This window comes from Eptesicus fuscus, chromosome 1 (assembly GCF_027574615.1).
Source record: "Eptesicus fuscus isolate TK198812 chromosome 1, DD_ASM_mEF_20220401, whole genome shotgun sequence".
NCBI classification, from domain to species: Eukaryota; Metazoa; Chordata; class Mammalia; order Chiroptera; family Vespertilionidae; genus Eptesicus; species Eptesicus fuscus.
In genome coordinates, this window is record NC_072473.1 from 120,283,464 (window position 1) to 120,427,642 (window position 144,179).

Sequence of the window (144,179 nt, forward strand, 5' to 3'; positions counted from 1 at the left end):
TGTCATTTGTTGATTTGTTTATGATAGTCATTCTGACAGGTGTGAGATGGTACCTCATTGTCGTTTTGATTTGCATCTCTCAGATGATTAGTGACTTTGAGCATGTTTTCATATGTCTCTTGGCCTTCTTTATGTCCTCTTTTGAAAAGTGTCTATTTAGGTCTTTTGCTCATTTTTTGATTGGATTGTTTATCTTCCTTTTGTTAATTTGTATGAGTTCCCTGTAAATTTTGGAGATTAAACCCTTATCGGATATAACATTGGCAAATATGTTCTCCAATGCAGTGGGCTTTCTTGTTGTGCGTTTTTTAAAATATATTTTTATTGATTCATAGTGGAAGGGAGAGGGAGAGAGAAATAGAAACTTTAATGATAAGAGAGAATCATTGATAGGCTGCTAGATTCACCATGGTAACCAACCACCTCCACGGACCAGACAGGGGAAGAGTGGAAGCTAGAGGCATTGGGGCCTGTGACCATGGTGGGAATTTATAGATGGTCCCCGACTCTCTGGGCTGCACAGGGAGGAGCGGCTACCAGAGCTAGGGTTGGGGTGCGGGAGCATGGGAGCTCCAGATGGGACCAACTCAAGGCCTCAGTAGGCCACCTGGAAGGTACCAGCCAGGTGGCATGGCTCCCATTTCCAGCGCCAGATGGGGATCATCAGGAAGAGAGACCCTGCAACCCTGGGGAGCCCTAAGCACCACTCTGGATGCGCTCAAGTTGAATAGTTTTTGATGGAGTCTTTAGGGTTTTCTATGTACAATATTATGCCATCTGCCAATAATGACAATTTTACTTCTTCTTTTCCAATTTGGATGCCTTTTATTTCTTTTTCTTGTCTAATCCCTAAGGCTAGCATGATCTTTCTAATGCAATACTGGATCTGATTTTCTAGAATTTTGTTGAGAATTTTATCATATATGTTCATGAGGGATATTGGTCTGTAATTCTCTTTCTTTGTAGTGTCTTTATCTGGTTTTGGGATTAGGGTAATGCTGGCTTCATAGAAAGAACTTATAAGTGTGCCTTCCTCTTGAATTTTTTGGAATAGTCTAAGGAGGGTAGGTTTTAGTTATTTGAATGTTTGGTAAAACTCCCCTGTGCAGCTGTCCAGCCCATGGCTTTTGTGTGCTGGAATTTTTTTTTTATTATTATTACTGCTTCAAATTCCTCCATACTTATCAGCCTATTCAGATTTTTTTCTTCTTCCTGATTGAGTTTTGGAAGGTCGTATTTGTCTAGGTATATGTCGATCTCATCTTGGTTGTCCAGTTTGTTGGAATAGAGTGGTTCATAGTATTTTTTTTTCCAATCATTTGTATTAGTGTGGGGTCTGTTGTTAATTTGCCTCTTTCGTTTCTGATTTTGTTTATTTGGGTCCTCTCACTTTGTTTCTTGGTGAGCCTGGCTAGAGGTTCAACAATCTTGTTTATCCTTTCAAGAACCAGCTCTTGATGGTTTTATTGATCTTTTTATTGTGTGTGTGTTTTTGTTTGTTTGTGTGCTTTTTGTGTGTGTGTATGACTCTATGTCATTTATTTCCACTGTTATCTTTATTATCTCCCTCCTTCTGCTGTCTCTGGGCTATTCTTGTTTCTCTCTTTCTAATTCTTGACATTATAGAGTTAGATAATGTATTACCAGTTTTTCTTGTTTTTTTTTTAGGTGGGCCTGTAATGCTATGAACTTCCCTCTCAGGAATGCTTTCACTGTGTCCTATAGATTTTGGATTGCTGTGTTTTCATTGTCTTTTCTTTCCAGGATATTTTTAATTTCTTCTTTGATCTCTTTGGTAACCCAATCATTGTTTAATAGCATGATATTTAGCCTCCAAGTGTTTGATTTTTTTCATTATTTTCATTGTAGTTGATTTCTAGTATTATGCCATTGTGATCTGAGAAGATGCTAGATATGATTTCAATATTCTTGAATTTGGCGAGACTTTGCCTGTGACCCAGTATGTGGTCTATCTTTGTAAATGTCCTGTGTGCATTTGAGAAGAATGTATATTCCATAGCTTTGGGCTGAAATGTTCTGAAGATGTCAATTCAGTCCTTCTCATCTAGTGAGTCATTTAGGATTGCTGTTACTTTGTTGATTTTTTTGTCTAGAGGATTTATCCAGTGATGTTAATGGGGTATCAAAGTCCCCTACTATGATTTTATTGCTGTCAAGCTCTCCCTTGACATCTTCCAGAAGTTTTTTTTTTTTTTTAATGTATTTGGTTGCTCCTGCTTGGGTGCATATACATTTACCAGAGTTATATCCTCTTGTTGTATCAATCTTTTTGATATTATGAAGTGGCCTTCCTTATCTCTTGTTATAGCCTTCACTTTGAGGTCTATTTTGTCAGATATAAGTATTGCTACTCCAGCTTTTTTCTCATTTTCATTTGCCTGAAAGATTTTTTTCCATCCCTTCACTTTCAGTCAGTGTGAGTCCCTTGTTCTGAAGTGGGTCTCTTGTAGACAGCATATATATTCATCATGTTTTCATATCCATTCAGCCACTCAATGTCTTTTGATTGAAGTACTTAATCCATTTACATTTAAGGTTATTATTGATAGGTACTTGTTTGTAGCCATATTTATTTTTTGTACCTGTGTTTTTTCTTCCCTTTCTATTTCTTCTTTTTACAACAGTCCCTTTAGCATTTCTTGCATTGTTGGCTTGGTAGTAATAAACTCCCTTAGCCTTTTCTTTTGTCTGTGAAGTTCCTGATTTCCCCTTCAATTTTGAATGATAGCCTTGCTGGATAGAATATTCTTGTATTCCATCCCTTGCTTTGCATCATTTTGTATACTTCATTCCATTCCCTTCTGGTCTGATGTGTTTCTGTTGAGAAATAATTCGATAATCTAATGGGAGATACCTTGTAGGTAGCTTTCTGTCTCTCTCTTGCAACCTTTAAGATTCTCTCTTTGTTGTTAATGTTTACCATTATAATTACGATCTGTCTTGGTGTCTATCTTTTTGGGTTCATCTTGTTTGGGACTTTTGGTGCTTGTGTGACTTTTCTTTTGTGCAAATCAGGGGAGATTTCTGTCATTATTTCTTCTTATTATTATTATTATTATTGTCTAAAGTTTTACATATATCTTCTTTTCTCCAATTGACCGCCCCTGTCATTATTTCTTCAAATAAATTTTCTAATCCTTGCTCCTCTTCTAGTCCTTCTGGCACCCATATTATACGTATGTTACTTCGTTTCATTTTGTCCCAAAGCTCCCTTAGGCTCTCCTTCTGATTTATAATTTTTTCTCCAATTGCTGTTCAGATATATATATATTTTTTTGCCCTGTCTTCTAATTCACTAATTTGGTCTACTTCTTCTAGTCTACAGTTGAAACCTTCTATTGTGTTTTTTGTTATAGCTACATCACTCTTTACTTACTATTTATTTTTACATAAGTGATTGATTTTCTCATCCAGCTGGTTTAGAAACTCTATGACCCTTACTCTGAATTTTTTTCTGTCATATTGAATGCCTCAATTTCATTTAGTACCTTTTCTGGTGACGCCTCCTTTTCTTTCCTTTGGAATTTTTCCTTGTCTCTCCATTTTTGCTTTCATCAAAGATCTAGGCACCAAGTCACACAGGGCCTGTGGCTGCAGCAGTGGGCTTGGCAGGAGGGTTGGACTCTCTGAGATTCCCTGGATGGCCCTGGCACCTGGTCGCACAGGGACTGCATCTGAAGCAGCGGGCTTGGTGGGAGTGAAACCTAGTCCCATACTCATTGGTGGGCCCATTTAAAAGGATGTGTAGGGCCTGGGGTTGAAGTGGCAGGCTTGGCAGGCCGGTTATGCAGTCACAGAGCCCAGGGTTGAAGCACTACTAACTCTTTTTATGTTTCTCATTCTCTCCATCTCTCTGTCTCTCTCTCTCTCTCTCTCTCTCTCTCTCTCTCTCTCTCTCTCTCTGTCACACACACACACACACACACACACACACACGTATAACAATTTTATTCCTGATGTTTTTATTTGTTTTTCTCTATTGATTATCACCTACCCTTCATATAAAGTATTGTGGAATTTGGTCATCCTTTTTCCTCCCTGTACATGGGTGGAGAGGCAAAATATTTAATTTTCCCATACACAACTTTCAAAGGTTATCATTTTCATGACCAGATGATGAATTATTAGACTCCTAATAGAATCTCGAGAGTGGTTCCCAGTTTTCAGGATGGCGTTTCACGTGCTGCCTTGGAGGATGGTGAGTTAGTACCTCTGTGACATGATCAATTTATATGGGGCCAGGGTTAGGATTACATAACAAGCCTGCCTGCGGGAAAAACCTTATAAAACAAAGGGGTGGACAAGTGTGCAATTGCATAATAATCTTGTAAAAAAATGCCTTACTCATTTTAATAAAAACACTGGGCAAAAATGATGAGTCTTCACTCTGTCTAATCAATTGCAGAGCTTTATAATAAAAGCAAAGTTATTTTCCCCATTAATAAGCATAAAATCAATCTTCAAAAGCAACATATTTTATCGTACCTATTCTTGGCTCTTCAACTCCCCAATTTATAAATGGTTAGTTTTTTTTCCTTAGTTGGGAAGAGCAGAGGATGACTCAGAGGTGTCTCTAGTTTTCTGAGCTTTGTGTCATGGGACTGCTTTCAAAGTCCTTCTCAGTTCAGTTCATTTGAGGGTTAATTTGGGAGTTGAGTCATATAAGGTACTAAAAATTTGTGTAAAAGAAGAGCCTTGATTCAACTCTGTTCTAGATAAACTCTGACACTTGACAAAATGGCTAGATCTGTGCTTGTTTCTAGACCCAACCAGGCCCATTATTCTATAATCGTCTTCTGGGATATTTAATACCAGCCAGTACATAAAATCTGGTTTTAAACTTCCTTTCCCATCTCCATCCAAACATTCAAATGTTGCCTTGTTTCTTTTGATTCCTTTATGCTGAAATGAGCTATTGCCTTTCACCTGGTTCCTGATTCTAAAGATCTTAAAAGGTGATTTCTCCCAGCAAGCATTTCTTAACCCTCCCCATACTCCTTTCCTTCCTATAAAGATTTAGATACTTCTATTCAGTGTTACTTTAATACATCATGCTTTATATATCATTATATACTTATGTGGCTTTCTTACCCCATTCATAGAATGCTCAAGGACAGGGATCGGGTATGTTTTAGGTCTGTACCTGTATCAGGCAGCACTGTGCTTGACACAGACAAAAGGCTCAGTCAGTATTTCTGGCATCTAACTAAATGCTTTGGTTTATCTGATATTATGAGATGAGGAGGCAGTGATTAGTTAATTAGAAAAACATCCCTATTAGAGTGAATTTCAAGAACTATAAGTATTTAAAAAACCTAAAAGCAAAATATATATGAAGGCTTGGAGTTGCAGCACACTGAAAATAGGGACAAAGAGCTTGAATCTGTGGTCTGGACATGTTCACCTTTAATTTGTGTCCTTGGAGCTAACCACCACCTTGATTATTTCCTCAGAAAGGTGTCTTCATTGAGCAATATTTATAGTCTATTTCCCTAATTTGAATTGGATTTCATGGGTGGTTTATCTAGTCCAGGGACTTTCAGTAACATTCAGGGAACACTCTGTGCCCATGGTGAGCACCAACGTGCACCTGTCTCTATTGATATAGCTGCTCATTTGCTGAGCAGGAAGGCAGGTGGTTCCAGGCCAGGGCCTTCTGGCATTATTATGGAGAAATAAATAGTTTTGTTTCTGAAGAAACTCCACTAGTCAAGGTGATGTAAAAGAATGAGGACTTTTCTAAGATGAAGAATTTTGGTACAAATACAGAAGAGGGACAGGAGCGTGTTTGTGTGTGTCTGCACGTGTGCATGGTAAGTGGGGGGGGGGGGGAGGAGAAAGAAATGTTAACTACTAAATCAAAACTTTAAATATAAACTAAATCCCTTTAATTTAGACACACGTTTAAAAATAAGCAAATATTTATCGTGTTTATTTTGTGCCAAGCATTGTGCTCAGCACCTTACAAGAATCTCTTATTGAGTTCTCACAATAACCTTTTGAGGCAGTACTATTATGAACCCTATTATATATATACTAGAGGCCCAGTGCACACAATTCGTGCACAGGGGGGGTCCCCTCAGCCCAGCCTGCACCCTCTCCAATCCAGGACCCCCTCGGGGGATGTCCAACTGCCAGTTTAGGCTCATCCTGGGGATCGAGCCTAAACTGGCAGTCGGGCATCCCTCTCACAATCCTGGAACGCTGGCTCCTAATCGCTCACCTGCCTGCCTGCCTGGTCACCCCTAACTGTCCCCCCCTGCCAGCCTGATCGCCCCTCACTGCCTCTGCATGCTGGCCTGGTTGTCCCCAACTGCCCCCCCCTCTGCTGGCCTGGTTGCCCCTAATTGTCCCCCCTGCCAGCCTGGTCACCTCTTACTGCCCCCCCTGCCGACCTGGTGGTCCGCAACTGCCCCCCCCCCCGCCAGCCTGTTGCCCCACGCAGCCTGCTTGTTCAGTCATTTGGTCGTCCCTCAATAATCCCCCTGCTGGCCTAGTCATAGGCAGCCATCTTGTGAGGGTGTGAGGGTTAATTTGGATATTACCTCTTTATTATATAGGATAGTAAGGCTTGGGTGTATAACTTGCCAATGTCACAGGAGTAGTAAGTGGCAGAGCCGGGAATTTAAATTTATCTTGTTTGATTCCAAAGCTCACATTCTTTCATCTAATTAAAGGTACATTTTACATGCAGTAAAAGACACAAATCTGGATAGTATTTTACTTATGTATATACCTACATGACCACCACCCAGTTCAAGATATAGAACATTTCTATCACCCCAGAAAGTTCTTTTGTGCTCATTTCCAGTCAACACCAACTCTCCTGCCCCCACCCAAGGTACCCATTATTCTGACTTCTAGCACCATATATTAGTGCTTCTCAAAATGTGGACCCAGAACCAACAGCATCAGCATCACCTGAGAACTTATTAGAAATGCAAATTATGAGGTCACACCCCAGATCAACTGAATTGGAAACCCTTGGAATGGGTCCCAGAACTCTATATTTTAACAAGCTTTTGATGATTGTTTCACAATCAAGTTTGAGAACTTCTGTATAGAGCAATCTATTCATATTTTTTGCTTGTACCAGTAACTCTTTCATTTTAAATTGTTGGTTAGTATTCCACTGCATATATATATATATACAATGTTATCTCTTTAATGAGTTGTTAGTGGAGCTTTTATTAAGGGAAGTTTATTAAAGGAAATTTTAATATATTTTTATTGATTTCAGAGTAGAAAGGAGAGGGGGAAAGAGATAGAAACATCAGTGATTAGAGAGAATCATTGATTGGCTGCCTCCTGCATGTTCCATATGGGGGATTGAGCCCACAACCCAGGCATGTGCCGTGACCAGCAATCGAACCATGACCTCCTGGTTCATAGGTCAATGCTCAACTACTGAGCAACACCAGCCAGACTATTAAAGGAAATTTTATATTTGTCTAAAGCAAATAGATTTGTAGAATCACAAATATTAAGGAGAAACTTAAGCAAAAGTAAAGCCAGTAATTGTATTATATGATACAAAGTTAGAAAGGCAATGCTGTCCTCCCAACAAATCTCTCTCTTACTTGCTTCCTAATGCTGGAAAATTTATTTAATAAGAAGCTAAGACTTTTATTCCACTATAAAAACTAAAACTTAAAAGACATGTGGTGCTCCAAAAATAAAAGAATAAAGACAGGCTGAATGTCATACTGAAGTGTTAAATGGTCTATATCCTTTCTTGCCAGTAGAGTTAAGGGCCCACATGCCAAATATATACTATGTATGCTACCACTTTACCACTTCCATATCTAATTCTTGATAGGAATTACCAATCTATCATGCTACTTTTAAATATTGATTCCCATTGCAATCTCAGGATCCTTCTCAACAAATTATCCCAGGCAGCAACTATTAATCCTTTATAGCTGGCATTCCATCTTGGGCCTAATTCAAGTGTGTGTGTGTGTGTGTGTGTGTGTGTGTGTGTGTGTGTGTTCAAGTTTAGAACTATGGAGGGAAAAAGACACCATAGAGAGGATGTATGGCTCAAGCAGATTAACCAAAGGAATATTTTCTTTTCTATCACATGTCTTCTCTTGTGTTTACATTGGAAAGCCCATTAGGTATGGGTGGCCAGGATATAGCAAATTATTAGTTAACTGAATTTATGAAAAATCAGCCCAACAGCGCCAAAAACAATAACAACAAAAACTACTACTCCTTTGTGTAGTGTTTGAGACCTATGTGTTGGGCCTTTATAGTAAGTACTTTCTGTGCATTGTCTCATTTAATTTGTAGAACCCTTCTAGGCCAGTATTATTATCTCCATTTTAAACCAGAAATTGAGGCTTAAGGAAGTATCCAAATCCATATAACAGAGCTAAAATAGAAATCCAGGTTATCTGACTCCATAGCTCCTGTTCTTTTGAACCCACTATTTCATACTTACTCTGAAGTAGATTTATTTAGGGCTATTTAGAACCCCTTTACTTCACAACTCCTGTTAAAAGTATCTGAGTCCACTTTCCCACCTTAATATAGTGATCATCATTGAAGATCTCAGAGTTATCATTCTTAGTGTAAATAGTTACATTCATAACTAGAGCTGTCATAGCACAGGTGTAGGAGATTAAAAGATTAGATGTATGAACCATACACAAAAATAAACTCAAAATGGATACAGGACTTAAACATAAGATGGGAAACCATAAAAATACTAGAGGAATCCACAGGCAGCAAAATCTCAGACATATGCCAAAAGAACTTCTTCACTGATACTGCTCCTAGGGCAATGGAAGCTAAAGAGAAAATAAACAAATGGAACTACATCAAAATAAAAAGCTTTTTCACAGCAAAAGAAACCATCAACAAAACAACAAGAAACCCACTGTATGGGAGAACATATTTGCAAATGTTATCACTGATAAAGGTTTAATCTCCAACATCTACAGGCAACTTATACAACTTAATAAAAGGAAGATAAATGATCCAATAAAAAAAAAATGGGCAACGGACCTAAATAGAATCTTTTCGAAAGAAGACAGAAGGAAGGCCAAGAGACACATGAAAACATGCTCAAAGTAACTAATTATCCGAGAGATGCAAATCAAAATGACAATGCGGTACCATCTCACACCTGTCAGAATGGCTATCATCAACAAATCAACAAACGACAAGTGTTGGCGAGGATGCGGAGAAAAAGTACCCTCGTGCACTGCTGGTGGGAATGCAGACTGGTGCAGCCACTGTGGAGAACAGTATGGAGTTTCCTCAAAAAACTGAAAATGGAACTCCCATTTGACCCAGTAATCCCACTCCTAGGAATGTATCCTAAGAAACTAGAAACACCAATCAGAAAGGATATATGCACCCCTATGTTCATAGTAGCACAATTTACAATAGCTAAGATTTGGAAACAGCCTAGGTGCCCATCAGCAGATTACTGGATCAGAAAACTATGGTACACCTACACAATGGAATACTATGCTGCCATGAAAAAGAAGGAACTCTTACCATTTGCAACAACCTGGATGGAACTGGAGAACATTATGCTTAGTGAAATAAGCCAGTCAATGAAAGAAAAATACCACACGATCTCACTCATTTGTGGATAATAAAGAACATTATAAACTGATGAACAAAAAGATAGATACAGAGGCATTAAAGCATAGAACAGACTGTCAAATTACAGTGGGAAGTTTAGGGAGAGGTGGGGGAGATAAAAGATCAACTGAGGGACTTGTATGCATGCATATAAGCATAACCAATGGACGCAAAACACTGGGGGGTGAAGGCATGTATGGGAGTGAGGTGGGGAGGCAATGGTAAGGTATGTACACATATAATACCTTAATAAAAAATATATATACAAAAAAAAGATTAGGTGTATGAGATGCATCCCTCATGATGTCTACTACCTCTCTTTAGTTATAAGCAGCATTATGATTACAAAACCACACACACACACACATGTATACACAGAGTGAAATTAGGGCATTCCTTAGAAATTGACTTTTGAACTACAGGTTAACAAATAAATTTATCACACATGCAATACATTCTACTATGTACCATCCACTACCTTAAGTTCCATGAAGGCAAGGACCCGTCTTGTTCACTGCTATATTCTCATTATTATGCACTTGATAAAAGGTAGGTACTCAATAAATATGTGTTTAATGAATGGAGGGATGAATGAATAAATGCATGTATGAATGCCTGGCATTGTACTGAGCTCTGGGATATGAGCTTGACTTCTAATTTTGGTCTTTTGCCTCAAAGGGAGGAGATCCTATTAGTTGGATAAAAGTTATATGTGTCTATTAGAGTGGAATATCCTGATTATTAAATTGGGAATTTCCATATATTGCACAATATGTGAGGAAAATATAAATTTGTTCTTCTCATAGTGTATCTGTTATTTTTCCCCAATAACTTCATGGTTAAGATTTTATTTCCAACAGACAGAAGCTTGCTTCTTTAAAAAGTAAAGCTGACAGCCTGAAGGGGGAGACATCCAGCTTCAGGGCAACTGCAATAATCTTGGCAAAATTAAAATCAACACACAACTCTGAACTAGCCAACATGGGCCACAGCAGATGGAGGTGAAACATCTGCCCACAGTATGAGGAACTGAAGGAAATAGCCTACTTCCCCAAACAGAAACATCGTTGGAATGTGATGACAACTCAAGAAGAGGGGCTCCTCTTTTAGCTCGTTTTATTTTATTTTGTGTTTTTGTGGTTTTTTTTTTTTTTTTTTTTTTTTTTTTTTTTTTTTTTTGCAGATTTATAACTTTATTTGACAATTAGCAGTCAGTTCTTATCCCCATTAACTGTTTGTAGATTTTTGAAAGTGGTGACAGGTACATAGGTGACCAACATATAGAGTTTGTTTGGTGAATCTTCATCCTCACTATGTTTTTCTGGACAACCACACCAGGATATGAAATGGGACATTCCTTATCCTTTTGCCCAGGCAGCTTTGTTGAGTCTGGTGTCAATGTGCACATCTGGAGTTCCCATCTCCTTCATGGAAAATTTCTGGATCTCTTTGAGTGGCTGAAGGGCACGCTTCTTGAAACCCACTCCATGAATGTTCTTGTGCATGTTGATGGTGTATTCTTAGGTCACTACCTTCTTGATGGCAGAATAGCCCTTCTTCTTCTTGCCACCCTTCTCTGTGGGAGCCATTATTCTGGGCACATGTTGGAAAGAAAGACTGTGAGGTATTGTCCTGTTTTAGTTTTTAAATTACTGTTTGAAAATCAAGCAGATGTATTTTGAAAATAATATACCCACTCTGGGTCAGTTTTTTTAATGGAAATAATGGTCATCAGGATTCAAAAGACATTTTTTTTTCTGAAGAGGACATATGGAGGGCAAACAGGCAAATGAAAAGGTATACTCAACATCAATAATCATCAGGGAAATGCAAACTGAAGCCACATGAGATATCACCTTACACCTGTTAGGATGGCTACTGTGGCTACTCTCAAAACAAAATAAAACAAAACAAAACAGAAAACAAATGATGCTGAGTATGTGGAGAAATTAGAACCTTCGTGTACTGCTGGTGGGAATGCACATTGGTGCAGCCACTGTGGAAAACAGTATGGAGGTTCCTCAAAAGATTAAAAGTGGAACTACCATATGACCCAGGGATTCCACTTCTGGGCATATCGACAAAAGAACTGAAATCAGGGTCTCAGACAGATATTTATACACCACTATTAACAGAAGCATTTTTCACAATAGCAAAAATGTGGAAGCAACCCAAGTGTCCATGCAGAGATGAATGAGAACAAAATGTGGTTTATCTACACAATGGAATATTATTTACCTTAAAAAATAAGAAAATTCTGACACCTGCTACAACATGGTTGAACCTTGAGGACGCTATTCTCAGTGAAATAAGCCAGTCACAGAGTATGAACACTATATAATTCCACTTATATGAGGCACATAAAGTTGTCAAATCATAGAGACAGAAATTAGCATGATGGGTGCTGGGGGAGGGGTAAGTGAGCTAGTGTTTAATGGGGACAGAATATCAGTTTTGGAAGATGAGAAAGTCCTGGAGATGATGGTGGTGGTGCTACTGAACTGTACACACACAAAAAAGAATGGTTAGGATGGTAAATTTTGTTATGTGCATTTAATCACAGGAAAAGATTTGGCTTTGTGTGGTGGATACATGGTGCAATATATGGATCTTGTAACATAAAAAGCCACACCTGAAACTTATATGTTTAGGTTGACCAATGTCACCCAAATTAATTTAATAAACAAATAAAAATAAAAATAAAAAATAAAAAAGTAAAGCTGATTATATTGATACTGGTAGGAGATGTAAACATTGTGTCCATAGTGATTTTTACATTGGATGCTACATTTTAAAAAATGCAAAATAATGAAAGAAGGAACAGAATTCTTCACCATCCTCTACACAGTTAAAATGCATTACCTGGTAAGGTGGCTATTTTAAAAAGTAAGTCAATGTTGGTTCAGTATTGAGCAAAACGCTTCAGTGGTTTTTGTAAAATTGAAAGTAACACATTCCTAATCTAGTAAAAGTGAACATTCAAAAATGTCTCATTTTTTTTTCTGAAATTATGTACATAACCTGGGACAATGGCAAGCAACTTACCCAAGCATATTTTTATGGAAGTTCAGATATCCTGTCTCTCTGTTTTATACTAAAGCAGTACAAATGGCACACTTGCAGAGTTGGAATAGTGCCCATATCATCTCAGCATCAAATGCAATTGGATTCTGTTGAGCAGGAACCAGAAGGCTTGCATTATCCATAGAACAGTGCCAGCCAGTCACTCAGTTGAAACCACCTCTTAGCCAGTGATGGCGAATCTATGACACGCGTGTCAGCACTGACACGTGTAGCCATTTCTGATGACACGTGGCCGCTGAGGCGGCCGCATGCTGCTCCTGAGGATGAAACATTTGCGAAATAATGTTTTTTCCTCAAAGTGACACACTACCCGAGTTATGCTCAGTTTTTTGGCGAAGTTTGACACACCAAGCTCGAAAGGTTGCCCATCACTGTCTTAGGCACAGTAGGTGAAGCAGGCCATTTTTCCTTAAAGGGTAAAAGGAATGATGATTAGCCTTCTTTCTACCACTTGAGGCTTCAGAGTAAGCATCATCCACAGGAAGGTAAAAATTAATACAAACTTCTAATTTTGGCCCATATAGCTATTCTAAGACCATGTCCTAAGAAAAGTTACCAGTGGCAATAATTAAGGGCTTGTATTCCAGAGATACACTGTGTGATTTGGAAGAAATTCAGGTTTTTTTTGTTGTTGTTGTTTGTTTGTTTGTTTGTTTGTTTGTTTTTTATTTTGCAGTTTTATGGACAATGGCTGCCATGGTGCCAGGCTATGGAGGTACTTGGTGATACCAGCCCTAAAGCTGTTTATTTTTAGGATGCTGAGAGTGTACTTAATTTTTTTCACCAAATCCAAATTTACTTATTTCTAATTAAAGGGAATGTAGAAAGGGACATTTTGAATATAGTCATGCTACTTCTGGATTAACTAGCCTTCTATGGTCCACAATGGTCCTTCTACCTCTATAGGCCCAGGGACACTGCTTATCTCAGGGACTATCTTTTGAACAGTTAAAAAATGCACAAAACTATCTCTTATATCCAGGATGTGGATGGATTTTTGAGTTAAAGTAGCTTAGGGACCTTGGTAATTTCCCAGTGGCAAGGCATGACCTTTCCACTGAACTGCTTAAGAGGTATCTGCTTCCTTCTTCCCTTAGAGATAACCATGAAATGATATGGCTAAAGTTTAATTCTCTGACAATATCAATATGGCCCAAATAACTCATCACTGTCAGAGAGGCATGGACTTTGCACAGGGTGCAGGCATACACTAATACTTAATAAATATTTCTGGGGTTAAACTGAATTATATTTGTGGTAGTGGTGATAAATTTGCTCTGATCTAGCTACTTGTGGCCAAAGGCACTCAGCTGTGATATTTCTGGTCAAGGTTTAGGTATATACAGTAGCCAGGAAATGAAGCAAGTAAACTTAGCAAAACTAATGAGGCAGAGTGGGTAACTAAAAATTTCATGGGCTTTAGAGTAAGATATACCTGGATTTGAATCCTGGCTTTACTTCCTAGTTATGTAAACTTGAGCAAGTTTATTAACTTCCATAAGCTCCACTACTGCTTCTTCAAAGTGAGATTGTAATGATTACCTTATATAGTTGCTATTAGGATTATATTACATAATCCATAGTCATAAGTATTGTATTTGAGTATCAAACAAGCAATATTTGCCTCATGAGCTTAGTTACCCTAACCAAGTGAGTGAGGCATTGTTATCATCTTTTCAAGGACAGTGGAATGTCAAATCCAAAGCTGATAGTCACTGTGACATTAATCTGTTTAATCGGCCAATGAATGCTTTACTCTTTCAGAAGCCCCTGTTCTTTAAGTATTGAATCTCAGGTTATCTGATAGCCTCTGCCATTTCATACCCCAGATACTTGATCTATATCCATACTTTAAGCTCCAACTGATTACTCCTGTGTCCCATTCTTAAATGGGGCTCTTTTCCTTATAGTTTTATAATTTTATACCAAATTAAAATTATACCCTTATTATCCACCTCAAATAATAAGTTTTTTTAGAGAAGGGGGGCAGAGAGAGAGAGAGTAAGGGAGAGGTAAAGAGAGAGCTGAAGCATGGGGAGAGGAGGAGGGGGAGGAGAGGAGAAAAGAGAGATGTATTTAGAGAAAGAGAGAGAGTAGGATAGAAAGCCAAAGGGGGGAGAGAGAGAGAGAGAGAGAGAGAGAGAGAGAGAGAGAGAGAAAGAGAGAGAGAGAATTTTCAAAGCTCTGATAGTTGAAAAGTTTTCCCCTCGATTCATCATCTTTCAACAATAAATATAAATTTAAAAAATTCTGAGCTGATAGAAGTCTGAATTTACATTTAGAGGCACTATAAAAGTGGGTGTCATATTGTCAGAATGCAAAATGCAAAAGTTAGAAGCTGATAGAGACTTGCTGTTACATTTTAAATCAACACACATTAAAATTTTTAGAAGGTGTTAAAATCTGTAAATCAGTGCCTGGAGATGAAGAAAGAGAGAAAGAGAGAGAAAGAATCATTTGCATGAAGAATAAGTAGAAACTTCTTTATTTTATATAGGAGAAAGAATGACATTTCATAAACAACTTGGTAAACATAAAAACAAAGTGCTGTGGGATCAAGTGCAGGGGAGCCATTAGTTCCTTTGAGAGGTTCATAAATTTGTTGCAAGTTGAATCTGCAAACCCAAACATAAAGTGATGGCACTGAACACTATTTTTTTGTGTGTGTGCCAAATCCCCATAAAAGGCTTGTGAGCTGATGTCACGGTAAAGAGGACCTAATCAGGGATGCTTCTTGATTTCCTGGAATAAATGTGATGTTATGAAGAATAAACTTTTTTCTGTATTTGTTGGACTCAATCTAGGAGATGCAATCTTTTAGCACTCTGACTAACCTGGCCCACTGGCCCATGGGCATGATTATTGTGATTCACAATTTTCTTTAAAATAAAGGAGGAAGAAAAGTAAAGAAAATTTGAAAAGGAAAATAGAGGAGAAAGCAGATAGACCTAAAATAAGAAAAGGGGAAAAAGATGAGAAAGCAGGAGAAAAAGAAAAGAGAAAAATAATTGAATAGTGAAAAAAAGAAAAAAAATGAAAAGGAAAATAGAAAAGGAAAATTAGATATATGAATAAACCAACAGAGACTAGAATAATAAATCAATAAAGGAGATAAAGAAGATAAATTTAAAAAGGGAAAACAGAAAGAAAAGAGAAAAATTAACAAAGAAAAGAAGAAAAGGGAAGAAAAATATAAAAGAAAAGAAAATGAAGTGGCTTTTGTTTCAGCAGAGTTTAATGCCCCATGGGAGCTCCCTTTGGATCCTTCTCTTCTGTTCTATCTCCCAATATTGGGCTTCTTGTGAGGTACTTATGTTAGAAATAAGGCGAGCCCCCCAAGTCAGGGGTTCTGATAAAATACAAAACACTCGGGAGCCAGGCAGCAAGGCAAACATATTTACTTCTACATAGAAGGGTGCACACACATGATCTGGAAGCGCGTGCACCCAAGCAAGTGGGCTGCTTGTGTTTATAATCCCTGATACATGTGACCTGTCCTTTGCTCTTGATTGGAGCTCAGGTGCACAGTCTTTCACGATTGGCTAATTCAAAGGGAGGAGTTGGCCTTTGCTTTTTCAAGATGGCAGCCTCCAGGGGAGCTACAAGCCATGTGGCCAACATGGTGGCTGTCTAAACTGTTCTCTGACAGAAAAGATGACTTGTTTATTCTCATACTTAGATGCTAATCCTGTCAGTAACTCTCTTCCTTTGGCTTTCATCAACCTGCTTGAAGCTCCAAGCAATCCACCAATCCACCATTTTTGTCTGTCTTCACAGGACTTAGATGCAAGCAGGAGGGGCCAATCTGCCCTCTAAATTAGGATTGTTAGCAGCATGGGGCTGTGGATGAAAGGGGCCACATGCTAACCTGACAAGCTCAGGGAAGGCCTGCATGGTGGTCTTGTAAACTCAGAGACCTAAAGTAACCACAAAGGATGGTCTGAAATTAAACTTGAGCTAAAAGCAGTTATGGTGGGAAGTTATGCCCTAGGCCAGTATCTTCACTGACAAGGTCAACCTTTACTTTAATTGAGCCTATCTGTCTTTTTGCATCTATGATAACATACCCTTGAAATGTTTGAGTAACTTGTAACTTCCCTTTTTCCAGACCTCTTGGGACACAACCTAATGTGCTGGGCTCCAGAACTGATACCACAAATTTCTTCATTGTTATCATGTTAATTGTTGACTGTTGGCTATCCTACACCCATCTAAGTATGTGTCTATCATTTTACTTTTTATCCAATCCCAGAGGCACCCCTCTCCCCTGCCGGCTTTGCTTTCTCCTGCCTCTCTAATCCATTACCAATGGATTTTATGTAACCCACTTAAGTCTCCTCCTTTGATTGCAATGTATAAAAATAGATGAAAACCCTCCCTTCTTTGGAGCACTATCCCAAACTGTTGAGCTACTGCTTCCTGGCAATTGATAGTTCATCTCAAATAAACTTACAAAAATTCTTTACAGGTTTCAATTATTTTATGTTAACAGGGCCCAGGGCTGGGTCAGCAAACTTCCCCTGGTTCCCTGGGCTCTGCCACTGCCTGCCTTTGGCTGCTAGCCAGCTGTCAATCTTAATCACTCAAAAGTATGTTTCCGAAAGGGCTTTACGTGGGGTGGGTACTGTTTAGCTTTCAGGGAATGTGGTGGGTGTGTTTCCCTGTCCCAGAACTACTCCTTCACAAGTGGCCCAAAATATTACTCTGCCCTTGGCTGGACAGAGATCCTTGTATGGGGATTGCTGGGGTCTGCTGGAAACCTGGAGTTTTATTAGCTCTCCGGTGTGGGGAAAGTACCAGTCTGGTTCCCAGGATAGTGGAGTGGACAGCCCTTCCCCAGTCGTCACAGACACTCCTAAGACAGTTCAAACCAGTAGGCTTGGCCTTTGCTTTTGTTTCCTCTGAAAATATTTAAATACAGGGTGTGTCATGCAGGGCTACTGAGGGTGGGACAGGCTGCATCACCTGGGGCAGGGTTTTTTTCTTTTCCTACCCTGTGGCTACTGGGAGCAGCTAGTTCCTCTCAGGAAAAATGCCCCTTTTGGTTTGGGGAACTATGACCAAATACTTCTGGCTTCTGTTTTTCCACATCTCCCTGCAATGCTTCCCACCACAGCCTCTCCTGGAGTCCGTGTCTCCCTCCCTGCACCAAAGCCTTGGGTGAGTAGCTGCAAATGTAAACTCCTGTGCACTGGGTTGAAACACACACACACATACATACACACACACACACACACACACACCAAAAAAAAATGAAATTGTGGTTTTCTCTCTGACCGGTTTTGGTCTACCAGCTCCAGACTCCGCAATGGCCAGCAGCCTTGCCGCCTTTCACCACTGGATATTTTATTTTATTTTATTAAATTTCTTTATTGATTAAGGTGTCACATATTTGTCCTCATCCCCCCATTCCCATCCCACACCCCTCCCCACGGATGCCCCCACCCCCCTGTTGTCCTTAACCATTGCTTAGGCTCGTATGCATGCACACAAGTCCTTTGGTTGATCTCTCCCCCCTACCCCCACCATCCCTCTGAGGCCTGACAGTCCGATCGATGCCTCCTTGTTTCTGGGGCTGTTCTTGTTCATCAGTCTATGTTGTTCATCATTTCCCCTAGATGAGTGAGATCATGTGTTACTAGAAATATACTTATAAGAACCGAATGTGAGACGAGCAATAATAATTATGCTGACAGGCAAGTGAATCAGTCTGTAGTGAGTTTCTTTCTGGACGAACAGATCTTTTGAGACCCAATTTCAATGTCCACCAGTTCCTTATGTGTACATGTCAGCACTGACTTTTTAGTTCTGGATGGTGGACAAATGGTGACAATGCAGGTCCGACTCCCTCTGGTTTGGTCTCGCCTGGACCCAGGTTCATGGCCTCTCCCAGACTCAGGGGCGCACGGCCTCACCCGGACCCGGGATCCAGCCTCACCCGGACCCAGGGGCGCGTGGCCTCACCCGAACCCAGGGGCGCGTGGCCTCACCCGGACCCAGGGGCACACAGCCTCACCCGGTCCCAGGGGCGTGCGGCCTCACCCGAATCCAGGGGTGCCTGGCCTCCCCCAGACCCAGGGGCGCATGGCCTCACCCGGGCCCAGGACCCAGCCTCACCCAGACCCAGGGGCGCGTGGCCTCTCCCGAACCCAGGGTGCACGGCCTCACCTGGGCCTGGGACCCAGCGTCACCCGGACCCAGGGGCGCGGCCTCACCCAGACCCGGGATCCAGCTTCACCCAGGCCCAGGGGCGCGTGGCCTCACACGGATCCAGGGGCACGCGGCCTCACCAGATCCCAGGGGCGCATGGCCTCGCCCGGACCCGGGGGCGCACGGCCTCACCCAGACCCCGGGGTGTGAGGCCTCACCCGGGCCCAGGACCCAGCCTCACCCGGACCCAGGGGCACGTGGCCTCTCCTGGATCCAGGGGTGCACTGCCTCACCCGGACCCGGGACTCAGCCTCACCCTGACCCGGGTCCCAGCCTCGCCCGGACCCAGGGGCGCGCGGCCTCACCCGGACCCGGGACCCAGCGGGGCTTCGTCTTCTTGATCCCAATTCCTGTCGGTCAATTCCCTCTCAGCAATTCCTTCTGCCATTTTCTCAAAGCTCCGGGGCGTCTGCTGCGGAATTCGTTGGGCGGCTAGCTCGGCGAAGCTCTGGTGCGCCCGGTGCGCGGCGGCGGGCTGGTCCTAGGTCGCTGCGACGGCGCTCAGGTCTGCAGCGGTGGCTGCTCGCCGGGCGTGCACACCTGGCCGCTTCCAGGGCACTGAGATTATCGAAGGACTTGGAGGTCAGCAAGCGCAGAGTCTCCCACCCCATGTCTCCCATGGGCTCGTCTGTCCATGCTCGGCAGCGAGTGGAGCCGTCCCCTCAGCCAGAGAGCGTCGGGGAAAATGCGCTGAGCACATTCCAGGCCGCCATTGTGTCACCAGAGCTGTAGTTCTTAAAGTGTGATCTTTGGCTCACCGGCATCAGCATCATCCCGCGTACCCCTCTCTTTTATTCTAGTTGTAGAGCATCTGCTCAGCCAGCCCTCTGGTGGTTCTGGATGGTGTCTGCTCTGTTTTCCAGTTGTAGTTTCAAAATTGTTGTGGTAGGCAACAATCAGGCATCCACCCTATGCCTCCATCTTGGTCCTCCTTTGTGTAGTTAAGTCTTGATTGGTGTTGGTGTCACTGGGAGGAATTGTCCTCCAGGTCAATTGGCTGTGAGGAGCCGCTGTATCCATAAAGGAAGAATTGCTGTGCAAGAGAAGCGTTTATGGGCTGGGACTTGTTCCAGTAGGTCTTTGGCGCTCACTGAGTCTGCCTCTTGAATGTGTCCCTTATGTGAGTGGTTGAAATCTGGTATCGTCTCACACCAACCACTAGATGCCCTCGTTTCTGGGTCTCCAATGGGGTGCAGGTCAGCTACTGTCTGAGGCCACTCAGCAGGAGTTACAGCAAAAACTGCAGATTTCTCCTCTTTGTTTGAGTGGTTTTGGAGCAGTCTGACTGGAACTGCAGTTTATTTGGTTAAGCTGCCACAGGGCAGGCCATTTATATGCAAAAGCTGCTGTTTGGAGCCTGGGCAGGTTTGTAGAATGTGCGGGGTGGGTCCCAGGGCAGGGCGGGTCTCAGGGCGGGGCGGGGGTCTCAGGGCGTCACTAGGCTAGGGCGTGGCAAACAGCAATAGCTGCAAGTCTGCCTTTTCTGCCTTTCCACGTTTCCAAGTCCCAGTGTCCCGTGCTCCAGCGCAGTGAACACTGATTGCTGGGCGCACCTCTGCAAGAAAGTCACTTTCACTTTCCGATACGATGGCCAAGAGTCCAGCTTCTCCCCGTAGGTGTCTGGGTCTCCCGCGCGTCCCCAGAAACTGGATTTCAGAGTGATCCGGAGTTTATCTCCCTTCGGGTTGGAAAAAAAGCCGTACGTCCCGTCACCCGTCACCTGTCACCAGCCCGATTCACACGCCTCTGTAACTCAGCCCTTCCGCGTTTGTTCTTTCTTTTTCCTTCTTAGTTGTAAATCTACCATTCAGCCAGCTTTCCCGTGGTTCTGGGTGGTAGACGCTTTGTCTTTTAGTTGTATTTTTGAAATTGTTGTGCGCGGTGCAGATTATTTGTTTACCTTTGCCACCATCTTGGTTCTCCTCACCACTGGATATTTTGTGGTCAGCTGGTCTCGGCTCTGGTGCTCCTGGCTGTGGAGCCCAGCCTGGGTTCCAGGCCTCTATCTTCTGAGGGAACAAACCCTCCCATAGCCGGGAGCTCCCTCCTCGCTCTCAGCTTGCAGCCCCTGGAAGCTGGCTCAGCTCCTTTTGTGACCTTGCCATTCCTACTGGTCTCCAGGTGTTTTCTGTTCTTCCCTGATACATAAGTCTCCTCCTCAGCTGGACCTCTGTTGGTAATTCCAGGTGAATGTTCTCCAATTTAGTTGTATTTCCAGTCTGGCCCTGGGAGGAGGTGCACGACAGGTCTGCCTATTTGGATGCCTTTTTTTTCTCTCTTTCTTACCTATTTTTAATTACCTATTATGTTACAGCATTGTACTAGATGCTGTATATACAGTGATGAATAAAAAAAGTGTCCCCTGCCCTTATGCTGTAAAGTCTCATAGTGATATAGATGTTAAATAAGCAATTATGCAAATACATTTATAGTAACAAATTCTGAGGTGATCTAATTTAAATTAAATGTTATGAAAATCTCTGAATAAGAAATATTTAAGCTGAGTCTTAAAGAATAAGTAGAAGTTAGTTAGAAATAATTTTGTTTTAGGTGGTAGTTAATAAAGCATCTTTGAGGACTAATTATAATGGTAGTAGAGAGGTGGGAAGAGATGGAAAACAGAGCACTTGGCCAGGATCTGGTCTTTGTTCGAATGAGGGCTACTTTCCATTACAATTAATGGGAAGCGAAGAAGTTGAACAGAGGTGCAAGATGGGGTAATGCCTATTTGAGTGCTATTTCTATATGAGGTCTGAGGCAAGATCATTTTCCAGAGACATTAGTAGTGGGGCAGGTGAGTTTTGTAAGTTAAATGGAAGAAAAAATATAAAAAACTAGTCCTTGTAAAAAAAAAAAAGAAAGAGCAAACTTGTTAGTTGCAGTCAGAGATCACTAGAGTGTTAGGCTTTATACAATGTTGTCTTTTACGGGTGGTGTAAAAGAGGAAAGAAAAGAGCAATGATAGCATTTTAAAAAGTCTGATAGTAATGCTGAAGCATCAGATATATTATGAATAGGGAGAATGTGAAGTAGGAGGCAAGTGAGAAATAAAAAATGAAGAGGTCAATGGAGACCTTAATGAAAAAAAGACCTGTTTCAGCAAAGCTACATGAGCAAGCGAATTGGAAAAACAAGATGTGCTGGATAGTGGGATGTCTAAATTAGTGATTTCAAGGATACAGATTCTTTTTTTTAAAATATATTTTATTGATTTTTTACAGAGAAAGGGAGAGGGATAGAGAGCTAGAAACATCGATGAGAGAGGAACATCGATCAGCTGCCTCCTGCACACCCCTCACAGGGGATGTGCCCGCAACCAAGGTACATGCCCTTGACCGGAATCGAACCCGGGACCTTTCAGTCTGCAGGCCGACGCTCTATCCACTGAGCCAAACCAGTTTCGGCAAGGATACAGATTCTTATGACATGGAGGTAGATCTAAAATGTGACTGGGAATGGATGGCTGAGATAGAGGAGAGTATGTTTCTGTTCTCTAGCAAAGGAAAAGTAGGAGTCCCAAAATTGCCCCTTTATGAGTGGTGAAAAATCCCCTTGGTAATTTTCATTTTCCTTACCAGTGATTTTTAATTTTTTTTTTTTTTATTGAGAGAAGAGAGCAGAGGAGAGGAGAGATAGATTTGTTGTTCCACTTATTTATGTATTCATTGGTTGATTCTTGTAAGTACCCTGACCAGGGATTGAACCTGCAACCTTGGTGTACTGGGACAACACTCTAACCATCCAAACTACCTGTATGGCCAGGGCCTTTGCCAGTGTGATTTTACATTTGCTTTAAGGAAGTGACAACAAGTACTTTTGCACCGAGGTGCCTGGAATAGGTGCTTTCTGAAGGAAACTTCAGATTATGCAGAAGATTCCCCAATTTATAATTTTCTATGAGAACCTGAACATGATTTCCTACTTTGAGTCCTTTGAAACCTGTGTTCCAAATCTTTCTGTCCCTTCATGACTTCTTGCGTTTTTAAAAAGAAAAGTTTTTCTTGAGAAGGAGAGGAAGAGAAAGAGAGAGAGAAACACATTGATGTGAGAGAGAAACATAGATCGGTTGCCTCCTGTATACAACCTGACTAAGACTGAACCCACACCCTGGGCATATGACCTGACCATGAATTGAACCTGTGATCCTTCGATGCATGGGATGATGCTAAACCAATTCAGCCACACTGACCAGGGCTCTTCTTGCTCTTTTGTTCCAAAAATTGGCCCATTTTAAAACTCTTGAAAATGAAAGCAAAAATCCCTGTTATTTAAAAAAATCTATCACAGCATGTAAAATTTCAGTATGAAAATAATCCTGTAGAATTTCCAGGTATTCATTTTTTATACATTTTATTTTATTTTTTAAGTTTTTATTGAATTTATTGGGGTATCATTGGTTAATAAAATAGTGTAGGCATTCATTTTCTTCCTTTGCTTAGCATAAACCAAACCCACTGCAGAATGGTTGGTGGCGTTCTGGCAACAAAGTATGGGATTAGGTATTCAGAGACATTTTTCTGAGCTAGCAAAGCAAGATAGGGAACTTGAACTCTTCCTGAAATCTTGTTTCTCAAGTCCACAAATGCCAATGCCCTGAACTACCATTTCCTTATTTTAGTAATTTTCCCTTGAGGCTGAAACTTGTTTCCCCAGCTGAGGCTACTAGTATAATAAATCTCTTCTCCACTTCTTGCTGATAATAGCCTTAAAAGAAGATGGCTGCAGGGTTCTGAGTGGATAATGCCGCATGCCTTAACTTCAGTACACTCCAACTCATGTCTCTAGCCCAATCTACTTTCTTCCCTCATGAGTCTGCCCACATACACAATTTTCCTCTAGTCTTACAGAGCCTAAGAAATGCCTTCATTATTTTTCTACTAGTCCAGGTAATTACCTTTAATAATAACATCTCTGATCTTACTGATGTTGAATGTTCCCCTACTACATTTATGTACACAGTTGACACTTTAAACCATTTGTTCCTTCAATACCCAGTTTGTTTTTATGTCAAACCAATTTCTCTATCTCAGCTGGAATCTTCTCAAGTGCAAGATCTATGTTGTCTACATTTTGAATCCCTTATGCAATACAAACTGCAGGCAAACTGAATAGGAACTTTGTTATCTCACTTTCCTATAAATATGCCCTCTGCTTTAAGGAGATAGAATCAAGTAATTAGAAAACTAGTTCACATTAGGGATTTAGGCAACTTTACAAATATGAAACTCTCCATAGTCTGTTTTAAGCTCCATTCACAATTAGCCCAATTTGATACCATGTTACTTTCCCTTTGTATGCTGATCAATAGTAGTTAATAGAGAATGTAGTGAAGTTCCACCTTGGGAACCTAACTCTTAACTTTGGTTTTGTTACTGACCCTTCATTATACTAATTTGTGCTATCCAGTTATACTAGTTTGGGGCTTAAAAATATAAAGGAAGCTCTGGACTTCATGAAGCAGAAGTTAGAAAATTCTATGGCTACACACAACAGCCCTATTTTGCTCTCTTGCAACTCTTTGAAGACTATTATAATGCATACTAGTGGCCTGGTGCACGGATTCATGCACATTGAACGGAAAATAATATATATTATTTTAATATTGCTACTTGCCCTTTCTATGTAATGAGGACTGGTTGCCGTCTGCACGGTGATCAGCAGGGAAATCAGACCTGCTCACACCTGCCTTGGCCTGGCTCCACCTGCTCACCTGCTCCACCATCCTGCCATGGTCCCACTCTCATTGGGGCCCATTGGGGCCAGTAGCGCCTCCACTGCTGCCCGCTGCCAGCACTGCGTCACCAATGCTGGCCATGTTCTGCATCACCCCTGTTGGTCAATGCACATCATAGTGAGTGGTCGAACTCCTGATCGAGGGACAATTTGCATATTAGGCTTTTATTATATAGGATAGTAAGTAATGCCATCAGTTTTATGCTTGTCTAGAGGACAGAGACTGTTGTCCTCACCTATATGTTCCCTACAGATCACCTAGAATCCTATCTAATAAAAGAGTAATATGCAAATTGACCATCACTCCAACACAAGATGGCCAGCAGGGGAGAGCAGTTGGGAGGGACCAGGCCTGCAGGGGAGGGCAGTTAGGGGGGACCAGGCCTGCAGGGGAGGGCAGTTAGGGGTGACCAGGCCTTCAGGGGAGGGCAGTTAGTGGCAAACAGGCTGGCAGGGGAGCAGTTAGACATCAATAAGGCTGGCAGGGGAGTGCTTAGGGGGTGATCAGGCTGGCAGACAGAAGCTGTTAGGGGCAATCAGGAAGGCAGGCAGGCGAGCAGTTGGGAGCCAGCAGTCCTGGATTGTGAGAGGGATGTCCAACTGCCCGTTTAGGCCCGATCCTACCAGGACATCCCTTGAGGGGTCCCAGATTGGAGAGGGTGCAGGCTGGGCTGAGGGACACCTCCCTCCCCCCACCCCCCCGTGCACAAATTTTGTGCACCGGGCCTCTATTGGGTTAATAAACTCAACTCACATAAACAAATATTTATTGAGTACCTACTAGAAGCAAGGTATAGTTTTAAGGCTTTGGATACAAGAGAAGCAAGATGGTTGCCCTTACGAAGCTCACAGTCTCATAAGGGAAATAGGTAAGCAATCACAATGCACTATGGTAAGTACTTTGATAAGGAAAAGCATAGAAGACAGCCACTTGATCTAGATAAGGAGAGGCAGTGGGTCACAGAAATCTTTCAGGAATAAATTTTATAAAGTCAACGAATCTATACCAACCTAATTCAGGCTCCACCAGTAAAATTGTGTGACCTTAGGAAGTTATGTAACCTCTCTATGCGTCAGTTTTCTTATTTGTAAAACTAGGCCAATGCCATCGATAGATAAATCAAGTGAAAGAAGGAATATAAAAGTGCTTTGAAAAGTAAATGCTAATTTATTTGCTGTTATTATTAAAGGTAATTTCCTGGACTTGTAGAAAAATAATGAAGGCATTTCTTAGGCTCTGTCATCCAATATTTATGGATTCAAGGCCTGATTCTGACATATGTGACTTTGGGCAAGTTACTTAATCTCTCTAAGCCTCATTTTCATCTATATTATAAAAGGTCCATGGCCCTAACGCCATAATGACTGGTCACCAGGAGGTGCATGGAGCACCTCTCAGGCCCTCCACCTCCCCCACCGCTGGGGCACCAGCAGTGTCAGCAGGGCATCGTGGGGTGCTGGCACAGTCAGCGGAGCATCGTGGGGCACTGGCAGCATCGGTGGAGTGTCACGGGGTGCTGGCAGTGTTTGTAGAGTGTCACAGGGTGCTGGCAGCATCCGTGGAGCATGCAAGGCATTGCTGGGTGGCGGACATGGCCCTAATGGCAGGCTAGGCCTAGGGGACCCTACATGCACACAATTTAATCATGCACTGGGCCTCTAGTTATTTATATAATAGGGACCTTGTAGGATTGTTGTGAAGATTAAGAGAGAAAAATGAGCATAAGTTACCACATATTAATTATTCAATGACTGTTGGATAATATTTATGATGATGATGCTTATGATGATGATATTGATAATGACATAAAGTGATAACTATAGTGTTTGGCACACAGAAGGTATTATAATTATTAATATTAGTGAGAAGGGCTCCTGGACATTAGTTTGGAAGTTTTATTCTGTCTGTGGCCAGAGGCTGCATCCATAACGCAATCTGTCCATCATTTATTACTTTCTTGTAGCAAACAAGAAGACAGGGATCCTCTAAAGCTCTGCCCTCTATTATTCTCTTACTAGAAGCCTGGTGCATGAATTTGTGCACAGGTGGGGTCCCTCTGGGTGGCCTGCAGGGATTGGGCTGAAACCCGCAGTCCAACGTCATCTGCAGCTCCTACCTGCCTCTCCCACTCATCTCGGCCCCACTGTGCCTGCCGCGGGCTCATGCCCAATCAATCCCGTTCGGGAGAGTCTCGCACTGCCGCAGCAGTCACAAGCCATGAGCCCTGCATCTGGTGCCCTCCAAGGGGAGTGGTCTGGGGGACCAGGCTGAAACTGGCTCTCTGACATCCCCTGAGGGGTCCCTGATTATGAGAGGGCACAGGCCAGGCTGAGGGACCCCAGTGGTGCACTGGGCCAGGGAGGGACCACAGGAGGGCTCCAAGGGATGTCCATCTCTCTCAGTCCTGACTGGCCGGACCCCAGCAGCAAGCTAACCTACTGGTTGGAGCATGTGTCCCCTGGTGGTCAATGCACATCATAGCGACTGGTCGACCAGTTGACTGTCTGCCCCCTGGTGGTCAGTGCACGTCATAGTGAGCAGTTGAGCAGCTTTAGCATATCATTAACATATTACGCTTTTATTGTTTGTTCGGTTGTTCTGCCATTTGGTCTATTTGCATATTACCCATTTATTATATAGGATTATACCTGCTAAGCAATTACCAATGCTCTCCTATCTTCCATCATCATTTTTATGTGTATTAGTCATACATTTTCATCTTTAACGCCTACAACAGTTCTCACTTTTCCATGATTTTGCTTTTCAGGGTTTCAGTTACTCATGATCAATCATGATCTAAAAATATTAAATAGAAAATTCCAGAAATAAATAATTAAGTTTTAAGTTGCACACCATTCTCTGTAGCATGATGAAATCTTGTGTTGTCCCAATCTGTCCTGACTGAGATATAAGTCATTCCTCTGTCCAACATATCTATGTTCTATATGCTACCTGCATGTTAGTCATTTAGTAGCCATCTTGGTTACCAGAGAGCGAGAGAGAGTACATTCACATAAGTTGTATTTTAGTATATTTCTATGATTCTTCTATTTTATTATTTACTAGGGAACCGTTGCAAGAATATTCCTGTAAGACTTCTGGCGGGCTTCCCACCCACCACGGCCACCTCTCCTGCCCCCCCCACCTCTCCCGCTGTGGTGGGCGGGGCAGGGTGGGATGGGCGGAACGGGCTGGGCGCCCCCCCACTTGTCCCACCCACCTAACCCAGCCCGAGGCCACCTCCACGGCCGCACGGGGGATACAGCCGCTACCGCTGTATGCCTCGCCCTGCACTCCCGACCCTCCGTGCCCACTGACGCATCTGCCTCTGTGACCGCGTGCTGCCACCACCTCTGAGCACCCCAACCCGCTGTGTATGCTGCCACCGCCTCCTCGGCCTTGCACGCTTCTGCTGCACTCCCCACCCCGCCCTGCCCGCCCCGCCCTGCCCGCAGCCAACACTGCCTCCAAGGCTGTCTCGGCCTCGCACACCGCCTGCCACTCCCCACCCGCCACCTCCCCTGCATGCCCCACCCACCACCACTGCCACCACCGCTGCCACCGCCGCCACCGCTGCAGTTGCACGCAGTCGCCGCCACGCACACTGTCCGCTACCACCTCCGAGGCCACCGCGGCCTCGCACACCACCCGCCACACCCCACCCACTGCCACCATGGCCACGTGCTCCACAGCCATGCTGGTGCCTGCCCGCACAGCCACCTTGCTTTCTGCTTTCTTCACTCCTCCCTCCCTCAGCATATGCAAATTAACCACCATCTTGTTCGCTCTGATTGGCTGTGGGCGTAGCGAAGGTACGGTCAATTTGCATATAACTCTTTTATTAGTGTAGATTGTTGTTAGTCTCTTATTATGACTAATTGATAAATTAAACTTTATCATAGGTATGTAAGTATAGGAAAAAGAAACATAGGATATATAGGGTTTTGTACTGTGTGCAGTCAGACATCCACTGAGGGTCTTGGAATGTATCCCCCACTAATAAGGGGGGCTGCTGTATTTCTCTGCCTGTGTCAGTGGTTCCCAAAAGTTGGTGTTCATTAGAGATCTTATAAAACTCTCAGTGTCAAGGTTGAATACAATACTAATCCTATCTAATAAAAGAGTAATATGTAAATTGACCATACCTCTGCTACACCCACAAGCCACTCCCACCATCCAATCAGGAGTGAGTATGCAAATTAACCCAACCAAGATGGCTGTGGCCACGGACAAGCAGGAGGCTTGGGTTTCCCTGGCAATGGAGGAAGCCAAGCTTCCTGGCTGGCCTAGACCTCCGCTCAAGGCTACAAAGTTTCAGTTATAGAAGATAAATAAATCCCAACAAAAATGGCTGTGGCCACAGAGCGAGCAGGAGGTTTGGGTTTCCCCAGTGATGGAGGAAGCCAAGTTCCTGGCCTGCCCTGGCCTCCGCTGAAGGCTACAAAGTTTCAATTATAGAAGATAAATATATCCCAGATACCAGGGCCTCCACTTGGGTTGTCGGGGGGGCGTGGCTGGTCTGCAAACCACCACAGACCCCTCACCCAGGCCACCCCACACTCCAAAGGAACCCCCACCCTGATCCAGGACACCCTTCAGGGCAAAACAGCTGGCCCCCACCCATGCACCAGGCCTCTATCCTATTTAATTAAAGAGTAATATGCAAAATGACCATCACTCCAACACACAAGATCGCTGCCCCCATGTGGTCAAAGATGGCTGCCCCCATGTGTACACAAGATGGCCACCACAAGATGGCCAGCAGGGGAGGGCAGTTGGGAGGGAACGGGCCAGCAGGGAAGGGCAGTTTGGAGGGACAAGGCCTGAAGGGGAGGGCAGTTAGGGGTGACCAGGCCGGCAGAGGAGGGAAGTTGGGGGTGACTGGGCCTGCAGGGAAGGGCAGTTGGGGGGACCCAGACCTTCAGGGGAGAGCAGTTGAGGGGGGACCATACCTGTAGGGGGGGAAGTTAGGTGTGATCAGGCCTGCAGGGGAGGGCAGTTAGGGGTAATCAGACTGGCAGGGGAGCAGTTAGGAATCAATCAGGCTGGCAGGGTAGTGGTTAGGGGGTGATCAGGCTGGCAGGCAGAAGCTGTTAGGGGCAATCAGGAAGGCAGGCAGGCGAGCAGTTGGGAGCCAGCAGTCCTGGATTGTGAGAGGGATGTCTGACTGCCCGTTTAGGCCCAATCCTACCAGGATCTGGCCTAAATGGGCAGTTGGACATCCCTTGAGGGGTCCCAGATTGGAGAGGGTGCAGGCTGGGCTGAGGGACACCCCCCACCCCCCATGCATGAATTTCGTGCACCGGCCCTTTAGTTAAATAACAATATCCAAATACCATTATTTTAAAAGATCCCTCAAGTGACTCCAATGTGCAGCAAAGTTTGGGAACCACTGACCTATGTCCAGGTCCATACTTAAAATAATCTGTTGGAATACAAACTCTTGTAGTCACTATGGAAAACAGTATGGAGGTTCCTCAAAAAATTAAAAATAGAACTACCATATGCCCCAACAATTCCACTTTTGGGTATTTACCTGAAGAAATTGAAACACTACTTTGAAAGGATACATGCACCCTTATGTTCACTGCAACATTATTTACAACAACCAAGATATGGAAGCAATCTAGATATGCATCAATAGACAAATGGATAAAGATGATGTGGTATGTGTATACAATAGAATTACTCAGCAATAAAAAAGAAATAAATCCAAAAAATATTCTGGTAGAAATCCGAATGATTCATTAGCTCTTCAAACTCAATTTGTTTAAGACTCACCCCATTATCTCCCCACCATCTGTTGTTTCTCTCAAATTCTATATTTCTATATGTTATCCAGGTCTCAAATTTGGGAGTTATCAATCAGCTGAACAGCTATTATAGATTATATTTCTGATATAGAACTTTTTCTTCTCCCACTTACTACTAGACTCAATCAGGATCCCATTACATAGCATATAAGTAATCACATGATACTAGAATCACAAATTATAGAGTTTAGGTTATAAAAGTCAATGCATAATACAAGCACTTAAAACCCTCTTAGGAGTGTATCACTTGGGAAACTGACATGTTGCAAATGATCAGGGCAGCCAATAGCTGCCCTAAGATGGGATCTCTCTTCTTTTGAGCACTAGATAAAATTTAGGATGAGTTTAGGAGCAATGTTATACCAAAACAAAATGCATATATTTTAAGTATAGAATGGCACTCAGTGTGGTGAGATGCTCACATTATGAGAGTCCCACAAGAACTCAGAGACCTGCTGAGGAAAGACTTACTCATGCTTTCATCTCAAACTCATACCAGGGTCCAAGTTTCTTGAGTGAAATAGCAGACAAAAACACCACAATATTTTAAATATATTATTTCCTTTTTCTATTGAGTGCATATAATTAAATATGTATTGGTTTAATGTTGAGTTGAGTGTGTGTGCCCATCTCTGTGTGTGATGTGCCTCCACTTTAGTTTACAGTGATTTCCACAGCCTCCCATATTCTTTCTCACCTCTAATCTATCATGCACACTGCTGCCAAGTTAACCTTCCTACAACACAGCCTCATCATATAACTTTCCAGTTCAAAAATCATCAATAGCACCTCATAACTTACTAAATTAAGTCAGAATTTGTCAGTCTATCATTCAGGGCCTCTGTGTCTGCCTTTCAGTCTGACTTTATAGTCTTACTTACTACTCCCTTTCATGGATCATATTCTCCAGGGAACCTGAAGTATTATTTACTTTGATTTTGCCACCTTTATATTTTGCTCATGCTATTTATTCCCTTTGCCTGAAATATTTCCCCACTGACCTGTCTATATCTGATGAAATACTAATTTTCTTTAAAGACCTAGTTTGAATGGAAATTTGCTAATTTTTTCTAGTTCTTTCTTATTGCATTTTTTTTCCTGGAAAACTATGAGTATATCTTCTTCATATAACTCTGTATCACTGACTATGCCTAAAGTTGTCACACATCATAAATACCCAATGAATAAGAAATTAAATAACTTCATGATTCCTTTTCTTCTTGTCTCTTTGTGATCCCTACCACTTATTCATTATATGGTGTCTTTCAGTGTTATTTTAACAATCATGTTAGTAGTTTCTTTATTAAATGACTCATATTTTTAGAATAAATGGAAACTCAAAGCACAGCAATTATATAAAACACTGGGGATAGGTGGGTGGGAAAGAAACTATTAACATTAATTTAATTACAGCATATGAAAGAACATGACTTAAATGCCATTATTGGGCACAATTGTGCTGAATAATTTTGAAGGAAATCTGAGAACTGAACACTCTTCCTTCATCTTGCTCAGTGCGAATGGTCATGCTCATGTAGGTAAAGGACTATAATAAATGGGACAATTTATCCCCAAGAGTAATGGGGGAAAACAAAAAATGCATTTCGGCAACTCATCTTGTATTTTGGGACTCTGGGATGCTTTTGCATGACATTCACAAATGTACATTGGAGATATTTCACCAAAATGCCTCAAGCACCAAATCTTCTTGAACAGGGTGTAATATCCTGCTACTTGGAAAGCCTCCAGATGCCTTAATGGAAGTAAAATTCTCAGTGAGTTTTCTATTTCTGTGTCTGTAGATTTGCTGCATTGGTGTCAGTGCTGAGTAGAAATAAAAAAGTAAAAAGCAGGCCTGAGAGGGACAGGTAAACAAAACCTGACCTATGATTAAAAACTAAATTTAGTGGTTTGGTCAGAATCATATACCTCAGCAGGAACAGAAACCATCATGATTGAGTTGGCAACCATGGGAAAATACACAGGTGTTATAAAGAGATGAATCCCAGATGAGGAATTTGAAAAAAAGCAAAAATTTTTTGATGGATATACACATGCACAAGTATTGGAAGTTTTCTATTTTTTATTTAGTTTATTGGAGTGACATTGATTTGCAAAACCATACAGATTTCAAGTGTACAACTCAACAGAACGTCATCTGCACACTGCATCATGCACCCACTACCACAAGCGAATTTTTTTCCATCCCCATTTCCCTACCTCCACCTAGCCCCCAACTTCTTTCCCTCTGGCTATCACCACACTGTTGTCTGGACCTATGTGTTATAAATATATAACTAGATCCAGCAATACACTAACAAGATCATACACCACAATCAAGTGGGATTTATTCTGGAATACAACATTGGTACAATATTTACAAATCAATAAACATGCTACATCATATAAACAAAATTAAGGATAAAAATTACATGATCATATAAATAAATGCAGAAAGCATTTGATAAAATCCAACACCCATTTATGATAGAAACTCTCAGCAAAATGGGAATAGATGGATGGTTTTCTTTATTGCTATATCGAAGTATTGGCATCAGGGGCAAATGTTTCAACCACAGCTGAGAAGTTTTTATCAATCTATAGTTTGAATGAGGCTAATTTTTTTAATGATTAGAGTATGATGATGTCCAGAATATATATCCAGTCTTCACATAAGCTTTACTTTTTACTCTGCTCACAGATTTCAGCCCCAACAGTAACCAAATTCATGAAAAAAATATATTGCTGTTCATACCGGAGACTAGTTTAGGCTATGTTGCTGTAACAAGCAAGATTCCAAATGTCTGTGGCTTAAAACAACAGAAGTTATTTCTTATTTACAGAATTTACTATGGGTCCTAGATGATTCCAAAAGACAGTTGCTTCCCTATATGATAATTCTGTAGTTCAGGGTGCTTTGGTCTTTCCATCTGGAATCTTCCTAAATTGATCCTATGGCCGGGAAAGAGAGGTCCTGGAGAATTCCACATGAGCTTTTAATAGCCTCAGAATGGACTTTATAGGGTTATTACTGCTCATATTTTATTTTCACACGGCTCCCCTGTTGCATAAAAGCTGAGAAATGCACCCTTTCTATTCTCTGTTCAGAAATGGAGGATAACTAGATATTGGTGAACAGTAGTATAGCGGACACTTGCAATGTCCCATCTGACATCCCTTGATTTCAGCACGCCTATGGTGGACAACTCATCTCATCGCATGTTCTCTGCAGAGCCTTTCTGCTTTTGCACCTTAGTACTGTCTCTGAAAGTTTGGAAGGCTGCTCAAGATACACAAAGGTGCAGCCTGGGAAGGTGATGGAGTTAAAAATCTTGAGGCTAACTTTCAACAAATGGGGAATAAGAAGTCAATGGATAAATGTTTCAATCATGTAATCCTTCATAGGGAATATTCTGAGGTGCTTTCTAAATGATTTCTCACAGGTCTCCAGGGGGTTTGAGCCCCATTGTTCACAGATAACAAACTCAATAGTATACACATTATTGTGTTTTTTTTCCCTTCTCTGTCTCCCCACTTAATTGTGCTCCTTAGGATAAGTTGCCATATAAACTATCTGTACCCATGTTGTTATCTTAGGGTCCCTTATCAGGACAACCCAAACTAAGATGACTAGTAATATCTACCACAGAGCCAACATTTCACAGAATAGATTGGGAGCCAGGAAACTTGTATTCCAGGCTGAGTCCACCATTCACTAACTTCATGACCTTGGGCATATCAATTCTCATGACAGCTTCAGTTTGTTTTCCCATCCTATCTAATAATCTAATAAAAGAGTAATATGCAAATTGACCATCACACCAAGACACAAGATGGCCGCCCCCATGTGGTCAAAGATGGCTGCCCTCATGTGAACACAAGATGGCTGCCACAAGATGGCCACCACAAGATGGCCTGAAGGGGAGGGCAGTTGTGGGAAGTTAGGGGTGACAAGGCCAGCAGAGGAGGGCAGTTGGGGGAGACCAGGCCAGCAAGGGAGGGCAGTTGGGGGGGACCCAGGCCTTCAGGGGAGGGCAGTTGGGGGGGGGACCCAGGCCTGCAGGGGAGGGCAGTTGTGGGCGATCAGGCCAGTAGGGAGGGCAGCTGGGAGGGATCAGGCCCTTGGGGAGGGCACATGGGGGGGAAGGCCTGCAGAGGAGAGCAGTTGGGGGGGGACAAGGCCTGCAGGGGAGGACAGTTGGGGGGATACAGGCCTGCAGGGGAGGGCAGTCGGGGGGGCCAGGCCTGCAGGGGAGGGCAGTTGGGAGCCAGCAGTCCTGGATTGTGAGAGGCCTAAATGGGCGGTCGGACATTCCTCAAGGGGTCCCAGATTGGAGAGGGTGCAGGCTGGGCTGAGGGACACCTTGCCCCCCCTCCCCAGTGTTCAAATTTTGTATACTTGTCCTCTAGTCTTTAAAATAAATTCTTCAGACTAGCAAATCTCTAACACCATTTCTAAATGTGATGCCCATAATTCTGTGATTAAATTCTGGCTCTGTTAAGGTTATTAAAATAATCAAGAAGATCAGTGTTTCTTCATCATCAAAGAAGAAGAGGAAATTATTTTAAATATTGACCATAAGGTTTCCAATTAGATCTAAGAAAGAGCTGATTGAATATAAAACTCTTTATTGGTGGTTACTGCATAAATCTGAAATAGTTTTAAACTAGGTGACTCTTAAGTGCTTTCCTACTTTTGATTCCATGAAGATGTTGTTTGTGATGAAAATGATTAGAGAGTAGATTTGATGACTTGGTTACCATATAATGGCTTCTCAATTCCCCACTCTTTTAGGGAATCAAAAAGCCAAATATCAACAAGTAAGCTCATATCAAGGTCTTGATTGAAATAGCAATTTTCCAGGGAATAGCTATACTTAGCTCCTGCTCTTATATTGATAAAATTAGCTAACAGTCAATAAATACTTACCATATGTCATATATTATGATAAACCCTTAGCATGAATTATATTAATGTCCACAAGGATAAATGAAATTAACACTGATATAAGATATATTTTATTGGTAGGGAAACTAAAACCCAGAGAAGTTAAGTTTATCTTTCCATAATCACATAGTAGTGGGTGGCATAGTAAGAACTAAAGCAGGAATGTGTGGATATGAACTTAGAAAAGGATTTACCACAATTAGGAGAAAAGAGGTCAATTTCTGTTCCCTACACACAGCGTTATGACTATTCATAGGATCACTTAATGATATGAAAGTACTTCAAAATTCGAATGGCTTGGAGTTGGGGTCCACCTTGGGAAATTTTTTTCAAAGCTTTCAATAAAATATTAAGGTTATATAATTATTTAGTAAATATACATTTATGTTCACATCAAATTATCACACCTAACCATTAGATTCCAAACATACTGAAAAGTAAAAGAATTATTCTTTGTTCATTTAAAAAATATAAATGAACAAAGAAAGAGGAATTTCACTGAATCGTTGCTTTCATGTTTGCACACCATACAACTATAGAATGGATTGATGCTCTTATCTTCTTTGGATCCTACATTCTGGAAAGAGGAAAGCATGTGCTGAACAGGTTATCTTAGGAAAGAGTGGTTGGATAAGGTTAATAGAAATCCTACTTTTTTGGTTTCATAGAGATCTATCTGCATAGAAAACCACCTTTTAATGAATTTGTCCTGAAGGAAGTGAGAGTGTCATTTCTTTTTTTTTTTTTTAATATATTTTTATTGATTTTTTTACAGAGAGGAAGGGAGAGGGATAGAGAGCCAGAAACATCGCTGAGAGAGAAACATCGACCAGCTGCCTCCTGCACACCCCCCACCGGGGATGCGCCCACAACCAATGTACATGCCCCTGACCGGAATCGAACCTGGGACCCTTGAGTCCGCAGACCGACGCTCTATCCACTGAGCCAAACCGGTCTCGGCGAGAGTGTCATTTCTAAACTGGAAACACGCTGGTTGTATGTGCCTTTGTTTTGAAGATTGTTGAGAAGGCAACACATTTTGATCTTGTCTAGAGCCCACAAGAGACATCTGGTTGAGATGTTTGTGCAAATACTTTGAAAAGTGTAAATTTGTGTGTAAATGTTAGTCAGGGTTATTCTTTCTGTTGGTAAGAACAATTTTTCCTCACTTTTGGCATAACATGTGCACAAAAAGGTCCCCGATTATGGTGGAATGGCAAATATCCCTTCAACTTTTAAAGACTATCTCCATATGGAACTATTGAATCAGAATCACAGAAGAAAGAAAAAAAGCAAAAAAAAAAAAAAACGATGCAAAGACAAACACCTTTCTTGGCCAGTAAAACTGAAGCCTTTTATCTTTTTATGGTAAATTTGCATTTAAATGGGAGACTCTTTAGTGCTGAAGGTGATGGGGGAATGTTGTCAGCATCACGAATAATAAACATCAGGAGAAAATGTCAGTTTTTCAGCCTACTAGCACATCTTGTTGCTATGACAACAGAATACAAAATATTCTCTTAAAGGAAAACATGCAATTTGTTGGGGATTAAAGTAAAATTCAACCAACAAGGTATCTATATATATAAAAGGCTAAGTGACCATCTGACCATCCAACAGTCCGACTGGCTGGTACATATGGCACACACTGATGACCAGGGGGCAGACGCTCAACACAGGAGCTGCCTGAGCTGCGGTGGCAGTGGAGGTTCTCGGGTGACACACCCCAGAACCAGAGAGGAGGGAACCTGACTCCTCATGGGGCTGCACAATTCTACCTTCGGCTGTGGGTTACATTGTTGCTGGGGCACTGTCAGCCCTGAACTTGTTTACTGCCAAGCTGAGGTGATTTGGCAGCAGCGGTTCTCAGATGACACACCCCAGAACCAGAGAGGAGGGAGCTCAGTCCCACTCCCTTTCAATGTGCACGAATCTGTGCACCAGGCCACTAGTATTTAAATATAATCTTAGATTCATACATACCAAGGATATACTGAAACTGACTTAAAGAGTTCTTTGATTTTTGAGGAGATGTCATTATAAGAAGAGCCATGCTGAAAGTAGTGAGGAGAAGCATTAAGAGGAAACTTTTTCTTCTTTCCGATTCCTCTTAGAACCCACTGCAGCCATTAGTAGGCCCATCTGGTGTGGAGCCAGAAATTGGCACCAAATAGAGGTAGATCCTTTTAATTCTCATACATTTAAGCAGGCTGTGGTTTAACATTCTCACTGCATACCTAATTTTCTATCTGAGCCCGTGTTAATTATTTTTTAAATCATTGAACATGACTTGAACTCAACTAAATCTAAAATTTAAATTTTCCATGTTACAAGGTGGCACCTGCCAACCTGTTTAAAAAAAGGCAATTCTGAGAGATGGTAATGAAGATTTTTCTTTTAAATTTCTGTAAGTGTAGGGAATAAGACTTTTCCAGTGGTGGAGAATATATTCTATTGGTTTCTACTAGCCCAAGTGAGGTTCAGGTGTTTGATCTTATTACTATCAGCTTAAAATTGTCTTTGGAAAACTTTTGCTTCTATACCCAGATAAGATAGTTGTATCCCATGCCAGATATCACTTAATTGATCATGCCACTCTTTTATGCCAAGCCTGTAAGCAGTTTCAACATCCTTTTTGACACAGTGCTCTGGGCAGCCAGCAGCCACTATCTATTTTTTGTAATTAGCATAAGAGGTGAAACCAATTTGAGAACTCTGCTTGATCCTATGAAACAACTACCACTGCTGTATCTCATTCTGGGTTTGAGGACTCAACATGTCAGCTCAAGTCTTCCCTCTTCCAGTAAGTTTTCCTAGTCCACATTTATTTCTTCTTCCTTGGAAAATTTTATTACTTTTATAGTTAGTATCACATGTTTTTGTCCTTAGTATGCCACAGATCTTAATTCTTTCCCTAAATATGTATTTGAGAGGCTTTTCCAAATGACAGTTATGGCAGAGCTATTATCAAAACTGTGATTTATGCTTCCTTCTACATTGGCCATGACACTGAAGGGTAAGGATTGCTGGTCTGGTGTTCTATCCATAGCTATAGAGGTTGCTGGCTATTAGGGAATAGAAAAAAGAAGAGGCTGAGGGAAGAATTTTTGTTTGTTTTGTTTTGTTGATTGTTTTGGTTTGGCTTAGTGCCTATGGTCAAATTAAGAAGTACTTAAAGTTTTTCTTTGCTGTACTACAACAAGCCATTTTCTCATTCCCATATGTGGGACCCAGTTTCTCTTATCACAGAAGAAAAAGATCTCATAAATAAATTCCATAAAGAATTTTGTATGTTACTCTTCTGGAGGTATATTCATTCCTAAATGGTTATTTAGAAGTGGCCATGCTTAACCCAAAGAATATATTCTCAGTTGCAGAATTCCAGGTATGATTTCTTGGGGGTATGTAAGGAAGATATTTGGGAGAAGGATGGATCAATTCATGGGATTTGAACAACCACCTGCTCTAAATATACTTGAGACTGATACTGGTAAATGAATGGCAGCTATACTCATTCAGTTTGGTCCACGTAGGCATAATGCCATCAGTTCTCTGTGGCTTGGCCACCTGCATTTAATTTATTGAATGCTATTGTCACATGCAGAAACAATGAGAAGAGTTGTTATTGAATTGTCACAGGTCTCACTGAAATAACCACAGAAACAAATTCATTACTCCAATTTGTCACTAGCCATCACATATTAGTCTAGAAAAATAAAACTGTATGTTGAGTGATCAGAACACAAAAATCTTACTTCCTTTGTATTTCTTCAAGTGCAGTCAACCCTAAGCAAAATTTTAAAATAGGCAGTTTGTTAGAGAGGTTCTAGATTCTCTGAACTCTTCCAATATTTGGAGACATCTTCTTTGCTCCAAGGTACACAAGTACTTTTCCCTCATTCCTTAGAAAACCTGCTTCTCTTCCTTCACCTTGGGTATAGATCAGTGAAACAACACAGAACATTATTTCTCAAGCTGGTGTTCTGTTGACCAAATTTGGTAAAGTAAGTTCCTGCAGAAAGATACATTTTGGAAACCTGTTTCCATAGTGCCTTTTAGAATGTTGCTATTCATATCAACATATTAAAATCTCGGAAAAGTTTAACAGTGAAGAAATCTGCTTAACTCTGTTTATCCCAGCATCTTGCCAAACTAAGTTAATACTTTTGTCAGATAACAATCTTTTAAAAAAATCTCTCAGGCCCTAGCTGGTTTGGCTCAGTGGATAGAGCATCAGCCTGCCAACTGAAGAGTCCCAGGTTTGATTCTGGTCAGGGACACATGCCCAGGTTGCAGGCTCGATCCCCAGTGGTGGGTGTGCAGGAGGCAGCCAATCAATGATTCTTTCTCATCATTGATGTTTCTCTCTCTCCTCCTCTCCCTTCCTCTCTGAAATTATATATATATATATATATATATATATATATATATATATATATATATATATATATATACATACATATACATATATATATATATATATAATCCCTGAGATCTAATGTCATAGGGATCAAAATTTGGATAATTCTGGTCCACATGTTGTGCTCTCCAAGGTTAATTCCTTCCTTTCTTTTTCTTTCTTTTTTACTGGTATGAAGGATCAAAATAAAAATATATATTTATAAAGGTAGATTTTTAGCATTCTTCCAGGGACTGGATAAGGTGATAATCTTCTTTTTTTCCTTTTTAAATTTTTATTCACTTTTAACAATCTAAATTTTCATAATGACCTTTAACCTTGGATAATATCAGCCTACATTGATTGAGGAATAGCTTAGTATAATAGAAGTTATACAGGCTTTGTAATTGGACAAACCTGTTTTTAAATCCAGTTAATTCACTAATTAGTTGTATCATCTTTTACAACTAAATTAGTGTTTTTATAACCTCTTTTTTTTTAAATTGTGAAATGGGGTTGGTACCAATATTGTAAGTTTGTTTTGAGGATTACATGATATAATACATATAAAGTCTTTGGAATATTTTATTCCCCCCTTCCCATCTTCATCACATAAATAAGTTTAATACTTTCTATAAGTAAGCTTTACAGGAAAAGGAGTATTTCATAAATTCTATGTTTTCATAGACAGTCTTAATTTTTAAAAGAAAATATTTGTTTTCAGAATTAAGAAAGCAAATTTTTCTGTGAGTTGTCATGTGTATATAAAGAGCCATCACTTTTTGTACTATTAAACTCCAAGCCTCAAAAATGAGTAAGTTGTTATGACCTTGCCAGCAATAGCTCAAGTTCTTGCTATTAAATGTGGGATGCCTCACATACCATTCCAAAGTATTGGCTTTAGCAACAAATGAATTATTAAACATCAAATAGTTATTTCCTGTGACAGTTTCCAAATGGACTGGGTCTGCACTAACAAGTAGTGAAATGTGCCTCCAGCTGCCTTGCAGCTGTGGAAGAAATGAATAGCAACTCCAGTGGACTCATTTTACCATGGCAGCAGAGCACTGGAAGGCTCACCCATCTGTCAACACACATTTCTCTTCCAATTTCCTCAAGACCCTTCTTGAATTCTTTCTTGTTTAAAGAAAAAATCAAGAGCTATTCAAAGCAGCAGCTTTTTTATAAGGGCATTTCAAGTACAGTCAATTCCAGATAGTTTACTTATAGGGTGTCAATATTGTTGAATAAAATCAATTGACCCACCTGGCCTGTGTGGCTCAGTGGTTGAGCATTGACTTATGACCCAGGAAATCAGGGTTTGATTCCCTGTCATGGTACTTTCCTTGGGTCTCAGGCTGAATCCCAGTAGGGGGCGGGAAGGGGGCAGCCCATCAATGATTATCTCTCATCATTGATGTTTCTATTTTCTACTCCCTTCCTCTCTGAAATCAAGAAAAAATATTTTTATTGTTTTTTTTATTGTTTAAAGTATGACAATTGTCTCCTTTTTCCCATATTGACCCCTCCTTGGCTACTCCCACCCACCCCCAGGACAAGCCCCCACCTCCCGAGTGTCCCTGTCCATTGGTTATGCTAATATGCATGAATACAAGTCCTTTGGTTGATCTCTTATACCCCCTCATCCCCTGCTCTCCCTCTGAGGTTGGACGGTCTGTTAGGTGTTTCTTTGTCTCTGGATCTATTTTTGTTCATCAGTTTATGTTGTTCATTATATTCCACAAATGAGGGAGATCATGTGATATTTGCCTTTCTCCAACTGGCTTATTTCGTTTAGCATAATTCTCTCCAGATCCATCCATGCTGTTGCATACAGTAAAAGTTTCTTCTTGTTTATAGCAGCATAGTATTCCATTGTGTAGATGTAACTCGGTTTTTGTATCCACTCATCTGCTGATGGGCACTTAGGCTATTTCCAAATCTTAGCTATTGTAAATTGTGTTGCTATGAACATATATATTTTCTGATTGGTATTTCTGGTTTCTTGGGATATATTCCCAGGAGTGGGATTACTGGGTCAAATGGGAGTTGCATTTTTAACTTTTTGAGGAAACTCCATACTATTCTCCACAGTGACTGCACCAGTCTGCATTCCCACCAGCAGTGCACCAGGGTTCTTTTTTCTCTGCATCCTCGCCAGCACTTGTTGTTTGTTGATGATAGCCATTCTGACAGGTATGAGATGGTACCTCATTGTTGTTTTGATTTGCATCTCTCAGATGATTAATGTTTGAGCATGTTTTTATATGTCTCTTGTCCTTTTGTATGTCTTCTTTTGAAATGGGTCTATTTAGGTCCTTAGCCCATTTTTTTTATTAGATTGTTTATCTTCCTTTTGTTAAGTTGTATGAGTTCCCTATAAATGTTGGAGATTAAACCCTTATCGGTGATAGCATTGGCAAATATGTTCTCCCATGCAGTGGGCTTTCTTGTTGTTTTGTTGATGGTTTCTTTTGCTGTGCAGAAGCTTTTTGTTTTGATGTAGTCCGATTTGTTTATTTTCTTCTTAGTTTCCAATGCCTTGGGAGCTGTATTGATAAAGATGTTGCTACAACATAGGTCTGATATTTTGCTGCCTATGGAGAGTCTTCTAAGATTTTTATGGTTTCCCTCTTACCTTTAAGTCCTTTATCCATTTTGAGTTTATTTTTGTGTATGGTGTAAGTTTGTGGTCTAGTTTCTTTTTTTTTTTTTTTTTGCATGTATCTGACCAATTTTCCCAACGCCATCTATTGAAGAGACTGTCTTACTCCATTGTATGCTCTTGACTCCTTTGTCAAATGTTAATTGAGCATAATGGCTTGGGTCGATTTCTGGGTTCTCTGTTCTGTTCCATTAGTCTATATGTCTGTTCTTGTGCCAGTACCAGGCAGTTTTGAGAACCATGGCTTTGTCATATAGCTTGATATCTGGTATTGGGATCCCTCCAACTTTGTTGTTCTTTCTCAAGATTGCTGTGGCTATTTGGGGTCTTTTTTTATTCCATATGAATTTTGGGGGAGTTTGTTATAGGTCTTTGAAGCATGTCGATGGTATTTTAATGGGGATTTCATTGAATCTGTAGATTGCTTTGGGTAGTATGGATATTTTATTAATTTCTTTATTGATTAAGGTATTACATATATGTCCTTATCCCCCCATTGCTCCGCCACCCTCCCACTCATGCCCTCACCCCCATGTTGTCTGTTAGTATGGACATTTTAATGATGATTCTACCAATCCACGAACATGGTTTGTTCTTCCATTTGTTTATATCTTCCTCTATCTCTTTTTTCAATGTCCTGTTGTTTTCTGAGTAAAGGTCTTTTACCTCCTTAGTTAAGTTTATTCCTCGGTATCTTGATTTTTTTTGTTGCAATGGTAAATGGGATTGTTTTTTTAGTCTTTCTTTCTGTGAGTGCATTATTGGTGTATAGAAAGGCCATAGATTTCTTGGCGTTAATTTTGTATCCTGCTACATTGCCGAATTCATTTATTAAGTCCAGTAGTTTTTTTATTGAATGTTTAGGGTTTTCTATGTACAATATCATGTCATCTGTGAATAAGGACAGTTTTACTTCTTTTCCAATTTGGATGCCTTATATTTCTTCTTCTGTTTCTTAAAAAATATCTTTATTGATTAAGGTGTTACATATGTGCCCTTATTCCCCCATTACCTCCCATCCCCCTGACTCATGCCCTCACGCCCCTGTTGTCTGTGTCCATTGGTTAACCTTATATGCATGCATACAAGTCCTTTGGTTGATCTCTCCCCCTTACCCCCACCCTCCCCTACTTTCCCTCTGAGGTTTGATGGTCTGATCGATGTTTATCTCTCTCTGGGTCTGTTTTTGTTCATCAGTTTATACTGTTCATGGTATTCCATAAATGAGTGAGATCATGTGATATTTATTTTTCTCTGACTGGCTTAGTTCACTTAGCATAATGCTCTCCAGGTCTATCCATGCTGTTGCAAGATGGTAAGAACTCCTTTTTTACCACAGCATAGTATTCCACTGTGTATATGTACCACAGTTTTTTAATCCACTCATCTGCTGATGGGCACTTAGGCTATTTCCAAATCTTAGCTATTGTAACTTGTGTTGCTATGAACATAGGGGTGCATATATCCTTTCTACTTGGTGTTTCTAGTTTCTTTGAATGTATTCCTAGAAGTAGGATCACTGGATCAAATGAGAGTTCCATTTTTAGTTTTTGAGGAAACTCCATACTGTTCGCCACAGTGTCTGCACCAGTCTGCATTCCCATCAGCAGTGCACGAGGATTCCTTTTTCTCTGCATCCTCGCCAGCACTTGTTGTTTGTTGATTTGTTGATGATAGCCATTCTGACAGGTGTGAGATGGTACCTTATTGTCATTTTGATTTGCATCTCTCAGATAATTAGTGACTTTGAGCATGTTTTTATATGCCTCCTGGCCTTCCTTCTGTCTTTTTTCAAAAAGTATCTATTTAGGTCTGTTGCCCATTTTTTGATTATTTCTTCTTCTTGTCTGATCACTATGGCTAGCTCTTCCAGTACTATGTTGAACAGGATTGGTGAAAGTGGGCATCCCTGTCTTGTTCATGTTCTTAGAGGAAATGGTTTTAGTTTTTACCCTTTGAGTATGATGTTGGCTGTAGGTTTGTCATATGAGTTTTTTATTATGTTGATTTATGATCCCTCTATTCCCACTTTGCTGAGTTTTTTTTTTTTTTATCAAGAAAGGGTGTTGGATTTTGTCAAATACTTTTTCTGCATCAATTGATAAGATTCTGTGACTTTTGTCTCTCAATTTGTTTATGTGATGTATCACATTTATTGATTTTCAGATATTGTACTATCTTTGCATCCCTGGAATAAATCTCACTTGGTCCTGGTGTATTACCTTTCTAATGTAATGCTGGATCCTATTTGCTCAATTTTGTTGAGGATTTTAGCATCTATGTTCATCACGGATATTGGCCTATAGTTCTCTTTCTTTGTGGTGTCTTTATCGGGTTTTGGAATTAGGGTAATTCTGGCTTCATAAGAAGAGCTTGGAATTGTGCTTTCCTCTTGAATTTTTTGGAATAGTCTGAGGAGGATGGGTTTTAGTTCTACTTTGAATGTTTGATAGAACTCCCCTGTAAAGCGGTCCAGACTAGGGCTTTTGTTTGCTGGAAGATTTTTATTACTGCTTCAATTCTTTCAGTATTGGCCTATTCAGGTTTTTTTATTCTTCCTGATTGAGTTTTGGAAGGTTGTATTATACTAAGAATATGTCCATTTCTTCTAGGTTGTCCAGTTTGTTGGAATAGAGTTGTTCATAGTATTTTTTACACTCCTTTGTATTTCTGTGTGGTCTGTTGTTACTTCACCTCTTTCATTTCTGATTTTGTTTCTTTGGGTCCCCTCTCTTTGTTTTTTGGTGAGGCTGGCTAAAGTTTAATCAATCTTTTTAATCCTTTCAAAGTCAGCAGAAGGAAGAAAGTACCTAAAGATCAGAGCAGAAATAAATAACATTGAGACCAAAAATCAAACAAAGAAAAAGATCAATAATTAAAAAAAAAAGATGTGGATTTTCAAAAAATTTTAAAAATCAATTGACTTTCTTATTTTATTTTGCCAGCAATCTCTTTTCTGTTTCACCCTCTAAATGAGTATACTGAAAAATAATAGATTCTTTAGTTAAATTAGTTACAAACAAAATAGCATCTAATATCTCCAAGCAAAGAAAAAGCCAATTAGAAAAGACTTTAACCTATGTTCTGTTTGTATTTCAAACAAGAAGAAAAATATTTTTACTAGAACAAGCTATATTTTTTATTATATGGTTGATGAATAAGTTTTACTGGGGCGTAATTCCACCCCCTGAAATATGTACCATTTTCAATTACTGATGGCTTTCAAATGGCATTAATAAAAGGTGACATATTATTAAATGCAAGCATATTGCTGTTCAGATTATTTTTTTAATTGGACCACCTGATGAAATGGTCAATTATTTACTGTTATCACCATTAGTCTTGTAAAATTCCCTGTATCTTTAGGCAGAAATATTTAATAGGTAATTACCAAAATATCGTCCTATTTATGTATTCTTTTCACTGCTCTTTCTGAATAAGAAGTGAGCTTGGAGAGTTGGTGATATACTATTGTAGGCATTTTAGGATTATGTCAATCTGTGGGGTGGAGGTGTTTAGCTTACTCAATAGCATTATAGCTTCTCAGCTATCATCCAAAAACTTGGCAAAAGAAAGAAAGGAAGGAAGGAAGGAAGGAAGGAAGGAAGGAAGGAAGGAAGGAAGGAAGGAAGGAAGGAAGAAAGAAAGGAAGGAAGAGGGAGGGAGAAAGAAAAAAAAATCAGAGCCCAAGGATATTGCATTGTGTATTGGCTTGCTAAGATTTTGAGTTTTTTATTTGCTAAAGATATGTTCAGAGTTACACCACTCTACAGAAGCTCAGAGAAAGGAAGCCGAGTAAATGCTGTTAATGCTTCTAAATGTCTAAATGAAGAGGTAGCAAAACTATTTTGTCAACAGATCTATCTGTCATTCTCTGTTTCAAACAATGTTCATGTAAATTCTCACCTTCCTCTGGTAACTTTTATGGTGGATGATTATTGCATCAGGTGCTTTGGAAAACATTCAAATATACACTGAGTGGCCAGATTATTATGACCACCCCATCAGTACTTCGTTGGGCCACCTTTTGCCTTCAATACTGCGGTGATTCTTCTTAGCATTGACTCCACGAGATGTTGAAAGGTGATGCAAGGAAATTCCATACTGTTCTCCACAATGGCTGCACCAGTATGCATTCCCACCAGCAGTGCACGAGGGTTCCTTTTTCTCCGCATCCTCGCCAGCACTTGTCTAAAACTAAAAATGGAACTCCCATTTGACCCAGTGATCCCACTTCTAGGAATATATCCAAAGAAACTAGAAACACCAATTAGAAAGGATATATGCACCCCTATGTTTATAGCAGCACAATTTACAATAGCTAAGATTTGGAAACAGTGTAATTGCCCATCAGCAGATGAGTGGATTAAAAAACTGTGGTACATCTACACAATGGAATACTATGCTGCAGTAAAAAAGTGGTACATCTACACAATGGGATACTATGCCCCTATTTTGCAACAGCATGGATGGACCTGGAGAGCATTATGCTGAGTGAAATAAGCCAGTCAGAGAAAGATAAATAACACATGATCTCACTCATTTATGGAATATAGTGAACAGATCCAGAGAGAGAGAAACATCGATCAGACCATCAAACCTCAGAGGGAAGGTAGGGGAGGGTGGGGGTAAGGGGGAGAGATCAACCAAAGGACTTGTATGCACACATATAAGCCTAACCAATGGACACAGTCAATGGGGGGAAGGGAGGACATGACTGGGGGGGATAGAGGGGTAATGGGGGGATAAGGACACATAAGTAACACCTTAATCAATAAAGAAATTTTAAAAAAAGAAAGGTGATGTGAGGAATCTGACACCATGCCTAATGAATAGCACTGTCCAGTTCTGTGAGATTTGATGGTTGTGGAACCAGCTGCCTGATGGCTCTTTTAACTTCGTCCCACAAATGCTCAATTGGATTGAGATCTGGTGATTGTGGGGGCCACCTAAGCAAGGTAAAGTCTCCCTCATGTTCTTGAAACCACTCATGCACAATATGAGCACCGTGGCATGGCGCATTGTCTTGTTGGAAGAAGCCATCTCCATTGGGATATGCCATCAACATGATAGGATGAACTTGATCAGCAATGATACTTAGGTATGTTGTGCTATTCAGACATTGTTCCACACAAATTAAAGGGCCCAAATCATGCCAGGAAAACATGCCCCAAACCATAACTCTGCCCCCACCAGCTTGAAGGGTTGTACTCATGCATGTGAGGTGCATGCTTTCATGATGTTTCTATGAAATTCTCACTGTGCCATCTGCCTGCTGCAACTGAAAATGTGATTCATCGGACCACATGACTTTTTTCCAATGTTCGACTGTCCAATCCTTGTGTTCCTATGTGAATTGGAGATGTTTTATCTTGGTAACTGCAGACAGCAAAGGTGTTCGAACAGGTCTTCAGCTTCCATATACCATATGATGCAGTGTACAGCTAATTTGCCTACAAACATCAGGTGGTCATAATAATTTGGCTACTCAATACATATATATATATATATATATATATATATATATATATATATATATACTCTGTAGGCTCAAAAGGTATTAAGGTACTTGTTTCTTTATTTTCATTACCTGTATTTATTTCTTTAGCTACATCTAGTTGTTGGCCTTGCAGTTAACAAAGTAGAAAATAAATAGTAATAAAGACAAACTATTAATACTAGCTTTGCTATTTGACATGACTGGGAACACTCACAAGGACCAACAGAACCTGACATTATAATAAATGCAAAATGAAAGGGCTTTGCAGAGGCTGTATACAGCTCCATCAAGGTTTTAATTTTTTTAATATCTAAATCTTGAGTGATATCAGCAAAAGTAATGGAGTGAGGACCACCAAAAATTCTCTCCTCCATAAAATCAATAAGAACATGACAACAATTGTCAATAATCAACTTTTACCAAACTCTTGGAATTAGCCAAAGGCATTCAGTAATCCAGGAAACATTTACTTAAGACAAATGGCTATACCACAGGTTGGTATACACAATGGAATACTATGGTGTAAAAAAGAAGAGATTCTTGCCCTTTGCAACAGCATGGATAGACTGGGAGATTATTATGCTAAGCAAAATATGTTAGTTAAAGACAAATACCATATGATCTCACTTATATGTGGAATCTAATGAGAAAAATGAACTGATGAACAAAATACAACCAGAGCCATGGATACATGGAACAGACTGAAGGATGCCAGGGGGGAGGGGGTAGGAGGGTCTGGATAAAAGAAGGTGAAGAGATTTGACAAATAACATATGCATAGCCCATGGGCATAGACAATAGTGTGGTGAAGGCCAGGGGAGGGCGTAGGAACTGGGTGGAGGGGGCACTGGGAAATATAGAATATATTTTGGTGAAAATTTTATCCCATAGGCTTCTAGGTTTCTACCCAAAATGCCAACATCTATTATTAGGTGGCTGGTAGTAAAGCTTTAACAGATATCTGCTCTGAAGAAAGAGAATTATGATGATCTTTATAATCCACAGAAATGAGACACTTACAAAGTTAAGAAAATAATAGATCTATGAATTTAACTCAGGTTTCTGACCCTAAGAAATTTCAATGTAGTACATTACCTTAATAATTCCCCCCCCACACACACAACTTTTCTTCACATTTCTGAAAGGCATTTTGGTTTTTTAAAATCTGTACAGCAAAAGCAACTTATTCTGTCAAATAAAAATGAGAAATGCAGGGGGGAGGAATAAAAGTAAATACTTGATCATTTGTGTATGGGCTTGAAAAATAATAACTATTTCTTGTTGATTATAAAAATAAATAAAATAATGAGAAATTAATTTATGAAAGGATCCAAGATGATGATAGAGTAGGAGGAAGTTACACTCACCTCCTTCCCAGACAAAACTGGAATTAAATCTAAATTATAGAAAAATCAACCTGAATAACCAATTGGAGTCTATCTAAGAAGTCTTATAATCAAGGATTATAAAATAAGCCACCCTGAGACTAGTAAGAAGGATGAAGATGCATAAAAAGCTGACTTTACACCCACATGTGATGGTTGAGATCAATAGAACAGAACAGAGAGCCCAGAAATAAACCCATGCATTTATAGTCAATTAATATTTGGTAAAGGAGGCAAAAACATACAGTGGGGTAAAGATAATCTATTCAATAAATAATTTTTGGAAAATTGGGCAAATACTTGCAAAGAAATTAAACTAGACCACCTTCTTACACCATACACAAGAATAAACTCAAAATGGATTAAGGTCTTAAATGTTATACTCAAAACTATAAAACTCCTAGAAGAAAACAGGCAGTAAAATCTCAAAGATTTCTCATAGCAATATTTTACATGATATATCTCCTCCCACAAGGGAAACAAAAGAAAAATAAATAAATGGGACTACATTAAACTAAATGTTTTTGCACAGTAAAGGAAACCACCCACAAAATGAAAAGACAACCCATTGAATGAGAGGATATATTCACCAATTATACATCTGATAAGGGGTTAATATCCGACATTTATAAAGAACTTATACAAATCAATAAAAACACACACAACCAATCCAATTAAGAAATGGGCAAAGGACCTGAATAAACAGTTCTCCAAAGATGACATAAAAATGGCCAATAGACATATTTAAAAATGCTCAAAGTCATTAATCATCAGAGAAATGTAAATTAAAACCACAATAAGATATCACCTGACACCTGTCAGACTGGTTGTTACCAATAAACCAAGAAACAAGTGTTGGCAAGCATGTGGAGAAAAGAGAACCCTCGTGCACTGTTGGTGGGAATGCAGATTCGTGCAGCCACTGTGAAAAACAGTATGGAGGCCCTGACCGGTTTGGCTCAGTGGATTGAGCATCGGCCTGCGGACTCAAGGGTCCCAGGTTCGATTCTGATCAAGGACATGTACCTTGGTTGCGGGCACATCCTCAATAGGGGGTGTGCAGGAGGCAGCTGATCAATGTTTCTCTCTCATTGATGTTTCTAACTCTCTTACCTCTACCTTCCTCTTTGTAAAAAATTAATAAAATATATTTAAAGAAAACAGTATGGAGTTATCTAAAAAAACATTAAGAATCAAACTACCTTATGATCCAGTGATTCTTCTTCTGGGAATTTATCAGAAGAAACCCAAAGGCATGCAGTAATCCAGGAAACATTTACTCAAGACAAATGGCTAAACCACAGGTTGAGCCCCTATGTTCATCGCAGTGTTATTTACTATAGGGAAGATTTGGAAGCAGCCCAAGTGTCCATCAGTAGATAAGTGGTTTAAAAATCTATGGTACACAATGGAATACTAACTGGCCATAAAAAAAGAAGGTAATGTTACCCTTTGTGTCAGCATGAATGGACCTAGAGAGCTTTGTGCTAACTGAAATATACCAGTCAGAGAAAGATAAGCACCATATGATTTCACTCATATGTGGAATCTAATGAACAAAATGAACTAACAGGGAGGATAAATGGTGATAGATGGAGAGTGGAATTGCAGTGGTGAATACCCAATACAAAGTACACATGATGTGTTGTAGAATTTTGCACCTGAAACCTGTAAAATTTTGTTAAACTATTGCAGGATACAGAATCAACACAACCTGCAAAAGAAATTAAGGAAACAACTTCACTATCAATAGCATCAAAAGGAATAAAATAAATAAAATACTCAAGACTAAATTTAACTGCAGAGGTGAAAACCTTGCACACTGAAAACTATAAAACATTCTTGGTGAAAATAAAAGAAGACATAAATAAATGAAAAGACATCCCATTTTCATATAATAAAAGACTTACTAGTAATTTTGGTAATATGCATATACTACCCAATGCAAGCTACAGATTCAAGGCAATTCCTTTTCTTTCAAAATAAAAATATTTTTGTAGAAATAAAAAAATCCACTCTAGGGTTTATAGGGAATCTCAAGGGACCTCAAATAGACAAAACAATCCTGAAAAAGAATGAGGCTGGGGGTCTAACACTTTCCTAATTCCAAAACTTACTACAAAACTACAGTAATCAAAGCAGTGTAGTACTGACATAAAGACATACAAATACACCAATGAAATATAATAGAGGCCTTAGAAATAAACCCTGACATATATAGTCAAATGATATTCAACAATGGTTTCAAGACTATTCAATGGGGAAAGGATAGTCTCGACAAATGCTATTGGGAGAAACCTATATCCACATGCAAAAGAGGTATTTCAAAGGTATGTTAAACTAGGTGCACAGAAACAATGGACAGGGCTTGATAAACTTTTCACTAAAGGAGTCATGTGCCTGGGCCATGACTATCCACCATGACCTGCCCGGCTAGGACTTTATGATCATATCACACTGTGAGGTTACTTTCCATAGATCCCTTTTCTTTCTTTCTTTATTGAATTTATTGGGGTGACATTGGTTAATAAAATTATATAGGTTTCAGGTGTATAATTCTATAATAAATAACATGTACATTTTATTGTGTGTTCTCCACCCCAAGTCAAGTCTTCTTGGACCACCATATTCCTTCCTATGCCTATTTCTATCTCCCCTCACCCCCCACTCCCCATTCCCTCTGGTAACCACCATATTAATGTCTGTGTCTGTAAACAAAATAGAAAAAGACTCATAGATAGAGAGCCCTCTGACAGCTGTCAGAGAGGAGGAGGTTTGTGGGGCTGGGTGAAAAAAGGAGAAAGAAAAGCCCTGGCCGGTTGTTCAGTGGTGAGAAGGTCAGCCCACAGACTGAAGGGTCATGGGTTCTATTCTGGTCAAGAGCACATACCTGGGTTGCAGGCTCAATCCCCAGTCCCCGGTAGGGGTGTGTTAGGAAGGCAATCTCTCTTACATTGATATTTCTCTCTCTGTCTCTCCCCTCACTTCCATTTTCTATAAAAATCAATGGGAAAAAAATATCCACTGGTAAGGATTAACAACAACAACAAAAAGGTGAAGGGCAAAAAAAACCAAGAAAAGAACCTTTATTTTTATTTTTTTTGTCCACATGTGGTTCCTAAATTAGTAAGATTCTAAGAGACAGAAAGTAAACTATCGGTTACCAGAGTCTGGGTGGAGGTATGGTGGAGAGTTATTTAATGGGTATGGAGTTTCAGTTGGGGAAGATGAATAAGTTCTTGAAATGGATTGTAGTGATAGTTGTATAACAATGTGAGTGTTCTTAATTCCACTGACTTGTACATTTAAAGATAGTTAAAATTTTAAATTACATATTTTATATTTTACCACAATAAAAATAAAAATCTAAGCAATATTAGGTCCATCTACCATCTAAGATTTATTGGTCTCTAACTGGTGCTATGTGGGCCACCCCTTGGACTAGACCTGTAGGCAGAAGAAAAGGAAATCATAATGGACTCAGTCTAGGTCTCAGACAACTCCTTCATTCCTATGGAGTAAGGTTGAATAATGTGATAAAGTAAAAAGTACCACAAGAAATCGGGGAAAGGCAATTTAACGAAGAAAGATGGGGTTAGTCTAGCAAAATCTGATAAGGTACCTGGGAAGAAAAAAAATGACAGTTACTAGTATTTTCCTTGTTTTTCTGCCTGCAATTTTTGGCTTCTGTCTAGATTTTTTGTTCTGTACTATCTTGCATTTTTTTCTTAAGCCAGCTTCATGCTGCCTCAGATTTGAAGCTCTGTTCCTTTTCCTTGATTTCCGTACAGACAACTCTCTTATAGGTTTTGTGTAGTAAAAATTTTCTGAAGGATTGTAGGGAAAGAGGGTGTCTCATTTCAGCAATGCAAGGGATTTAAAGTTGAATAGTTGATAATTTTTCTGAAAGAGTTCCTTGTCTAGTTGAAATATCTCACGGTTCAGCCTCCCATTTTCTTTTTTGTTCCCTCTACTTCCTCTGCTTTCTCTAGACTATTTACCCTTTCCTCTAAATAGAGAATATAGTATAGACAGTATTTCCCATTATTTCATTCAGAGAAATTTAGCACTCTTTTTATACTCTGTCACTAGGTGCAGGCCCTATTTCAGGCTTATCCTTCCACACCCAAATGGGGTTTTCCAGGTATTTTGCTTCTGTCTTAGAATCATTTTTAGAAAAATCTGTTTCTCTTTAAATTATGGTAATTAGTAAACACTCTCCTCAATCTGATGATTAGTAAATGCTATTTTTAAATCTATTTTAGAACAAGGATTATTGGTGGAACATTATTATGTAATCTGTGATGCATTTGTCTCTTCTCCAGTCATGGGAAGCTGTAGTGAACCCCTTTCATGTCCTGCGTGGTTCAGGGTTCAGGTTCAGGGTTTGGGCTCTGGAGGAGGCCACACGCAAATGAAAGAGACTAGACAAGAATGTATAAATTTGGGAATATTGGGGGCCAGGTGGGAGCCCAACTCAAGGGGAAGGATTCTGCTTTGCTCCGGCCTAGCGATCCCTTTTATCAAGACTATGGGATCCACCCATAGCTCTAGGCAGGCAATTCCAGTAATAGCCAATCAGCAAGGATTTACATAAGATTACAAGGTGGAGGTTGCTTTAGCTATCATTGTCTCAACTAGACAGTGGGTGGTTGGCTCTGACTTTTCAGAGCTTCAAGGTTGACCAGCCTTCCGGTTTCCTTGTCCATACCTCTCTGCTAGTGAAGGCAATGGGCGACTTCCAACAGGAAGCCTTTCTCCTTACTTCTCTATGGGAAGCCCATGAACTCTCATAACAATATCTCTCTGGAAACATCTTCCTAAATGGCAGGCATGATAGCTACAGAGAAATTGTTGCAAAGGCTCTCTAAATGCAAACTTACTTAAAGGATGACAAACATTAGAAATTCCGTGAGGGCCTCTGAAATACTCAAAAGCAGCCTTGATGCTGTGTTGCTGGATTGCTGTGTTTAACTTCTGGGGACATATTTCAGTTTATATTCTTGGAATTGGCTAATGTCCAAATACAATCAGAAGAGTAATCAAGCATACCTATCTTCATCATCCAAATAAAATGGCTTGTCTGAATTAGTGCCTGTTAGCTCATCAACAGAAGCACAGTTTAAAATCACAGAATATTACAGGTGTTAAGTGCATGAGGGATTATCTGATACAATTGTCCTCACTTTTATCTGAGGAAACTGAGGCCCAGAGAATTTTGGTGACTCTTTAGTCATTATGTTCATACTGAATTGGATCTAAAATCTAGGTCTCCTGTCTCTTAGTCTATTGATTTTCTAGTTATACCAGTCATGAGACTGCTTCCTCTAAAGCTAAGTTTGCCCTCACTTAATAGTGTAAACATCTTAGGACATTTTTTCTTCACTGCAGCAACCAACATATTTTTAAGGGTAATAAAGTATTTTTTACATCAGCAGAACCAAAATACACTATGAAAATGTTAACAATATTACAGTTTATCATTCTGCTATTTGGTCTAAGTAAATAGGAGAGCCTGTGAGAGTAACTTGGGGTAATAAAGTTTAATCACTGGGAGCTTAGGGGTGCTTATTCTTAATTGGTGGGCAATTAAAGATGCTCAAGGTTAATAGCTATGTTTTCTAAACCAGCGATTTCCCTCATAGAGAGCTGCCCCTGTGGCATTGGCCACACCTAACAATCAGTTCTAGCCCCTAGCCAATAGGATAACAAATTTAGGAGCAAAACTCTAAGGGGATTTAGAGATGAGGATAAGTATCTTAACTATGGTTGTAACTTTTTTTGTTGTTAATCCTCTCTCAAGGATATTTTTCCATTGATTTTTAGGGGGAGTGGAAGAAAGAGGGAAAGACCATATGAGAAACACATGGATTGGTTGCCTCCTGCAGGAGCCCCAACCAGGACCCAGGCCAGGGAGGAGCCTGCAACCAAGGACCCTTTGGTCTGAAAGCTGACACTCTACCCACTGAGCCAAATCAGCTAGGACTGTAACTTATAATTTTCTTTAAAAACAGTTTAATCATCTTCAAAGTGCTTTATTCTTTCTTTCTTTTACATCCAAATGGTTCTGGTTTTGTCATATAGATGCAATCCCAAATAGTATTTTTCCAAGCTCCATAAAGCTGATAAAATAAAGTTTACTACTTAGTTTCAAGGCTAGTTGCTGATTTTAAATACTATTTGGTTAGGCATTTAAAAGATTAGTCAGTACAATCAAAACTGATTTGTTAACCATTATGGGATATTAGATAGACATAGCTAGTGACCAATGCATGTTCAATATATAAGGTAAAGACCTTAAGTAAATATTCAAATTGGAAGGGATCTTAGAGACTCTCCACTCATGCTAAACTTAGTGAGTTGAAGAGGTCTGGAGAGACTGAATGACCTACCCAAAGTCTCCTATGTCAGCTAAATCTAGGAACTGATCTTTTGATGTCTGGCTAGAACATGAGTTTTTTTTTTCTGAGCCAAATATTGCAGTTTCAATTTCACATGTATATAAAAAAAATAATCTCAGGGAAGGCCAGTAAGTTAAGTTTGTGATCATTTGGCAAGTTAAAGTCTACGAAGCAGATGAAAATTAATTACTGAAAACAAATACCATTAATATGAGAAGTATAAGAAATGTATCCATGCCCTAGAATTACATGCTTTGTTATTCTTTACTAATGAGTTAATTTTTGGTAAATTCTTCTATAAAACTCAGATGTTAATGACTTTGTGATTATTACACAGGCCGATAAAGAAGTTGTTTACACTACTCATTTCCAATCATCATTGAAAGTAGTTTGGGGGGGTGTGTGTGCAATTCTCATTTATCTACTTTTATCAACAGTAATTTGTTCACATGGTAAATGAAAATTAAGTCCAGAGATTGATTTATTTAATATCACTCAGTGGGGAAATTTATTCTCATATGCCAATTCCCTCCTTTTAATCCTTTTACCTTGTCCTATATAATAAAAGCTTAATATGCTAAGTGTCTGGTTGTCTGGTCATCCATTCAACCAATCAAAGCGTAATATGCTAATGATATGCTAAGGCCACTCAACCGCTCGCTATGATGTGCACTGACCACCGGGGGGCAGATGCTCAATGCAGGAGCTGCCCCCTGGTGGTCAGTGTGTTCCCACAGGGGGAGTGCCACTCAGCCAGAAGCCAGGCTTATGTCTGGTAATTGCAGCGGCAGTGGCGGGAGCCTCTCCCATCTCTGTAGCAGGACTAAGGATGTCCGACTGGTGGTTTAGGCTCGGGAGCCAGCCTAAGCCATCAGTTGGACATCCCTCGAGGGCTCCCAGACTGCAAGAAGGCACAGGCCAAGCTGAGGGACCCCCCTCCCTGAGTGCATGAATTTCATGCACCGGGCCTCTAGTATGTCTTATAAAAGAACAAAAGAGAGAAAATATATTGCATTTCCAATGCAACATTTAAGTAATGTTTCATAATGGAAACAGATTTGTAATTTCATTCTGATTATCTGAAAGTTTTAAGCAGCATGAGATTTATGCAAAGAATGAAATTAGAGACATGACTCAAAGCTTTTGGTGGGACAGTCCTGATTTTTAACAATTTGTCCCGTGTCCCGTGGCGTTTTAAAAAAGTCCCGATTTTTGGAAAGAATGCACGACAAGCTAGGGAACAGTAGGAGAATGGGAAGGGAATATACGGTTTTCAGCGGCCATGTGGCTATTTAGCCAGGATATGAGTTTTATATTGTTTTTGTTAATTTTATAATGTTAAACTTTAATAATAACAAATAATTGTTGAGAACTGATTATCGAGAACTGCTTATCAAAGTTCGCATTGTTGATCAGTTGTTAGAATTCAACCACCATTGTTTGGACTTAATGAACAATGGCATTTTTTGGGATTGGCAACAATGAAAACATTTTGTAACTGTCTCTTAGACGATACACATCGTACTGCGTGCTAGTAAGCTAGTTAAACAAGTGATGTCATTACAAATCAGCTATTCAGATAATTTAGGTAAGTAATTTATTTATTTATTTCATAAATACATAAATTTTCTTGAATTTAGCAGACAGTACTCATATTATTTATATTTTATAGTAGCGGCAAAAAGTCTAGCAATGGCCTTGAAAGTGACACTTACAACTTACTTTACTGCAAATTCATGACCTTTTAAACAACGATAGCAATCTACTAAAAAAAATTCACTCAAATAAGAAATATGCCAAAGAATAAAATAATACTATACATAATTTTTTATTTCTTATATTTGTAAATTGTACTTATGTTGAAATTTTAAAAAATATATTACAATACTATTTTTGCGTTCTATGAAAATTTTTGTTGCTCCATATAGACCAGTGATGGCAAACCTATGACACGCGTGTCAGCACTGACACGCGTAGCCATTTTTGATGACACGCGGCCGCTGAGGCGGCCGCATGCCGAGGATGAAACATTTGCGAAATAATATTTTTTCCTCAAAGTGACACACTACCCGAGTTACGCTCAGTGTTTTGTCAAAGTTTGACACACCAAGCTCAAAAGGTTGCCCATCACTGATATAGACCACATTTTTAATCAAGAACCCCCCTCCCCGCCCCGTCAATGGTGTCCCGCTTTACCAATGTTAAAATCTGGTCACCTTACTCAAAGAGGTCTATTGGAAAATGCTGTCTGAGGCTCTTGGCATGATGCTTCATGGTAAGTAAGCTCAGGGCTCTTAGTATATGTATGTGTGTAACCATTTTCAGTAGGGTGAAGCCATAACTCACAGGTATGCTTTCACAGTAATTCTTATAATTAAGTAGGAAATCACACACACACGCATACAAAAAACCAAGTGCTACTTAAAAAACAAACCTATTAGTTTTTGGTTAATCATGATGAAATAATGGTAGCTGTGAGCAATTTCCCATTTCCTTATCTCAGCAGTCTTTGCTCAGTCCTCAGATTTGTTCATGAAGGAATAATTATCACCACTTGTAACCCAGTCAAGAATCAGAACCTGTTAACAGCCTAAGATTTCAAACTGTTGGATTTTCCTTCCTTTGATGCCTGATTATTTGGCTTGCACTTGACTCAGACTCATTCTATTCTTTAAGAAGCTCATTGGGAAAAGGTATCTTTCTATACTTTAAAAATTAATCATGAGAAAAATAAAATGGGGGAGGGATACTCTTCTCTGCTACAAATGTGACTTTGGCTGCTACTTCTAGTCAGCTTAATATCATGCTTATTTAAAAACAGGATGTAAACTCTCACATGAAAATTTCTTTAAAGGAAACTTATTTTTTTTCCCTAAATTTTGAGATGGAAGCAGTGAATAAGTGAAACATAGAGAGAGCTACATTTTGGCTCAACAGAGAGAAAATATACCTGATGATTAGAAAATAGAAAGGGGATATTTCTTTTTGTTTTATAGTTTACTGGAGGCCCAATGCACGAAATCCGTGCATGGAGGGGGGTTGTCCCTCAGCCCAGCCTGTACCCTCTCCAATCTGGGACCCCTCGAGGGATGTCCGACTGCCCGTTTAGGCCCGATCCCAGTGGGACATCCCTCTCACAATCCAGGACTCCTGGCTCCCAACTGCTTGCCTGCATGCCTTCCTGATTGCCCCTAACTGCTTCTGCATGCCAGCCTGATCACCCCTAACCACTCCGCTGCCAGCCTGTTTGCCCCCAACTTCCCTCATCTGCCAGCCTGGTCACTCCTAACTGCCCTCTCCTGCAGGGTTGATCACCTCCAACTGCCCTCCCTTGCAGGCCTGGTCCTTCTCAACTGCCCTACTTGCAGGCCTGGTCCTTCTCAACTGCCCTCTCTTGCAGGCCGGGTGAATCCCAACTGCCCTCTCCTGCTGGCCATCTTGTGTCCACATGGGAGCAGGATCTTTTGTAGAGGGCCGCCTGGGAGGCACCTGGGCATTTCCTTAATTATCATCAGCTTAACTCAGGGCTTAGGCCGAGTCACACCCTGGGAACATGCTTCCCCAATGAGGCTGGACATGTTAATCAGTTCTGACTTCATAGAAGCCCAGGTGTCAGCAGGGGCGGGTCTAGATATGTAAATCCAGTAATGCTAGGGTCTAGTTAAGAATGCAAATAAGCTCCTTTGATCCTAAGTTTTGGTGTTACTTCCTGTATTTTTGGGATATAAGATAAACCTGCTGTGTGGCTCAGGGTCGTAGTCATGCTGCCTCTCCATAAGAGAGGAAAGATGGCGTCCCACCCAGCCCCAGCTTCATGAATCTATTTTTGCGTCTTGTTTTCTTTATTTCTATTATTTCTCAATCCCTGGCCGCCTCCACTTAGAACCGGAGCCCCTGGCAACCAAAGCAGAGGCCCTGGTATCTGGAATTTATTTTCCTTCTACAACTGAAACTTTGTAGCCTGGAGCAGAGCCAAGCCTGGGGCTCCCTCCAAGGCCGGCAGCCATTTCTGTTGGGGTTATAATTGAAACTTTGTAGCCTTAAGCGGGTGGGCCCGGCCAGGGTGTGCGAAAAGCTTTGCTTCCCCTGTTGCCAGGAGCAACTCTGGCCTGCTCTCTCAAGCTCCATTCTGCCGCCATTTGTTTGAATTTGTTTACCTTCTATAACTGAAACTTTGTAGCTTGAGTGGAGGCTTAGGCCTGGCAAGGGCAGGCGGAAAGCTTGGCTTCCTCTGTTACCTAGGAAACCTTGCTCTCTGTGGCTGTAGCCACCTTGGTTTGGGTTAATTTGCATACTCGTTCTGATTGGATGGGCGTGCCTTGTGGGCGTGGCTTGTGGCTGTGTCAGAGGTATGGTCAATTTGCATATTTGTCTATTATTAGGTAGGAATATTTTATTATTTTTTTTATTGATTAAGGTATTACAAATGTGTGGTTATTCCCCCATTGCACCCCACCCCAATCCTGCCCTCATCCTCAACCTCTGTTGTTTGTGTCCATTGGTTAGGCTTATATACATGCATACAAGTCTCTTGGTTGATCTCTCCCCCTTACCCCCACCCTCTCCTATCTTCCCTCTGAGGTTTGAGCATGATAGATGTTTCTCTGTCCCTGGATCTGTTTTTATTTATCGGTTTATGTTGTTCATTATAATCCACAAATGAGTAAGATCATGTGATATTTATCTTTCTCTGACTGACTTATTTCACATAGCATAATGCTCTCCAGTCCATTGAGGCTGTTGCAAATGGTAAGATTTCCTTCTTTTTTTTACCACAGCATAGTATTCATTGTATAGATGTACCACAGTTTTTTAATCCACTCATCTGCTGATGGGCACTTAAGCTGTTTTCAAATCGTAGCTATGGTAAATTGTGCCACTATGAACATAGGGGTGCATATATCCTTTCTGACTGGTGTTTCTAATTTCTTGGGATATACTCTTAGAAGTGGGATCACTGGGTCAAATGGGAGTTCTATTTTTAGTTTTTTGAGGAAACTCCATACTGGGCCCGGCCAGGGTGTGCGAAACTCCATACTGGGCCCAGTTCTCCACAGTGGCTGCACCAGTCTGCATTCCCACCAGCAGTGCAAGATGATTCCTTTTTCTCTGCACCCTCTCCAGCACTTGTCATTTGTTGATTTGTTGATGATAGCCATTCTGACAGGTGTGAGATGGTACCTCATTGTTGTTTGATTTGCATTTCTCGGGTGATTAGTGGTTTTGAGCATGTTTTCATATGATTCTTGGTCTTCCTTATGTCTTCTTTCGAAAAGTATATATTTAGGTCCGTTTCCTATTTTTTGATTGGGTTGTTTATCTTCCTTTTGTTAAGTTGTATGAGTTCCCTGTAAATGTTGGAGATTTATCAGTGATAACATTGACAAATATGTTCTCCCATGCAGTGGGCTTTCTTGTTGTTTTGTTGATGGTTTCTTTGGCTGTGCAAAAGCTTTTTATTTTGAGGTAGTCCCATATGTTTATTTTCTCTTTCGTTTACAATGCCCTAGGAGCTGTATCGGTGAACAAATTGCTTCGGCATATGTCTGAGATTTTGTTGCCTTTGGATTCCTCCAGTATTTTTATGGTTTCCCAACTTACATTTAAGTCCTTTATCCAGTTTGAATTTATTTTTGTATATGGTGTAAGTTTGTGGTCTAGTTTCATTTTTTTGCACGTATCTGTCCAATTTTCCCAACACCATTTATTGAAGAGACTGTCTTGAGTTCATTGTATGTTCTTGCCTCCTTTGTCAAATATTAATTGAGCATAGTGGTTCGGCTCAATTTATGTGTTCTCTATTCTATTCCATTGATCTATATGTCTGTTCTTGTGCCAGTACCAGGCAGTTTTGAGAACAGTGGCTTTGTAATATAGCTTTATATCTGGTATTGAGATCCCTTCTATGTTGTTCTTCTTTCTCAGGATCGCTGAGGCTATTTGGGGTCTTTTTATATTCCAGATGAATTTTTGGAGAGTTTGTTGTAGGTCTGTGAAATATGCCGTTGGTATCTTAATGGGGAGTGCATTGAATTTATACACTGAGTGGCCAGATCATTATGATCTCTGAACGCATAATAATCTGGCCACTCAGTATATATAGATTCCCACTCTGCTGAGCATTTTTATCAGAAAAAAGTATATATATTAGAGGCCCAGTGCATGAATTCGTTCATGGGTGGGTTCAGGCCAGCCTGGCAAGGGGGAGGAGACATGGGCAGTTGGCCGGCCTGCCTGCTGGTCAAACTCCTGGTTGAGGGGACAATTTGCATGTTAGCCTTTTATTATATAGGATATACACTGAGTGGCCAGATTATTATGCATTCAGAGATCATAATAATCTGGCCACTCAGTTTAGATCGCTTTGGGTAGTATGGACATTTTAATGATGCTGATTCTACCAATCCATGAACACGGTATGTTCTTCCATCTGTTTATGTCTTCCTCTGTCTCTTTTTTCAACATCCTGTAGTTTTCTGAGTAGAGGTCCTTTACCTCCTTAGTTAAGTTTATTCCTAGGTATATTAATTTTTTTTTGGTGTAATGGTAAATGGGATTGTTTTTTAAATCTCTCTTTCTGTAAACTCACTGTTGGTGTATAAAAATGCCATAATTTCTTGGCATTAATTTTGTATCCTGCTACATTGCTAAATTCATTTAATAAGTCTAATAGTTTTTTGATGGTGTCTTTATGGTTTTCTTTATACAGTATCATCTCATCTGCAAATAATGAACATTTTACTTCTTCCTTTCCAATTTGGATGCATTTTATTTTTTCTTCTTGTCTTATTGCATTGGCTAGCTCTTCTGATACTGTGTTGAACAGGATTGGTGAATGCAGTCATCCCTATCTTGTTTCTGTTCTTAAGGGAAATGGTTTTAGTTTTTGCCCATTGAGTATGATATTGGCTGTAGGTTTGTCATATAAGGCTTTTATTATGTTGAGGTATGATCCTTCTATTCCTACTTTGATGAGCGTTTTTATCAGAAAATGGTGTTGGACTTTGTCGAATTACTTTTCTGCATCAATTGATGTGATTATGAGATTTTTGTCTCTCTATTTGTTTATAAGATGTATCACGTTTATTGATTTGAGGATATTGTACCATTCTTGCATCCCTGGAATAAATCCCACTTAGTCATGGTGTATGATCTTTCTAATGTAATGCTGGATCCAGTTTGCTAGAATTTTGTTGTGGATTTTAGCATCTATGTTCATCAGGGATATTGGCCTGTAATACTCTTTCTTTGTGGTGTCTTTATCTGGTTTTGGGATTAGGGTAATACTGGTTTCATAGAAAGAGTTTGGAAGTGTGCTTTCCTCTTGAATTTTTTGGAGTAGTCTGAGAAGGATTGGTTTTAGTTCTTCTTTGAATGTTCGGTAAAATTCCCCATAAAGCCATCTGGTCAAGGGCTTTTGTTTGCTGGAAGCATTTTGATTACTGTTTCAATTTCATCAAGAGTTATTAGCCTATTAAGATTTTTAGATTCTTCCTGATTGAGATTTGGAAGGTTGTATTTTTCTAGGAATGTGTCCATATCATCGAGGTTGTCCAGTTTGTTGGAGTAGAGATGTTCATAATATGTTTTTACAATCCTTTGTATATCAGCGGGGTCAGTTGTTACTTCACCTCTTTCATTTCTGATTTTATTTATTTTGTTCCTCTCTCTTTGTTTCTAGATGAGCCTGGCTAGAGGTTCATCAATCTTGTTTATGCTTTCAAAGAACCAGCTCTTGGTTTCATTGTTCTTTTACATTATTACTAGAGGTCTGGTGCACGAAATTCGTGCACAGAGGGGGGTTGTCCCTCAGCCCAGCCTATACCCTCTCCAATATGGGACCCCTTGAGGGATGTCTGACCTCCCATTTAGGCCCAATACCGGTGGAATTGGGCCTAAACGGGGGTCGGACATCCCTCTCACAATCCAGGACTGCTGGCTCCCAACTGCTTGCCTGCGTGCCTTCCTGATTGCCCCTAACCGCTTCTGCCTGCCATCCTGATCACCCCTTAACCACTCTGCTGCCAGCCTGTTTGCCCCCAACTTCCCTCCACTGCTTGCCTGGTCACCCCTAACTGCCCTCTCCTGCAGGGTTGATCACCTCCAACTGCCCTCCCTTTGCAGGCCTGGTCCTTCTCAACTGCCCTCCGTTGCAGGCCAGGTGCCTCCCAACTGCCCTCTCCTGCTGACCATCTTGTGGTGGCCATCTTGTGTCCACATGGGGGCAGGATCTTTACCACATGGGGGCAGTTATATTGTGTGTTTCAGTGATGATCAATCTGCATATTACTCTTTTATTAGATAGGATAGAGGCCTGGTACAAGGGTGGGGGCCAGCTGGTTTGCCCTGAACGGTGTCCTGGATCAGGTGGGGGTTCCCTTGGGGCCGGGGGCAGCCTGAGCGAGGGGCCTGTGGTGGTTTGAAGGCTGGCCACGACCCCTGGCAACCCAAGCAGAGGTCCTGGTATCTGAAATTTATCTTCCTTCTACAATTGAAACTTTGTAGCCTGGAGCGGAGCCAAGCCTGGAGCTCCCTCCGAGGCCCGTAGCCATTTGTGTTTGGGTTATAATTGAAACTTTGTTGCCTTAAGCGGGTGGGCCCGGCCAGGGTGTGCGGAAAGCTTTGTTTCCCATGTTGCCGTCGGCAACCCTGGCCTGCTCTCTCAAGCTCCATCCTGCCGCCATTTGTTTGAATTTGTTTACTTTCTATAATTAAAACTTTGTAGCTTGAGTGGAGGCTTAGGCCTGGCAAGGGCAGGCGGAAAGCTTGGCTTCCTCTGTTACCTAGGAAACCTTGCTCTCTGTGGCTGTAGCCATCTTGGTTTGGGTTAATTTGCATACTCATTCTGATTGGATGATGGGAGTGCCTTGTGGGCGTGGCTTGTGGCTGTGTCAGAGGTATGGTCAATTTGCATATTTGTCTATTATTAGGCAGGATTTTTTGTTTGTTTGGTCTATGTCATTTATTTCTGCTCTGGTCTTTATTATCTCCTTCCTTCTGGATACTGTGGGCTTTTCTTGTTGATCTCTTTCTAATTCTTTAAGTTGTAGGGTGAGATAATTTATTACCATTTTTTCTTGGTTTTTTTTGAGATAGGCCTGTAGAACTTTTGAACTTCCCTCTTAGGACTGCTTTCACTGTGTCCCATAGATTTGTGATTGTTGTGTTTTTATTGTCATTTGTTTCTAGGATGCTTTTTCTTTCTTCGTTGATCTCTTTGGTAACCCAATTATTGTTTAATAGCATGCTAGTTAGCCTCCAAATGTTTGATTTTTTTCATTGTTTTTATTGTAGTTGATTTGTAGTTTTATTCCATTGTGATCTGAGAAGATGCTTGTTATGATTTCTAACCTCTTGAATATGAAGAGACTTTGCCTGTGTACTAATATGTGGTCCGTAGAGAGCGCCTGGGAAGGCACATGAGTATTTCTTTAATTATTGTCATCTGAATCCATTGGCATTGGCAGAGCCACATCCTGTAAACAGACCTTTCCAGAGGCAGGTGTGTTGTTAGCTTGACCTTCAGCTCAGGTGCCAGGGGTGGGTTTCATTATCTAAATCCAGCCAAGCACCAGTAACAAACATGATTATTCGGGCCCACCCAGAAGTGACAATTACAAAGAAGCCACAAGAATGCACATAATCTCCTTTGTCTTGGGCTTTAGTAAAACTTCCTGGTATTTTGCTATCTTACTTTATAATAGACAAATATGCAAATTGACCGCACCTTCGCTACGCCCAAGCCACGCCACCAACCAAGCCACGCCCACCAACACGCCCACCAGGAAACCATTGCAGGGATGTTGGGGTGTGGCGGAGCCCAAGGCCGGGAAAGCCTCGGGCGCCTGCTGCTCTATTCCTGGGGCTGCAGGGAGGCTAGTAGCGGTCACTGGCTTCTGGTTTAACTGATGCAGCCAACAAGCCAAAGGCCTAAGTCTTGTATTGCTTGTTGTAAACCACTCATTACTCACTGGGCAGCAGCGGGGTAGCTCTAGTGCCAGGTAAATGTCTGCTGTCCCCCACTTTTTTCATTGCTGCGGCTTCTTCCAGGGCCACTGCAGGCAGCTTGGGCATCCAGCCCCCCTCACCCGCTTCTTTCACGTGGCTCTTGGGGGCTGAGTCTGCCTAGCAACCAGTTTTAAATCGCCAGGGCAGCTAAATTAATTATGCTTGCAGAAAACTTGAGACCTTGAATCTAGTGAAGTTCTGATAAGACACCTGGACCATACCCCTACACCAGCAGAGTGGTCTGCAGCCAGTAAAATTCAACAAAAACCTATCTCTCCCTGCTTTATAATTAACTGCCGACCACCGCCCCTTTTTTTCTGCATTAATCATTTACTCTGTCCTGAAACAAGGCAAATGGTCTGAGATCCTGTATATTTAGGCTTTTTACATTTAAGGATACTTTTTCTTTCTGTAACCGTTGTTTTCCCTCATAGATTTTTACTCTAATCCCCTAGAAGATCTTAAATCCTCATCCTTTACCACTCTTGATTTCTCTAACTACCCCTCCCCACCTCGTCCCATCCCCCAGTCCAGTTGCTTGTCTCCTTTTCTGATTGTGAGTCAGAGGAAGACAATTCCTACAGAGGGGAGAAATAGAAACAGTGGGAGTTTTGGAGAAAACTACAGACTACCAACCTGTGGGGAAAAAATGACTCTTAGTCAGCCTGGAAAGATAGCGGAGGAGGATAAGGGTATGTAGGGAGATTTCTTGCAAACTGAAAGCCTGGATAGCCTCCTGAAAGAAAAGATCTTTAATCCAGTTACAGATGCTATCAGAATCAGGATGAGAGAGGAAGGGAAAGACCAGGTTATGTCCTCTACGAAGATCCTAATAAATAACTGAAAACAAGTCAAACAAAACACATAACCATGAAGACAACAGACCACACAAGACACATAACTAGGGTTAACAGGGTCCATAGATAGTTAATAATAACTTCAGCCTTAGTTCCACCTCAGGTGGCTCACGTTGGACTATGATGTCACAGGCAGGGAGAGGGCCTGTAAATCTCTCCGCCCTGTGGAGCTGTAAGCCCTGCCCCTGGAAGTCTCCAACCACCAAAAGAGGTAAGAAAGCCATAAATAAAAGTTCTTTGTTCTTTGAAATATCACAAATTTATACCTTTAAATTAATCTTAGGACTTTAAAATTTCAATTTAATATAGCAAATTCACAAATCAGAGCAAACTGAAACCCTTACTTATACAAAATTAGAGAGAAAATTTTATTAGCCAAGTGGGCTGATTCCCTCCCACAGTGATAGAAAGCAAACATCTCTGAGAAAAATAACTCAGCTGCACTGCTTAAGACGTTTGCAGACAATCACCGCAGGTCCGCCCTATCTTTAAACAAATTAAACAATAGAAAGAGATAATAAATCCAGAGTCCCACATTTATATACTGGCTAGTCCAAGTTTTTTACTTCTACCAGATATTTACCCAGAGTTTCCTGACTCCTGATTAATTTGCCTGAGGAAGCCCTATGGCCTCCGGGGAGGTGATCAAGCTCCCCCTTCCACTCACTTGGAGTGGGCTGAACTGACGGGGCCCCTACCTTACTGATTCTGTCGACAGGTCCAGAAGTGTCTGTCCACTCTCTCCAGATACCAGCCAGGTCCTGGGCTGAGGTCCGGAGTCCCCCAGTTCAATTCTGCTAAATCAGCAGAGTGGCACCTCCTGGAGGCCTATCCGGCTCCCCCGTGCCCCAAACCCGATCCACTCACCAGAGGCTAAAAAACCAAGTATGGGTTGGTTTTCCCGGTCAGGGACCCAATAATGTTACAGAGAACGGGAATAATCAAACAATGCCGGAGAGTTTGGAGTCACACTTTATTACGCGTGGGTCCAGAGGAAAATGTCTCTCAAATTCTGGGCCCCAACATGGAGGAACTTTCCCTATTTATATGTTTTTACTTTCTGTGTCTCCCAAATATGGGGTGTTTCCAGCCTCCTTTGCAAATTCTTAAAGAGCCCCTATGTGCTGGGGCCTTGAGACCTCAACCAGAGGCCTGGCCTGGTGCCAGCACTGATAATTTTGTCCAGGGAAGGTTTAATGGCCTCTCTGAAGTGGGAGTAGTCTTATTTTCCTTATTATTTAAGCAAGCAAGCATTTACAGTAGCCAAATAGCAGGGTTAAAATTTCAAACAGCAGTTTTTATATAAGGTGGATGCTTCATTATGAGTACTGAGATCTTCTTCTCTCTCTAGCTTACCTTCTCTTTTCTTTCCCTCCACCCTTCCTATCCAGGTCAAGAATAAGAAGTACATTACTGATGACTCCATTATGGGATAGCCCCTCTGTACTTAGTGTGCAAAGTATTCGTGTCTCTCAAATTATTTTAAATGAAACATCTACAAGACAAGTAAATCCCTACCTTGCTAATACAGCTTTCTTTTTACATGGGAATGTCTTGATGCTTTATTTTATTAAAAAACTCTCATAAATAACTATGTAGTATTATGAAATTCTTTTTATGATTCAATACTAAATAAAAGAAAGCATGGTGGAAAAAAAGTCACATATTTAAAAAAATAATGAGACATTCAGGGATATGTGAACCCTGACAGAATATTTTATAAAATTAAATAATTATGGCTCATTTTTTACATGTGATATATTGTTGTAGCGATCACCACAAAAGTCTAGTTAACATCATCACCACACATAGTTACAATTGTTTTTCCTGTTCTTGTGATGAAAACTTTTAATATCTACTCTCTTAACAACTTTCAAATATACAATACAGTATTGTTAACTATAGTCACCATATTGTACATTCCCAGAACTTATTTATCTTATAACTGGATGTTTGTACTTTTTGGCCACCTTCACCCATTTCTTCCCATCCTCTATCCCCTGCCTCTAGCAACCACCAATCTATTCTCTGTTTCTGTGAAGTTGTTTTTTTTTTTTTGTTTTTTTTTTTTAGATTCTACATATGAGATATTATGGTACTTGTCTGACTTCACTTAGCATGTTGCCCTTAAGGTCTAAACATGTTTTCAAAAATTCCATCCTTTTTAAATTAGAGTGTGTGGGTTTTTTTTAACCATGACTTCTGCTTCCCTTTACCTGGATGAGCTGAGCCCCACCTTGAGGGCAATCTATGTGCCCTAATTTATTCTTTTTCCTGTAAAGGAAGCAAGACACAATGAGCCTTCCTACTTCATATATCTCTGGATCCTACTCAGATATCACCTAACAAATGTCTTCAAAATTTATCGTCCAAATATTACTGATCACCATGTTACTTATCAGTGTTTCCTTTCTGATATTTTCATGGTTCTCCCCAAAAGATATTCTGATGTTGTTCCTATAACAAGAGAAGAACTTATTTCTGCTCTTATTCACCCTTAGGGAAGGATGTTCCCCACTCCCTCATAATCATTTCTAGCCTATTTTATCCATATTTTGAAAACAATAATAGCATATAGTTAATGAGTGCTTATTTTGCACTTAAGTGCTTTGAAAAAATTATCTTGTTTAACTTTTACAATAACTCTCTGAAATAGGCACTATCAGTTCCATTTTATACACAATGAAACAGGCTCAGAAAAATCAAGAAACTGGTTCAAGGCCATATAATTCTAAGTGTCAGAGCTAAGATTTGCACACAGGTATCTTGTGCTGTATACTGCTTCCCATTTACTTGTAGGCTCAGTTTTCATTGGGGCCTACTTCTGAGATGCAGAGAGCAAATATTACCATTGTTAGGGCTTGAATGGGTTGGTGATTTTTACTGTTCTCTCTATAGTACAGTAGGCCAGATCAAGAGACCCTAGGTCAGGAGAGGTATTTTTAAGCTTCCAAAATGCTTAGTAGAGTTAATATAAAGTTCCTGACACATTAATTCTGCTTAATGAATGACAGCTACAATTGCTATTGTTTTAAAAATAATAATAATGAAGATAGAGAGGTATTGAGTGCAGTGGATGAATTTTTAAAAAGCCATTATTTGATACAGATTCAGAAAAGGTGAGCTGAGAAACCAAAGGCTGTCAGGGAGGTTTAGGGTTCTTTTTATTAGTATCTTTTTGTTGATTTCCACTGAGGAAGAGGTGGTGATGATGCTGCTCTGGGAGTCTCTCTAAATAGAAATGCTCAACAGTTAGCAATGAGAAGTCCCAGGTGTCAAGGTCGTGGGGTCCTGGGCTACAGGTGGCTGACTCAATGCAGCTTCACAAATATCCCTGATGGACCCACTTTGAAATGACAGTGACTGTGTTCTGAGGTATATATACTATTCACACTGATTGCTTTACCTGAATGTCATCAATTCTTCCTTCAAAGGCCTGGATTTCATGAAAAATAAAAAAAATATATATTATGGTGGCAAATAAGCACATTTTCTGCTTTTCTCTTTTATACAGGGTTTAGGCAAACATTTATTAAGTGCTTATGTACCCGGCTTCATTCTGTGGAGCTACCAGTAAGGCACTGGGGCTATAGCTGCCATAAACATAAAAGCTCCCCATCTCTTTCAGACCTCTTTTACTATGACTACAGAATACCTAGAACTTGAAGTTCATACCATTAAGATTCACCAATTATTTTAATGAACACTTATTAATTGTCAGTTCTATATATGATGCTTGTAAATGCTGAAGTGCAGATATAAATATGGCAGTGCTCTGTCCTCATGGAGTTCAGAGTCTTGTGGAAGAGGTATACATGTACAATTAATGACATTAAAACATGCTCATTACTTACTCATGGTGTGTATTAAGTGTGGTGGTGCAAGAGCAGATGCCCAAGTTACTTTGCCTAGGGAAGTTAAAGGAAGGGAATATCACATTTCAGCAGGAATATGAAAGATAAGTGAATATGTATTAGTTAGGAGGAAATAATAAAGAAGGAAGAATAGAAGAAACAGAATAAGAAAAGAATATTAACTTAATAAGTAGCTCTGTCTGAGTATAAAGGACATTTTATGGTATACCAACGGGTGAAATGGTCAGAAAGAAGGGGTTGAGAGTGTTAGAATATTTGTAGAGTGCTGTTTATATGTCAAGCACTTTGCTAAATGTTTTACAACTATATGAAACAGAAATTATTATCACTTCATATGTCAATGACTATGAGTTGCTCACCAAATATTCATATACTCCACTACATTACCTAGTCTCCTTTTCAGTAGATTCTGGGCATGGGACTGGATTTTGGCCAATGAGATATAAAAAATGTAAGATTCTTCCTGTACTAATGGGATCCTTCAGTCCTCTCTTTTCCTTCTACGTCACTTTGGAGGCCACATGTTTAATATGATATTAGTTACAAGATGGAGGAAGATATTCTCCCATCTATCTTGTATGTGATGTGAGCAAGAAATAAATTTGTACTATGTTCAATCTCTAAGATTAAAGGGTTAATTTGTTACCACACCATATGCTACTCCAGGGGTCATCAAACTACAGCAGCCAGTGATTCAAAAATGGCTTGTCACATGTTTTTGTAAATAAAGTTTAATTAAAACAGAACCACACCGAAGCATTTATACATTGTTCCTATGAATACTTTCATGCTACAACTGCAGAGTTGAATAGTTGCTACAGAAACAAAACAAACAAAAACTTTGCTAACCCCTGTCCTGTTTTATGAACAAATAAATGGAAAAACAGTTTTCAGTAGTGTTGTTAGGGTTTGAACACTCAGTTCTGTTTTTGATGCTATTCCCTGTTTCTTGCTTTTGTTCCCACATGTTATTTGACCTCTATTGGGTTCTGTACTTCAATTATTATAGCTCTCTTCTCCAACTACCCACACCATGCACCATATGGATTGAAACCCATTCTGGAATCACTTTTATGACTTAACATTGGCATGTCTTTGAGGAATAACTTACATTATTTATCCATTAATACCTAAATTAACCAGCTAGTCTCACCCTAGCCCTGAGGAATTGGCAACAAGAAAAGGAAAACTCCAAGGACTTAGCTTGTGCAACTGGCTGTAAGCAATATAAATAGTTTGAAAGCTATTGTAGGGATGAGGTAAGAACTGGAGTTAAATAAGTTTAATACTGGACATGTTGAGTTTAAGGTTACCATGAGAAAATCCAGGTGGAGATGTTCTATAGGGAGGCAGGTAGATAGGCATGAGGCTCAGAAAAAGGTCTGGGTTTGAGATATAGTAAAATGGATGATATTAAGTCATCTATCCTCTCTCTCTTAAATCTTATTATGATTAATGTTAAAGCTATAAGATGACTTGCTAAGGTCATGGCTCAGTTTACTAGTAAAACAGGTTTGTATTCATTTTGTGATTATATAAAAACAAAGTTAATGGATATGGATGGAATAATGTCTGTAACTGTGACCTTTTAAGCAACATACCTACTTTTTTCTGTAAGATAGCATGTCATGTCTTTATGGCAGGACCAGATTGCTTCATATTTCTAGGTCATATGGGACTAGGGAACTTCCTCTCAGAAAGATAAACAAAGCACTTATTGTTTCTACCAAGATTTCATAGGAAATAGTAGCAGGCTCAGTATCTCTCAAGGCCATTTTTTTCCCTGAGAGAAACAATGATATGAATTATTCATATGCCACAGGAAAGCCATAAATTATTCCAGCATTGCACAGTTTAACTGTAGTTGAATCTAGGATTGTTAATGCAGTATAGTGATTAATACTCAAGATGTGCAATAATGGAGCTTTCCCCCTCCCTCTTGTCAGGAGGGGCTGTGGGCCAAGTACCTGAGTTTAAACTTACTCCTGTCAAAAATAGTTGTTCTTTCCACTGCCCTCTTCAGAAAAATCTCATTTAAAGAATCAATAAAAACAATAATAAAAAATCAAACCAAATATAAAAAATATAACAGCAATGAGAACAATGAAATGTGATTTTTCTCCACAGTTTGCTCCTTCTCTTGGCCCTTCCACACTGTAATGCATTGCCAATAGATGATCTGAGGAAAAATACATGCCTGATATATTGATTTTTTTCAGATGTATGTCCTTTAATACCCATACATTGCACCAGAATCCACTTTATGGGCATGAGTCCTGTGCCGTCAAACAGGGCTCTGAACTCAGAAGTATCTCTGTGTTGGCTTAGTGCTCTGTTGTCACTATCTTGAAATTCTTTTTTTTAAGGCATTTTCAAGATGTCTCTTTCATAGGATATGCCATTTCTTTCTTTCTTTTTTTTTTATCCTCACATGAGGATATTTTTCTATTGAGTTTTAGAAAGCATGGAAGAGAGAGGGAAAGACAGAGAGATTTTTTAACACAAGTCTCACATTTCAATTTTGCACTGAGACCTACAAATTATGTAGCTGGTTTTGTCTCATACTTGAATTTGGTTTGCTATTGGCTGACCATAGCTGTACCCAAGTCCTTTAAATGTTCTCAGGCCACAAAGTGCTGTGGAGATACTTGAAGAAATTTTGTGCTTCAATGTACACTAAGTGGCCAGATTATTATGAACTCTGAATGCATAATAATCTGGCCTCTCTCTCTCTGTCTCTGTCTGTCTCTGTCTCTCTCATCTCTCTCTCTCTCTCTCTATCTCTATATATCTATATATATATATATATATATATATATATATATATATATATTAGAAATTAGAGGCCCAGTGTATGAATTCATGCATGGGTGGGGTCCGGCCAGCCTGGCCAAAAGGTGGGGACATGGGCGGTTGGCCAGTCTGCCTGCTGGTCGAACTCCTGGTCAAAGGGACAATTTGCATATTAGCCTTTTATTATATAGGATATACACTGAGTGGCCAGATTATTATGCATTCAGAGAACATAATAATCTGGCCACTCAGTGTATATTATAACAAGTGTTTTCCTTTTAATAGGCTTCTAAGTAGATATCTGTAGTGTTTCTGCATCTTCTTGTTTTGAGCTATGACAAGGTGGTGCTTGGTTAATTTCTGAGATTTTGATAGGAATAGTGTGACAAAGGAAAGGTTTTCCTAACCTGGGTATTTACATGTGGATGGATACTTACTTAGTCCCACTAAGTAAGATGGACCACAGAAAGGCCAGAAATTCTGCATAGATGGCTGATCTCTATTGAACTTGTTTAAGGTAACACTGCTGAGTGTGTCTTCTTACCTTTAGTCTCTTAGTAATTCTTTTATCTGTCTCCCACATGCAGGCTATATTACCTTTTTCATAGGAAGGTTTGCAGTAATTCAAGCCAATGCGTTGCTTCATCCAGGGCTCTCTGCATTTTAAATCTTTCAGCAAGGAGAAAAGAGTATTGTCTGATGAGTGGTTAAGGAGGTGGGGGCAGTTGACTTTCTAGAGTACCCCTTAGCCCTAACCGGTTTGGCTCAGTGGATAAAGCGTCGGCCTACGGACTGAAAGGTCCCAGGTTCGATTCCAGTCAAGGGCATGTACCTTGGTTGCGGGCACATCCCCAATAGGAGGTATGCAGGAGGCAGCTGATCGATGTTTCTAACTCTCTATCCCTCTTCCTTCCTCTGTAAAAAAATCAATAAAATACAGAGTACCCCTTAAAACCACCAATCCCTGGACTTGCTAGCTGCATCCATGAAAGACCATCTTGTATTATTTTAGCCTTCATATATTTGTATAAATTTATAGTTCCTTCTTGACCATCCAAACCAAATACTCTGAAAGCCTAGTGCCATATAGGCTATAAAATAACTTTGTTGGTCACTGTGTTTTCTCTACCATTGGCTCCTTTTATGAATCCAATTTCCCTTTATGATCTTAGTGAACTATTGTAACCTTTTTTGATGTCCTAAATCTAGATAGGAGACAAGCTAATGGGATAGATATTCACTGTGACTTGGCAAACCTTCTCCTTGTCGGATGGTGACTCAAGCAGGAGGGATGGAAAATGTGCTGTCAGTGGCAGAATTGCTCCCTGCAATAAAGCATTAGTTTGAATCCCAAATTAAAATTTAAAAACAGGATAGAGAGGAGGAGGCTCATGAACACCCTTCATCTTTATTCACCTGGTTAATGACTCAGACTGTCATTAGGCACCAAAGAGGCAAGCTTTTCATTTCCCCAGTTTCAAACACTGAAACGCCTGCATTCAAATTACACCAATATGCTCCAAAGCTTCTTTAATTGAAAGCATGTGATGGGATCTAATGTAACATTTATTTTGCTGCAATTGACATGAGAGGAAGAGATGAGGGGTTTAAGGAATATTTTATTTAAAGACAGACTTGAAGAGGCTGTGGGAGTGATTGCCAGCTTGTCAGTTGACTCACTCATGCCTGGAGAGAACATTTTGTCATTAGCCAATCTGAATCCCAATATGGTCCAGGACAATATGGTAAGGGCTTTGTCCCTTCTCTATTCCCATCTCCATACCCCTACCTCCTCTCTCCCTGGCAGTTATTATTATTTCCATTAACAGACAAAAATTAGTACTCAACACCTACTGGAAACATTAACTGCAGAATTGATCCAATAGAAGGCATACATCAAGGGCTTGTATATTAACAAACATGTCTTTCCATCCCACATATAAGTAAAGCATTTGTGTTTGCAGAAATCGGTGGTATTATGGGTGCAAAGAGCTGACATTCAAAAAGAAGCCACCAGGAGTGTGGGGGAAGCATCCTGTTCAGCTTATTGGATTTAGCCATGCATAGTCCACAATCTTGGGAAAAAAAAATGTGTATGCCAGCTTCATTTTTATGAGAGGAGGTATTCTACTTATTTCTGAGGGAAGCTCTAGGTGGGCTTGGTGGGATCATCTGTGATACAGAAAAAATTTTTGGAAAAATTTTCAGGCTAATTCTACTTAGGGGTAAATATTTACACAGAAGTCTCTCCCCATATGTCCCAGTTATTGTGAAATAATATGGCATTATTGTATATGAGAGTACAGTAATTTCTTAGTTGGGTATGGGCATGTCAGGAGGGAGACTAGTATACACATGGGGACAACCTATGTTCTGTTTCTGTTATGGGCCTTTAAAACAAATTCTGTCTTCTTAGAAGTAGAAATTTAGATAACATCAAATCTCTATGGATATTTCTGTTATGATCAGAAGTCCACTATCACACTCGCTTACTTCTTGAAATGAGAATTGGGAAAAACTCCTATTTGGTCATTCATTCTCTGGGTCATATACAAAAATTGAAAACAGTCTCAGTGTGGTTGATTTTGTGAATTCTGTTACCCTCTAGGCCAAGATTATCTTTGTTTCTCAACTCCTATCAGTTTCTTCATGTTTGCTGACATGTTTGTTCACTGTGGATTGATTTTATTTTAAAGTCTTAACTTTAAAATAATTATAAATTAAAATAGGGATTGTAGAAAATGCACAGAGAAGTCTCGTACTTTTTACTCAGTTTCCTCCAACTGTGGACTGATTTTTTCCCTTGCTATTAATCACATATATTTTACACAAGACCTCTTAGCTGCCTCATTCCCCCAACACATTCTGCACAGGGCATTTGGGAACACTTATATGACATAGGACATTCCAAGATATAATTATATAAATAATTGGCTAATATTTCATTAATACTATCTACTGCATATCTTTAAGACAACATATGATTTAAGTTCATAAAAATAGCAATAAATAAAACAAATAGCACAGAGAAATATAAGAACTATCTTTAGTGTAAGTATTTTCAAAGATTATTGTGTCCCATGAAAGCTTGACTTTGTATCATTTGTCTTACACATCATTGCAGCTGTTATCCATGACACAAATAAAATAATTTTTGTAACTCAAAATGATACAGATTTTTAAACTAGAAAATTCTGTTAATGTACCCTCTCATTGAAACATGATGCAAGATTCATTTTCTTGGTGATAGGGTTCTCAAATTTCTTAATTATGTTTGTGAATCCCTGCTCTAATTCCATACGTGGAGTTTGACAATCAAGATCATTCTTATTTCTTTTAATGAATTTATGACTATCCACCACTCCACTCTCTGTTCTTGTTTTCTAGATTAAACAGAGTTCATCCTATTAATCAGTCTTTGTGAATAGGCTGGTTTTTTTGTTTTGTTTTTTGGTTAACTTAGCTCTATCTCTCTAAGCCAACTCCAACTAATTTATAACCACCCTTGCTTCAAAAAATAAATGTACTTTTTCTCTAAATCTGTGGGTGGAGAAATGTTTCTGAATATGAGCAGAGGTGTGTAAAAAGAGACAGTTATGGTGATGGGGACTTAAGTGTCACCATTTATTTTTTTTAAATATGTTTTTATTGATTTGAAAGAGGAAGGGAGAGGGGTAGAAAGATAGAAGCATCAGTGATGACAGAGAATCATTGATTGGCTGCCTCCTGCATGCCCCCTTATGGGGATTGAGCCTGCAAACCTGGCATGTGCCCTAACTGGGAATTGAATGGTGACCTTCTGGTTCATGGGCCGATTCTCAACCACTGTGTAATACTGGCTAGGCAAGTGTCACAATTTAAATAAAATATGCTGATTTCTCAGGAGAAAATAAAAAAATAGAAATATTGCTTTGGATTTTCCAGCGTTCTGCCTGAAAATATACTGTTTCAATGGAATTAGTCAAATGCTTCTTTAAAAATGTTACTGTATATATTTAATTTTGACTCATGAATTTGAAAGTATGCATACATTTGTATTTATGAAAAATTTAGGAGGCTTTGCATGAGTGTAAACATATACATAGGTGAATCAGTCCATCTGTGTGATTATTTCCTGTGATTCCACAATATCAAATAATGAGGAGATGAGGCAGGGATATGCAAAGAATATTTTCTCTTAAATTTTAACATAGACAATGCCTGCAAAACAAACACAATAGAGCAAACACTTTTTGTAGTTCATGAGACTTAAGACTTACGTAGACTTCATGTAAAGCTGTTTAATGAAAATAGAAGGGAAGAAAATAATTCATTAGGGAGGATGGATAGAAACAATTATAAAATTGTTCTCCATCTTTAAATTTCCATTTACTAACAAATATTCCTAAGATACCTCCTTCCATTTCTGCAAATTTCAAGGTTGAATATGTTAGGAGATTCCCTCCACATTTACCTACAGCAGTATTTCTTCGGTGAGTAGCTGTCTTCTAATCAAGAATAAAAAATAATAAATGGAGTTCTGGGGTTCCAATTTAGAATGAATAGTTTCTAATAGGAAAACATTGAATAAATGAGAACTTCTTTGAGCTTTTGAGTTCTTAGCAATCTACCTTCTTGCTCCTTCACATCCAAGCCTCTAGCTCTCAGGCATAATCAATTTCTTCCCCCTTGATTTTCTCTTTTATTCCTCTTCCTCCTCTTTTTCTTTCTAGTCTCCTGATTATGGTTTATAATAATAATGACTGCCCTAGCTGGTTTGGCTTAGTGCACAGAGTGTCAGCCTGCAGACCAAAGGGTTCTGGGTTTGATTCTGGTCAAAGGGCACATACCTCGGTTGTAGGCTCCTTCCCAGCCCAGGCCCTGGTTGGGGTTCATGCAGGAAGCAATGAACTGATGTGTTTCTCTCACATCGATATTTCTCTTTGTCTTTCCCTCTCTCCTCCACTCTCTCTAAAAAATCAATGGAAAAATATCCTCAGGTGAGGATTTAAATAAATAAATAAATAAATAAATAAATAAATAAATAAAAATAATGACTAACTACAAAAATATTTTTAGTTTCTTTGGTATCCACAAAGAACTATTTGTGTCTGGGTCAAAATTTACATCATAAAGTATCTGATGAGACTTCTGGAAAGAAAGTATTGAATTCTGAGTTAAGGGCTGAGGTTCACTATATGGCAGATTCTTAACTTACAGGAAAACTGGATAATTAGTTTCAGACATAATGCTATTGAGACAAATTTCATGGGATTCTAGATATTCTTAAACTTTAAGAGACCCTAGAGACTAAACAATCACTGTCATAGACTTTCAGAGTGGTAAAGATCTTAAATGTCACCTAGTGCACATTGTGCAACTAATGTTTGAATTCCTCTATAAATTCCCTGCCAAGAGGTTATCAAGCTCCTGCTTAAACACATCTATATATATAGTAGCCTAAGTGACCAAACGACTAGAACGACCAATTGCTATGACCTACACTCACCACCAGGGGGCAGATGCTCAACACAGGAGCTGCCCCTGGTGGTCAGTGCGCTCCCACAGTGGGAACACAGCTCAGCTACTCCTACCAGCCTGCCAACAACTACTCACTCCCTCAGTAGTCCTGCAAGTCCAATCTCCAGAGGACGGGACAGGCATGACAGACTAGTGCTGTTGGCATGATCCTGACAGTGCCGCAGGCCTTCTGGAAGTTGGCCCCGGGCACCGCAGTCGCTTTCCTTCCCTAGATGCTCTGCAAGGAAGAAACAATATAAAAGCAGCCGCCAGGTGGCTCCTGACAACCAGCACGAATGTCAGCTGGACAGATCCGGATCCCGGGCTGACAAGTGCGTCGCACCCATGCACAAATTTGTGCACTGGGCCTCTAGTTTAGTCATACAGAGCTCACTACCTCATGAAGTTTCTGTATCTTCTTCGAATACCCTTTGCTTATCCTTGTAAAATTTTGCTTACACTGATCAAAAATCTGTTCCATAGCTTCCATCTATTATTTCTAGTTCTCCTTTCTTTAGGATACACAGAACACTTTGTTCTCTCATCTTCATGATGGTTCTTAAACTATTTGATGATAACTTTCATATTTTTTTTTTAGTCAACCCTTCTTTAGGCTGTGTTTCTTACTAGAGGCCCGGTGTATGTATTCATGCACTGGTGGGGCCCTCGGCTTGGCCTGTGGGGATCAGACCAAAACTGGCTCTCTGACATCCCCTGAGGGATTCCAGATTGCGAGAGGGCACAGGCCAGGTCTAGGGACCCCACCAGTGCATGAATGGGGCTGGGAACGGACTGCGGGAGGGCTCCAAGGCATGTCTGGCCCGTCTCGCCCAGTCCTGATCGGCCGGACCCCAGCAGCAAGCTAACCCACCAGTCAGAACGTCTGCCACCTGGTGGTCAGTGTGCATCATAGTGACTGGTCAAACAGTCAAACGAATGGTCGGACACTTACCATATTGGGCTTATATAGGATTATTTTATGTCTCTATTATACTTGTGGTTATTCCCTTTTAAAAGCATGAGGCCTGGTATTCTATTCTATATAAAGGGAAGGATATCATCTAAAATGAAAAGGTTAAGAAAATAAATTTAAGTATCAGTATACATAGTTATATGTAAAAATAAAAATGTGACTAGCAGGGATTTTTTGGAGTGATGGTAACAGGAGGTGAGTAGGGAGACATTGGGGGAGTAGAATCAACTAATTATATGTTGGCAAGAAGCTACTATATTATTTTTAAAGTTTATAAATTCAGAAAGAGATGTTAAGCACACAATTTGTGTTATGGTGATAACCAGTAGGAAACACCCAAAGAAAAATGATTAAAAAGTAGTTACTGCTCTGCCCAGCCAGCATGGTCAGTGGTTGTGCATCGAACTATGAACCAGAAGTCACAGTTCGATTCCCAGTCAGGGCACATGCCCGGGTTGTGGGCTCAATCCCCAGTGGGGGGTGCGCAGGAGGCAGCCAGTCAATGATTCTCTCTCACCATTGATGTTTCTGTCTCTCTCTCCCTCTCCCTTCCTCTCTGAAATCAATAAAAATATATTTTTTAAAAAGTAGTTACTGCTCTGAAACTGAGATTACTACAGGTGGAGAGAGTTCCTTTTTCCTTTTGCACTCTTCTGTATTGTTTAACTCTTTATTACTATGAGCATATACAGTTATAGATGCCTTATATGTAATTCAGAAACTCAAAATTCTCTGAGAGTAGTTTATTTTTCTATCATTTGACTATTAAGCCTGTCTTAATCTGAATTAGTGTGTTCTGATTACAGCAGAGCCTAGTTAATCACTTCCCCCAGTCTAGATATCATATTTTTATTAATGCAGCCTAAGAATAATCACTTTACATGTTTTGATGTTTGTACCACATTTACTGAATCATTCTGAGCTTATTGTCTATTAAATCCTAAAGGCTCCTTTACAAGAGCTACTGTTGCTAAGCCATGTTCCCAAGAGTATTGTAGAAGATGAATGTGTATTCACTACAAGGTTGTTATAACAAGCTCCCTGGTGCATCTAAAATATCATTCAATATACTAAGATATAATATCCATACAAGTTTTCAATAACATGGTTACTGTGTTGTTGCTACCTTAATATAGTGCATTATGTATTATGCATAGTAGGCTCTCAAATTAAATATACTTGATTTTGAATCCTGAATCTGGTACTTCTTAGGGGCATGACCTTGGGAAAGTCACTTAACCACTTTGAGTTCATTTTCTTCATTTATAAAATGGGCTCTATAACAATAAGCATAACACAAAGAGTTGTTATAGATTCTTGGTCCACAGTAAATTCACAAAAATCGTAGGTACTGCTATTGTTCTAAGTAACAGAAACAACATAAAAAAGTGGTTCCCAAACTTTGTTGCACATTAGAATTATATGGGGAGCTTTTAAAATGCCCAAGTTGGGTGCCATATCAATTAAATCAGAATAGCTGGAGGTGGAAGCTAGATGACTCCAATGTGCAGCAACAATTGGGAAGTAATGACCTAAAGTAAAAAAAAATCTTTATAGTTGTCACCAGAAGATGGGTTTGTTATTTTCATGTTAATTTACTTGGCATCTAAGGTTACTAGGCTCTGAATAGTTTTTTCAATACCAGCACAGCAATATTTTTGTTGTAATTACCTGCATATTTTTGGAAATCCATTTGGTCCCAGGAAGCTGACCCTTGCAAAAATGGTGAACCCATTTTCATTGTAAGGCAGACCTCATATTAAATTTCTTTGCATATTTTACAATTTTTGGTTGACAACTGGATCTTTCTTTCTTTCTTTCTTTCTTTCTTTCTTTCTTTCTTTCTTTCTTTCTTTCATTCATTAAATCTCACCCTAGGATATTTTCCCATAGCATTTGTTTTTTTAGAGAGAGTGGAAGGAAGGGAGGGAGGGAGTGGGGGAGAGACAGAGGGGAAGGGAGAGAAACATCTATGTGCGAGAGACACATTAATTGTTTGCTTTCTGCATGGTCATGGCCAGGGATGGAACCTACAACCCAGGTATATACCCTTGACCAGGAACCAAACCCTCAGGAATCAAACCTATGACCCTTCAGTGCCAGGGTCGATGCTCTAACCAATGAGAAAACTGGCCAGGGCAAAAACTGGATATTTTAAGAAATGTATTATAGCATTTCTGAACAATCATTCCTTCCCCCCTTTGTGTGGCTTGCTTTTGTTGTCATTTTATTCTTTGACTACAGGCCTGGTGCACGAAAATTTGTGCACTGGGGAGGGGGGTCCCACAACCCAGACTGCACCCTCTCACAGTCTGGGAGTCCTCAGGGGAGTGGGCCTAAGCCATAGTCTGGCCTCTCTCTGCAGGAGGCGACTGGGCCAATCAGGGGAAGGTACCACCCCCATCACCCTGCTGCTGTTGCCACTGCCAGCCACCACGGCTGCTGGCCCTGCTCCCTGCCCACTGGTGGGTGGGGAGCAATCTGGGGCCAGGCCAGCTGTGAAAGGGGCGTGGGAAGCTGTGGGAGGTTGAAGCACAGCATGTCACACCCAGTCCAGCTTCTGTGGAGGCTTGGCGCGGGGACCAGGCCCACGCCGCTGCCTCTGTGGCTGCCTCTGCGGCTGCCTCTGTGGAAGGGGCAGCACTAGGACCTGGACTGCACAGCCCCCCTCCTGCTGCCTCTGTGGAAGGGGCCGTGGTGCTGGACTGGCCCATGTCGAGGCCTCTCCCATGCTGCTGGCTCTCCCACGCCACTGGTCCTTGGCCCTTGCAGCCACTGTGGTTTTGTCCAGAAGGATGTCCCATCTATCCAGTCTAATTAGCATATTACCCTTTTATTAGTATAGATTAGTGACTTGAATTGACTATTTGAATGAAGTCTAATTTCCTAGCAATGTAAAGCCTTTGATGTTGTTTCTCAGGTGGTGTAGCATTGGGCATGCATATATTCATCCCTCTATAACCCATGGAGACCACTAATATACTTTTAATTTCTATAATTTTTGATATCAAGAATATTATATAAATAGAATCATACAATATATAGGCTTTTGAGATTGCACCCCTCCCCCAATATAAAGCCCAAAGGCTATATATTAGTATTTATCAATAATCTATTCATTTTTATTATGGAGGAGTATTGCAAATGTAATACAGTTTATTTAACCATTTACTAATTGGATGTTACCTGGGTTATTTTCCGTTGAGGCTATTATGAATAAAGATACTATAAACAGGTTTTGTGTACAGGTTTTTGCATAAACAGAAGTCTTTATTTCTCTGAGATAAATGCCCAGGCTACAATGGGTGGGTTGTATGTTAGTTGCATGTTTAGGTTTCTAAGAAACTGACAGCTGTTAGAGGTGACAGGAGTTGGGGGACTGGATGAAAGAAGGTGACAGGAGTAACGAAAAAAAAAATATAACACATAGACACAAACAACAGTGTGGTGGTAGCCAGAGGGAAAGGGGGGTTGGGGTAGGTGGAGGAGGGCAATGGTGGGGGGAATGGGGACAAAAGAGACTTTGCTTTGGGCAATGGGCGCATGGTGCAGTGTGCAGATGACGTTTTATTGAGTTGTATACTTGAAATCTGTATGGTTTTGTGAGCCAATGTCACCCTAGTAAATTTTCAAAAAAAAAAAAAAAAAAAAACCTGAAAAAGCTCTTTTCCAGAGTGGTCATGTCATTCGACATTTCCATCAGCAATGGATCCAGTTTATCTATACCCTTGCCAGCATTTGATGCTATAACTATTTTTCATTTTACCCATTCCTTATAGGTGTATAGTGATCTTATTGTAAGTTTAATTTGTATTTCTCTGTTGGCTAATGATGCTAAAAATCTTTTCCTGTGCTTATTTGCTATGTGTATATAGTATATCCTCTTCAGTGAAATGTCTGTTCATGTCTTTTGCTCATTTTCTTTTTAAAAAATATATTTTTATTGATATCAGAGAGGAAGGGAGAGTGAGGGATAGAAACATCAATGATTAAAAAGAATTATTAATTGGCTGCCTCCTGCACACCCCCTACTGGGGATGGAGCCCGCCACCAGGGCATGTGCCTTTGACCTGAATTAAATCTGAGACCCTTCAGTCAGTAGGCTGATGCTCTATCCACTGAGCAAAACCAGCTAGGGCTCATTTTCTAATTGGATTATTTGTGTGTGTGTACTTTTGATTTTGGATAATTTTCAAAAATATATTTTAGATACTAGTCCTATGTCACATATGTGATTTGCTAATATATACTCCAGGACTATAGTTCGTATTTTCATCCTCTTAACAAGGTCTTTCACAGGGCAGAAATTTTAATTTTGAAGAAATCCAATTTATAAATATTTCCTTACATTGACTGTGTTTTTGGTGACAAATCTAAGAATTCTTTGCCTAGAGTTAGATCCTTAAGATTTTTTTCCCTTAATTTTTTTGTGGTTTTATACTTTAAATTGAAATTGTGATCCATTTTGAGTTAATTTTCATATAAGGTGTGAGACCTATGTCTAGGTTTATTTATTTAATTATTTAGCCCAATTATTCCAGCACCATTTGTTGAAGAGGTTAACTTTCTCTCACTTAAGTACATTTGTACTTTCATAAAAAAAAAAAATAGAGGCCGGGCGCACAAAATTTGTGTGCGGGTACAGTCCCTAGGCCTGGCCTGTGATCAAGGCCATCTTCCCCAGCTGCCTGCAACCGGCTTCACCCCCCTGCCACCACCCACCCCCGGTTCCCCATTTGCCACCAGGTGATCAGAGCATGCTGTCCAGGGAAAGGGACCGAGAGGTGGTCATTGCGCCTCATAGTGACTGGTTGAGAGGTCGTCTGGTTGTTCTACAATCAGGGTCAATTTGCATATTACCCTTTTATTATATAAGACAGAGGCCCAGTGCACAGGTGGGGTCTGGTCAGCCTGCTCTGATGGGGGCCTCAGATCAGGGTGGTGGTCCCTGCTGGGGGGGCGGGGCCGGCCCGGGCCAAGGGCCACAGGTGGTTTGCAGGCTGGCCCCGCCCCCAATTGGGGTGGTGGTCCCTTCGGGGGGCTGGGGCCAGCTGGAGCGAGGGGCTATGGGTGGTTTGCATGCTGGCCCCACTCCCGATTGGCGAGGGGGTTCCCACTGCGGGAAGTTGGCGGGGGTGATGGGGCTACAGTGGTTCTGGTCATTCTGGTCATTCTGCCATTTTGGTCACTGGGCTTTTATTACATAGTATGAGTTGGACATATTTGTTTTAGTCTATTTTTGGGTCTATTGGGTTCTACTGATCTATGTCCGTATATCTCTGTTGATACTACAAAGTCTTGATTAGTATATCTACATTAAAAGCCTTGAGATCAGATAGTCTGATTCCTCCCATTTTGTTCTTTTCCAAAATTTCTTTTAGCTATTCTATTTTGACTTTCTGTATACATACTAGAAGCCCAGTGTGTGAAATCATGTGGCCCCACCCACCCATGTGACCTTGCTGTGCTTACAGCCCCTCCCACCTGCACACACTCCGCCCACCCACTCTGGTCATTATGGCGTTAGAGCCATGGGCTTTTTATATATATAGATTAGAATGATCTTCTCTATATCTACAAAAGTTCTTTCTGGGATTTTGATAATAAATGTTACATCAAACCTATTTATCAATTTGGGAAGAATTGACATCTTTACTATGCTGAGTATTCCAATCCATGAACACAGTTTGTATCTCCATTTATTTAGGTATTCTTTTATTTTTTTTCATAGGGTCCTGTAGTTTTTATCATTACAAGTCATTTACACATTTTGTTAGATTTACACATAAGTATTTCTCATTTTTAGAACAATTGTAAATGGTATTGCATTTTTAAAAATATATATATTTTATTGATTTTTTACAGAGAGGAAGGGAGAGGGATAGAGAGAAACATCAATGAGAGAGAAACATCTATCAGCCGCCTCCTGCACACCCACCACTGGAGATGTGCCCACAACCAAGGTACATGTCCTTGACTGGAACCAAACCTGCTACCCTTCAGTCCGCAGGCTGATGCTCTATCCACTGAGCCAAACCAGTTAGGGCGGTATTGCATTTTTTATCTTTATTTTTATTGTTGACACTGTTACAGATATACCTATCTCCCCCACTTTGTCAGCCTCCACCCAATACCCACTCCCCCCCTCTCACTTGCCATCACCACACTGTTGTCTGTGTCTATGGGTTATGCGTAAATATTCTTTGGCTAATCCATTGTATTTTTTAATTTTGGTATCCATATGTTTTTCGTAGTATATCAAAATAACATTTATTTTTTGTATTGATCTTGAATATGCAACCTTACTGAACTCACTAGGATTATTTTTATTTGTGGGGTTTTCTATCTAGACAATAATGTGATCTGCAAACAGGGATGGTTGTATTTCTTCTTTTCTACTATGTATTCCTTTCACTTCCTTCTCTTGCCTTTTTGTATATCTAGAACTTCTAGCATTCTGCTGAATAAGAGCGATGAGTTGAAATATTTACTGTAATACTTTAAACAATAAAATAAAATTTTAAAAAAATAAATATTAAAATATATGTATATATTTACTTTGTTCCCAGTGTTAGGAGCAAAGTATTCAGTCATGCACCATTAAGTTTAGTATTAACTGTAGGTTTTTTATTATTAAGTTGAGAAAGTTTCCTCTCTGTTTTTATTTTTCTAAGAGACTTTTAATCATAAATGTACATTGAATTTTTTCAAATGTTTTTTCCATTTTGGTTGATATGATCATATGAATTTTCTTCTTTAGTCTGTTAATATGGTGGATCAGAAATTGGTTTATCTTGAACATTGAACCAGCCTTGCATCACTGGTTGCATCTCTGGTTTTTGATGAGAAATCTCCTGTTAGTTGAATTGTTTATTCCTTATAGGTAAAGCGTCTTTGTTCTCTGCTGTTTTACAGATGCTTTCTTAGTTTTTGTTTTCAGCAGTTTAATCTGTAGAATTATGTCTTTTGCTAAATTTGGAAAGTTTTTAGCCATTATTTCTTTTAGTACTTTTTTTTTTTAGCCTCATCTTTTTCTTCTTCTTTTGGCACTCTGATAACAGGAATCTTATTGTCTTAAAAAAGTAGTTTCATGTGTCTCTGTTCATATTTTTCAGTCTACTTTATCTTTGTTGTTCATATTTTGTGCTTTCTATTATTTTAATTTCCAACTCATTTATTCTTTCCTTTGTCTCCCCCATTTTGCTATTGAGTGCATCCTACTGAGCTTTTTCTTTCAGTTTTTATATTATTCAGTTCTAAAGTTTCTATTAGATTCTTCCTTAAAATTTGTGTTTTTTATTAACTGACACTTTCTATTTTATTTACTCAGACTTTATTTTTTCATCTGTTTCAAATATATTCATGATTTTCCAATGAAGGATTTTTATTAGGGTTGCTTCAGAATCTTTGTCAGATAATTCTAACATTTCTATCATCTCAATATTGATATATTTTAATCATCTGTTTTTATTCATCTCAATATTCCTGGTTCTTGGTATGGGTGATTTTTTAAATTGACTCTGTATACTTTGTGTAATATGTTTTGAGACTCCAATATTATTTAAATTTTCTTTAGTTGCTCTAGTTACATTTTTCTAACACTGCTCTGTAATGGGACAGGTGAGTGCCACCTTACTACGGTTAGATTAAGGTGAAAGTCTAGATGCCCCACTTGGTTTCTTTTAACACTCAATGAAGGGGCTCTTACTTGTTTTTCACTGTCACCCTGGAGTTGGCTCATTGCTGGTGTTGGGGATGAAAATCCAGGCTCCCTACCTGATCTTCTCTAATACCACAGCAGGGGTGTTGAGGCACCTCATTACATCTTAGTAAGGGTGGAAATTTAGGCTTTGATGTCAGAAGAGTTGGGGCCAGTTTTTTTTTTGTGGTATTTGTTTCGAGTACAATGGTTATTGCTTAGTAGTTTTCCATTTAAGCTGGTCCTTTGGCTAGAGAGAGCAGGCTTTTGGTGGAGAAGGGGGATACTTTTTTTTTTTTAATCTGTGCCATTTGGTTTTAATGTATTGCTGGCTTCTTTAGCTCCAACTCAGGATATATGAAACAAAAATAATATCCAGGGATCTCAGCACTATGCTATTTCTTGTATCCTGAGATAACTAACCAGCCTGTCTTTCTCTCTCCACTTTTTGAAGACTTCTTATGCTTGTTTTATATGTAATTAACTAGAGGCCTGGTGCACGATCCGTGCACCGGTGGGGTCCCTCAGCCTGGCCTGTGGGGATGGGCTGAAACTGGCTCTCCAACATCCCCCAAGGGATATAGTAGGGCATGAAGCAGTAGGCGGCCAGGAAGGAGCCCGAGCCTGAGCCCAAGCCAGGTGTTGCACTGTTCTCGCTCATCCCAACCCTGCTGTACTTACTGCTGCCACAGTCAGGTCCAAATTGGGGAGGGGCACGCAGGGGGAGTGTCTGCGGGAGAGGCTCTCTCTACCCTCTACCGCAGCTGCACTCGCCAGCCATAAACCAGACATCTGACGCCCATTGATCAGCTGGGCAGTGCTCCCACTGTGGGAGTGCACTAACCACCAAGGGGCAGCTCCTGCATTGAGCATCTGCTCCCTGGTGGTCAGTGTGCATCATAGCTACTGGTTGACCTGTCACTTAGGCTTTTATATATATATATATATATATATATATATATATATATATATATATATATATATATGTATATCTTACCTTATAATAGACAAATATGCAAATTGACCGCACCTTCGCTACGCCCAAGCCACGCCCACCAACCAAGCCACGCCCACCAGGAAACCGTTGCAGGGACGTTGGGGTGTGGTGGAGCCCAAGGCCGGGAAAGCCTCGGGCGGAGGCTTTCCCGGCCTTGGACTCGGCCGCACCCAGCATCCCTGCTAAGGATCGCAGGAGCCGACCCCCAGTGATTTCCTGCGATCCGTGCAGGCTCCCCGCTGGTGCCCAAGGCCGGGAAAGCCTCCGCCCGAGGAGGGCACAAAGCCTCCCCGGCCTTGGGCACCAGCAGGGAGCCTGCACGGATCGCAGGAAACCACTGGGGGTCAGCTCCTGCGATCCTTAGCAGGGATGTTGGGTGCGGCCGAGCCCAAGGCCACCGCCCGGGGCCAAGCCCCGACCTTGAAAGAAGGCAGAAGGCGGTGGCCACAGCCAAGGCCTGGGTCCCCGGTGCCAGCAGAAAACTGGTGCAGGCAACCAGGTGAATGAAGGTCTATTGCACGAATCTTCGTGCAAATGGGCTACTAGTATATATATATATATATATATATATATATATATATACATACATACATACATATATATATATGTATATATATATGTATATATATACATATATATATATATATATATATATATATATATATATATATATATATATATGGTTTTCCGTTGTACTTAATGGGAAAAGTAGGGAAAAGCATATCTGCTCCATATTTCTCAATATGGAATTGACCCAGTGATTTTACTTCTAGGTAGTTGCTTAAGATAAATGAAAAGTCTCCACAAAGACTTATTCATGAATCTTCATAGCAATTTTATTTATTAGAAGCAACAAAAACCTGGAACCTACCAAATGTCCAAAAACATGAAATAATAAATTGTGATATATTCATAACATTATTATCTAAAAATTAAAAGATTTGGCTAGTAATATCAAATGTGAAAAATCTCAGTGAAAGAGGAACATTTACTCATACTGGTGGAAATATAAATTGTTATAATTGCTTGGGAAACAAATGTAATAAAGTTAAATTTGAGTAAAATTTAAAACATACATTTTCACTTCTAGATGTCCTATAAAATCTCTTGTAAATGTATATAAGAAGTTATATACAAGGATCCTTAACATAGTACTATAACAGGCAGAAACTGGAAAAATCTAAAATGTCCATCAATAAGGGATTAGATAAATCATAGTATATCAGGTGATTATATCTAATTATCTTATGAATCAAAGTAAAAATCTTATCATTGAGTGAAAAAATATTGCAGTTATATATGCAAATCATACTAGTTACATAAATTTGAAATCACATGAAACAATTATATAACTATTTTTATGGACATACATGTATGTGCACCTGAAATGTACATAAGTGACTGCCTCTAGTCTGAGAGGAACAGTATAAAGGGACTTAAACACAAAGGATCTCTTCTTTTAAAAATAGTTCATGTTTTACCTTTATAAACATTTTCCATGTTATTCTCTTTAATTTGTTTTTACTTTTCTTAATTAAATGAACACAAATAATATATGCATATTTAAGTACTGTGGTTTATGGGTTTGGAAAGGGAAGGGACTCAAAGAGAAGAGGCAACACAAACAATCTATTTTCACAAATGACAGTAAATGCTAAAAGTAAAATCTTGTTGGCCTACAGGCTCTGTGAGGGCCAGAAACCTGTTATTTCCGTGGTATGTACCCCAGAACAGAGTAATTGGATGAATGGCTACTTAGTAGTTATAGTGGCTGGATGTTGGGAGAGTTCATGGTTGTGCTGTTACTGTGGGAAATTCTATTTGAGAGACATGCTTTTCTTGGTTTAGACCCATGTAGTATAAGCTGTATGTATATATTTATGTATATACATACAGCTTATGATATGTCTGGATTTTCTACTTGCTGTCTGACAGCTTCAGTGTCTACCTAGTTGACTGAATTTATTCTGATCAATTCAGTTAAAAAGAAAACTCCTCACATTACAACATCTGGCAGGTCATTTATTAAATTTATATTTTGACAAATACTTGAGCCAAATTGACAATCATAATGGTCTATCTTGGTTACAAAATTGAAAAAAAGATTCACTGGATAGGTACTAAGAAACAATGTGTTGTTTTATTTATAACTAGAAAGATGTAGAAGTTCATCTCTGAATGATTGGACCAAGCAATTCCAAATCCCACTCTATTATTATTCATATTATATTTGTACCATATAACTCTAAGATTTTTAACTTACCCTTCAAAATGGAAGAAAATATCACTTAGTTAATTTCTAATTGAGTGCTACATGTATATAAAGTGGGTATAGTTAGGTTACACTGCAGTACGTTTCAAATAATACAGACGTATTGCAGAAATATTATGGGTTCAGTTACAAACCACCACAATAAAGTGAGTCATAATCTTTTTGCTGGTGAGAGAGTCTTATCTTCAATTTGTAAAATATGCAATATCTGTTAAGCACAATAAAGTAAATAGGTGAGGTATGCCTGTATTTGAAAACTTAGTTTATTGATACTATCAGCTGATTGATTAATATTTGTCCAGTTTGAGGCTAAGCTCTAAAAATTACCATGTAAAATCTGAGACACAGTCCCTGTTTCTGTCACTTAATTGCTTGACATATAGGGTGTACCAAAAATGTATATGCACAGATGTTGAATAATTATAAGAGCAGTGTTTATTAAGATACATTTCATTTTCAAAATTGAGCTATCAGCTGTTAAAGTATGTATATATTTTTTTGGAAACCCTGTATTTAAAATTGGAATAATTGTCATTAATTTTCAAGATTAATGTGTAATTTAATTTACATACATATATTTACATAAATATATACATACATATATTTACATACATACACATATACACACATATACACATATAGATATATACGTACATATATATTTACATACATACAAATATGTGTATGCATGCATATATCTCTAGCCACACAAATGTATATCTATGTGCATATGTGTGCATATATGTGTATATAAAATATGTAGAATACATGTATATGTATGATGTATTATATATATATATATATATTTTTTTTTTTTTCCTGATACGCAGGAGTCATTTAATTAATATTCTTTTCTCCTTCCCACCTTCAATGAAAATGTGGCAGACATGTGAGGAGACAGAACTGAAACAAGCAAACATATGATTTCTCTGTGCAGAGAAATTTTTAAAATACAGATTAAAATTTCAAAAGTCACAATCCACCCATTCAGATATAGTTACTTTAATTTAGTGTGTCTTTTGTTTTTTAAATTAAACAGAATGCGTGTCTATCATTGTATGTACATGTGCGATAGATCATATTGTGCATACTATTTTATTGCTTTCTTTGTTGTACTTAATTATCTATTGTTCATACCTTTTACTATCATTAAGTATTCTTTCTCAATGGATAAATCATTTCTCTTTCTCCATACACCTTTTGCATAATGTTTTGTATTCCATTGTTTGACAGTATATTCATACTTTTATCACCTTTTAACATTCCCTTCATGTAACTAGCATTCATTTTGCTTTGACTTTACTAAATGAACTTTCCCAAAGAAGGAAAATAATTCTACTATAATTAAAGGAAAATAATTCTACTATAATTATGTCCTTCTCTAATACTGAATCTCAATATTGGAGATATTTTATGTAAGACATATTTCATTTAATTTATGGAGTGACTCTGGCCACATTCAAGAAGTTAGTATTTAATATTAATAATACGTATAAAGTATTTAATAGTAATAAATAATACCTACTGTTGAGTACCTAAGTATTTTACATAGATTTAATCTTTGCAACCTTACTACACTTACTATTTGTATACACATTTTAAAGATGAGGAAACAAATTATGAAGTTAAATAACTTACCCAAGGTCATATAGCTAGTAAACAATATGTAAGTAAGGATTGCAATGTTGGCAACCTGTGGTCTTAACTACTCCACGATATCAAATGCTGCCTAACTCATTGAAGAAGTTAGTGCAGAGGTATGCAACTGAAAGCTAACAGGGTCCAAAATTCTTCCATTTCTCCCTTCTTCAGAGCTATACAAATTACACCTTTAAGCACTTTCCATGTTGCAATCATGTTTTCAAATGGTAGTAAAGTCTAGATGACTTTCTAATTCTACTGTGGTGTGTGAATGTTTGTGTACGTGGCTCCTCTCAGCTATGACATTCTTTAATTCTAAGAGAGCAACTAGAGCCTAGATTCTTTAGATCGATGTTCTTGTTTTACAGCTGAAGCAACTCATGGAAAGATGTCTAAAAGTGGAGGGGTTTTAAATAATTTCCCATTCCTGCACAGGCTAATGATTTCAATATTGCTTCCTTTTTTTTTTTTTTTTTTTACAATTGGTTTGTTATGACACGGTTCCTAAAGCTGCAACTTAAGTAATTTTGCTCTTCCCTCTCAGCTGGCTACCCTCTCCCGCAACTCCTCTCTTTCAGTAAATTATCTGTCAATGGAATACTTTAATTCACTGGGTGAGATTACTGTTTAAAGTTATACTGTGGTTAATCTTTTTGTCAAGACAGAATCCAGTAATGAGAATAATCACTGGCAAATTAATGTTTTTGAAATTTGTGGGTTTTTTTTGTATATTATTGTCTTAAAGCAGCTCCATCTGCAATATGTATTAAAGGCCCAGCTGTCAACCATAGCAAAGACAAAGGCAAGCTTGAAAAAGGTGAATGCATTTGGGCCTGAGTGTTTCCACCAGGGAATAAGCAGCTCATATTTGAACTCCTTCTAGCCACATTCCTGAAGAAAAAACATATTTATAAATATTATACTGGTATTTGAGGAGGATACAATTATCTTGACTACCAAAGTGAGTCTGAAATCAACTCTGTCATAGTAGGGTAATCATTTGTTTTACTAGAGTATAAAACAAACACTGCCCTTTGGCTTTCCAAATCTTCAAGAAAAGAAAGCATGAAACCTCTACATATAACATGAAACCTTTACATATAAGCATGAAACCTCTACATATAACATAATTTTCCCCATGTGTGCACAGAGGGGAAACAAGATACTTTAGCACCCATTCTCTTTAGGGCATTGTATTGGTCAATTTTTACAGCAGCTGGATGAAGTAGGCCTCATTATCATCAGGGAAGTGAGACAAATTGTGCAAGGTCACAGAACAAGTATGTGGTAAAGCTAGAACTCCGCATAGAAGAGAATCATAGAATGCATAGTAATAAGAACATTAGCAAATAATTATTAAGAGCTAACCATGCACTAGATACTGTGATTGCATTTCAAAAAGGATAAAAGTCACGTGATGAATATAGCTTGGAAACTAAGCTCAACCAATAAAATATATGCAATGGCTGAGAATACCCCCATAATGGAAGCTAAAATCAATTTAGCATTTACTAAGTGCCAGACTCTGAATGAAGTATTTTATATTCATTATCTCATTCAATCTTCACAGTAATAGTTTGAAGGCACTGGGAGAAACAGATAACAATGAAAAAATCTCATAAATAAATTAAAATTACAACTGTGGCAAGACTTAAAAATGGCTACAAGAATGTATAATTAGGGGGATTGCCCTTAGTCACAAAGATCAAGGAAGACTTCCCTGAGAGAGAGAGTAAAAGTGGGGAAATTTCAGTGCCAAACATTCTAGGAGAGGGAGCATGGGGCTTTTGGGAAACTGTGAAAGTAGGCCAGTGTGGCAGGAGCAGAAAGAATAAGAATGAACATGATGTACATGGAGGCTGGAAAGTTAGGGAAGGGCCAGATCATGTGGTAAGGGCCTTTAAGGGAGGTAATTAATGTTAAGTGAAGTCATAAAGGATGGGGCCATCCTATCTAATAAAAGGGTAATATGCAAATTAACTGTCACTCCATCACAAAGATGGTGGCGCTCATAGCCACAAGATGGCGGCACCCAGTTCTCTCAGCCCTGTGCTGGAGTCCCCCAGTCCTGCGGCTGCTGAGAGCGGGCAGCGTGAGTGGCCTGGTGGGCAGTGGGTGCAGAGCAGTGGAAGCTGCGGGTGGCCTACTGCACATGATATCACGCGATGGGCTACTAGTAATCCAATAAGACAGGTGTCCTCATAATAAAAGAGACACCAGAGATATGTGTGCACAGAGGGGAAACCATGGGAGGACACAAAATGTATAACATATTGGGTGTCTGACTCTCTTTTATTTTATGGCAAAATACCCTGCCCTCTCCATGGCCAATAAAATTAGAACCCTAGAACTAAATTATAATTTTAATTTTTAAAAACAGGTTTTCAGTTTAATTATATAATGCAAAAGAAAAGTCATCTGGACAAAAAAGTGCTGCTACCTTTGGTATTACTGCCCTAGAAACATGAACTCAGGATTGCCTAGCTTCAGAAAGCCTTCCCCAGAAGCTGAACTTGACTATGTTTTTTATGGAAGTGAGAAAATTTGCCTTCTGGTGAATGATTTTAGCACTGCTGCTAACCATTGTTAACATGCTTGTCACCTCCTTTGATGCATTCTTAACCCCTGAAGACTGTACTCCAAAGAAACAGCTGCCAGAAATTATAAACCAAACTGACCCTAAGCTCAATCAAGTATGGAAGAAATGAGTGTTCTCTCTCTCTCTCTCTCTCTCTCTCTCTCTCTCTCTCTCTCTCTCTCTCTCCCTCTCTCTCTAAATAGAGTCCATGGCATTCAGTAGCTATTTCACATTGAAGGAGGAATAAGGGAGGGATAACTCACGTGAAATAGAGATTATGAGGCTGGATTACGGTATAAGATAACTAAGTATATTCATATGGAATAAAAAATACTTTGAAGAAAATTTTTGGTATCTGATATTTTCAAAAAAGCATTGAAAAAATGAGAAATTTGTTGGCCTTACTTATGCTTATTTACTGATTTAGAATTACTTTTTATTTTGAATTGCATAGAGGAGAAAGCAACATAAGCCTTCCAGTGCTTAGGGCTTCTAAAAAGACTTTAGCTCTGTGAAACATTCACAAGGAAGGAGAGCAAGTACTGAAGAGGACCTTTTAGAGAATGAGGTTAGTTTTCCATACAGACCCTGAACCTAGGTAGAAGAGCTCACCACTTATGACCGTCCTCTTTATCTAGCTCCTACTGTCACTACGATGCAAACACTCATGGCTAATTTTTCCAGATTTCTCTATTTGTGATTTCACTGTGTAAAGAATTTTATCAGGGTGACCTGGTTATCTCAGGCCCTTGGTAATGTCTATCTTTATTAAAGAATTACATTCTTATTCTGTACTTGGCTTTTGGTTTCTTATTCACAATCTCTTTTTGGTCTTTGCTAGGTTTGTCCCTCATTTTTGAATTCTTATTTTTTAAAATTCTTTATTGTTGAAGGTATTACATATGTCTCCTTTTTACCCCATTGTCCTCTCCCAGCTCGCCCCTGCCCCCCAGCCCAGGCCTTCAACCCCCGCCATTGTCTGTGTCCATTGGATATGCTTATATGCATACAAGTTCTTTGGTTGATCTCTCTCCCCTCCCCCACCCCGCCCACTCTCCCCTGCCTTTCTTCTGAGGTTTGACTGCCTATTCAATGCTTCTATGTCTCTGGATCTATTTTTGTTAATCAGTTTATGTTGTTCATTATATTCCACAAATGAGTAAGATCATGTGATACTTATCTTTTTCTGAGTGGCTTATTTTGCTTAGCATAATACTTTCCAGGTCCATTCATGCTGTTGCAAATGGTAAGATTTATTTCTTTTTTACAGCAGCATAATATTCCATTGTGTAGCTGTATCACGGTTTTTTAATCTAGTCATCTGCTGATGGACACTTTGCCTGTTTCCAAATCTTAGCTATTGCTAATTGTGCTGCTATGAACATAGGGGTGCAAATATTCTTCCTGATTCATGTTTCTGATTTCCTGGGATATATTCCTAGAAGTGTGATTACTGGGTCAAATAGGAGTTCCATTTTTAATTTTTTGAGGAAACTCCATACTGTTTTCCACAGAGGCTGCACCAGTCTGCATTCCCACCAGCAGTGTATGAGGGTTCCTTTTTCTCCACATTCTTGCCAGCACTTGTCCTTTGTTGATTTGTTGATGATAGCCATTCTGGCGGGTGTGAGGTGGTACCTCGTTGTTTTGATTTGCATCTCTTGGATGATCAGTGATTTTGAGCATTTTTTCATGTCTCTTGTCCTTCTGTATGTCCTCTTTCAAGAAGTGTCTATTTAGGTCCTTTGCCCATTTTTTGATTATATTGTTTATCTTCCTTTTTTTAAGCTGTATGAGTTCCCTATAAATTTTGAAGAGTAAACCCTTATCAGATGTAACATTGGCAAATAATCTCCAAAAATTTATATGGGATGAAAAAAGACTTTGAATAGCCTTAACAATCCTGAGAAAGAAGAACAAAGTAGAAGGGATCTCAATACCAGATATCACGTTATATTACAAAGCCACTGTTCTCAAAATTGCCTGGTACTGGCACAAGAACAGACGTATAGACCAATAGTATACAAAAGAGAACCCAGAAATCGATCAAAGCCATTATGCTCAATTAATATTTGACAAAGGAGACAAGAACATACAATGGAGTCAAGACAGTCTTTTAAAAAAACTTAAATGTAAGATGGGACACCATAAAAATTTTAGAAGAATTCTTAGGCAGCAAAATATCAGACATATATCATAGCAATATGTTTACCAATACATCTCCTAGGACAGTGGTCGGCAAACTCATTAGTCAACAGAGCCAAATATCAACAGTACAATGATTGAAATTTCTTTTGAGAGCCAAATTTTTTAAACTTAAACTATATAGGTAGGTACATTGTTATTAACTTAATTAGGGTACATGGTATTTTGTGGAAGAGCCACACTCAAGGGGCCAAAGAGACACATGTGGCTGGTGAGCCATGGTTTGCTGACCACTGTCCTAGGACAATGGAAACTAAGGAGAAAATAAACAAATTGGACTACATCAAAATAAAAAACTTCTTCACAGCAAAAGAAACCATCAACAAAATAACAAGAAAGCCCACTGCATGGGAGAACATATTTGCCAATCTTACATTTGAATTCTTATTGACTTTCTTGTTTCTAGCTGCCCTCTCCATAGTTTTGTCCAGTTTTGGTGGAGCATTGGTTTAAGCTAGTTGTTTATTAGGCTACCATCAATCACTTGCATCTTGGTATACATGGATTTTTTAGAAACAATAGAACACAAAACAAACATTTATTGAATGGAAGTAGTGCAACCTAGGAGGAATTTACTAGGAATGAAGTTTGAGGTATGGCAGCCAGAAGGCAAGAATGTAATGAAAGTAAGGTTAGATGCCTAGTGAAGGAATGTACCTTTATCATTTTCTCTTTCACTATTTCTTGATTCATGTCTTCTCTCTCTCTCTCTCTCTCTCTCTCTCTCTCTCTCACTCTCACTCACACACACACACACACACACACACACACAGAATTTATATATATATATATGTATATATAGATATATATATATATATATATTTAATATTTTTATTGATTTTTTACAGAGAGGAAGGGAGAGGGATAGAGAACTAGAAATGTCAATGAGAGAGAAACATCGACCAGCTGCCTCCTGCACACCCCCTATCAGGGATGTGCCCGCAACCAAGGTACATGCCCTTGACCGGAATCGAACCTGGGACCTTCCAGTCCGCAGGCCGTCGCTCTATCCACTGAGCCAAACCGGTTTCAGCGAGGAGAATATATTTTACATTGAGGTGCCTGAATCTCTATTTCATTTTATTCTACAACAACAAAATACCCTGCCCTCTCTATGGGCAGTAGATAATAGGATCTAATATGATACTATCCCCAATGTTGACATGGTGGCTAATGAGAACATACCTTCTGTTGTGCATGGAACATAGCTTCATTTTGTTATAACATCTTTACTCCCTTCACAGGAAAATAAATGATTTTAGTGGTGGCAAGTCCATGAACAGGACTTTAGGCTGCTTCTTCAAACCACCTCCAAAACTACCTAGGTGTAATATTTGACCTAGTAGAGTATATTATTTTAAATTCTGAAAATCTTGGAAACACAATTTTGGGGGTAAGAGAGAAGTAGAATGTATAACTATCTGTTGATACCATCTCTCAGCTATGAGACATTTAAATCTCTAATCATGCTTGTGCCTCATTATATAGAAAGATGGCAGGTTTATTGAGATATCCATGGTATTATAAAATAGAAAGAAAAATATACAAAATACCTGACACACAGGCTGCCACCTCCCATTTTCACACCAATGGTAGACAATGCTTATCAGTTATGGCATTCTATTTTTTTTTAACCACTAAACCCAGAGAAGGCTTCAGAATCCCAATACTACAAAACAGATAGGCAGTATTGATAGAACAAAGTTGGCCCTTGGGATGAAATCTATGCCATTTCTAGTCCAGATGGTCTCTGGAAACTCTTTCAGTTGTTCTCTTGTAATTGCTTTTCAACTTAAGGGTTGGAGCATATAAACATCATTTCACAACCAAAAAAAGGCAAAGACCTGGAAAAAAGGAAAGAAAAAAAAAAAAAGACTAGAACCTCTTAGGGATGCAGAAAAAAGGAATGAGGGAGCTCAGTATTATTTACTCATTGCATAGAACAAACAGGCAGCTTCCCAAGTTGTGGGATGTGCTTACCATAAGAGCCTATAATTACTGTAATTAGCATCACTCCTTTGAGTTGAAATGTGGAAAACCCTAGGGGAAAATTTTTTTTAAAGATGGTGAAGATTGAGGAATTGTTGGGTTTGCCCATCAGATAAGCTCTATGAGACAAAGAACAGAAAGAAAAAGAATGTCCTGGAACATGGGGTAATTGGGATGGGAAGGCTAGGAGAAAGCTTTTCAATGGGTAATCAAGGACAGTATGAAGTCATTCAACATTTTAGAGAGGGTTGGTTGGGGTGAAGGAGGCAGACATGCACAGGGAGGTGTAGTCAATCAAAGACAAGCTTCTTTATTCACCAGGCCATCTTATCTCCTTGTACTGCTGAATGACTGGGAAGGGGTTCTTTAGTGGATATGCTGTGCTCCCTCATTGGATAGAAAATTGGAAGCTTCAGAATGATGTTTACTAGGATTGCATCAGCTGACATGGCATTTTTAGGGCCCTAAGCCATGAGCCCTTCCAGTTCACAGCTCCACTAAATCCCAGTCCCCATTTCAAGGAGGTTTGTGTCCATGTTAACTAGGATAGAATGGGATAGTAACTGCTTGTAAACTTTTCACAAAGAGAGACAAACATGGGTATCAGAGTGCATTTACATTTCAAGAACATGGTATCAAAGGAAGTAAATGTAAATCACTGTGATTTAAAGAGGGTCTAATTAACATGTTTGTTAGAAAACTATGGCGACTTTACAATTACATTTTAATTAATGAATAATATCCTGTGTATTCATAGGGAGCATGTGAGCAAAATTAAGTTGCTAATGCAAAAACAAGGCTCCAACTGTAACTGGATCTTGCCAATAAACAAATCGCCTGTCCACACACTAGGGCAAAGATACTGTGGTTTTTAGCTCATATCTTTTTACTAAATGTCTTCCCCTAAGACTGGAGAATAATACAGATTTTCATACTAACCCCATGCCAAGGCAATAGTATTATGTGTGCGTTATTAAAATTCTTACTATCAAGCCCAGTCAGCATGGCTCAGTGGTTGAGCATCGACCTATAAACCAGGAGGTCATGGTTCAATTATTCCCAGTCAAGAAACATGCCCAGGTTGCAGACTCAATCCCCAGTGTGGGGCTTGCAGGAGGCAGCCGATCAATGATTCTCTGTCATCAGTGATGTTTCTATCTCTCTCTCCTCCCTTCCTCTCTGAAATCAATAAAAATATATTTAAAAATAAAATAAAATGCCTACTATCAAAGTTTAAACAACCATAACTACATTTAAAATATAAGGAATTCAGAAACTTTTCACCCATAAAGGCTGCATTGTGGTTTCCCTTAAAGCTAATATTGTCTGGTATCTGAATGTACTTGTTATTTGCGGATGGACTATTTCTATTATAATTGTCTATTGGAAAATGACTCATGTCATTCAGCTAAAGAGCAGAGCAGAACTCAAATAAATGTATCAAGAGAATGCAATGCATCTGGCTCAATTCATTTGAGAAGTACAATATTTAAATAGAAAGATCAAATGATTATTTTGGGAAGAAAAGATAATCTAAAAGAAGGGTTAATGTTTTGTAGAACCCATATTAGTTAACATATTGAAAGTTTTTATCCCTGAGGTGTCAAAATAAAATCCAGAGTCTCTGAAATATCTTATAGAATCTTGTAGAGAACAATACAATATCTATGAATTACATAGTGGAGAGGGAAAAGCAGAGACCATTGCTTTTATTCCCATTTTCTAGAAGAGGAAGCTTAGGAACAAAGAAAGTAAGAAAAGTATTGAACAAGCACAGGAAACCAGCATAACAGCTATGATTTAATATTGTGGGCTTTTTTCCTGTGTAATGTGTAAAGGGGCTCTATGTCCTAGTATAATCTACCACAATGGGAAAGGCAAGAGGGATCATTTTTAAGTTGGGGAACAGAATCTGAGTTGCCTCCATAACCCCCTGACATTTTCCTATTCTACTTCTTCCAAGATTGTTGTCATGAAAATGTGATGTTAAGGGAACTTGTCAAGAGGGGAGAACTTCCTAGATCAGTGTTTGGCAAACTCAGTCAACAGAGCCAAATATCAACAGTACAACGATTCAAATTTCTTTTGAGAGCCAAAAATTGACTTCTGCTCATGGACCACGAAGTTTCAATCACACTGTATGTGCGCGCCCACACGTGGTATTTTGTGAAAGAGCCATACTCAAGGGGCCAAAGAGCCTCATGTGGCTCACGAGTTTGCCGACCGCTGTCCTAGATAGTCACAGTTAATGATACATGACATATATGTGAAAAGAGAGTCAACAATTTCAACTTATTTTGTCTGAGACATTTGTGAAGACACATACATACACACACATACAGACATACACACAATATCCCCGGGCCATCCTTTTTCCTTGTACTGCTGAATGATTTGGAAGGGTTCCTTAGGTTGACCATTGGGATCTGAGTGGCATTTTCTTCCAGAGCAAAATTCTTTGAATTTTAAAGACAGCATGGCAGGGGGACCATAGAGTCTTTCAATGAGCTGGCCAGCCAAGGCCCACTTAAGAGATTCATCTTTCAGGGAATAGCAGCTGTCCCTTCTTCCATGTAATGCAACTAGTCTGAGGCACTTCTTTGTAAGAAGCTGCAGAAAACTGTGTGGTATGTGAAGAACAGAAGGCCTAGGAAAGAATCCTTGGTAATGCCAATTTTCAAGGCCACTCAACAGATGAGGATGAGAATGAATAGTCAGAGAAGTAAGGGAGAAACATAATAGTGGTACTCCCCCCTTCTTTGCCTTCTCCCTCCACTTCAAATCACTATGTTGACTCTTGCTCCTCTGAGATTGGAGTTGCAGAGAAAAGCACATACAAGGGACTAAAAAGGGCTTACTTGACTAGTACTGATGTCATCTGAGATCAATGCCTTCTGTGTATGGCCAATATTCAAAATGCTAATTTCTTCTAGAGTACATTTGCAGGTTTCTCTGATGTTCTCCAACTGGGGAGATCCAGGTATAGTTTCCTGTAAGATACATCCAGCATCTTGGCCGAGGTCACCATATACCTGGCAGGAAGTCTTCTTTAATAGTATCCTTTTATAGTATAACTCATAGCTGGTTATTTTTGATGAGTCCATATATGGCCCACAAGGAAATGCAACTTTCCCTGCCATTGGTGAAAACACATATCACTATCAGTGCAGTATTTTCTCTTTGTAGTCTGCCAACATTAGGCCTCTGTAGCTACAAGATATTTTCTAGGCATATATTGGGTAAACAGTCCTTACCACACTCAAATTCCAGATGATACATGTCAAGCTCTTGAGGTATGCCTTATTCTAATTTGGCTTGAGGTGGTGGTATGGGAGGGAGAAGAGACCACCATTCTCTTTCCATAATTTAAAAATCCTTATGTTGTTACTTTTGTTACAAAGCTTTTGTTTAAATATAAAATTTAGTTGGAAAGAATAATAGATCAAATTTTCAGCCATTAATAGTTTAATGAAAATTAGAAAAATAGATGACTCTTAATCACTTATAAAGGTCCTGGATAAATGAACCACAAGGCAAGTACCTATTTCTGGAGGGAAGGTATAGGAAAAGACAGTCCAAAGTGTGGGAAGAGAGGCCTTGTGAAAGAGAACAGTACTAAAAGGATAGAGAGGGACAGAAGCAGAGAAAGAATGATAATTCTCTGCATTTTCAATTTTTCCAGAGGCAGCTTCCTAACAGGCATTTCTTTCTGTCTTAAAAATATAATTTGTTTTTGAATAGATATTACAAAGGATGTGCTAGAACTGTCTGTTTCTATGGTTAATTGTATACATGTTTGAGGATATTTGTAGGATATATATTTAGGAATAGAATTGGTGGTCAAAAATATGTTTGGTGGTTAATTTTGTGTCAAATTGTTGGGCCGAAAAATGCACAGAGATCTGCTTAAACATTATTTCTGGGTATGTCTGTGAGGGTGTTTACAAAAAAGGATTAGCGTTTGAATTAATGGGCTGAGAAAAGCAGACTACCTTCCCCAATGTTGATGAGCATCATTCAATCTACTGAGGGCATGAACAGAACCAAAGATGAAAGGTTGAATTCTGTATCTCTGCCTGACCATTTGAACTGAGACTTCCATCTTCTCCTGCTCTTGGACTGAAACTTAAATCATCAGTGCTCCTGCCAAAACCGGTTTGGCTCAGTGGATAGAGCGTAGGCCTTCAGACTGGGGGGGTCCCAGGTTCGATTCCGGTCAAGGGCATGTACGTTGGCTGCGGGCACATCCCCAGTGGGGGGTGTGCAGGAGGCAGCTGATCGATGTTTCTAACTCTCTATCCCTCTCCCTTCCTCTCTGTAAAAAGTCAATAAAAATATTTTTAAAAAAATCATCAGTGCTCCTGATTTTCAAGTCTTTGGATTTTACTGCAATTTATACCACTAGTTTTCCTGTTTTTTTTTTTCCAGTCTCTAGCTTATAGACAGCAGATAATGGGACTTCTCAGCCTCCACAATAGCATGAGCATTTGTTAGAATAAATCTCATTATATATAATTATATATATATATATATATTATATATATAGAATATATAATTATATATATATATATATATATATATATATATATATATAGAATTATTCTACATATTTCTATTGATTATATATCTCTGGAAAATCTTACTAACTCAGTGTGTATTTGTAATTTTTGTGATCATAGCCAACATGCTCTTTCATAGAGGTTACACCAATTTACACTCCCATCAGGAATGTGTAGCAGTATTTCCTCAAACCCTCACCAGTAAACTTTTTAATCTCTGCCAATCTTTGAGGTGAAAAATAGTATCTTGTAGTTTTAATTTACATATATTTTAAATCATGAATAGGACTCATAGTTTTTTCATATCTTTAAAAACTATTTGTATTTTTATTTCTGTGAAATGCTTATTCATATAATTTAATCATTCTCTATTGGGTTATTGTTATTTCCTTATTGATTTTTAGGATTTCTTTATGTAATAAGGAAATTAGAACTTTATTTTAATTTTTTTTAATTTAATAAATCTTTATTGTTCAGATTATTACAATTATTTCTCCTTTTTCCCTCCATAGCTCCCCTCCACCTGGTTTCCACCCCACCCTCTGCCCTAACCTCCCCCCCCATTATCCTCATCCATAGGTGTACGATTTTAGTCCAGTCTCTTCCTGCACCCCCCACACCCCTTTCCCCCTGATAATTATCAATCCACTCCCTTTCTTTGCCCCTGATTCTATTTTATTCTCCAGTTTATTCTGTTCATCAGATTTTTAATTCACTTTATTTTTAGGTTCACTTGTTGATAGATATGTATTTGCTGTTCATAATTTTTATCTTTACTTTTTTCTTCTTCTTCTTCTTAAAGAATACCTTTCAGCATTTCATAGCATACTGGTTTGGTGGTGATGAACTCCTTTAGCTTTTTCTTATCTGTGAATATCTTTACCTGACCTTCCATTCTGAATGATAACTTTGCTGGGTAGAGTAATCTTGGTTGTAGGTTCTTGCTATTCATCACTTTGAATATTTCTTGCCACTCTCGTCTGGCCTGCATAGTTTCTGTTGAGAAATCAGCTGACAATCGTATGGGTGCTCCCTTGTAGGTAATTAACTGTTTTTCTCTTGCTGCTTTTAATATTGTCTCTTTGTCTTTTGCCCTTGGCATTTTAATTATTATGTGTCTTGGTGTGGTCCTCTTTGGATTCTTTTTGTGTGGGGTTTTGTGCACTTCCTGTACTTGTAAGTATTTCTTTCACCAGGTGGAGGAAGTTTTCAGTCATTATTTCTTCAAATAGGTTTTCAGTATCTTGCTCTCTCTCTTCTTCTGGCACCCCCATAATTCTGATGTTGGTATGCTTGAAGTTGTCCCAGAGGCTTCTTACACTATCTTCAACTTTTTGGATTCTTTTTGCTTTTCTGGTTAAGTGTTTTTTGCTTCTTTGTATTTCAAATCTTTGACTTGATTCTTGTGTTCCTCTAGTCTGCTGCTGGGTCTCTGTATAATATTTTTTTATTTCAGTCAATGTATGTTTAATTGCTAGTTTGTCCTTTTTCATATCGTCGAGGGTCTCGTTAAATTTATCGGCCTTTTCTAGGAAATTCTTGAAAAACCTTATAACCATGGTTTTGAATTCTATATCCAGTCATTTGTTCGCCTCCATTTCTTTCATTTGTGGTCTGTTTCTTTGACTCCGCATTTTCGCTGCTTTCCTGAGTTGATAGAGTAGCTTTGTGTGCTAGTTTTCCTATATGCCCAGTGGGTCAGCCTCCCCAGTTACCTGAGGTGGACACTCTTGGTGCTCCCCTTTGTGGACTGTGTGTACAGCCTTGTTGTAGTTAAGTCTTGATTGTTGTTGGTATCACTGGGAGGAATTGACCTCCAGGTCAATTGGCTGTGAATATCAGCTGTGTCTACGCTGGGATACCTTCTGTATTGGAGACAGCCTTATAGGACCAGACTTGCAAAATTGCAAAAGCCTCTGTGCTTACCTAGGATGGGGTGGAGTCTCAGGGCTGAGCAGTCTTGGATTCCCTTCAGCCCTGCCCTTGCACACACGCCTCCATACCTCTGCCTTCCACAGATCCCCTGAGTTTCTGCCTGACAGTCCAGATTCCCCTTGTAAGAGCCTGGGTCCCCCAGGGGCTCACCCGGAACTGGGTTTCAGTGCAGTCGGAACTGGGATTCAGTGCAGTCAGGAGCTTCCGACTCCTTCTGCTATGGAAAGCCTACAGCAATCTCCACAGTCAGACCTCTCTGCGTGCACTCATGCGCACACATGCACCTCCAGACCCCTGCCCGCTGCGGCTCCCTGAGTCTCTGAGTCTCTGAGACTCCACGTCTCCATGTGCCTTTCTCTACAGTCCAGACTTCACCTGTATGAGCCTTGGTCCACAGGGTTTTGGCCGGAGATGGGGTTCAGTGCAGTTGGAACTGGGATTCAGTGCAGTCAGGAGCTTTCAACTCCTTCCGCTATGGAAAGCTTGTGGCAACCTCTGCAGTCAGACCTATCTGCACGCACTCATGCACACACGTGCACCTCAAGACCCCTGCCAGCTGCGGCTCCCCCAGTCTCTGAGTTTCTGAGTCTCCATGTGCCTTTCTCTACAGTCCAGACTCCACCCATATGAGCCTAAGTCTACGGGGTTTCAGCCGGAGCTGAGGTTCAGTGCAGTAGGAACTGGAGTTCAGTGCAGTTGGGGGCTTCCTTTCCCCTCCCGCCAGCCAGGCACTGGGCCGCCCTTCCTCTCTGTGCTTGTACATCTCTGTACCTCAGTGCTTTGTGGCTCCTCTGATCCATGAGTTTTCTCTTTCCTTCTAGTTGTAGAATTCCACTCAGCCAGCTTTCCTGTGGTGTTGGATGATGTTCGTTCTGTCTTTTAGTTGTTGTTTTGAAATTGTTGTGCAAGGCAGCAGTTTAGGTGCTTACGTAGGCCGCCATCTTGGTTTCTCCCGGAAATTAGAACTTTAATTGTGATACAAATTATAAATGTTTTCCCCAGTTACCATTTGACTTTATTTTTAATATGTATTTTAGTATTTTATTTAGTAGTATTTATCAGTTTTTATTTTTAGTAAAATATTTTTAAATTTATATCCTCCTCCACCTCCCCCCACACCACCCCTCCCCACAGCAATAACCATACTGTTGTCAGTGTCCATGAACTTTTTCTTTCTCTCTTTTTTAAATCCGTTTTTTTTATATATTTTGGATTTTAAATTATGATTTCTGGGTTTTGTCAACCTTAGAAAGGCCTTTACTACTTTATAGTTAAAAACAGTTTCTCCATGTGTTTTTATTAGCAACTTTATAGTTTAATTTCATAAATTTAAATCTTTGATCTACCTGGAATTTATTTTTTTGGTAGGATATGAAGTAGAGATCCAACTTTAATTTATTTCCAGCTGGCTACACAGTTGTTTCAACACCATTTATTGAATCTTTTCTTCATTTGTTTGGAAGAATTTATTTTTAATCTGTCCAACAATCTTTCTGTGTATACATTAATAAGCATTTACTTAGCTGAGTCACTGCTGCATTGCCTCTTTTTCATTCTAGCAGAATGTCACCTATTTTACATGAAAGACTGCCCAAGGAGTGGGAAGGCCTCTGAAATAGCAAAGAATGATGGAGAAAGATGGAATCTTAGAGTTTATCTATTCCATCTCCTTTTATAGATGTGAAAATGGAGTTACAAAAAAGAGAAGTTACTCACCTAATAGTGTTGTTTGTAATGTGTCATCGCATATACTAAGATGACTCATTTTAACTAAAGATTTTCATCTCTAAGGAAACCCCACACTCTTAAAAAATCAGGCTTGGAAGGGACAATTTAAGTTTGGAATGGATCTCCACATATACTTGTATTCACCAGCTCAAAGTAACCTAGGCAAAATCATGACCTCAATGAAAAGAGAAAAATCTTTGAGAGGGTTTATGAAAAACAGATTCATTTGGAGTATACAGAGTGTTTATGTATATATGAACATTCTTCTAAACTATTTACCAATTCCACATTCCAGATTACATGATTGGTCCAGGTATCTAGGCCTGAGGGGACACAGAAACTTTTCAAAAATAAGTTTAACTGTCTTAATATGACTTAAAAAATAAAAAAGAACGTAAAATGATACCAAACACAAAGTAAATAACAGTGGCATTCAACTAAAGCAAATGTATGTGTTTATTAAACAAATATTTGATCACCTACTATGTGCCCAACAATAGTTTAGACTGGGATTATAGCAGCTAACGAGAGAGAAAATGATTCTGCTCTCTAGAATGCATAAAAATGTGGTGATAGATTAAATAGGAAAGGGGAAAGAGCTACTTTAGATTGAGTGGTCAGAGTATCCTATATAATAAAAGCCTAGGTGGTGTTATGCCCTCGCACGACACCCTCGCGCAATGACATCACAAGATGGCTGCCACAAGATGGCCATGTGCACAGCGGAGGCGGGGCCCAGTGGCTGCTCTGTGTGGTGATGCCTAGGGCTCCCACAGCTCTGTGTGGCACAGAGGAGGCTGGTCCCGGTGTCTCCGCCACCTTGCGTGGAGGAGGCGGGTCCTGGCGGAGAGGTGGGTTGTGTCAGGGGAGGGCAGTTGGGGCTATCAGGCTGGCAGGGGAGGGCAGTTGGGGGCAATCAGCCTGGCAGGGGAGGGCAGTTGGGGGTTATCAGGCTGGCAGGGGAGGGCAGTTGGGGGTGATCAGGCTGGCAGGAGAGTGGTTAGGGGCAATCAGGCAGGCAGGCAGGTCAGCGATTAGGAGCCAGCAGTCCTGGATTGTGAGAGGGGTGTCTGACTGCTGGTTTAGGCCTGATCCCACAGTTGGACATCCCCCGAGGGGTCCCAGATTGGAGAGGGTGCAGGCCGGGTTGAGGAACACTCCCCTTCCCCCCATGCATGAATGTCATGCACTGGGACTCTAGTGTTTATATGAGAAGGTGGCATTTAAGCTTGGACTGAAATGGAAACCAGAAACCAGTTCTGTGAAGATATGAGGAAGAGGGTAACAGGCAGAGGGAAGGCAAAATGCAAAACCTATGTGGTTGTAATCTGCTTGGGCACTTGAAAAATATAAGGAAGACCATTGTAGTTGAAGTGTAGTAAGTGCGGTAGAGGGTTATAAAATAAGCTTTAAGAAATAGGCAGAAATTAGATTTGCAGGGCCTTAAGTGATATGAATTTTTATTTTTTCTATGTACAATGCTAATTGGAAGCCATTAATATGGTTTGAGTAGGAGTGTGCTATATGAATTACATTTCTAAAATATTACTTTTTACCCTATAGAGATCAGAATATTGGTAGTGAAACATGGAAGCAGAGAGAACATTTAGAACTCAGTTGTAGTAGTCCAAGAGAAAAGATGGTGGCTTGGATGAGATGGTAGACATCAAGATAAATGGTCAGACTAAATTTATCTTCTGTTGTAGAATAGGAAGGACTTGCTGATGCATTAGATGGTGAGGTGTGTGATGGGAGAGAAAAACCAACAATAAAGTTTAGGTTTTGCTTCAGCTAATGATGATGTTTACTTATATGGGGAAGACTGAGGACTTTTTTTGGAAGAGAGGGAAATCAAGTGTTCAGTTTGTGAAATGTTAAATTTTAAGTGCCTGTTAGAAAACTATTTTTGGATTTGCGCACAAACCATTGTCCATATCTCCCTCTCCCCCTAGACATTTTTGGACTGCTATGTATGGATTACTTCAGTAAGTATCATTCTTACATACTCAAAATCTTGGATTTTCAAATGAAATGAAGTTCAATATCTGGAAATTTAACATCCTTCCTGATAATCCTAATATATAAAAACCCTGGGTCATAACGACCAGTAACAACCAAGGCTCAACCAACCAGAAGTCAGTCCTGCAGTCAGCTCTGGGTTGCCATGGCACTGACTGCTGAGGGGGCTGAGAATCAGGGCCAGAGAGTGGCCTGAAGAGAGAAGGAGGGACTGATCCGTTGCCTCTGTGGCAGCTTTTGATCAGCACTTGCCTCTCTCTTTCTCTCCCAGTATGGCCAGTAGCGACGCCTCCATTTCTCTCCAGGCTTCCACTGGGGCTGCTGATCAGCCCCGCCTTTCTAATCAGGCCCCATTGATAGGCCCAGAGACACTGACTGGCATAGAAACCGACCAACCAGAAACAAATCTGGGTGAAGTTTGAGGAACCAATGGTTGCCTAGGAGGCAGAGCTTTTGACAATGACTGGCATAGAAACTGACAAATCAGAACCAAATCTGGGTCAACTGTGAGGAGCCAATGTCTGCCTAGAAGGCGGAGCTTTTTACGCATAGATACCGACCAATCAGAACCAAATTGGCCAGCAGAGGAGGGCAGTTGGGGGTAAGATCAGGCCTGCAAGGGAGGGCAGTTGGGGGCAAGATCAGGCCAGCAGGGGAGGGCAGTTGGGAGCAAGATCAGACCAGCAGGTTAGGGCAGTTGGGGGTGAGATCAGGCAAGCAGAGGAAGTTGGGGGTGAGATCAGGCTAGCAGGGGAGAGCAGTTGAGAGTGAGATCAGGCCGGCAAGGGAAGGCAGTTAGGGGCCATTAGGCAGGCAGAGGCAGTTAGGGATGATCAGGCAGGCAGGCAGAGGGGTTAGGGGCAATCAGGCAGACAGGCAGGTGAGTGGTTAGGAGCCAGCTGTCCCAGATTGTGAAAGGGATGTGCAACTGCTGGTTTAGGCCCAATCCCTGTTGGATCGGGATCAGGCCTAAACTGGCAGTCGGACATCCCCCAAGGGGTTCCCGATTGGAGAGGGTGCAGGTTGGGCTGAGGGAACCCCCTCCATGCACGAATTTCATGCACCAGACCACTAGTATGACTATGATTTTAAAAGTCAAATTCAGATCTTATAAGGGACATGGATTTGTCAAGTGAAAAAGAGATTTATCAAAGTAAACAGGGCAATAACTACTGTATTTATGTAAACTTAACTTTTGCTGTGGGGTTTTTCAGTTAACTGTTCAGTTTTTAGAAGCCTCTACTCACAAATCATCGACTAACCAACCAACATTTTCTCCTCCTTATCAAAAAACAAATTTACATTTACAACTAAAAACTCTTTAGTTGGTGTTGCTTTAGGAAACAGGCTCTTTAATAGTTCTTTTAAAAAAATTTTAATTTTTTAAAATAAATCTTTATTGTTCAGACTATTATAATTGTTCCTCTTTTTCCCCCCATAGCTCCCCTCCACCCAGTTCCCACCCCACCCTCTGCCCTTACCCCCCCACACTGTCCTTATCCATAGGTGTATGATTTTTGTCCAGTCTCTTCCCGCACCCCCACACCCCTTTCCCCCTGAGAATTATCAGTCCACTTCCTTTCTATGCCCCTGATTCTATTATATTCACCAGTTTATTCTGTTCCTCAGATTTTTCATTTGCTTGATTTTTAGATTAACTGGTTGATAGATTTGTATTTGTTGTTCACAATTTTTATCTTTACTTTTTTCTTCTTCCTCTTCTTAAAGAATACCTTTCAGCATTTCATATAATACTGGTTTGGCGGTGATGAACTTCTTTAGCTTTTTCTTATCTGTGAAGCTCTTTATCTGACCTTCAATTCTGAATGATAGCTTTTCTGGGTAGAGTAATCTTGGTTGTAGGTTCTTGCTATTCATCACTTTGAATATTTCTTGCCACTCCCGTCTGGCCTGCATAGTTTCTGTTGAGAAATCAGCTGACAATCGTATGGGTGCTCCCTTGTAGGTAATTAACTGTTTTTCTCTTGCTGCTTTTAATATTCTCTCTTTGTCTTTTGCCCTTGGCATTTTAATTATGATGTGTCTTGGTGTGATCCTCTTTGGGTTCCTTTTATTTGGGGTTCTGTGTGCTTCCTGTACTTGTAAGTCTTTTTCTTTCATTAGGTGGGGGAAGTTTTCTGCCATTATTTGTTCAAATAGGTTTTCAGTCTCTTGCTCTCTCTCTTCTTCTGGCACCCCCATAATTCGGATGTTGATACGCTTGAAGTTGTTCCAGAGGCTCCTTACACTATCTTCATAATTTTGGATTCTTTTGTCTTTTTGCTTTTCTGGTTGGGTGTTTTTTGCTTCTTTGTATTTCAAATCTTTGACTTGATTCTTGGTATCCTCTAGTCTGCTGTTGGATCTCTGTATATTATTTGTTATTTCAGTCAGTGTATGCTTAATTTCTAGTTGGTCCTTTTTCATATCCTCGAGGGTCTCGCTAAATTGATTGGCGGTTTCTAGAAAATTCTTGAAAAACCTTATAACCATGGTTTTGAACTCTATATCCAGTCTTTTGCTTTCCTCCATTTCTTTCATTTGTGATCTGTTTCTTTGACTGCATTTTGGCTGCTTCCCTGAATTGATAGAGTGGCTTTGTGTGCTAGGTATCCTATACGGCCCAGTGGCTCAGCCTCCCCAGTTACCTGAGGTGGACACCCTTGGTGCACCCTTTGTGGGCTGTGTGCACAGTCTTGTTGTAGTTAAGCCTTGATTGTTGTTAGTATCACTAGGAGGAATTGACCTCCAGGCCAATGGGCTGTGAGGATCAGCTGTGTCTATGCTGGGAGAACTTCTGTGCTGGAGACATCCTTATGAGACAAGACTTGCAAAAGCCTCTGTGCTCAGCTTGGATGGGGGCAGAGTCTCAGGGTGGAGCAGACAGCAGTGGTTTCCCATCAGCCCTGCCCTAAAGGGCCCTTGTGTCTCAGTTTCCCGCAGTAATCGCTGCAAGTACCTCTGAGAGAAAGCTGCCCTCGAGTTTCACCCACTGCCAGACAGCCCAGTTTCTCCCCTAACGAGTCTGGGTCCCCAGAGTCTCACCCGGAACTGGAGTTCAGAGCAGTCAGGAGCTTTTGTCACCCTCTCGATTGAGAAAGCCAGCCACGTACTCAGTTGCCAGCCCTCTCCGTGCGTGTACTTTTGTACCTCTGCCTTCTGCAGCTCCTCTGCAGCTCCTCCTCCTCAGCTCCACTGAGTCTCAGTGTGCTTTTCTCTCCTTCTAGTTGTATAATTTCCACTCAGCCAGCCTTCCTGTGGTTCTGGATGATGTCCGTTTTGTCTTTTAGTTGTAGTTTTTCAATTGTTGTGCGAGGCAGCAGGTTAGGTGTTTACCTATGCTGCCATCTTGGTTTCTCTTCTTTAATAGTTCTTAAAAATACCCAATGAGTCAAAAAATTAGAATATGTAGTCTTATATCATGTGTAAATAACATTGGTAATAGATAAATTCTAAGGTCAAACCCTTTATAATAATAATAATCACTCCCACTATTTTTACTTACTAGCTATTCAGTTTGCAATTCACATTTTTTTTTCCTCTTTGCAGTTCAATTTCTTTAGTGTAAATAACACACAGGGTGAAGAAACAAGTAGGTCTTAGTCTCTGTGGTGACTAGTTAGAGAATAATAGGGAATAAATGAGTTAATAATGTGGGTGACTTTTAGGCAAGCTCTTCCACTGAATGCTATATTGTAGGTTTTATTTATTTTTGCTTTAATTAGTGTGAAGCCACATTAGAAGTTGTTATATATATATATATATATATATATATATATATATATATATATATATATATATATATATTGATTTTTTTACAGAGAGGAAGGGAGAGGGATAGAGAATTAGAAACATTGATGAGAGAGAAACATAGATCAGCTGCCTCCTGCACACCTCCTACTGGGTATGTGCCCGCAACCAAGGTACATGCCCTTGACCAGAATCAAACCTGGGACCTTTCAGTCTGCAGGCCGATGCTCTATCCACTGAGCCAAACCGGTTAGAGCTAGAAGTTGTTTTAAATTCATGTTGTATCTGATGTACTGATAACATTGTGAATAACCTAATGGAGCACATCTGGTTCACTTTCCAAATCTAAATCTCTTTCTTAAATAGTGCAGCCCTCTCAAAATATACTATGGTTTTCTAGAGAAGCACATGTAAATGCCCCACCTATGAAGGCTGAGGTACCTCACTTGGTAAGCTTTGGGAGGTACAGTAGGCACACCCAACCTTTTATTTTATTTTTATTTATTATTATTATTATTTTTTTTTACTTGTACAAGAACATTTATTTTTTTTCACACCCAACCTTTTAGTGAGAAACCTCTCAGGCTCATATCTTCCCCCAGACTACAGGCAAGGGGAACTACCAGAGAGCTATATCAAGAAAGGTACAAGAATGGAACTATTAACAAGCAATTGACACATGTCTGCAGATAAAAATTGATCATTTCACATTTGGTGTTGGCTTCTGGAGGATGTAATTTGGAGTTAAAAATAAACATTCTGGGACATACATCCTGATCAGAAACATTCATATGCACAGCTGGAAACAGGCACTACAATTTGGAAGTATAATTAAGATTTATCATCTCTATTTATAGGGTACAAGCTTAGCAAATGCATTGTCTTTAATTGTGAAGGTTCAGAAAATGGTGGGGGGGAGAAGAAATATTAACTATGAGTAAAATACATACAGCACATTAAGAAGTCATTTCTGAATTTAGGGTTTAAAGAAAGCAACATGGGCCTGACCTGTGTGGCTCAGTGGTTGAGCATTGGCCTATGAACCAGGAGGTCATGGTTTGATTCCTGGTCAGGGCAGGCTTGATCCCCAGTATGGGGTGTGCAGGAGGCAGCCAATCAATGATTTTCTGTCATCATTGATGTTTCTATCTCTCTCTCCCACTTTCTTCCTCTCTGAGATCAATAAAAATATATTTGTTAAAAAAAGAAAGCAACATGGAGGAAATTAAAGTACAAATGAAAATGAGACACATAAAGTGAAAAAAAATGATATTCCTAAAAAAAACCAAGAAAATACTCCTTAATCCTTTTTTTTTAAAATATGTTTTTATTGATATTTTTTGGGAGAGAGAGAGGAAAGGAGAGGGGGAGAGATAGAAACATTGATGAGAGTGAAACATCATAGACCAGCTGCCTCCTGCACACCCCTTACAGGGGATTGAGCCCGCAACCCCGGCATGTGCCCTGACCTGGAATCGAACTGGTGACCTCTTGGTTCCTGGGTTGATGCTCAACCCCTGAGCTACACCGGCCAGGCTCCTTAATCTTTTAAGTCAACTACACATGTCTGCTGAGTTACAAAGCATTAAATGGGTAGGTTGCTTCTCAGCATAACCATTATTGCTTGTCTCATTTTCGGTTCCTATAAGTGTACTCCTAGTATCACATGAGCTCACTCATCTAGGGGAAAATATGAACAACATAGACTGAACAAGAACAGCATCGATCAGACCGTCCGACCTCAGAGGGAAAGTAGGGGAGGGTGGGGATAAGGGAGATAGATCAACCAAAGGACTTGTGTGCTTGCATATGAGCCTAACCAGTGATCACGGACAGCAGGGGGGTGGGGGCATGCGTGTAGAAGGGTTTGGGATGGGAATGGGGCGGGGGGGGGGGGGTTGAGGACAAATATGTGATACATTAACCAATAAAGTAATTTAAAAAATAAAAAAAAAATAAAAGGAACTGTGAAAAAAAATAAAACAAAACAACTGTGGAAATGGAGCAAAGTTTTCTAGCAAATGAATGATTTGCAATGGTAATGAAGCTTCTTTTTCCTGACAAACACTATTACTTATTTATCATTAAGTGAAGGGTTCTTCCAAATATACATGGACAGGCCTATGGCAGTTGTTGATAGAAAAAGCTTTGCAAATGAACAAACACAGTGCTGCTCCAGAGGAGAGTTAAAAGAATTTTAATTTTTCATATCCCTAAGTCCTTTATTAAAATATTAATAATCAGTTAAAGTAAATTTAAATGATTAGCTGAATCAATTTACAATTCAAAATACAGAAATTGTATGGCTGAGCTATGTGGTGGTTCAGATGTTATTGGGATTAGTATTTTAGAACATCCCTGGAGCGGACAATGCTGTGAATTCTTGTGTTTTATGTATGGTTTGTACCAGTCGCCAACCTTTCAGACCTCACAGACCACCAGTGATCCATGAACCATCAGTTGGCAACAGTCAGATAAAAACTGGAGGAAAAAAATCAATTATAAAAGTATTCAGAAAGGATAGACAAGAGCTTTTTTGATTGTTTTTACTTTGACAAATGGATTTACAAAAAGCCTTTTAGTGCCATCACCAGTACTCTTCCAAGGTGGGAACCTGAGCTTTGAATTCTCCTGTAAAGAGGAAGTTAATTGTGTTTATATTCACAGGAAATGGTAAAAACTGGGTACCTCCCACACTTTTGAAGGCACAGAGTTTTAACTCAAAGATAGTTCCTTCTCTTATTAATTACCCCATTTTGTAAGCACTCTAGAAGTTTTATTTGAAATGCTCCTTTTTCACACCCACATAAGCACTGTTTCAAGAATTGTATGAAATAAGAAGCTATTGACATAGTTATTTACAGTTAAATACATTTTTAGAGCCTTTCATAATTTGAGTACTTTAAGATAATTTGATGCTTAATTGATATTCAATGTTTACTTGAATGCAGTAGCCTTATGGGAAATTGAGCTCAGCAGAGTTCTGTCAGTTGCATTTACTTCTGATGCATTAAGATCATCATGTTGCCTGGCTTGTGTGGCTCAGTGGTTGAGCGTCAACCTATGAACCAAAAAATAGTGGTTCAATTCCTAGTCAGGGCACATGCCTGTGTTGCAGGCTTGATCCCCAGTAGGGGGTGTGCAGGAAGCATCTAATCGATGATTCTCTTTCATCATTGAGGTTTCTATCTTTCCCTCTCGCTGAAATCAATAAAAATATTTTTAAAAAGATCATGATGTAAATCAAGAATTAGTGAGAGCAAAGGGAAGTCAATGTTGGCAGAGACTGCTCAGTGTAAGACTTTAGGATGCACCTAAGATGAAAGCTTGTGGTAGCTGAAATCTCTGAGAAGATTTCATCCAATAATCCCCAGGGCTGTGTATATATCTTATAGGTTATTTTACATGGCAAGTGAACTTTGCCATGGTTAAATTACTAATCTGTTGGTTTTTAAATAGAGAGATTATCCTGGATTATCTGGGAGTAGATGGGATAGAACAATTTAATTACATGAGCCCTCAAAGGCAGAAAAGCAGAAAGGGAAGTGAGAAATATTTGAAGCAACATGGAAAAAGTTTTCCTCACTCTGCATCATTGCTGGCTTTGAAGATAAAATAAGCCATGAACCAAGGAATATAGATGGATTCTAGAATATTAGAATAATCCCGAGCTGAAAACCAGCAAAAAAATAGGAACTCAGTCCCATAGCTTCATGGAACTGAATTCTGCCAACAATCTGAATGATACTAGAGCCTCCACAAAAGCTAATGGCCAACACCTTGATTTTGGCCTTGTTAGACACTAAGCAGAGTTCGCAGTGAAACCCACCTGGATTTTTGTTCTGGAGAACTGTTATATAATAAACTAGAGGCCTGGTGCACAAAATTCATGCATGGGGGGGAATAAGGGGTCCCCTTAGCCCAGCCTGCATCCTCTCCAATCTGGGACCCCTCAGGGGATATCTGACTGCCAGTTTAGGCCCGATTCAAGGGATCGGGCCTAAATCAGCAGTTGGACATCCCTCTCACAATCCGGGATTGCTGGCTCCTAACTGCTCACATGCCTGCCTGCCTGATTGCCCCTAACTGCCCCCCCTGCCAGCCTGATCACCCCTAACCACCTCTGCCTGCCAGCCTAATTGCCTCTAACTTCCCCCCCTGCTGGCCTGGTTGCCCCCAACTGCACCCCTTTGCTGGCCTGGTTGCCCCTCACTGCCCCCCTCTGCCAGCCTGGTCACCCCCAACTACTGCCCCCTGCCAACCTAGTCTCCCTTTACAGCTCCCTGCCAGCCTAGTCGCCCCCAACTGCCCCCCCTGCTGGCCTGGTCGCCCCTCACTGCCCCCCCTGCCAGCCTTGTTGCCACCAATTGCCCCTCCCAGCTGGCCTGGTCGCCCCTAACTTCCCCCCTCTGCCAGCCTGGTCGCCCACGCAGCCTGATGTTCAGTCATTTGGTTGTCCCTCACTAACCCCCCTGATGGCCTGGTCTCCCCACAAAGCCTGCTGTTCAGTCGTTTGGTCATCCCTCACTAACCCCCCTGCCAGCCTGATTGCCCCATGCAGCCTCTTGTTCGGTCATTAATGTGAAGGTGTCCTGACCAATTTGTATATTACCCTTTTATTAGTATAGATTATTAGTATACATGGTTGTTTTAAGCCACTTTTATGATACTTTGTAACAGCAATCATAGAAAAAATGAACCTGAAGTCATAAGCTTATGTTAGAAATATACAGACTGCTTATCAATAGTCATGGAATCTACCCCTGTGACTGACTCTTTTTCTTTTGTCTAATATCTGGCAAACCTACTCTACGAGTCCCAAACCAAGGAATTTTTATTCCTCTTGATTCTCAGTGATCATTTATATGGACATCAGGTACCCAATTAGCCACCATATGCTTCAGTTACTCACCAGGGCTGCTCCTAAACTCTGTTTCTGCTCATCAGTAAGAATTATAAGAAATAAAATTGCTTTCCCATACAATATAGACTAACATCTAGAACCTAATAACAATATCTAGTCCATTTTTTCTCTTGTTTTTGAACTTTTTATTTTGAAATATCTTTAGGATTAAAGAAAAATTGCAAAGATAGTTTCATTAAAGATCTATTGAAATTTTTTGAAGGCTTATTAGGAGTTTGAGGATTGCCATGTGTTATGCTCATATACATAATCTATTGAACAGTGCTATCAAGGAACTTTAAATTAGCCTAGACATGGCTGGATAGAAGAGCACTACTTAACTTTTCTAAGTCAGGATACATTACAATAGAGTGGAAAACTCATCAGCAGTTATCCAGTGAGAAGGGTCACTAACTATGGATCATGGAGGGCAAATAAAAATAAATTGCATAAAATGTATATTAAAAAGAAAAACATATAAAGGATATAAATACACAGCCTTAATTTTCTCTAAGTGTGTGGAAAATCTTATTTTTTTAAATCCTCACCTGAGGATGTTTTTATTTAATTTTTTTAGAGAGTGGAAGGAGGAGAGAAGAAGGGAGAGAGAGGGGGGAGGGGAGAGAGAGAGAGAAACAGAGAGAGAGAGAGAGAGAGAGAGAGAGAGAGAGAGAGAGAGAGAGATGCATAGATTGATTGCTTCTGGTACATGTCATTAATGGGAATCAAACTCCCTAGGTATGTGCCCTCACCGGGTATTGAACTGGTAACCTTTTGGTGTATGGGATGATGCTCCAACCAACTGAGCCAATCAGGGCTATAAACTGTTTGTTCATGTTTCTTCAATAGTTTTCAAGTTGCCATTTTATAATATATAAGTTTCCATCATCTTATAACACTGAAAAATTTCTCTAAATTCCATTTGGTTGAATATGGAGACACTAATGTGGAATAAAGGAAAATAGAGGTTACACTTAGGTATTTCTACACTAACAATGCACATATGAATCCTTTTTTTTTTTTTTTTTTTTTTTTTTTTTTTTTTTTTTTAGCTCCAGGAGTCCTGCTGTGTCTGGTGCCTTCCTTGCAGGCAGAGGCAAAAAGACATTGACCATGGACTCTTAATGGAACTTTGCTTTTCATCTTCATGATTGAGAGCAGGGATATATAGGGTGTCCCCCCAAAATGTATACACATTTCAATAGCTAATAACTGTTAAATGAAAATGAAATTTATTTTAATAAACACCATGTATACTAGTATGTTTTAGTAAACACTGTGTATACATATTTTGGGGGGGTAATTCCTATATAATAGGTAAATAGATGGTTTTGGCTTTGGCATTGGAAAATAAAGCAAAAAGGTGGGATCATGGATGTGGAAAGGTGATGGAAGAAGAATACTGGCAATTTTTCAACTTTTACTAGGGAAGAGGTGGCTATGTCCTTAAAGAGGGTTTGTTTTAAATCTGGTGGTTTTTATTAAAAAGCTGTCCTGGCTTAGGGCCAATTTGGGTCCTGTTTACAGTTCTTTTGTGTAGAATAACCATTTGTATAAACTTTACTGAGATACTATACAGCTTCTTCTTAAGGTATCTTATTATTTGAAAGTATTAATTAAGGTTGAATATACCTCAGCAAGTGGAAGTATGCAATTCACTTGTATCAGTAAAATCCATTTTTTTAAAAATCCAAACAAACACATCACTGTATTAGGTGAGAGATGTAAATAGGACTCCAAGAATGCATCTCTCAATAGCTTTGTCTTGCTTATTGATTCTTTTTCTCTCAAGTTCTACCTCGTTATGGGACAGCTATGTATCTAGATATACCAGATAACAAATGTTCAATCTGACCTATTACTTTCCTGAAGATTCAAAAACAGTTTCCTCACCTAGTTTTCCTTTTTATTCCTCCTTCTTTTTAACTCAGTTTAACCAAGTAAGATCCATGGTGAGGGAAGAAGGAGAAATTTGAAGATCAAGGAATAACGAAAATCATCTTCTCTCTTTTCCTGAATTGTGTATTAAATAAACAGAAGTGTATTTGGGACAATTGGAGAGGGCTGCAAAGGTAGTTTAAGGAAGAAGATTGAAAACTCAACTTGAAATTTAACTGTCTTGTTTGCTTTCTCCCAGAAGTGCTTTACAATAGCACATCATTGTTTGGTGGGGATTTTCAGAAATTCTCAGATGGGCTAGAGCCTCCTAAGTACCTCAGCAAGTCCACCATTCAGTTTCTAGTGTTCTAGAATTTTCAGAAGTACTTCAGTTTCCTTGATGCTGTATTCCTAAGTCATTTCCGTGCTCTGGCACCTTCTCTATTGTAGATCTATTTAGTATGCATAACTTTGCAGTTTCTGTCTGGCTATAACCATGATGTCACAAATCAGTCTACATGTCCAGAATGTAAGAAGGGAGAAGTGGACCTTGAACTCTAATGGACAAAATTAAATGTAAATTAAATATCTTCTGTAGTGACAAAGGAGCTGATGGAAAAGTAGATTAAATCATGATGGAACAAAAACAAAGGTAGATTGTTCATACGCTTCATTTAAATAGTACCCTTTGCTCCTGAATGATGCTTGTTGTTTTTCCTCTACTGTCTACTTGATAGAGGTATACATTTATCACCAACAACACAGGCAATGGAGAATAAGGTAAATGGCGAAAAAGCAGAAAATGCTATATAATAAAAAGGTGAAAGGAAAATCTATATAAATTAAAAAGTAAAAGAAAGCAAGTCAACAAGCAGAGCAAAGAAGAAACTGAGACTATTTCACATAGTGCTATGGAAATTAAAATATTGAGATTTAAAATATGTTTTCATAGGTTGGGAAATTAATATAAGCCTAGGGCAAAAAGCACAAGCTAGTGTACCTTGAGGCAATGAGAAAAAAGTGCCAGAGACTAGAGCCTTTGACAGGACTGGCCTGAGGCCAAGCCATGTTTGTGATGTTTTCTTTTGTTCTCATTCCTTACTGAACTTTCTTGTCCTCTGTCTTATCCTGGGGGGTTGGGGAGGGGAGCGGGTTCTCTCATACTAATGACAGTTAGCAAATCTGGTAAACAAATTCATAATGACAAATTAAAGATGTAGTAAAAGTAACAGAGGCTTTAGTGTCAGACAAACCTGGACTTAGATCCTAATTCTGCCTATTTTTTAGTCCATTTCTTAGATGTACTAGAGGCCTGGTGCATGGAATTTATGCATGGGAGGGGTGTCCCTCAGCCCAGCCTGCACCCTCTCCAATCTGGGACCCCTTGTGGGATGTCCGACTGCTGGTTTAGGCCCGATCACAACCTGGGACTGCTGTCTCCTAACCGCTCACCTGCCTGCCTCCTGATCGCCCCCTAACTGCTCGCCCTGCTGGCTTGATCGCCCCCAACTTCCCTGCCTTGCAAGCCTGGTCACCCCCAACTTACCCCCCCTACCCTGCTGGCCTGGTTGCCCCCAACTGCCCTCCCCTTCTGGCCTGATCGCCCACAACTGCCCTCCCCTGCTGGCCATCTTGTGACGATGTGGGGGTGGCCATCTTGTGACAGCCATCTTGTGATGATGTGGGGGCGCCCATCTTGTGACGACATTGCAGTGGCCATCTTTTGACAATGTTGCGTGATGCCACCTAAGCTTTTATTATATAGGATGGTCTTGGGTAGCTTTCTGAAAATATCTTAACGTGTTTTTAAAATAGGAATAATCATGTCCATCACCCTGCATTGCTTGTTGTGACGATGAAAGTAATGTCTATAAAGCACCTAGAAGGGTATGTTGGGTACAGTAGATGCTTAATAAATGGAGAAACTCTTTTGCACTTACTATACTCTTCTTCTCAAGACTACATTTAAAATTACATATGATTCTTAAATTCATTATACCAAAGGAATATCAAGTAGATTTCAAGGGCCAGGGATGATATTTTTATGTCATTATCATTTCTAAAATTTGTAAAGATATAATGCATAGGGTCTTTTGTTAAGGGCTATAATAAGCAATTTCATTTAATCCTCACAACATCTCTATGAGCTAGATACCATTACTATTTCCATTTTATGAAAGAGGAAACTAAGGCACAAAGATGTTATGAGTAACTTAAAACTGTGCCAAAGTTCACAGAGCTAGAAAGTTGAATAGCGAAGACTCTAATGTTCTACACAAATATGGTGATATGAGATTCTTTACGGTACTTATAGAGACTCTTCTGCAAAAGGTCACCAAGGTACTAAATGTTCACATTTGGCAAATGAGTACTGTACTCCTGCTCAGATGATCCAATGAACAAAGTAAGATATTAAGGATTAAAACCCATAATGATAAAATAGCTGCCATTTGTTGAGTACCTACCATATGCCAGGCAGGATACTATGTGCTCTATATACTTGGTTGTATTTGTTACTTACAGCAATTGTTCAGTGTGACATTGATCTCATTCCTATTTCATACATGAAGATTATAGGGGTCAAGTAACTTGCTCAAGATTACAGGGTTAAGAAGTTGTAGCACTATAATGCAAACCCTAGACTGTCTCCTACTAGGCTGTGTCAAGGATTGTGCATTTTCCCTATACATGCCTGTGCAGAGAAGAACAGTTTTACTCACTCCTCCCCTGAGCACTACTGGCTCAGGTGGAAAGTTCAAATCCAACTTTCAAAGCCATTCTCCATCATGGATAACTTGTACTAATCAGCATAGGTAGTCACTTAAAAGTAGCACTTTGGAAGTAATGCCTTTAATGTTTTCAAAAGTAGGAAGGCATTTTGTGAGAATTATTTTTCTCCTTTATCTTTTGCCTTTTATTTTGGTATGAGTCATACTGCTGGCTAGTTTCACTGAAAACCAACTATAATCTGATTCCATCCCTTGTGATAATAAAATATCTAGTACAATGGTTTACAAGTAAAATTCTGGATTCTGCATTTCTGTTTGATTTTGAAATTTTGCTTACTGACATTTTGAACAGAATTTTCAGTAATTATAATAAATAAATACACAAAGTTAGCATTATTCATCTCATGAATTCATATAACTCTTAGGGATTGAGAAACTACATAGCACCTGAAACTGTATTAAGCATTAAAAATTAAATTATGAAGATAGAGTGCATCCATCCTCTCACAGAGCTTATAGGTTATTAATAAGACCTACCGGATTCTACTCTTTATTCCTTCATTCATTCATCAGTTACTTATTGAGCATGTGCTATGTACCAGGCATTATGTTAGGAACTGTGGATAAAAACAAATCACAATTAATATGTACTGAGCACTTACTATGTGGCTAGCACTGTTTTAAATACATTGCATGTACTGACTCATGTAATCATCCCAGCAAGTGTTTGAGGTAGATTCTATTATTTTTATCTTACATTATAAATGAGAAAACTGAGATGCTAACAGGCCAATTAATCTGCCCAAGGTTAAAGTGGTAGAGCCAGGGAGTTATTCCATTTCACAGCTACTATATAAAACTGCTTACAACAGTAAATAGTGTCTGCCTTTAAGGAGTTCATAGTCCAGCAAAATAAACTTAAAATTTAAATCAAACAGTTGCAATACATTGTGATCTATGATGTGGGATTTATAGGATGTCATGACATTATGTTATAGGGCTAGCTAACATAGTTTAGAGAGTTTTGAAATGAATATAAATGAGCCAGTCAGAGAAAGACAAATATCACCTGATCTGATATGTGGAATATAATGAACAAAATAAACTGACAAACAAAATACATCCAGAGATGTGGAAGCATGCAACAGATTGATGAAACTCAGAGGGAAGTTGGGGGCGGGAAGACATTAACCAAAGAACTTATATGCATATATGCATAACCCATGGACACAGACAATAGTACAGTGAAGGCCTGGGGAGGAGAAGGGAGTCGGGAGGAGGTAGTCTATGGAGGTAAGGGGGGCATCTGTAATACTTTTTAACTTAAAAATGAATATATAAGTTGAGACTTGAAAGATGAATGTGAGCTATCAAGGCAAAGGGAGAAATAAGATGGATGTTTTAGTGGGGAGCTAGTAGAAGCTCACTGGGAAGATTGTTTCAAGCAGAGGGAATCACATATTGATACTATAACTGGGATATTTGGTGTTGTTGGAGAGAGGGTATTAATTGAGGCTATAGACTTAGTCAGGTTTTATATCATGCGGATTTATTTAGGTCACGTTAAGAAATTTGGATTTTATCCAAAGTGCAATATGAACCCACTGAACAGATTTAAGCAAGGACGTGACAGTAATTTACATTTTTTATATTTAATTTTTAAATACTTTTTTCAGTAGTAGTGTAGAGAATGGAATGAGGGGACAAGAATACCAGTGAGAATGTTGTTTTTATAAATCAATAACTAAAATATATGGTACACACTGAATATTTCCATTTCCTTCTTAGAAATGTTTTGTGATAATAGTTACTCAAACTTTCTGGTTTCTGTGGCCCTGAATTTTTCTGTACAACTAAAGAACATACAACCAGCATGATAGATATATTTTTGGCTAAAAATCTAATTCTGGTCATTGCTTCAGAAGGAAAGAATAATCAATCAGTTCATCCTTGTGGTTATTTTTATTTTCATTTTTAGTTTAAAGAAAATAATTTAATAACTGAGTAAAAATATTTCACATTAAACACTTTGGGGGCAGTATTAGTCTCATTATACAGATACAGTTCCTGAGGTATAACTGAGTATGAAACAGTTAATATAAGACAGAGCTAGTACTGTACTCAAGTCTGGTTATCACCTTATTTTATCCCTTTGCCTCTAGATAAGATATTGTGTGGTGATTCCATTTGTTCACAAATGAAATTGCTGAATAAGCCAAAGGCATTGCTGGGGAAGGTAAAATGTAGAATTCATATATCTGTAAGATAACTGCTTGAGTTCCATAGCCCATGCCAAATATTGTATAGCTCAATGATGATATCTTTGATATGTCTCCAAAATGTATCTGGACCATCTGTAATCTAGATGAGAATAGCTAAAAAAGAAAAATTGTGTTGTATTAAATCCACTTGACTGAATGGAAATCTATAGAGACCTTAACCACTGTTCACAGCATGTTAGGTATTCTTATCAAGTTGTTGGAAGCTCTATGCTGAGTGTTTCACCATGACTAGGACAACATACTGGCTGGGAAGACTTTATACCTGAACTCAAGTGATGCCAGAATTTGCCATCTTTAGTGCAACACATGCACACACAGACACATACAGACTCAAACTTACTGCTTCTTGGTGTTAATAGCAAAACATCTGAGAAAAAGAAGAAAAATTTAAGTGAGGGAATATAGTATATTCCTTCTGATCTTAAAATTCAGAGAGCAAACACTCCCATGAAGCAGAGATAGTGAGTCTAAAGTTTTTATTTACCCACAAAGACTTACAAGGTATGGCCTTGACCACTGCCTGTGTCTAGAATCTGATCGTGCTGAAGTTGCATAGGGATAAGGTCTCATTTAAGGACCAATGGACTCACTCATGCTGCTTTGTGTCTAAAGCAATATTTGTGTCATCTTTGCACTCAGTAACTTATCAGCACCACACCAGCTGTCAGAAGAACAGTGACAAGTAGACTGTTCTTCACGGATATAATCAATTTCACTGTGGGTCAACTTGTTCCATGCACAAACCTTCTTTCTCACTCTTTACATCCACAAACTTAAGAGCTCAGCACATTTTTTTTCCTGAGGTAGGTATAGGAATCAATGAGTTATAATAGAAAAAGCACAGGATTAGAAGTCTTGTCTCTGCTATGTGTGTGTGTGACATTTAGATGTCATTCAACCTTTCAGAGACCCAGTTTTCAGGTTCATTATATATAAAATTAGAACAACAATTATTGCCCCATAGAGTTATTGAAACATGGAGATATTTTCACAAGCAAATTCAAATGCTAAGTTACTATAGTCACTCAGATTCTCTGGGACTCAATTTCCCTATCTAGAAAATGAATGTGATGAAAAGGTCAACTTCTAAATACACTTGTAACTCTAACACATGGTCATCCTAAATATCATAAATTTATTTTGTTTTATAAAATATTTACTCAGATTATTTTTCACTCAAAGGGGAAAGTGATAATATGTGCTGACGGTCTATAGCTCTAAAGGAAAGTAGACTACAGGTAGAGACAGGGTGGTCAAATGCCAAAAACACAAACAAAAACCAAACACCTATGTAAGTAGATGCAGACAAATGACTTACAGTTTTCAGCACAAAAGGGATAGAAGTAATGAAACTGAGAAGAAACAATAAAAGAAAACAGAGAATCTCTTTACTCCTAAGACTTTACTGTAAGAACTAATAAGGTGCATCTCAGAAAGAATAATCTTAATTTCCAGGCAGATGATAGTTATTTATCAGTTCCACTATACTAACAGAGGCTCAAATAGACTAGCAGGATACTGAATAGAAGTCAGCAGAGATAGATTCTGCCAGGCCAAGGGACCCTGGGGACAGTCCTTTCAGCCACAGCCTGAGTAGCATGATAGTGCAGCTGTGTGATAAATGGCAACTCCACTGGCATGGGAATTAGCTATTTTATGCCACCTTGGTGAGTAGCTGTAGGATTCATATCTGCTATGAAAACACATTAAAAAAATAGATACTTTTCGAAAGAAGACAGAAGGAAGACCAAGAGACATATGAAAACATGCTCAAAGTCACTAATTATCCGAGAGATGCAAATCAAAACAACAATGCAGTACCATTTCAAATGGCAATCATCAACAAATCAACAAATGACAAGTGCTGGCAAGGATGCGGAGGAAAAGGAACCCTCGTGCACTGCTGGTGAGAATGCAGACTGGTGCAGCCACTGTGGAGAATAGTATGGAGTTTCCTTAAAAAACTAAAAATGGAACTCCCATTTGACCCAGTAATCTTACTTCTAGGAATATATCCCAAGAAAACAGAAACACCAATCAGAAAGGATATATGCACCCCTATGTTCATAGCAGCACAATTTAGAATAGCTAAGGTTTGGAAACAGCCTAGGTGCCCATCAGCAGATGACTGGATCAGAAAACTATGGTACATCTACACAATGGAATACTATTCTGGTATAAAAAATAAGGAATTCTTACCATTCGCAGCAGCCTGGATGGAACTAGAGAGCATTATGCTAAATGAAATAAGCCAGTCAATGAAAGAAAAAATACCACATGATCTTACTCATTTATGTACAATAAAGAACATAAACTGATGAACAAAGAGATAGACACAGAGGCAGTAAAGCATCAAACAGACTGTCAAATTACAGCGGGAAGGTTGGGGAGAGGTGGGGGAGATAAGAGATCAACTGAAGGACTTGTATGCATGCATATAAGCATAACCAATGGACGGAAGACACTGGGGGGTGAGAGCATGTATGGGAGTGGGGTTGGAGGGAGCAATAGGAAGATATGGACACATGTAATAACTTAATCAATAAAAAATAAAAATAGAAGTTAAAAAAGAATTTAAAAAACAACAAGATAATTAGATGCTTTAATCAAAAAACATAGGGCGACTGAATGGATAGCAAAACAAGAGCCATACATATGCTGTCTATAAGAGACCTACTTCAGATAGAAAGATACACACATTCTGAAAGTAAAGGGTTGGAAAAAGATGTTTCATGCAAGTGGAGGAAAAAGCTGCAGTAGCAATACTTATACAAGAAAAAATAGACTTAAAACAAAGGCTATGACAAGAGACAAAGAAGGTCCCAGTGGTTCTACATATTGCTATTTATCTGAGGAAACCCAAAGCACTGGTTCAAGGAGATTTGTGCATCCTTGTGTTCATTGCAACATTATTTACAATGATCAGGATGTGAAACCAGTCTGCTATCCATCAATAGACAAATACATGGGGAGGATATGGTACATATGTGCAGTGAGATGCTACTCAGACATAAGGGGAGGGGAGGTCTTGCCATTTGCAATGGCATGGATAGACCTAGAGGGTATTATGCTGGGTGAAGTGAGTCTGCTGGGGAGGGATGGGTACCATGTGATTTTACTTACATGTGGAATCTAGAGAACAAGATAAAACTAACAAAAAGAGCAGAGATAAACTCATGGATGTGGAGAAATTTTGATGGTTGCCAGATAGGAGTGGTTTGGGGGAATGCTGGAAAAAGTATTAAGATGTGAAAATTTACCAGTTATAAATATAATCATAGGAATGCAAAGTACAGCATAGGGGGTATAGTCAGTAACATTGTAACAACTCTGTATGGTGCCAGATGGGTACTAGACTTACCAGGGTGATCACTTTATAAGTTATATAAATGTCTAATCACTATGTTGTACACCTGAAACTAATATAACATTGTATGTTAACTGTAATTGAAAAATTAAAAAAATAAAAGCAGCAAGAGAAAAATACTCTTTTATACAAGGGAACCTCCATAAGGTTATTAGTGGATTTTTCAGCAGAGATCTTGAAGGCAAGGAGAGAATGGGATGATGTATTCAAAGTGCTAAAAGAAACTGTAAACAAAGAATACTTTACCCAACAAAGTTGTCCTTGAGAAATGAAGGCAAGATGAAGATTTTCCCAAACAAACAAAGGCTGAGAAAATTTATCACAACTAGACCTGCCTAAAAGAAATTCTAAAAAAATTTCTTCAAGGTAAAATTAAAGGACACTAACTAGTCATATGAAAATAAACAACACACTGGTAAAGGTAAGTACATAGTCAAATTCCGAATAATCTGACACTGTAATATGGTGGTGTGTTAACCACTTAACTCTATTATAAAAATGGAGGGACAAAAGTATAAAAAATAGCTTTAGCTATAATAATTTGTTAATAGATACACAATATAAAATATGTAAATTGTGATGTCAAAAACATAAAATGTGGGAGAAGGGAATAAAAAGATAGACAATTATTATGCAATCAAAGTTAGTTTTTATGAGGTCAAAATAGATTGTTATATCTTTAAGATGTTTAAAGTCAGATTCAGGGTAACTACAAAACAAAAATCTATAGTAAATACATGCAAGATAAAGAGAACAGAATGAAAGTATACCATTACAGAAAATAACCAATTCACAAAGAAAAAAAGCAAGAGAGAAAGTAAAAAAGAAACAACAAAATAGCCAGAAAAACTATTAAGAAAATTACAATATTAAGTTCTTGCCTATTAATAATTACTTTAAATATAAATGAAGTATATTCTCCTTTCAATATCCATAAGTAGCTGAATGAATATAAAATAGAACCTTACTATATGCTTCTTACAAGAGGCTCGCTTCAGCTTCAAGGACATCTACAGACTCAAAATAAAAAGGTGAAAAAAGGTATTTCACACAAATGGAAATAAAAAGGGAACAGAGTAGCTATATTTATATCAGAAAAAATAAACTTCAAGTCAAAACCTGTAATATAAGTCAAAGTAGGTCTTATAACGATAAAGAGGTGCATTCACCAAAAACATGTAACAATTGTAGATATATATATTCACTCAACATCAGAGTACCTAAATATATTAAGTAAATCCTAACATATCTGAGGGACAATACAATAGACAGATAATATAATAACAATAAGGAACTTCAATAACTCACTTTCAACAATGGATAGGTCAACTAGACAGAAAATTAATATAGATACATTGGATTTGAGCTCTGGAACAAATGGAGCTAACAAAATGTTAATTCAACGGAAACCCAAAAAATAGTCTTCTTAAGTGCACAATGGACATTCTCCAGGATAGATATGTTAGGTCACAAAACAAGTCTTAGCAATTTTTTAAAAAATGATATTATACCAAGAATTTTTTCTGACAGCAATGGTATGAAACTAGATATCAATAACAGCAGGAAAACTGAAAAAAAAAATCACAAATTAAACAGCATACTCCTGAACAACCAATGGGTCAAAGATGAAATCCAAAAGTAAATAAAATATCGAAACAAGTGAAACTGGAAACACGGCATATCAAAACTTACAGGATACTGAAAAGGCAATATAAGTGTAGCAATTAATGCTTACATTAAGAAAAAAGATAGATATCAAATATATCATAACACACAGAGCAAATGATAGCTATACTTATGACCCTCCCAATGGACATAGGACATGTAGAATTACTGGGTCCTAACCTTAATTCTTTCTTTCCTATATATCCAAATGCAAGTAAGGAAAAAGGGGATAAACTTGAGTTGACTTTAAAACTAGTAGTAATACAACACCTTTCACAATGCTATCAAGAACTGCTATATGATACCTACTTACTGTACAGATCCATGTAGAATAGAGGCAAAATTTTTAGATATTCTGACAGAAGCTCAGTTTTCTTCGATAATATGTATATTTATTTTTCCTATCGAGAAATAGCTTGAGGGTTGGATTTAGACCTTCTCTAATTGTCTAGATAGAACCTATGTGGTTGTTCTCAAAACCTCTTTCAGATTTGACTAAAAAGTCATTGTCTCTTAGCAAGAATGCCATACCAGGAGTAATAAGATTGTGAAAAAGCTGTAAACATGCTCAGCCAGCATGGCTCAGTGGTTGAGCATGGACCTATGAACCAGGAGGTCATGGTGTGATTCCTGGTCAGGGCACATGCTCAGGTTGCGAGCTCAATCCCAGTGTGGGGCATGCAGAGGCAGCTTATCAATGATTACCTCTCATTATTGATGTTCCTATATCGCTCTCTCCCTCTCCCTTCCTCTCTGAAATAGAGGAGTATGAAATTGAGAATGACTCTCATGAAATCTACAATAAGCAAAGAAGACTTACCCAAGAACATTAGGCTTTTACTTGAATGAACAAGATAAAATGCACATTGATTCATAATAGCTCAGTATCCAATGAAAATAATTTTTATTTATATGGTGTAATGCAGTACTCATTATTTTTCTTAGCAATCCCATTTTCTAAATTTATAAAACATTTTGGCATCTCAAAGAAGAAAGTGGGACTTCAGTATTTGATATTGTGCTTAGCAGTGGTATTCATTTCAAAGTAGGCTACTAAACTATGGCTTGAGAGAGCTTAAATAGGATCAGACAGGGAGGACAAAATCAAGTAATCAGTGTCAGTTGGTACTCACAAGGACGCTTAATTTATCTTTTTAAAAATTATGTATTGCTTTTAGAGAGACAGTGTAAGGGAGAGAGAGAGAAACATGGATTTGTTGTTCCACTTATGCATTCATTGGTTGATTTTTGTATATGCCCTGACTGGGGATTGAACATTGGATGATGCTCTAACCAACTGAGCTACTCTGCCAAGGCTGAGAACACTTAATTTCTTGGTGCTAACTATATTTAGGCTGCAAAGCAAATGATGTCATCATTAACCATTAAATGGTTAATATACATAAAAGCTATTATTTCAAGTAGTAAAACAATGAAGAAAATGAGAATTTTCCTTTGAGGAATAACTTGGCATTTATAGGAGGAAAGAATGCAATAAGGAGTGTTTGACTGGGAAAAAAAGTATTTTCTTTGTAGATGAAGCTCTTATTAGATAGGATATGGAAGTAAAGAAATTCTGGGACTTGAATCATTGGAAAAGAGTGGGTATAAGGTAAGCCATATCAATAATTTAGTCACCTGGAGGGTGAGAGTGGTAATATCTTGAGAAACCTGATGAGAAAGAGAATCAGTGTGATGATACCAACTTCTTTCTGTGTTCCCAGCCTGGAAAAGGGCAGACTAAGAAATGAAGAAAATAGGAAATGGCAGTTTAAGATTTTACTGAAAAATCACAATATTGAGAAATAATAATCTAAGGACAAGGTGAGGAGTCAAGCAAGCCACAGGGTTCTCAAGTAATATCTGCAGTGGAAAACAGTAGATGTGGAACTTTAGCACCAAAGTTATAAAACGCTTGCTTTTGCTCCACAGAAGTGACTAGTTCAGAGGCCTCTTTACATAGTCTAGAAGCACATTAGAATAAATAATCAATCCTAATCTATGTTAAAAATCTAAACAAAGTTTACTTAAGAAGGATTTTGACTGGGATGAGAGGATGGGTAAAAGGGGAAAGGGAATATAGTCAGTAATATTGTGATAAGTTTGCATGGTGACAGATAATTATTGGATTAGTGGAATTATCACATTGTAAGGTATAGAAATGACCCATCACTATATTTTAAACTTGAAATTAATATAACCAATATAATATTGTATACCAGATATATTGAAATAATGTTTTAAAAGATCAATATTGAAGTAGCTTATTTTAATGATTGATGAATTGCCTATACATAGATTTTCTATTTATAATTGCTCAAGTCATACTTTCCCTTAAGGATTATAAAACTTAATACCAAATTGTATTATCTTTTTATATAATGGATCAATAATTTATCTCCCATACCTCTCACATATGTACCCCTGAGGAGAGTCCAAGAGTAGACTGTTCTACTCCATCAGAAATTACCACTACCCACTAGCCGAAGCTACCCAACTTTTAATAATCAGGCTTAAAAAGGTAAAAATAGTCTCTAGAGAAGAAATGGCAAATATTTGACACTTGTAATACCACTTTCCCTCTCCTTTAGCCATGGATATGACAAATTAATCATGGGATTCCTTCTGGCAGTAATCCAGACAGCCATCACAAAACAATTGAAATTGTCATATGAAAAAAAAACACCTGTGCCATCCCAGCTCTAGAAGGTGTTCTTTGTAAAAACAAAACAAACAAACAAAACAAAACAAAACAATCAACCTTACTATGTTATGACAAACTTCACAGAATTTATTTCTGTTTGAAACTAAAGGGGAAATATATATGCCTTTGAAAAAGTCCCAGTTTCAAAGACATTTGGACCTGATGGATAAACCAGAAGAGTCTAATGATTAGTGTAAATAGTGGTACTAGTTCTCTTAACATCCTCTCCTAATTCATTGATAAATACACTTGATTTTACTATTGGATTCCATATGTATTGCAAGAGCTGAGCTAAACGATTACACAGTGGAATTATGTTATTCAAAATGTTCTAAAATGTTTCTTTAAATGAATATCAATGAACACTTCTTATTTATTTTTGACTTGCTTACAGCAATTATTGACCAAATTATGGTTACTATGGTGGATCATTTAACGAGTCAAAGAGGATATCTCCCTGAAATATAATATTATTTTATCATTTGTAACCTATTTTAGTGCTTTCTTACAAACCCTTTACTATTCCATATATGATCTTTAAAAAAAAATTAACTCAGAGATAGAATGAAAAAATCAACACGCAACAGAGTTTCTCATTAATATTCCCGATTGACATCATTTGCAGTTTACACTCTCCATTTAGTAGCTCATTAGCTTTCTAGAAAATCAGTTCCAGCTTCCTGGGTAACATACTGGAGTACATTGGAACACTACAACTTTTTTGTTGTTGTTGTTCTCCTTTTGTGTGGTACTTACAAAAAATATTTTGTCTGTGCAGGCTCACTTTGTTTTGCAATAGATAGAACTTGGGTGTTTTTGGTTTTTGGTTTTTGATCAAAGCTATCTCAAATCAAAATCAGTAAATCATAATTTTAACTCCCAGGCCCTTTTTCTTTCTAGTTCTCATGTTCCTCTCTTCCTTCAGCCCCCAACCCATGTAACATTCTGCTTTTCCTATTCCAGTTATTATGTTTCCATGCTGTCCTCTGGATACCTAGGCTCTTTCCCTGGGTCTCTTTATTTAAAGCACTCCTGTCTCTCCCCCTTTTCATCCCATTCCTCTCATTAAAATATATGTCCAATGGCACATTCTTTAAGATATTGCTGGGATACCAAAGCTCACTAGTTATATCAATTTATAATATAGAATTACAATTTATTTCATGAGGTTCTTCTCTAATGCCTTAACTAAATAAGGAAACAAGATCTAAGGTCAGATTGGTATAAGCAAAATTTTGGGCAAGGGGCTTTGCAGTATTACTCCTACAACTCCAGTTACGAGTGTACCTATGTCATATCTGCTGATCAAGCTTTGGTAGCACTTGATGGTTATCAAACTTGAATATTCCTGGAACCATTAAGTAAAATTAATACAAAGATTCCACAAGAAAACTGTTAGGAATGTTGTGTGATATAGAGAAGATAACAATGAACTAGGAGTTAAAAGATCTGGGGACTAGTCTGGGCTGTGTCACTTAATAACCATCACATTCAGGACCTTGTTTCTTTAATTGTATTTCTCAAACTGTCAAGGGTAGAAGCAATAAATACATAATTATTATTGTGTGTTATAGTCATCCTATGATCTCCAAGGCTTTTGATTAAGCTAACTCCCATACACAAATAAATCAACATCTTCATCCTAGAATCTATGGGTTGCTTGTCTGGATTAGAAAACTTTTTGCCTGCTTTCTTTCTCAGGAAAATAACATTGTCAACAGGCACACAGACTAATACAAGCATTGTGTTCAGTGTGGTGACAGCTTGACAATCGGATTTGAAATTTATCATGACCAAAAACTCAGTGCTTTCAGTGGCTGTTTGTGTTCTAATTCCCAAGTCATACAAAAGCTTTCTAGTATACTGAGCTTCAGATAAGTAACCAAATCACTTGAAGCCAGTCTGCTGGTCAGGCCTCTGTGCACCCCACTTGTACCCTTTTTCATGCTAACTCATCGGCATTCAGAGTCATTTTTTGAAATTGAATGGTGTCCTGCTTGGAATAGCATCACTTATTGGACTGATATTCAGTAGGCAGGGAGAGAATTTTCCTGTATAGCTATGCATATACAAAATCATTTATTTTCATAAAACATAATGAGGAATAAAAGAAAAAAAAGGCAAGCAAATTTAGGTTCAGATTGGAACTAAGAAGGCAGTCTTTCATGGTAACTAAGCACATGGCTTTGGGAGTTAGCCATGCTTGGATTTTAATGAATCCTAACCTAGCTCTGTGGCCTTGGATAAATTGCTTATCCTGTCAGGTTTCTCATTTTTTAATGAGATAACCAACAATACCTTCTGTAGCACACATTTGTATGTGTGAGACAAGGAATGCAAAATACTTAGCACAGTGTCAGTCACATAAACATAAGTGGCATTTTTAAGTTCTTATTCAATTGTTATTACATTAAACAAATATTAGTTGCATGCCTACTGTCAGACCTTGTTTTAGGTGGAGACAGGAAGGGATGAGTGTATGTTAATATTTTTATGAAGATCAAGAAAGACCTCTTTAAGTGACATTTGAATAGAAAGCCTTGTGAAGTAATCACATATCTGGAGGAAGTATATTTCAGATAGGGGAATCAACAAATAAAATATTCCTGAGGAGCCAACATGTTTAGTGTAGTTCAAGGAGTGCACAGAAGTCAGGGTGACTGGAGCAGTAATTGAAGTGGAGAGTAGCAGAAGATGAGGGCAAAGAGCTAATAAGGAAGGAGATTATGAGAGGGGCCTTGAAGGCCACTATCATGAGTTTGGATAGTTTTAAGTAGGATCATGACATGATCTGATATATTTTCACAGAATCATTGACTATTTTTAAGAATGGACAATAGAAGGCAAGGGTGGAAGCAAGGAGACCAGTTAAGAGGCTGCTACAATAACTCTGATGAGAGGTGATGATAGTGGCTTCAGCCACAGTGGTAGCAGTGGAAGTGTTAGAAAGTGATTAAATTCCACTGAGAAGGCCGCATGGTCTGATTTAATCAAAATTTAACTATCATGTAAAAAGGGAGCATTCTATGTGGTCCAGCCCAAGTCACAAATTTTTCCAGTGGGATCTGTGGCCAAAGCCCCCACAAATACAACTTTGCCTTCTATTATCACTGCATCTTGTTGCATGTAACTATTTTAGGAAGAGGCTGGCAGGGGTCTGGGTCAAAGTATTGGTGATAGTAGCACACTGAATATCAACATTGTTTTTATTTTATTATTATTATTTAAAAAGTATTTATTGTTGAAAGTACTACATATATTCCCCTTTCCCACCCATTGACCTCTTCTAGTCCATCCTTGTCCCCTCCCTCAACATTGTTTTTAATTGCTAGCACCATTCTCTGTTGTCCAGGCTGAGATGTTTTGCCCTCTTTGCCTCACTTTTATCCTACCAAGTCTGTCTTACCTATCCCTTTTCTAACTAACATGATGCAAAATGGTCATTGGGAGTGGGCGTCAAACTGAGTGGAAGGTTGTTCTCAGGAGAAAATGACAATGGGCAAATCACTTTCTATTAACCCAAATTTCTAGTCTTTAAAAGGAATAGATTGAATTGATGAACATTAAGAGCCCTTTCAGTTCTCAAGTTCTATGATTCACTTAATGATTCATTCATATCCAGACCCCTCATCAACACATTATAAATATACTAGAGGCCCGATGCACAAAGATTCGTACAAGAATGGGCCTTCCTTCCCCTGGCTGGCACCACCACCTTTGCTCCAGCCCAAAACTGCCTTTCTGCCTTCCCACACTGCCCAGAGGCCTGGAGCTGCTGGGGCAGTGCAGAACACCTGCGTTGTCACCATGGCGATGACGCAAGTGTCTCGCCCCACCCCCAGCTGCTTGGTGCCTGTGTATGCAAATTAACCTGCCACCTTTGTTGGGTTAATTTGCATACTCACTCCTGATTGGCTGGTGGGCTTTGTGAAGGTATGGTCAATTTGCATCTTTCTCTTTTATTAGTGTAGATACAGATATATTTAACATTTTAATATTTATCATCTCACCTTTAAATCATTTTAATATTTTATAGGTGAAGAAAAAACGTCTATAGAGATTTTAAGAAACTTCTCCAAGGTCACTTATTGAAGTACTGCAAGAGCTGGTCCAGGTATCAGTTTTGCCATGGTATCTCAAAGTGACACAGTGCAATTTCTTTTAAGCATTTAATTACCATTCATTGCTTTTCTGAATCACTCTATTAGAAGATGGAGATCTTTTTCTTCTTTTTAAAATATTTTTTATTAATTTTTTACAGAGAGGAAGGGAGAGGTATAGAGAGCTAGAAACATTGATGAAACATCAATCAGCTGTCTCCTGCACACCCGCTACTGGGGATGTGCCCGAAACCAAGGTACATGCCCTTGACTGGAATCGAACCTGGGATCCTTCAGTCCACAGGCCAACACTCTATCCACTGAGCCAAACCAGTTAGGGCGAGATCTTTTTCTTAAGTGATGAGTGGCAGGACACTATCGTAAGCAGTATAATAAAATAATGTGTTTATGCCACAGTCTTCCTTAGCTAATTTAGGTACAAAATGCCCTCACTCAAATTATTCATCTGCAATTTCCCTGAAAACTGGTACACCATTTCTCCCTAATCAGGGACACCTTTAGTACATTGAAAGCTGAGCTGTTTTCTTCACTCCTACAATTTCTAACTCTATGCAGTTTTTATAGCTCTCCCAGATGGAAATCAGAGTTAAATATTAATGCAGGTGGTATTGCTTTCGGCCAGACTATTGCCCAAAAGCTGTGTCAATGGCTGAGAGGGGGCTAGCAGAGGTTCTATAGCTGGTTATGCATTGCTGATTGCTAATTAGATGTAAAGGTTGGAGAATAAACACATACTTTAAACATCTATACCCAAATGGGACTCTACTCTGTCTCCTGGGATATATTTAAGCTCTTTATGGGAGAGACTATATATTTTTAGTAAGAGTGGCTGACTTTCTGGGTAATTAATCCAATGTGTAACTTAAAAAGCAGCTAATGGGAACAGCAACTTTAAGGTTGAGCAAAGCTGACATTATGAGTGATCTACTCTTTGGTACCAGGCTATATTAGCACGGGGGCAATACGTATGTGTGGTAAGTTCATATTTATGAGGTCTGGTTTGCTTGCTTGCTATGAGGACTCAAAGTGGATAAAAAAACAAGGTGACATAAACAGCCCGGCTGGTGTGGGTCAGTGATTGAACATTGACCTATGAACCAGGAGGCCACAGTTTGATTCCTGGTCAGGGCAAATGCCTGGGTTCTGGGCTTGATCCCCAGTAGAGGATGTGCAGGAGGCAGCTGACCGATTAATCTTTCTCATCATAGATGTTTCTATCTCTCTCTCCTACTTCTTTCCTCTCTGAAATCAATAAAAACATATTTTTTACAAAAAGAAAAAGAAAAAAAAGAAGCTGACACAAACAGAGAGAGGGGGTATACCATTGAGAGGAATAAGCTCTACTCTAAAGATAGGAGCTTGTGTATTCCAAAGTTCCAAGATAGGATTTACCATTACCATTACCCATCTTATTAACAGGCAGCATACCTGACCTATATCTAATTCTGTTCTCATTCCTTTAGTGGGTAGCTCCTGGTTAAGAATAATTCATGCTCATATGGAGGCCCTTCCAGATAATATACTGCTGTAAAGCCAAATTCTAATGCATTCTCGGTTTAAATTCATTCAGTGACTATAAAAGAGACCTCCTTTTGCCACACCCAGTTTTCCTCTATTGTTTACAGCTTTAAAAAGAGTCCAGATTCCTTAGCACGGTCCACAAAGGCCCTTTATAACTTGACACCTGTATAACTTTTACCTTTCATCATCTGTCACTACTCCATAATGTCTTGTCTTTTCTTAGTTGTGTTGAACTACTTTTAGCTCCACAATGAACCCTAATGTGTCTGAGTCAGTACATGTTTTCTCTGCTAAGGATGCCCCGCTCAATTTTCCCCACTTCATCTGCTTACTTAGCCTTTAAAATGTCACTTCCTTCCCTGAGTATCTCCTCCTGAGTTAGGTGCTTTTGTGTTGTATTCTCAGAGGACATATTTCTCTGTCACAATTTTAAGTAGTCTATTTACTTGCTTTCCTTCAAAGCTATTATGTCAGCTCCTCAAGGGGAAGAGCTACAGTTTGTTCATCTCTGAATCTCTATATCCTATCATGTGGTATGTTATTAATAAAACTTATTGTGGGTGATTGATTGCATATTGCATCTAAGGCTCTACAGGCATGGCAGAATGGGGATTTCAGGCAATGTGACAGAATGATGATGCCAATCTTTTAGTCAGGGTTTATTTTTTGGTGGGATACCTTTGTCTTTACAAAATACTGCTTATATACATGGATCGAGTTGATATTTAGAACCTTTTCCAAATGGTGTGTTCCCAAGGCTATAGTATTTTCAAACCACTCGTCTATAGCAAAATTCCTCAAACATAAACCCCGAGGAAGGTGGGATCATAGGAAGGATGATGGTGGCAGTGGTTTGCAGAGGCAGGGAGAGTAGGAAAAAGATGAAATGATGATGATACCAAGTTGTGGTGATCTTTCTTAGTCTCTGCCACCAACTACCTATGTGCCTGGGAGCAAGTTATTTAACTGCCCTGGGTTTTTTGTTGCCTCATTGGTAAAATAAAGATATTTAAACAATGAAGTACTTTGCAAGCTCAAGGGCTACCACTTGAGGAAATTTGACTTAGGTCTGCCTAAATATGGGAGTGGAACATTTTAAGATTTTCTAAATCTCTGGCATATAATTTGACGATAAAGTGTTACATTTTTTTATATTTAAAATAGTTACAAAAGCAAAATATATTTCATTGGTTAAAATTAGAAAAAACACACAAATATGACAAAAATATTAAAAAAATAATCCACAATTCAGTTAGTTGGAGCATCATACCATACACCAAAAGGTGGCAGGTTTGATTCCTGGTCAGCGTGCATACCTAGGTTGTGGGTTCAATCCCTGGTCTGGGCAGGTTCAATACCTGGTCAGGGTGCATTCGGAAGACAACCAATAGATGGATGTTTCTCTCTCACATCGATGTTGCTCTCTTCTTCTCTCTCTAAAATCAGTAAAAACATATCTTTGAGTGAGGATTTAAAAAATAAATAAACCACAATTCTACCAGTCAGAGCCACATGATTTTTAAATCTATTACCCTGCTGGCTATCTTACATGATACTGAAACAATTGGTTAAAAGCTTAAAAATCTATATATGTTGGTATTTGATTATCTCCTTTTTATTGTAGTTTATTTTAAATAGGTCACATAATTTGAGTAGTTTGACATAGCCTTGCTACAGTGGTATCCATTTTAGACATTTAAAATACCAGGAACTAAGTTATTCAACAACAGTAAAGTCACCCGTGAGGTTACTCCAGACTTGGGCTTTCTTTTTTTTTTTTTTTTTTTTTTTTTTTAAATATATTTTATTGACCTTTTACAGAGAGGAAGAGAGAGGGACAGAGAGCCAGAAACATCGATGAGAGAGAAACATCGACCAGCTGCCTCCTGCACACCCCCCACCGGGGATGTGCCCGCAACCAAGGCACACGCCCTTGACCAGAATCGAACCCGGGACCCTCGAGTCCGCAGGCCGACGCTCTATCCACTGAGCCAAACCGGTCTCGGCTTGGGCTTTCTTTTTAAACATTGTTTTACTGTAAGTGCTGGGGCTGACACCCCTGATCTCCTGTTGTATAAAGGTATCATTTCTCACAGTATCACTGACTTGATTGTCCTGGAATTTTTTCTCATTTGACAAGAGTAAAGAAGAGGTCTGGAGCCATTTGGCAATCGGGATGATTTGTGTTACCTTCAGTTACAGGGGATTTGCCTCCCCTCACCATGTCCTTAGCCCTTACCTTCCATGGTACTAAATTTCCATTTAATTGATGGGGATAAATTAAGCAAAACCCTATAAATACCCTGAGGGCCAGGTCATTGGTATTTAATTGATCAAGTACTCAAATGCTGAACTGAATATCTAGTTTGACCAAGTCTTCCTTACATTAAATTTCCTGATTTGGAATCTGAGAGAAGGTTTAGCTCAGGCTGCGACTCTGTCAAGGGGGTGGCATTACAAAAGCAGTCCTTATATCACTGACATTTTTGTTTGAAAGCACATCCTCACTTAGGTCCTTATGACACATGTCTAGCCAATTTCTGCCAAAGTGGTCTTAATAGACAGATACTATGAGCTGCTTCAAGTAACTGGTAGTACTGACAGGAGGAAACAATCACTGTCATTTCTTTCCTTTAGCCTAGATGATTACCCTCCTATTTCAGTTCCAATTATATAGAGGATCACTGCTAGCTGCATTGTATGCTCCCCAAAATATTTTATCGGAAACTTTAAGATACCTTGGTAAGTGGGTGAAGCCAATCAGATTCAGGTCCTAGGATGTGTATAAAATGGAGCATGGCAGAGGGCAAAGAGCACTGGGCTGAGAGTTAAGAAACCTGAGTTGTCTGTGTTCATAATTTTATGTTTGGGTTATCTTAAACTAATCACTAAATTTCTCTCAGTTTTTTTTTAAATCTTTTAGAATGAACATCATAAAAGTTTTCTACTTCTTACAGTTGTAATAATCAAAATATAAGTGAAACAGTGCACATGAAATAGACTTTCCCCCCCAAACTAAAAGCTATAAAGTGTTGCCCTAGCCATTTTGGCTCAGTGGATAAAGGTCCCAGGTTCAATTCAGGTCAAGGGCACATGCCTGTGTTGTGGGCTCAATCTCCAGTGGGGTAATATAGGAGGCAGCCAATCAATGATCCTCATTCATCGTGGATGTTTCTATATCTCTCTCCCTCTTCCTTCCTCTCTGAAATCAGTTAAAAAAAAAATATATATATATATATATATATATATATATATATACTAATAAAAGGGTAATATGCTAATTAGACCAGGACACCTTCCGGAAGACCTTCCAGATGTCCTTCTGGACAAAGCCATGGTGGCAGGGCCAAGGCAGTGGCGGTTAAGGGCGATCAGGCCAGGATGGGAGGGCAGTTGGGGGCGAGCAGGCCAGTGTGTGGGGGGGAACAGTTGGAAGCAATCAGGCCAGCAGGGGAGGCAGTTGGGGGCAAGCAGGCCAGTGGGGGGGGAAAGCAGTTGGGGGTGAGAAGGCTGGCGGGGGGGGGAAGTTGGGGGATTAGGACCCACAGGGATCAGGCCTAAACCGGCAGTCAGACATCCCCCGAGGGGTCCCAGATTGGAGAGGGTGCAGGCTAGGCTGAGGGACACCCCCCAAATGCACGAATTTCGTGTACCAAGCCACTAATATATATATATATATATATATATATATATATATATATATATATATATATATATATATTAAAAAGCTATAAGGTGTTGCATAAATGTAGCCTCAGTTATGGATTAACAAGACACTTTTTATTGTTCTCAAATGATCTGCAAGCCCAATTCCACTTGAGTTCTTAGTCAATTGATTTAAAACAAATTGGCTATCAGCCCAGAGTAGAAACAAAAAAATCAGACCAGAGGTTTATGCTAGGCTCTCCCTTAGATGGTATTTTATGAGACCAATTTCTCTAAGGAGGACTTAATCCCAAAAAGGTAAGGATGCTTAATTTTTGTGTGCCAGGTCTGTTCATCCTCCCATCACTCTGTTGGTTTTCCCATTAAGCACTTATTCTGAGTGTATCACTTAAAATATAATTTCATAAAAACGGTGCATTCTTTCTGATTCACTAAAATAATTTATCCTGGATTATCTTTTTTATCTCTAAATTGTTAATCAAGTCAGAGCTATGTGGAAATGGTCTCCCTCAGATCCATCTTCTTGTATTCTATGGCATTTTAATTAGAAAGCTAATATTCTTTCTTTCTGTGTGCAAAGCTCAAAGTGCATTCTGCCAGATGTAGTCCCCTGCAAGGTATAATTTCCCACATAACAGACCCATATAATGTACCCCAGGAGGCCTTTCACATCTGGGCTGCTCTAGAAGTAGTCTGTTGAACTATTAATATACACTGTTGTACTAAAATATTCTTCCTTCAACTTCTCCCACCTTAAGGTCACTGGATACTGCTTGGTGTCACCTCAGCAGTTACTGGGGCCACTCCAAAAGTATTTTATTCATCTCCCCTGCCTCAGGTCTTCAGCAATACTCACTCTGTGGTATCTAAGCTCCTGCTGACCCTGCAGGAATACAACAAAATTTCTGCTTTATCAGGGATAATATTATATCAGAAGTAGCATTCTGAAGCCCAGTAGGCTATTTTGTTTGTCCTCACAGTAGAGCCCACAATATGTTTTTTAAATTAGCTTTTAATTTAAGAATAGTTTTAGAGTTACAGAAAAGTTGTAAAGATAGTACAGAGAGTTCTCATATATGCCACACCCAGTTTTCCTCTATTGTTAACATCCTACATAATTGTAGTACATTTATCATAACTAATGAATCACTATCAACAAGTTATTATGAACTAAAGCCCTTACTTCAGAATTTCTTAGTTTTTACACTTGTCTAGGTAAAAGTTTTTACCTTTTAGCACTGTAAGCTCCTATCCAGGATCCTATATTACATTTAGTAATCATGGCTCTTTAGGTCCTCTTGATCAGGACAGTTTCTGAGACTTTCCTTGTTTTTGATGACCTTGACAGTTTTGAGAAATAGCCCTATAGCCACAATGAACTGAATCTTTCCAACAAACTAAATGAAACTGGAAGTGAGTTTTCCTCCATATACTCCAAATGAGAGCCCATTCTGCTCAACACACCTTGATTTCAGCCTTATGAGACTGAATAGAGAACTCAGTCAAGCCTACTTGAACTTCTGACCTACAGAACTGTGAGCTAATAAATGGATGTGGTTTTTAGGCCTGTGAATTCATGGTAACTTGTAAAAAAGCAATAGAAAACTAATACAGCAGGTTGTCATCAGATGGCCTTGCATAATAAATAAGGAAATGAATCAGGAACAAGGAGTGTTGAAGAATAAAGATGACAACAATATCAGCGATGGCTAATTTGACTCCAGTCCTGCCTCCTCTTGAGCAGGGAGCAAAGAATGGCTGCTTAAATTTTGGTTGAGTGCTGGCGTTTGAATCTTTTACACTACGGTACCTCCTTTGCCTTTCTGCTGGCCAGGTATAATCAACTTAACACAATGGATTATTCCTTAAGAGAGAGATTTACTTACATGTCATATGTAACTTGCTATGTGTTTTGCTTTATCCCAGTGTGATGATTTTGAGGGGGAAATCCAAAGCCATCCCACTAAAGAAAGCATGAAGGAGAGGACAAATGAGCTCTCTCCAAACCATCACAATATGTGGATAGCCATCTATTCCAGTCCTGCCAAGTTGGCAAAGTCAAAGAAAACCATTCCCCCTGGCTGGCATCACTAAACCAGTTGGATTTCCTAAAATCAAATGAGGAGAAAGGCACAGAGCGCCAAAATGAGCCATTCATACAAACTAAGCTGATTTTGACGGGTTCCCTGGTAACAAATCCAACTAT

The 144,179-nt window shown here is 39.3% G+C and overlaps 1 pseudogene; it reads right to left on the reverse strand.

The window, feature by feature from the left end:
• Positions 1-10,832: 10,832 nt before the first annotated feature.
• Positions 10,833-11,210, reverse strand: LOC114227940 (60S ribosomal protein L31-like; annotated as a pseudogene).
• Positions 11,211-144,179: the final 132,969 nt, after the last annotated feature.